General features: G+C 38.7%; 3 pseudogenes; all 3 read right to left on the bottom strand.

The window, feature by feature from the left end:
- Positions 1 to 17,781: 17,781 nt before the first annotated feature.
- LOC149187915 (DEAD-box ATP-dependent RNA helicase 15 pseudogene) lies at positions 17,782 to 18,896 on the bottom strand (annotated as a pseudogene).
- Positions 18,897 to 20,285: 1,389 nt separating this feature from the next.
- Positions 20,286 to 21,936, bottom strand: LOC149187916 (DEAD-box ATP-dependent RNA helicase 15 pseudogene; annotated as a pseudogene).
- A 656-nt stretch (positions 21,937 to 22,592) lies between these two features.
- On the bottom strand, positions 22,593 to 103,944 carry LOC149187917 (DEAD-box ATP-dependent RNA helicase 15 pseudogene; annotated as a pseudogene).
- Between the last annotated feature and the right edge of the window lie 40,235 nt (positions 103,945 to 144,179).

The following is a 144,179-nucleotide window of genomic DNA, read 5'->3' on the forward strand; positions in this document are numbered from 1 at the left end:
CAATGAGCGAGCCCTGGGTGCGTGAACAAAACCACCCATTCTTCTCAGTTCATGAAAGAAATTTGTAAACAATAAAGTGTTTCTTTCCAGACCCATAGGACATGCTTATAGAATTTTTCAGATTCAAATATGACTATTACCTCCATAACTTTGTCATAAATGTGTCTTTGGCAATATATTTTCAAAGATTTTCACCTTAGTAGCTCCCTGCCCGCTCCTCCTAATGTTATTTTCTCGGTCCAATCAACTATAGTAACTCCAACGATTATTTTTGGCATGGGTTGTGAGACACTGTCCTCCATGGCACAACGTCTTGAGTGCAGCTTCAACTGGTGCACCCTCGTTAATATTCACACAGCCTACTTGTTGCCATGTCCTAGTCAAGTAGTGTAGTTTATAGTCCCGCACTCCCTTTCAACTACTTGGAATGCTAAGACTGCTACATTCATATAGTCATTGAAAAAGGGCGAGATCCCCCGTATATAGCTTCATCCAACTCCTATTCACTTTTCCCGAAAAAGGTTCACCATTCAACTTTGCAAGCTGAACTGCACCACCCTTTGTAATTTCCTCAAAAATATATGGTCCTAACCAATGCATTCGGAATTTACTGCAAAATTTGGTGAACTTTCTATCATATAACAACACACGATCATTTACCTTGAAAGTGCAAAGCTTGATATGGAAATCATGCCATGCTTTTTCACGTTCCTTTTGTGCTTGTTGGTGGAATCCTACCATAAATTGGTCCTCCTCTAACTCCATTAGCTGCGCGAGTCATTCCTCCAAGGCCTTGTGATCGACCATATCTGTCAAAGCTAATATGTGCATACTAGGTACAATGTATTCCATAGGCATCACTACTTTGATGCAATAGACCAATCTGAATGGCGTTTTCCCGGTCAGGTTCCTACAAGTTGTTCTATAGGCCCATAGTACTACAGGTATGTTCATATCCTAGTCATTTCACTATGTGTTACATACCTTCGTCAATGCATTCTCCAAATTTTTGTTGAAATATTTGATTGTCACATTTTCCTGCAGGTGATATGGTGTGCTTTTCTGATGGTAGACCTGAAATTAATATGTCATTGAGCTAATTGTTTCATTCAGAAAGTGCATTCCCCTATCACTAATTAATAGTTTCGGGCATCCAAACCATGTTAATACATATTCAAATAAGAACTTTGTTGTAGTAGCCACTATAAAATCCTTCACCGGCTATGCTTCTGCCCATCTGGTTAGATATTGTGTGGCAGTGATAATGTAGTGTGCACCCGTTCTCCTTCCAGGTGGCTGATTTGGCCCAATAAAATAGATCACCCACTTCTCAAATTCCTGCAAAGGTACCTGAGGATGTAGTGGTATTTAGTCCCTCCAAGATGGTCTGCGAGTATTTTGGCATGCATCAAATGCCTTATAGTATGCTTTGGAATCATTATGCAGTGTTGGCCACCATAATCCTACACACAAAATCTTCTGTGCAATTGCTTTTCTTGCATAATGGCCTCCCGCAACTCCCCCATGAGCTTCAGTGAGAATAATATCACGCTCAAATTTTGGCACATATCTCTACAATATTTCATCTGCCCCCATCTTGTACAAATGTCCTGTAATGACCAAAAAATCTGCCGCACGAACTACTAGTTTTCTCTTCTATTGAGTTGTATAGTCTTTAGGTGACATCCTTGTAGTTAAGAATGGAATAATGTTAGAAAAATGGTCATCTGAAACATGTACAGTTACAAGCTATGCATCTGACAACACTTTGTCTAAATTATTGGGTTCTTCACCTTTTTCAATCCTTGACAGTTGGTATGGACTGACGTTCAGCTGATCAGGCTTCACAATGACTCCAAAATCATATTCCTGAAATAATAAAAACCACTAGAAAATATTTCCCCCAACACAGGCTTGTTAACCGGGTACTTTAAGGAAAAATGATCTGTATACATTTTAAAATCTCCCCCCCCCAACAAATAATGCCTAAATTTCTGCAGCGCATAGACCATGGCCAATCCCTCGCACTTCGTCGTTGAGTATTTTTTTCCACCCTTTGGTAACTTCCTAATTGTGAAGGCTATAGGATGGTCCAGTTCACCTTCACCTACCTGTGTTAGTACTGCACCCACTGTAATGAAATAAGAATCCACATGTACATGAAACTCCTTCTTCCAATCACGGAATATGAGGATTGGCGTAGTCACCATATTTTCTTTCAACACATCCAATTTGTGTTGGCATTCCTCATCCCAACAGAATATTGCATCCTTCTTCAGTAGTTTTTCCATATGTGTGGTAATTTGACCATAGGATTTAATTAATTTTCTATAGTATCCTATATGTCCCAGTGAAGTACGCAGGTGCTTGAAGTTCGTAGTGGCCTCCAAGTCCACAATAACAATGAACTTTGTAGTGTCCACCATCAATATTTGATTACACACAACATGACCCAACAAGATACCAAAAGGGACATAGAATATACATTTTTTCAAATTTAGCATAATCTGGTATCTTCAACATGCATCCAACATAAGGCATAGACTTGTTACATGGAATTTTAGCAACCCAAACATAGTCGATTGATTGAAGTATAATTCCAAAAAGCTATGGACGAATTATTAGAATGTCGTTATGAGTATGAGGGAAAATATTGCAGGTGCAATATTTAATCCAAAAGGCATAAAACTGTACTAAAAGAAACCCCACTCTCTCGTGAAGGTGGTTTGGCTTTGATCCTCTAGCGGAATCTTAATTTGGTGATAACTGGAAAACCCAGTTGTAAAGGAATAGTCCTCCTTACCTCCAACATTGTCTAACACTTCATTTATAAACATCATTGGAAATGGATATGAACACGTGCATCATTCAGCTTCCATAGATCTATGAAGATCTATACTTCACCCTTTTGTTTCTTCTCTTGGACTACCATCGGGCTCACCCAATCAGACTATTCCATAGGTTCTATAATTCTAGCATCCATCATTTTATCCATCTATTTGAGAACCTTATCCTTATACTTAGGATTAAGGAGATAAGGCCTCTGTTTGACAGGCTTCACATCCATCTTCAATGTTATCCGCATAACACCCAAACTACCAATTATGCCATTTCAATCAAAAAACGTAGTGGGGAAGAGATCTTGGTACTCGTAAATTAATTCAAGAACTTTATCTACTGTAGCATCATCCCAATAATCTATGATCCACACGAACTTTAGTTCTTCCTCAGTGCTAGTGTTTACCTGTCTTGTTTTCAAAGGTGTGGAGATGTCTGGGTTCTCTACCCATGGTACTTCTATTTTGTGTTGCCCTTGTGTTTCTGGAGTATTGATATTCTTCGTCCCTTCTTCATCCTCTTCAGCGGTCAAATTATAGCATTCCAATGTGTGGCACATCTGGGTGCTCTAATCAGGTTGGGTCCATAGTTTCCTTTGGTATCCTGAAGATAACCACTTTAATCTCTTGAAGTGCTTTGTCGATGCTTGAAAACCCATCGTCGAAGCTAAAAGTCAATAAGAAACTTTCTTTCTCTCAATACATCCAATTCCATAGGGTCGTGGCAGAGCTCTGTCAAGAGATACCAGTTCATGGTGATTGTATCCAAGGTATGACAAAATATATGTACCAATTCTGGCTATAGTTTCGTTCCCCATGCCTTAGTCAAATTTTCTAGGTGATCATGTGGATCATCCTGGCCACTATACTTCTCAGTCATCCTGGTATTAGCATGCCCAAATCGTAACTTCATCATTCACCTGTAATCCCTCCAGCCAACAAAACTCTCCTTATGTGTACCACACCACCTTGCAAGTGTAGCACACAACACCAACTCCAATGCTCGAAAATGGTGGTGTTCAGGGAATTCAAACTCAAATTCATCTAAAAACATATCTATGTCAGTCAGACCATCATAAAAAGGTAGCTTCCTTACCTTCAATGAAGCACAATGCAATGACTTTGTCATCATATTGCATCGCAATGTAGATACTTCGTGTAAGCGGTTTTTCCAATGCTCTAATTCTTCATCTGAGTAAGAAGTGCATGAACTCTCTCCATCCCATGTGATCCATCCATCCTCCATTGGATTGATCCAATCCGGATCTTGCAACATTATCTTGTATATTTGATCGAGATCATTGTCACATTCTACATAGTCGCATACATGTTTAGTATAGCGCACTCCTTTCGCAGGATCCAGTGGCACTACAACCCTAAGTGACTTGTTTTCAAATGTCATTTTCCTCTTCTTCAAATTAATGAACCCATTCATATCAATAGCCCAGTCGATTCCTAGGAGCACAGGGTAGGGATTACTGTCATCGACAATTTCTATAACTTCGAAGTCCGCTAACGCACTCACACATTCAATATCAACCTTCAATTCATACAATTGTCCCATGGGGATGATTTTCTGCTGATTTTCCATTTAAAACTGGATCAGAGACCAATGAAGTGTAGGTCCCCTAATCCTTTCCCATGTCTGTTTCGATAAAACGTTCACATCGGACCCCAGGTCAAAAATTAACTGGTCCATTTTGTAATCGCATGTCTGCACTGTTAGCTGCATCTCGCATCATTTTCACGCATTATGCTTATCAATCTTTCTTACTTTTCACTGCTCCATAGGAGTCTTTTCCTTATTCGCGCACTTGTCTATTAAGTCTTGAAACCCTTGAACAACTCTTTGATCTTGTAGCATCTTCATACAAGTTTTTAGGAAAGTAGCTAGTATAGAATGATTCTCTTCTTGCAACACATTAGTCTCCAACATTTTCTCTTGACTTCCTGAGGTGGAGGCCTCAGCAAACTTCTTCTTTGCTTCCAAGAATGTCTCTTTAGCACGGTTTAGATCAAAATTGACTTATTTCTTAGTAGCCTCTCGTACCCATCCTTCTTCCTCATGTTTCTTACCATTATCTACACCAGTTGTTATACCATTTCTTAACATAATTTTTATGTTCTGATCCTCCTCACGGGGCTCAGCCGTCATTATTTGTAAATTTTACGTAGGATGCTAAGGCTGCATTTTCGTTTCTTGCAGTTTAGCTATTGGCACTGGACATTCTTCTATGGCATGCTCAAATTGTCTACAATATTGACATGAAGAATGTGTAGGATTCAGGCAATCTCACGTGAAGTGCCCCAACTATCTACACTTGTAGTAGATAACCTCACCACGACCTCTACCAGGTCCTCCTCCTCCTCCTCATCCTCCTCGGCCTTGAAAGCCCCCATGCACTCCTCCTACGCCTTCATCTAGGGGTCGATTTTTTGCTTGCATATGATAAGTAGGGGTTCTTTCCATCATTAGATCATAAATTCTACAATGGCACTCATCATGGCCCATAGATTTACAGAAATTACAAAATAACTGATGTGGGGTATGTACAAGCCTCTACAGTAGGTGGCAATTATTTGTAGCATGTTGTCCTGTGACTTGACAAAGAGTGCACCAAAATGCAACTCCTATGCTCGGCCTGGATGGGGCTTCTGGATTCAGCGTCCCCCCTGACATAATATAATTCATGTATATTGGACAATGATCTTTATCGTGCCCATGTCCCTTCCAATTCAAGCACCAAACCTCTATGCACACTTCTTCCTTAGTCTCCTTCTCTTTCTTTAGAATCTATAATTCTAGGTGTAGGTTTTCTAACTGCGAGTGGATATGTTGTACCCCGAGGTTTGTATCCCAAATAGGCGATGCATGTAGCCTCATCATGATCTCCAAGGACTCTGCTTGTGTTTTTATTTTCTGTTGCGATAGAGGAATTCTTAAGTGTGGCAAAAGCAATTCTATAAACTAGTGGTGATGTTGAGTATCTGAGATTTTCATGTTAGCTTTCCTAATATGGCACTTCAAACCTCTAACCAAAGTCCTAAGGTGTCTCATCGACTCTCTTTCGGATCTACTTAAATTCAATTACCATTTGTGCCTTAGATTTAGGCTTACTAAATTCTTTGTTCAAAGTTTTCTAATTCTCTACTAACAATTCCTGAGGATTATCAGCACAATAATTAATGTACCAAGTTAGTGCATGATCCTACAAGGAAGTAAAAAATTGTGCCTTCTTTATATTATCATTGGTGATTTGTTACACCGTTCATACAACGTTCACAACAAATCAGAATTTTTCCATATCTGCACCTCCTATTCCTTTGAAGATCAACATCTTCATTGCATTTTCCATGATGAATGGTGGAGGTGGAGGTGGAGGTATAGGTGAAGGTGTATGCGATGTAGTTGGAGGTAGAGGTGGTGTGGATGGATGAGATATCCTCGGAATACCTTGAGTTATTAACTCAACAACACTTCATGGTGTAGTCAGCATCGCCCCTTCATCATCACTTGAAGGAGGTTCAATCAATGGATTATACTCTAGACCTAATCCGTTACTTCTAAAGAATTTACCACTTCTCATAACTCCAAACATTAACGTAATTTCATTACCCGCTTTTCAAATTATATCATTTTAATAAAAGTATTCAATGACCTCAAGTACTTACCTCGTGGTCCTTTGAATAATCTTCACTATAGCTAACTAAGGTGTCAACTGCAATTTCAGTAACAAATCCTCCAAGAATTCAATCAAGCAAATGATCAATAGCCCGCACTATCTTATTTTCAGAGGCCTCTAATCGTCACATCAATTCTATAGTCCACACTATAGGATGATCAAGCTTACACCTCCTTTAATCACCTACCAATTTTGCTAACCACTCATATAATTTGCATGGAAAAGTGCAAAATAAAATTTCATGTATCTCTGTATACAAATATCTATTCAACTTGTCCTCCTTTGACATGTGTGGATTCCAATTTTCTTCAGCTGAAAAGTCTTGAATCTTCTGATCTAACCACTTTTCAATCTCTTTCTTAGTCAAATTCCAATGATGTAACATAATACATCTCCTAAGAAGATCCTGGTCCTCACAATGGAACCATTAGTTGGGTTAAGAGGTCCTGGCCCAAGTTTGAAGTTAGTTGCGCCAACCAACAAAATCCTACACTGTTGGCCCTTTCGGCAGCAACTTGCGTAGCCCAGGTCACAGTCTCACTCGAAGCAGTTTTAGGGGATGCAAGGACCAAGTTTCTGAATCAAGAGACTAGTGTGATGTCTTTGAATGCCTTAAAGCTTTCAACGCCTTAGACATGCTTCCATGTAGATCCAACCTTCTAATAGAGTTAGGAATGCTAATTCATCCCTAAATACCTTCAATTCTTCGTGGGACCAACCAATGGCATTAATCAAGCCCTAACATGGTATGTATTATAATTTCATGTAACTCAATGAGTCTTCTAGGGTTTCTGAGATCTGTTCTGTCATCGTGTAGACCTATCTTCCTTATCTAAAACTAACCAAACTAGATTTAGATCTTTACAAATATCATTCAAACATTTTTTTGAGAATAAATTTGTTCAATTAACTTGATTCGTGCAAAGAAAACACATTGAATTATAGAAACAACAATGAAAGTGAAATAAACATTAAACATATAGATGCAAGTATTTGCAACCCAAAATCAATCTTTATTAATCAGAATCTTTCCAGTACAGACTTCAACTACCCTATGCACTCACCTACGAGGGTCCACGCACTGAGTTGTGGACTCTTCTAGGCCTCCGCACACTCAGTTGTGAAGCCCTTGCTTTGCTACTAATAGGAACATACCTTCCTATCTATCAACCCCTTACAACATCATTCATTCATTCATATTTCTATTATTATCTATCCAAAGTTATTCTAAGACTTGCTATGAGTTGAGTAAACGACCAAAACAAGGGGCTAAGACCCCTTTGAATCCTATCTATCTGTGTGCTTTGCATCCACATTTCATGGAGACTTTACATTCTTTACCAAAATTATTTACAAAAAATGACTAAATTAATCGAATTCTACCCCTGGGGACCCCATCACAATGCTTCCCACTTTCTCCGAAGCGTTCCCACAAATACTAAGATTTCGAGAAGAATGAGTTCTTCACCAACTAGTTATTCTCCTCACTATTCCCCTTTGTTAAGACTCTAACATCCTCGTTATTAGTAACAAACTCATACCATTTCTTTCTCCATACTGTTGCACAATCCATTCTCCAATTTGGCCACGTTCCTAGAATAAATGTACCACCTTTCCAAGGATCAGAAATATTATTCACATGCATACTACATGATCTAAAAGAGAGAATTTCCATTAAAATTACGTATCTAATCCACCATGATTTAGGAACTAGTACCTCCCTTAATACTCCCATTTACATCTTACACCACTTTGCAAGCATGCATCCATAAATATCGTCACTGTCCCTATGCTTCCACACCTTTCACATTAACAAATTCATATGCTTCATCATAACCAAGGTATTGCTTCTCCCAAATAAGTCCCCTAAAAACTATAGGGGGCATGTTTCCACATCCCCCTATCTAGTGGCTAGGTTGGGTAGTGGTAACCAGCCCCTTTGTCTCTTTGTCTGTCACCCAGATCTAGGGCTAGATTATGTTCGTGGATAATTTTCAAATATGCTTGTTTTATGTGAGTTGTTTGATCACCATCATAGAGCTCTACCAATAGGATTCATCCTTATAAACATCTATAATTTTCTAATATATTTTCCACCTTATTCATTTTACATCTTATGTTGGATGGGATAAGGGAAGATATATTAGCAATTAATTGTTTGACATCTTCTAGCATTAATTCTCATCTTCAACTTTTCAAGATTTTTCATATGTGAAATCATGATTTTATTCTACACACCATATTTATGAGAATCTTATAATATCCCTGATGGGCCGCGAAAATTCCCATGTTTTCATCATGCAATATCACCATTCATACCCTAAAACCCTAGGTCTTTAACACGTTCTATACCCTAATTCCATCAACTTGCCGCCAAATCACATTTTATATCTTGGGGTTGAATATCATTAGTTTTCTTAGATTTTCTATGATTAAATATTATTATTCCATGATTTACTAATGATGGTTTCGCTAAGCTCATCTTTTCACAGGGTTCCATTGCCGAGTTTCTTTACAAGTTGGTAGAGTACGAAAATCACCAATTTGGGGCTTTAACACTTGTGGCATCCTTCCAGAGAAACTAAGAGAGGTTATTATCAAAAATAATGTTGTAATACCTTTCCATAACTTGGATTGCACCCAGGTCACTCATGTGGGTCTCTAGAAGGAAATTCACAAATTTGCCCAAATTTGCAATAAGTTTCAAACTGACAACTTCCGCCTCGAGTTTCATGTAGGTGAAGTCGAATGAAGAAAATATGGCACATGGGTTTTGGTCTGCGTATAGCCAATTTACTAACCATCAAACAGATATCTAAAATTACTTATGGTTTGGAAGATATCTAGAGTTCTCTGAGGCCCATTTATATAAAATATGCATATTTGTACTTAATAGTCAAATTCAGAACTCATTGATTTTATGCCACAGTCACGATTTGATAAGTTATTGTCCTCCATCCTCATTGAACCAAGCCTATTCCAATATTGGGATTAGTTAAAGATTCCTTATGCTAAGTAGAACAGGGTCGTTCCCGTGATTTGATTTGAGAGATTAATTTAGCCAAGTCATTGGAATTGCCATGTATGGTCTATTATTGTTTTAAACTTAAATCGATGCCTACAAAGGCCTAATTGTAATAGCTAGGGATTTAGTTAGCTAAGGAGAATATTGTCATTATATCATCAAAATATTATTTCCAGACATATTGTTTATAAATTGAAGACTATTATTATGGCCATGTGTTAAGCACATATCGATTCACTTGATGGTTTGCTACGAGTTCTTGAATTAAATGTGTTAAGCTCTCTTTTCTTCTGTAAATAGTTAATCCTCCCTAGTTGTGTCCAAGCCCACCATCACCTTGGAATAGATCTCTATTAATTTTTAGGAAGCGTAGTTGTGTATTAATTCATTATAGCTAGTTTTTAATTGCTTCTTATTTATCTGATTAAATTTTTGTACATTGTGTGAAGATTGTTATTGGCTTGGAATGATATCAGTGTGTTAACCTTGTATGTACTTTCAGCCCCTTTGATTCAGAAATCCAAATGCGTAGTTTTTGTGTGAACCACAGAGATTTTCATGCCTACATTTGATACAAAGTCATACTCTGTTTTCCAAAAACAATGATTGGTATTTTGTCTTAACTGAGCTGATTGCAGTCACATGAAACTCATTCAGCTGTGTTAAGAGTTGAATACTTGTAATGAGATGGTCCATTGTTGAAAACGTATAACACATTCTTGGATGTTGAAATCGATGTGATTCTTTGTTGCAACAAGGTTGATATCATGTGGATTTCGTTGTGTAGAATAGGAAGCCTAATTGATAGTGTGCGATTGAGTGAATTTTAGAAATTGTATTGCTCATTTTTCATTATCAAGTCATTTGATTTTCCTTCAGTCATTTTCATGAATGCATGTTACCATAGGAGAATTTCTTTACAAACTATCGATTGAAATAGCTTAAATTATCATAGGATAATTTATTCTTGTTTCTCGTTTGATTGATGAAGGATTGATTCTTATTTTCTTTAATTAAGTTTGCAAATTGATTTCGAATGTTGAATTGAGTGATTTAAGTTGTAGTGTGATACCTTTTACCTCCTCTTATGTTATTGAGTGCAGTCATAGAGTAAGTTTAGATTCTAGCAGTCATCTAGGATTTGATAAAATTAGTTATTTTTGGTTGAGATCTTATTCCTGGAGTGTTAGATTTCTAGTCATTTAAATTACAGTCATGAAGTGTTTTCATTTTAAAGAAGAAGCAATGTGATTGGTGTGAATTTGAAGTAACATGCTAGGATTTGATTTCAGAAGCATAAATTAGTATCTTTACTCTAGTTCATTACATAGGTGTTTGATTTCAAAAGTTTGCATTCTCACTTAAAGTTTTGTAGTTAAGATGAATTCCATTTAAGTTTTTAGTTTCATTTGTCATTTGATTTCAGTCAATTAGAATAAACATAGAAGTGGATTGAGTTAAATAGAATGCCTTCAGTTTTCTTATGAGATGAGTTCTTAAGCAGTCATTCTGTACTTAACGATAAGAAGGAAACTTATATCCTCTGACGATTAATCTGAGCCAAAAATACAGTACAACTCGTTTTCACGAGTCTTGGATTGACATTTAAATATTAGGAGGGTTAATTATCGATTAAAACTCCCAACAATACCTGAATTTAAATACTCGTATATCCTTGTTGCAAGGCATATTTCAACCATGTTTTTAATTCTTCTAATTCTACTACATTATTTGTGTTTGTACATACACTTCTCGAGAAGAGAAATAATGGTTTTCTAGTGTGGTTTTGAAAATACCCCCATATATTGTGGGTCTTGGGTTTTATGTTAATTCTCAATCAAAATTTAATGTTATGTAACCATCTCACAGAAAACATCGATCAATGACTTAAAAATTATTCTCTTCGAGGGGGAAGCCTCCTTTACATTACATAAATGAAAAATTCTTTGATTATTCAAATGACAAACCCTCCTTTCTATATATAGGAGTCTAAGGGGTCACAATAATAACAATATGGGGGCTACATGCGCACAACAATAGCAATAAGGGGGCTACATTAACAATAACAATAAGGGCTACACTATTATAATACCTAACATTCCCCTCTCCTTCAAAAAAGTGTTTTCCTCAATGTTTGTGTAGTTCTGGATGCTTCTATATGAAATTCTCATCCTCCCATGTGGAATATTTAACGGGTAAGTTCTTCCACTTGATGAGATACTTTGAAATTGATCGATTGTGTAGATGTCAATTGCTTGTTTCCATGACTCCTTTAGGTTCCAATATGATTTTTCCTTCCACGGTCAAGTTCTTGAAATATTGTTTGAACTAGGAAAATATTGTTAAATAGGGAATCCATACAGGTGAGGATGGTTTTAGATAGAGGAGGAATAACCTGTTGTAGAGTTTTGTGAACCCAACGTTTCGGACTACCAAGTGAGTCCATCATCACGGGACGCGACAATAGATAATCTTCAATCTTAATGATGTATCCAAGAGCTGGGTTTAGGGTATATATATCTAGGTTATTAAAGAATGATGTGAGAAATTAGGTCGGCCAATGTATTTATTTAATTTTTAATTTATTATTATTATTATTATTATTATTATTATTATTATTATTATTTATTTATTTATTTATTTATTTTTATTTTTTTTTAAATCAAAAATTAATTGCTTTTACTTTATTAATGAGTTTAAATTAATTAATTATTTATTTGTTATATTTAAATTTGTTCATTCTGATTATTAAATTATTATTAATAATTTTTTTTCTTTTAATAATTTCTTTATTCTATTTTAATTTTCTTTAACTTTTAATTTTTAATTTAATTATATATTTAAAATTTTTTAAGAAATATGTATCTATATATGTTGATTGTTATTATATATATATATATATATATATATATATATATATATATATATATATATATTTAATTTAATTAATTAATTAATTAATTATTTATTTGTTGATTAAATAATATAAATGATTATTACGCCGTAAGGCGTTTCCATTTGAAATGGACTCTCCTGTGATCCGCGCTGTCTTGGTTATTCACCATTCGATTTAGTGTTAGACGATTAAAAACTTTACTGCCGTTGATCTCATAACTGACTCTCCACGTGTCAAACTACTCCTGAGAAAGCAACCTCTGGCTTGCGCTGTCATGGTCTCTCCGGCGGCGATTCATTCCTTCGGTGTGTCTCGCCTGATTATACTTTGCCTTCTGCTTATATATACCATTCATCCGTACTGGATCTCTCATGCAATGTTTCAGTTCCCATCTAACTACGTGTTTTGCGGAATATCATCAATTTTCCTTGCAAATCTCGCCTCGATCTGGTGCGGTTGTTATATAATTCCATGATGTCTAACGCCAACAGATTGGCCGTTATCGGTTTGTTTCTTGCATCGCTCCATCTCTTTTGTCTTCAACCTTCCTGCTCTATGCGTACGTTATCTCAACGCCATGCTATGCACGACAGTCGTGGAGAGAAGAATATGAGGGAATTGAATAGCAGATCACCTCGAAAACTGAACGATATAGCGGGCAGAGTTATAGTGGTAGCCAAGGAAAAGGGCAATGGCGATTTTACAACAGTGCAGGACGCCATCAATGCAGTTCCAGCCAACAACACGAACTCGATCTTAATTCTTGTCAAACCCGGCATTTATAAGTAAGTAACTGATGAACCCGCTGAGTTTCTTTGAAAAATATGACTCGAAATGTTATAGATTTACCAGAGAACGGATGCTTGTATGCGGCATACATTTAAGCAGTCATTTGGGTTCCAATTTCTTTTCAGGGCTTCCTAACCATTTAGGCATATTGCTCAGATTAAAGTTTGCCATGCAAAATCCTGTTGTACAGGAGTATAGAATCGTGTTTGGCGACATGCATCATACAATATTGGTAGCTGTGATTTTAAATATAGGCACTGATTTTCAGTGAGCAGGAAATTAATTTTAGGTAAGCATTTCCAATAGGTTCATAAAATTATGTGCCCCCACGGTATTCTGTTGGAAATAGTAGGAAAGCTATGAGATTATGTGGGCCTGTATTATACCAAGGAAACTGGTGAACCCACTGCAAAGTATTGTATCTCAAATAAAGATGAATGTAAAGAAGATTAAAGGAAATTAATAACATCCACTGTCTCAAACCTCTTGTATGTTTTGGAATGCTTGTCTAGCTCTATGTTCTTCAGCAGGGATAATAAAGAGTTATCTACATGTTTCATTTATCCTTAGTGAATCTCGATGCGGATTGGAAGATCTTATGTAGCATCCAAGTTGAATGATTATCCACAATTCCAAGCTGTTTCTATAGCAACTCGAAGATCGGGGTTTAAGGTCTCAGACTCTTTCCCTACTTTCTATCAATTAATGTAGCTGGAAGTGAACTGCTCTGATTGTTTCTGGTTTTAAATAGAAGGATGATACATGTTTGAGTTTATTCCTTTCTTCATGTGGAGTTCTTTGGTATTGACCTTTGTTCAGGAACCTTTATAAATAGCTTTTTTGGTTTTTTGTTTTTATATTTAGCAATAGGACAGAGATATTGCAGGCTTTGATACAAGTGTGCGAAACTTAATGCTTGGAAAAGGCAGATCATCCAGGAGCTGAACTTCTGAGGGATGTTCAAATCCAGAGTCCACAATTGCTCGAAGGAGCTCTGGCTTCAGTAGGAAATCCCACATAACCTTTCTTGGAGGCTTCATCAGTGGCAAAATGTTCCTCCAATGCTTGTGCGTCCAATTCCTCTTCTTCATGGTCCAGGAGCTCTTCATTATAAATCTCTTCCTTCAACTCTTCCACATTGTCTACTCCTTGTTTTGCCATTTTCACTAAAAATATGAAGCACAAGCGCAACTTTATGATGAAATAGCAGAAGAGGTTTTATTGCTGTAAAAGATGAAATAATGATGCAGAAAACCAGCCATGTGTGTCTCAAAGCACTCTCAGAAATTATATAAATTAAGGTTCAACAGACATACCCATCTCATTCAAATTCACTTTTGTTGTTTGCACTTTATACGTCATCCTCTTTGTCCAACCTCTTTCTATAATGTATCTTGTAGGAAGCTTCAAATTATTAAAATTGTTAAAGTGTAATCATTAATGACAATGATTGATGTTAGAAGAGCATCTTGTGGAATTTCTTATTAGACTTTCAATTTTCTATACTTTATATATTATATGTAGTAAGTCATAGATCTAACTGTATGTTATTATTGTTTTGTGCTATGTTTATCTTTGAATTTCAGATTGGGGGTGGATACCTATTTGGGCTGCCAATTGGTTTCATCGCTGATTCCATTGGATCTACAATGGGTTGTACAGCTGCCTTCATCGTTGGAAAAACGGTTGTCTTTAATTTCTAATCTTCATTTTTCTTGGAGATTTTTTTTCATATTTGTATTTTTTCTCTTTTATAACTCATACAAATTGTTACACTGGCTATTTCGCTTTTGTATAGTGATATGCATGATTTTTAATAATGGAAGAAAAGACTAATTGTTGCCACAAAAGAAACACGTAAATGGAGTTGAAATTCTCCTATAATTGTTCTAGTTGGGAAAAAAATACTTTCTGATGTGCCCAATGATGAAGTAGCAATGCACATAGCTACTATATAATTTCAACTTCAGGGCTTCCTAACCATTTAGGCATATTGCTCAGATTAAAGTTTGCCATGCAAAATCCTATTGTACAGGAGTATAGAATCGTGTTTGGCGACATGCATCATACAATATTGGTAGCTGTGACTTTAAATATAGGCACTGATTTTCAGTGAGCAGGAAATTAATTTTAGGTAAGCATTTCCAATAGGTTCATAAAATTATGTGCCCCCACGGTATTCTGTTGGAAATAGTAGGAAAGCTATGAGATTATGTGGGCCTGTATTATACCAAGGAAACTGGTGAACCCCCTGCAAAGTATTGTATCTCAAATAAAGATGAATGTAAAGAAGATTAAAGGAAATTAATAACATCCACTGTCTCAAACCTCTTGTATGTTTTGGAATGCTTGTCTAGCTCTATGTTCTTCAGCAGGGATAACAAAGAGTTATCTACATGTTTCATTTATCCTTAGTGAATCGCGATGCAGATTGGAAGATCTTATGTAGCATCCAAGCTGTTTCTATAGCAACTCGAAGATCGGGGTTTAAGGTCTCAGACTCTTTCCCTGCTTTCTATCAATTAATGTAGCTGGAAGTGAACTGCTCTGATTGTTTCTGGTTTTAAATAGAAGGATGATACATGTTTGAGTTTATTCCTTTCTTCATGTGGAGTTCTTTGGTATTGACCTTTGTTCTGGAACCTTTATAAATAGTTTTTTTGGTTTTTTGTTTTTATATTTAGCAATAGGACAGAGATATTGCAGGCTTTGATACAAGTCTACGAAACTTAATGCTTGGAAAAGGCAGATCATTTCCAGAAAGAACGAAAAAAAAACACACACGAATATAGAAAAACAAGTCTAAAGTGTTTCTTGGCTAAGAATGCAATTAAATTGGAGGCAGAAGGTTACTATAAATTTTTCATCTTTGAAACTGTATGCTAAGTAGTTTGGAAATGTAGGTCCAGGATAGTTTCTGCTTTTCAGTGCTTTGTTCTCTCATTCAAAGCAATTATGCATTACCTTAAGTGAGGTAAATGCAAATGGAAGACATAATGTCTAGTGTAATTCTAGAATGACTTCATTTGATTTAGCTTTTAAGAATACTTTAATTTTCATGAGGTATACTGGTGCTTATTACCAATTGACAAAAAACACTTTCTTGCAACTGATATGAGTTGTAATGATTTCCTTTCCTCACAACTATAAGGGATTATTCATTGAGAACTGGTTTAATAAGGTTCATGCAACATGCCTGAAATGTTGAAACTATCCATGAAAGTGATTATAGACTTAATCATTGTTACATTTATTGTTATCGTCAATTTATCGCTGGGGGTCTGAAATTTAAATTATTAGCAATATTAGGAATTTTGGATTCCCTCAAATCCGAGGGTTTTGTTTTGCCATTCAGTACCTGCAAACAACTTTGCTCTCAGCTGCTCCGCCGAGCCCTTAACGCCAATTCCGTTGTCGAGGCCCAGAGTTTGGTGGATTACGCCAAATGCATTGTAGATTTCAGTTTTCATGCCCTCAGGGAAGCAATGTTCGAATTCGGGTTTGTCAAATCCTCGAATGAGAAGATGCTTTATGTTGTGGAGGAGAAGATTTGCAGCTCCATTTTCGATCAAGATCGTCTTTTAGAGGTATTTAATTTACCTCATTTAAGGTTCAGGATTGAATTTTAAAGTTTAGTAGAGATCGACCAGGTTCGTGATTCATATCTTAGAATTTAAACTGCAACGATAGGTTGGGGTTCATGATTTCGGTTTTAAGGATCCATTAACATCGTGTTTAGAGTATAAATGATGTATTTTAAATTGCATATCTGACTTAGGAGTCTAGGGTTTAGACTTGAGAACGCCAACAGCAAATGGCTCTGTTCTAGAGTGCAGGTTTTAGATTTTATAATTCGAAGGTAGCCGAGTGTTAACGTTTAGGATTTATTATTAAAAATGGGGGTTTAGGGTTTAGCGTTTAACGTTTATGTTCAGAAGTTAATGGTTATTTCATTTTTGGTGATTTTTAGTATGTGCTGGAGAAAGAGGCAAAGGAGGAGGAGGAAGCTTTGATGAAGTCTAGACTAGCAATTTATCTTGGAAATGGATTGCAATCTAAAGATTCAGAGACCAGGTTGTTGGCCCTTAAATTGGCATGCTCCTGCTGCTTCAATTCCAGACTCATTTTTTTCAGGCTTCTACCTATATTTGAGACGGCACTCTATCATGAGGATTGTTCCATGCGTGAATACGTGTTGGCATGTCTGATGGATTTGATCTTTATCCACGATTCAACTATTCGTTTACAAACTGTCTTCCATTTTATTTCCCCCTTCTTGTATGCTCCAACACCTACCCTTCAGCTTGCGGCTGTTATTGGTTGCGGTAAGTTCTGTTCATCTGTGTCTAGAATACATTTGTTTTGATGCCACATTTTTGTGCTTCTTTCTTCTACATACTTATTTTGTTTTTTTGGGTTTGATAGCCTAGGTATAGGATCTGCTTTGGCATCCTACTTGTTTTTATATTGATGTGCTTTTAAAGTCCGATTTACCTGCTTTTATGTTCATTGGTTTCAGATTAATAAACTAGAAGAAAACACACATGGCTCTCATAGAAAAACCAAATATGTCTTAGTCGTGGATAAGACTGAAATTGTGATGGTCTGTCTACAAATGCGTTGATGGCCATTGTTCCTTTCAATTTTATGAATCTGCTGTGTTTTTATGAACAAAAAACAAAACCAGACCATGCCAAAACTGAGATGAATGAGAAGGATAATTATTGCAGACACCAGAGCAGATTTCAATGGCCATGATGGCATGTATGTTGATGCTTCTATATGTGTTGGGAGTGCCTTGATATCAACTGCAAAATGTTCTTGAACCTGCTTCAGCACATCCTCCTCTGATGAAGAAGCAGAAGAAACAAAGGTAATTGCAAGACCTTTGTGCCAAACCGTCCAGCCCTTCCAACCCTGTGCAAATAAGTATCTGCAGACTCAGGCATGTCATAGTTGATAACAATATTAACTCTTTCAATGTCAATTCCCCTGCCTACCAGATCAGTTGCAACCAGAAGCCTCTTATTCCCCTCCTTGAAACTTTTATATCTCATCAGTCTTTCATCCTGCTGCATTCTAGAATGAATGCAAGTACAAGGAAAGCTGCACCCCACCAGCAGCTTAGATAGCTCAGAAGCCCTTTTCACACTCTTCACAAATATAACCACCTGGTTGAAATCTAGGACATCCAGCAAATCAGTCAGCTTCCTGTTCTTTTCTACCTCAGCCAGTTTTATATAGTGCTGAACTAGACCATGAAGTGTGAGCTTGGCCTCATCATCAATATATATCTCCATAGGATCCTGCATGAATTTTTTGCAGACAGGCCTGATTTCCTTGCTTAGTGTGGCTGAAAACATCATGACCTGCTTGTCATGAGGGGTCATCTTGAAAATGGCCTGTACATCTCTCCTCATGTCCAAAGATTCCAGCATTTTGTCACATTCATCCAGAATAAAATGCCTGATATTTCTCAGACTGAGATCTTTGTCTTTTGCCAATGCCAGAATCCTTGCAGGGGTCCCAACAACTATTTGGGGGGATTCATTTTTTAATATTGCCTTGTGAGTTTTGATAGGCAGGCCTCCATAGAATACAACAACCTTCAATTCTTTCAGATGAGTCGTAAACCTCTCAAATTCATGGCATAAGGGATTATTCATTGAGAACTGGTTTAATAAGGTTCATGCAACATGCCTGAAATGTTGAAACTATCCATGAAAGTGATTATAGACTTAATCATTGTTACATTTATTGTTATCGTCAATTTATCGCTGGGGGTCTGAAATTTAAATTACTAGCAATATTAGGAATTTTGGATTCCCTCAAATCTGAGGGTTTTGTTTTGCCATTCATTACCTGCAAACAACTTTGCTCTCAGCTGCTCCACCGAGCCCTTAACGCCAATTCCGTTGTCGAGGCCCAGAGTTTGGTGGATTACGCCAAATGCATTGTAGATTTCAGTTTTCATGCCCTCAGGGAAGCAATGTTCGAATTAGGGTTTGGCAAATCCTCGAATGAGAAGATGCTTTATGTTGTGGAGGAGAAGATTTGCAGCTCTATTTTTGATCAAGATCGTCTTTTAGAGGTATTTAATTTACCTCATTTAAGGTTCAGGATTGAATTTTAAAGTTCAGTAGAGATCAACCAGGTTCGTGATTCATATCTTAGAATTTAAACTGCAACGATAGGTTGGGGTTCATGATTTCGGTTTTAAGGATCCATTAACATCGTGTTTAGAGTATAAATGATGTATTTTAAATTGCATATCTGACTTAGGAGTCTAGGGTTTAGACTTGAGAACGCCAACAACAAACGGCTCTGTTCTAGAGTGCAGGTTTTAGATTTTATAATTCGAAGGTAGCCGAGTGTTAACGTTTAGGATTTATTATTAAAAATGGGGGTTTAGGGTTTAGCGTTTAACGTTTATGTTCAGAAGTTAATGGTTATTTCATTTTTGGTGATTTTTAGTATGTTCTGGAGAAAGAGGCAAAGGAGGAGGAGGAAGCTTTGATGAAGTCTAGACTAGCAATTTATCTTGGAAATGGATTGCAATCTAAATATTCAGAGACCAGGTTGTTGGCACTTAAATTGGCATGCTCCTGCTGCTTCAATTCCAGACTCATTTTTTTCAGGCTTCTACCTATATTTGAGACGGCACTCTATCATGAGGATTGTTCCATGCGTGAATACGTGCTGGCATGTCTGATGGATTTGATCTTTATCCACCATTCAACTATTCGTTTACAAACTGTCTTCCATTTTATTTCCCCCTTCTTGTATGCTCCAACACCTACCCTTCAGCTTGTGGCTGTTATTGGTTGCGGTAAGTTCTGTTCATCTGTGTCTAGAATACATTTGTTTTGATGCCACATTTTTGTGCCTCTTTCTTCTACATACTTATTTTGTTTTTTTGGGTTTGATAGCCTAGGTATAGGATCTGCTTTGGCATCCTACTTGTTTTTATATTGATGTGCTTTTAAAGTCCGATTTACCTGCTTTTATGTTCATTGGTTTCAGATTAATAAAATAGAAGAAAACACGCATGGCTCTCATAGAAAAACCAAATATGTCTTAGTCGTGGATAAGACTGAAATTGTGATGGTCTGTCTACAAATGCATTGATGGCCATTGTTCCTTTCAATTTTATGAATCTGCTGTGTTTTTATGAACAAAAAACAAAACCAGACCATGCCAAAACTGAGATGAATGAGAAGGATAATTATTGCAGACACCAGAGCAGATTTCAATGGCCATGATGGCATGTATGTTGATGCTTCTATATGTGCTGGGAGTGCCTTGATATCAACTGCAAAATGTTCTTGAACCTGCTTCAGCACATCCTCCTCTAATGAAGAAGCAGAAGAAACAAAGGTAATTGCAAGAACTTTGTGCCAAACCGTCCAGCCCTTCCAACCCTGTGCAAATAAGTATCTGCAGACTCAAGCATGTCATAGTTGATAACAATATTAACTCTTTCAATGTCAATTCCCCTGCCTACCAGATTAGTTGCAACCAGAAGCCTCTTATTCCCCTCCTTGAAACTTTTATATCTCATCAGTCTTTCATCCTGCTGCATTCTAGAATGAATGCAAGTACAAGGAAAGCTGCACCCCACCAGCAGCTTAGATAGCTCAGAAGCCCTTTTCACACTCTTCACAAATATAACCACCTGGTTGAAATCCAGGACATCCAACAAATCAGTCAGCTTCCTGTTCTTTTCTACATCAGCCAGTTTTATATAGTGCTGAACTAGACCATGAAGTGTGAGCTTGGCCTCATCATCAATATATATCTCCATAGGATCCTGCATGAATTTTTTACAGACAGGCCTGATTTCCTTGCTTAGTGTGGCTGAAAACATCATGACCTACTTGTCATGAGGGGTCATCTTGAAAATGGCATGTGCATCTCTCCTCATGTCCAAAGATTCCAGCATTTTGTCACATTCATCTAGAATAAAATGCCTGATATTTCTCAGACTGAGATCCTTGTCTTTTGCCAATGCTAGAATCCTTGCAGGGGTCCCAACAACTATTTGGGGAGATTCATTTTTTAATATTGCCTTGTGAGTTTTGATAGGCAGGCCTCCATAGAATACAACAACCTTCAATTCTTTCAGATGAGTCATAAACCTCTCAAATTCATGGCATATCTGGTATGCCAATTCTCTATTATGGCACAAAACTAGGGCAGAGACTTGGCCTTCTGTGGGTTCGATCTGCTGCAGAGTTGAAAGCACGAAAACTGTTGTTTTCCCCCATTCCAGATTTGGCCTGGCAGAGTACATCCATACCCAGAATCGCCTGAGGAATGCACTCGTGCAGAACTTATGAGGGATGTTCAAATCCAGAGTCCGCAATTGCTCGAAGGAGCTCTGGCTTCAGTAGGAAATCCCACATAACCTTTCTTGGAGGCTTCATCAGTGGCAAAATGTTCCTCCAATGCTTATGCGTCCAATTCCTCTTCTTCATGGTCCAGGAGCTCTTCATTATAAATCTCTTCCTTCAACTCTTCCACATTGTCTACTCCTTGTTTTGCCATTTTCACTAAAAATATGAAGCACAAGCGCAGCTTTATGATGAAATAGCAGAAGAGGTTTTATTGCTGTAAAAGATGAAATAATGATGCAGAAAACCAGCCATGTGTGTCTCAAAGCACTCTCAGAAATTATATAAATTAAGGTTCAACAGACATACCCATCTCATTCAAATTGGTGACAACTTCATAGGGTGATATTTAAAGTACATTTGAGAGAACTGCCTTTTCTGGCTATGTTGGTTATGTTTTCCACCAACCCTGCATCAACCACACTAATTAAATGTCATGTAGTCACTATTACATTTCAATTGGTGACAAATTCATAGGGTGATATTTAAAATACATTTGAGAGAACCACCTATAAGTTGTATGAAAGCTGACTTAGCAGTCTTTGGTTCCCTACCAAAGATTGTAACTATTAGTGCCAAGTGCTTTCAACTTTCTCCATGGTAGACGCTTCGAGGGTTGCATTGCACTAATAGATTTCAAAACTTTGTGACGAGGCTTGATTCTAAACTCTAAACTACACAACATGAGATTAGAATGTGTTAAAAGAAACTTTGAACAAAATAGTCCATGATTTTCTGCACTTTACAACCCACAATGCAACAGAAATGGTGGCATTAATTTAAGGACTTTGCCTTTGTAAAGGCCTGAAAATAAGCAGAAATATCCCAAGTAGAAGTAGAAGAGAAAATTGTTAATTGAAGTTAGAGGAGGAAAGGTTCTTCTAAATTTAGAAGTGCAATAAATTTGGTAGAAGAACCGGCATATGAAGGTAAGGCATATGAACAGAAAACAAAACCAGACCATGCCAAAACTGAGATGAATGAGAAGGATAATTATTGCAGACACCAGAGCAGATTTCAATGGCTATGATGGCATGTATGTTGATGCTTCTATATGTGCTGGGAGTGCCTTGATATCAACTGCAAAACGTTCTTGAACCTGCTTCAGCACATCCTCCTCTGATGAAGAAGCAGAAGAAACAAAGGTAATTGCAAGACCCTTTGTGCCAAACCGTCCAGCCCTTCCAACCCTGTGCAAATAAGTATCTGCAGACTCAGGCATGTCATAGTGGATAACAATATTAACTCTTTCAATGTCAAATCCCCTGCCTACCAGATCAGTTGCAACCAGAAGCCTCTTATTCCCCTCCTTGAAACTTTTGTATCTCATCAGTCTTTCATCCTGCTGCATTCCAGAATGAATGCAGGTACAAGGAAAGTTGCACCCCACCAGCAGCTTGGATAGCTCAGAAGCCCTTTTCACACTCTTCACAAATATAACCACCTGGTTGAAATCCAGGACATCAAGGACATCACGGTTTCTTCTCTATGCGATCCGGATTGCGTGATTCACATTTTCTTCAGTGATGGGAAAATTTATTAGAGGCCGAATCGCTCAAAACAGTCAAACTCCAGTAATAATCTGGCTTCAAATCCAGCAGTCAACAAAATGTCCAAAATATTATCAGAGCTGTTGTAGGATGGATCTGTATGAAGTCGGTTTTCTGTCAAATTGTTTATGCATACAAGATTATTGTAAATGCCACCATCTTACATCTTATTTTTGCCCATTCGTTTATGGGAGTCACGATTGTTCTTATGTGTCAGATGCATGACCTCAATTGGTAAAATTTGTGTACCTGATTCTTATTGAAGTTAATGTTAAAATGTCTCAACTTTGAAACTACTTCTACGCTTATCGCCACCTCTCTGAAGTTTGAAAGGCAAAAATAGCGCATGAATAATGTGAATAGATTCACAGAAGATATGTAGACTCTTTCTCGTTGAATATAATATATTCTTTGAGGTATGACTAAAGGGAACAAACATTACATTTAGCTTGTTTGACAGTTAAGACTTCTTTTACACTTGTCATCTCCCTGAAGTTTGAAAACGCAAAAATAGTGCGTGAATAATGGAGACCAAGCCGAACAGAGAATTAACAATATATCATTGTAGCAACTTAAACTGGAAGCCACGAGTGACAAGCGCGCAAATGCATGTCTTTTATGAATATACATTGGATTTTTTCAATTCCTGAGAGGGTTTTTCTCCGGTTAAAAGTCAGTGTGATCTCTGTCTGAATACTTTTCCCCTCCGTCTCCAGTCACACCTCCAGCAAAGTTCGATCACTGTTATGCATGCCCTGTTGGTAGCACTTGCTGTTGTGCCTATGACATCGGTAATTTCTGCCTTTAATGGGGATGATGTTCTTATAAATCAACTACCTAATGCAGAGATAACCGCCACTACTTCCCACGATTTCCCATTCTGTGATTTCAATGTAGGAACTTGTCTTAAGATTAGTCATCCATCATTTCTTTGTGCGCATTTTTCATTTCAAATCACCAATTCCGGCTTATGGAGGTTTAGTGTTTAGAATCAATTTGCAAGTAAAAAGTTGAAATTTTGTTATTTGGAAGCGATTTGCAAATAAAAGGCTGAAATTTTGGTGTTTGGAATAGATTTGCAAGTAAAAGACCCTTGTTATAGTGTGATTGACATGTTAAAGTTCCATTTGTTTTACTTTAATTCTCACAACTCATATTTCAGGTAGCCTTTGAGGGTTTTAAGGTTTGGAGTGTTAATCTGTTGACCTTTGATACTCATCCAAGATTTATTGGTATTTACAGAGCAAGAATGATCCATTTGGAGTTCATATGCCCAAGCTTACTCATGCAAACACACATTTTGCAACTCAAGTTGAAAGACTAGCTGCCAAACAAGATCACGGTTTCTTCTCTATGCGATCCGGATTGTATGATTCACATTTTCTTCAGTGATGGGAGAATTTATTAGAGGCTGAATCGGTCAAAACAGTCAAACTCCAGTAATATTCTGGGTTAAAATCCAGCAGTCAACAAAATGTCCAAAATATTATCAGAGCTGTTGTAGGATGGATCTGTATGAAGCCTGTTTTCTGTCAAATTGTTTATGCATACAAGATTATTGTAAATTCCACCATCTTACATCTTATTTTTGCCCATTCGTTTGAAACACAATGTTAACCACGGATTTACAGTGCACTCATGAAATAAATAAAAAATATGTACTGCAGATCAGAGAGCCAACTTGAAGGTTGAATAAAGGATCCAATGGAAGAGCTTTAGAGACTAAAACCTAAAAGAACATAATCACAATCAGAAGATTTTTTTAAAAATATGAAAAGTGACTTGTGCAACAGTGACTTTCAGGCATAATATCTTACCTCAAGTCAGAAACTAATAATTGAAAGAAGGTAAATCCAGATAGTATGTGTGCAATTTGCTTTGTGATGCCACATACTTCATTACACTACATCAATATATATTGAATAAAGATAGACAACCATTTTTGTTTCACATTTTTTGCTCTGAATACTCAGAAAGATATCATTGCATGTAGTTTGAAGTTATGATACATACTTTCGCTTTCAACAACGTTCATTCACATGTTGATGTTGTTATTCTTCCGCACTTTATGCCTTACGGCGTTTCCTTTGCAACATCTGGTGCAAATGCTAGTTATAATTATTATTTGTTATAATTATTAATTATAATATAATAATTATTTATTTGTTTATGTATATAACATAAATAATATAATAATTAATTATTAACTAAATAATATAATAATTAATTATTTGTTAAATATTTGTAATAGATAATAATTGTTCTGATTATTAGATTATTATTAATTTTTTATTTATTTTAATTTCTTTATTCTATTTGAATTTCTTTTGTTTATTAACTTTAATTTTTTTTTTTAATTTAATTATATATCTTAGTAAAAAAGATTTTATATATATATATATATAATTTAATTAATGATTAATTAATTTATATATATATATATATATCAAACCTTTTTTACTAAGATATATAATTAAATTAAAAAAAATAAAAATTAAAAGTTAATAAAAAAAAAATTAAAATACAATAAAGAAATTAAAATAAATGAAAAATTAATAATAATCTAATAATCAGAACAATTATTATCTATTACAAATATTTAACAAATAAATAATTATTATATTATTTAGTTAATAATTAATTATTATATTATTTATGTTATATACATAAACAAATAAATAATTATTATATTGTCTAGATAATCTTCGGAAGATTATCTAGACAATGTTATGGATCACAGAAGTCTAAATTCTTTAATTATTATATTATTTGATTAATAATTAATTATCATATTATTTATACATAAACAAATAAATACTTATCATATTATAATCAATAATTATTACAAATAATTAACAAATAAATAATTATTTTATTATTTAATTAATAATTAATTATTATAGTATTTATGTTATATATATAAACAAATAAATAATTATTATATTAGAATTAATAATTATAACAAATAATAATTATAATAATCATTTATATTATTTAATCAACAAATTAATAAATGAATAAATAATTAATTAATTAATTAAATTAAATAAAATTATATATATATATATATATATATATATATATATATATATATATATATATATATATATTATTATAATAATAATAATAATAATAATAAACATATATAGATACATATTTCTTAAAAAATTTTAAATATATAATTAAATTAAAAATTAAAAGTTAAAGAAAATTAAAATAGAATAAAAAAATTATTAAAAAATAAAAATAAAAAAATATTTATTAATAATAATTTAATAATCAGAATAAACAAATTTAAATATAACAAATAAATAATTAATTAATTTAAACTCATTAATAAAGTAAAAAAAAATAATTTTTGATTTAAAAAAATAAAAATAAATAAATAAAAAAAAAAAAAAAAAAATTAAAAATTAAATAAATACATTGGCCGACCTAATTTCTCACATCATTCTTTAATAACCTAGATATATATACCCTAAACCCAGCTCTTGGATACATCATTAAGATTGAAGATTATCTATTGTCGCGTCCCCTGATGATGGACTCACTTGGTAATCCGAAACGTTGGGTTCACAAAACTCTACAATAGGAAAATATTACCTATAACCTTCTTTGAACATGAAACATGGAAAATTGGGTGCACTTGAGAAGATGCAGGAAGCTCCAATTTCTATGCCATAGTACCAATATTTTACAACACCTTGTAAGGACCATAGTACTTTGGTGATAATTTATTATCCTTCTTAGCTTTCTTAAGGGTCATTTTTTTGTATGGTTTTAGACATAAAATACCCAGTCGTCTACACCAAAACTTGTTTTGCCACAATGTTGATTTTCCTATTATTTCATTCGATTCTATGCCAAAGTGAGGATATCCTTTAATAGTTGGAGAACTTGTTGTTGATGCTCAATGTGATCTTCCACTTATTGAACCTTAGAATTTTACTTTAAAGATGATGTGATGGATAGCGGATGATATCCATAACATTCTATAAATGGGGTAATTTTTGTTGTAGTATGGAAGGTAGTGTTATACCACCATTTAGCTAGAGGCAACAACTTGACCCATTGTGTTTTCTTATCAGACACAAAGCAATGAATATATATTTCCAAACATTTTTTCACAATCTTAGTTTTCCCATCAGCTTGGGGATGATAATATGAGCTATGAGCTAATTGAGCACCTAGGCAAGAAAATAATCTCGTCCAATTTTTTTTAGTGAAAATGGGATCTCTCTAAGTAACAATAATCTTTGGGCTTCCATGTAGCTTTTGATTGTTTCGATAAATGCATTAGAAACTATACAAGCTTTGAATGGACGAGATAATGCAAAAATTTTGTACACTTGGTAAGTCTATCAACTACGACCATGATTACACTCTTTCCTTTGGAATTAGGTAAGCCTATAATAAAATACATTGAAACCTCCTCCCAACATTGACTTGGAATGGATAAAGGTTGTAACAGACCTGGGTCTTAATTGCATCAACATTATTTTGTTTGAAAACCAAACATTCCACCACAAAATTTTGAATATTAGATTTAAGGCCATCCCAAAAAAATTCCTTCTTAACCCTATGGTAAGTTTTTAAAAATCCCGAGTGCTCTCCTAAGGGAGAGGTGTGCAATTCCAAAACAATATTTTTTTGAGTTGGGAATTCTTACAAACATATAAGTGATATTTGTACCATAATGAGGAATTTTTCTAGTTGAATATATCAGATGTATTGGGATCTTGTTGCAATGTTTAAATGTGTTTCCACAATTATTTATCATTCTTCCATTCATCCCTTGCTTCGGTTATCCAATATGGTTGGATAATAGAAATGGCATAAAACAATGCTTCGAGATCCTCATCGTTTCTTGAGAGTGCATATGCAAAAAAAATTTGCTTCCTTTTTTTATAGATGATTTCAAAGTCATAGCCCAACATTTTTGTGACCCATCTTTGTTTCTTTTCTGAAGATAATCTTTGTTCCAATAATTATATAAGGCTATCATGATTTGTTTTTACCTTTAAGTGTCTTCCCATTAGCAAAGTTCATTATTTCTTTAATGAAACTAATGTGATAAGCAAACAATTCTTCATAGCGAATCTCAAATAAGTGTGAGACCCCTATGCTAAGATCTATTGTTTAAACCCATAGATTACACATTTGTGACATGTTTGACAAAATGCATGTCATGGCTAGTAAAGATCTAGTAAAGTTATTTTTCAAGTGATTACGTATATGTCATCATTCTACTATTATCTTTCAGTTGTGGAAGTTCCATGGAGTTCTGGGTAGTGACCAGAGCCCTGGGTCTGACAAAGTGGCACAGAAATCTGGGTCGTAGGCTCAAAACTACCTGGAATGGTCCCCAGTCACATGGATTCCCATGCTCTAGGAGTGAATAGAGGGTCCCAAACATAATCTTTCCCATATTAAGGGAGAGAATGAAGGATTGATTCACCAAAAGGTTACTTTTCTTTAGGGGCTAGCCACGTGGAAGGTTTGGATGGATCCTAGGTGTCTTGTAGCAGGTGCAGAAGTTTTTTGTATTTCTGTGGTGTCAAATCCACTTCCTTAGGGAGACTTAGGAGATTGAATAATATCATAGTATCCTCCCATCGCATGTTTACCCGAGTGGACTTGGTGTCTTTGGTAAATCTGGGAAGAGGGTGTTACACGAAAAATGGGAGATTCTCGATAGAAGGGAACTTGGAACAATACAGCTATGTTTGGAAGCATTAGTGGCATTCAACATTTCAATGGAATAAACAATAGAGGGTTTCATGATGGCATTGGCCAAACTATATTAAAAACCCTTAGCCTCAAATAAGGTATTTGTTATGAAGCATCTATTTAATATGAATTATAGTAGAAGGTGGATATGTTTCTGATCCTTTAAATGAATTTAATACGGTTACGAGTCAATAAAGTTTTGCAAGGGTAAAGCTTGAAGATGAAATTAGGGCTCTATTATTTTTTTTCTTACTCCTAGAAGTTTGAAATGGTTTAGTTGTGTCCATTACTAACTTTTTCTCTAGATTTATTACTTTAAAGTTTGATGATTTTGTTGGTGTTATCTTTAGCAAGGAAATGCAATGAAAAAAATTCTTGTGAGACATCAGGTAATCATTCAACTGGAGAGACTAGGGGAATAAAAATGAAAAGAGGAAAGAGCCCAGGAAATTTTAGTAAGTCAAAAAAAGGAAGATCCTTGTCTATATTGGGGACAGTGTATTGGAAATGTAGGAAGAAATGACACCTGAAGAAAGACTATAAGTCATGGAAGGGAAAATAAGGAGACACACAACAAGAGAACAATCATGAAGTGAATGTGACAGATCATGTGTTGAAAGATGCTTTCGTTGTTTCATTAGGTAATATTATTGGTTCTTGGGTGGTAGATTCAGGGGCCTCATTCCATGCCACACCTGATAGGAAACATTTTCATGACTATGTTCATGGAGATTTTGGATAGGTTTGTCTGGGTGATGATAAACCATGTAAAATCATTTGAATGGGTAAAGTTTTTATTAAAAAATAGAATGGAAACTAATGGATATTGAAGGAGGTGAGGCATGTCCCATATCTAAAGAAAAATCTAATTTCAACAAGGAAGTTAGGTGGTGAAGGTTGTGTGACTACTTTTATAGATAAAACTTAGAAATTCACTAAAGGAGCCTTGGTAATAGGAAAAGGAGAAAAGGATGGTACATTGCAGTTATGAAATGGTATTTTTAATTTTGTTAATTCTTTAAAATCCACAGGAAAAGTTACAACATTGTGGCATCAGAGGCCTGGGAACATGAGTGAGAAGGGGATGCAGATTCTTCACTCAAGAAATTTGTTACCAGGTTTGAAGCATGTTGATTTGGATTTTTGTGAAAATTTTGTTTATGGAAAACAAAGGAGAGTCAGATTTCTCAGATTTGGGAAGAAAAAGGAGTGAAAAATTAGAGCTTGGGAATACATATGTATGGGGACCTGATTAGGTATCATCTTTTGGTGGTTCACACTATTATGTCACTTTTATTGACGATGCAACTAGAAAAACATAGATTTATTTTATTCAGAATAAATATGATGTATTTAATACTTTCATGAAATGGAAATCTTTAGTTGATAATGAGATGGGAAAGAAGTTGAAGTGTTTCATACCAAACAATGGAGGTGAATACTACAAAAAAAAGTTTGACAAGTATTTTTTAGAGCATGGAATTCATAGAGAGAAGAAAGTTCTATGAACACCATAGGAAAATGGTGTGTCAAAAAGGATGAACATGACAATCATGGAGTGTGTAAGATGCATGAGATTGCATGCAAGATTTCCTTTACAATTTTGGGCAAATGTTTTAGATATTAATATATAAACATACGACATTCAAGTTCCTTGGATGGTGGTATTCCAGAGGAAGAATGGACAGGTAAAAGGGTAAACTACTCATTTTTAAAGCCTTTTGGTTGTGAAGCCTTTGTCCACATCAATAAGGAAAATGGAACAAAGCTTGAGCAAAAATCAAATAAATGTACCTTTATTGGATATGGTGTTAGTGATTATGGTTATCACTTATATGATTATGAAAATCACAAAATCATTAGGAGCAGATATGTCATATTCAATGAAAAGGTCTTGTATAAGGATGAGATGAAAGAAAAGAAACAGGAAAAAGAAAACAAAGAATACGTAGTGCTTGATGAGATCACAGGAAAAGTTAATTCAAAGGTACCCGAAAATCATAATGATCATCAAAACAACAACAACAACAACAAGCACCTCAAACACCTAAAAGTGGTGTTAGAAGATCTACCAGTGAGGTAGACGTCATGAACGATACTCTCCTTCATTATATCATGTATTGTTGAATGATTATGGTGAATCGGAATGTTTTGAAGAAGCAATGTAGGTAGAAACCAAGAAGAAGTGGGAGCTAGCCATGAAAGAAGAGATGGAATCCTTGGTACATAAACAAACTTGGGACCTAGTTAGGTTGCGTACATGTAAAACAATATTGCAAAATAAATGGTTTTACAGGATGAAGGAAGAAGATGGAGGTCGAAAGAGGCACAAGGATATACATTATTTGAAGGGGTTTTCACAAAATAAAGGTATAGACTTTTATCAAATATTTTCTCCTATTGTTAAAATGACTTGAATCAGAACTATTTTAAGTCTAGTTGGAACATAAGATTTGCATCTTGAGTAGCTAGATGTAAAGACAAACTTTATCCATGGGGATTTGGAGGAAGAAATATATATACAATAACCACAAGGGTATGAGGTCAAAGGGAAGTGGAAATTAGTGAGCAAAATGAAGAAGAGCTTGTATGGCTTAAAACAGGCTCCAAGTCTATGATATCTAAAATTTGATAGGTTTATGTATGAACAAGGTTATACTAGATGTCACTCAATCCATTGTATTTGTCTTGAAAATAAAAATGATGGAGGCTATATTATATTGTTATTGTATGTAGATGACATGCTTGTCATGGGCTCTAACATGCATGAAATAATTGTGCTCAAGGTAAAATTGGCAAATTCATTTGCAATGAAGGATTTGGGTGCTACAAAAGAATTCCTTGGTATGAGAATAACTAAAGATAGAAAAGATCACAAATTTTTATTTGAGTGACTACATACAAAAAGTGTTGGAAATATTTATTATGTAGAATGAAAAACTAGTTAGTACACCTTTGGCTAGTCATTTCAAACTAAGGAGATACATCCCAAGACCTAGGAAGAGATGGATTATATGTCTACAGTTCCATATGCATCAATAGTTGGAAGATTAGCGTATGCAATGGTCTTCACAAGGCTTGATATTTCACATGGAGTGGGAGACATAAGTATGTACATGAAAAATACAAGAAAATAACATTAGATGGAAATCAAATGGATTCTCAAGTATTTGAGAGGCACCACAAATAAATCATTATGCTTTGGTGGTTCAAACATTGTTCTACATGGATATGTTGATACAAATATGGCATATGATAGAGGTAACATGAGGAGCACCACAGGATATGTATTTATTGTAGTTGGAACGACTGTGAGTTGGGTTCCAAAAGTAGAAAGTGTTGTTGCACTTTCAACAATGGAAGCAGAGTATGTTGTTGCTACAGAGGCTAGTAAAGAAATGATTTGGTTACAAATATTTATGGATGAATTGGATAAGAAGCATGAGATGGGAAGGATATGCAATGATAGCCAAATTTCCATTCATCTTTCAAATAAATCATAATTTCATTCCAAGACTAAACATATACATCTCAAGTACCATTTCATATGGTAAGTTTTGGAATATGGAAAGTTGAAGCAAGAAAAGATACACACTAGCCATAATCATGTAGATATGTTAACAAAACTTATAACCAAGGAGAAACAGAGGTCCTCCTAAGTTCCAATGGAATTCAAGTATGTTAATTAAGATGAGAAACAACTAGGTCCAAAGTGAAAGTATTTCCAACAAATGAAGAAGTTGTGGAGTTGTTATAATCAGTCTCTAAGTGGGAGAATGTTGGGTGTGGAGTCTGCTTATCTTCTTGACTCAAAGGTTTTTTTTTAGCCATATATGGATCTCAGCTCCTAACATGGTGACAATGTCGCCAATATGATCATCGTTAGGGGGGTCTGGTAGGGGTTCGGGGGTAGCAACCCCGAAGCGAAAAATAGATGAAAACTTTCCTTACAAAATATTGTAATTTGATAGTCAATCTGTGTCATTCATTAAGAAGATGATCTGTCGGTAGAAGTTATGTTAATTTAGGGTTTTTTCCCTAGAAGGAAATCCTAGGTTTATATGAGGGAATTATATTGGGGTTGAGTGTGAGTGTATTCTGAGTGAGAAAGAGAGAGCAACTATGTGATAACGGTGAAGAAATTACAATGGTTTTCATGTGGGATGTATCCCTTCATTTAGCTAGATAATATAAAAGGAAGGACTGGTTACTTCTCCATGAACGTAGCCCAAATTGGGTGAACCACATATATTTGTGTCTCTCTTGTTTTATATGTTTTCGATGTTTGTGTTTCCATAATATTTTATGTGTTCCATTGCTCTGTAATATATATTTTTCTAACATTTTGTGTTAGTTAATGTGTAAAATAATAATGAAGTATTTACTATTAATATTCATTATACTAGCTAATGATTTTTTATGTTGTCGAATGTTAGGTGAAATTTTGTTACCATCGTCAAATATTTTATCTGACACATATTGAGATTTATATGTCATTATGAAAGAAATTGGAATGGAGATAAAGCTATAGATACATGCCATAATTACCATATTATATATTATGGAAAACATTTATCAAAACAAATTTCCCACAATGTCCGACTGGTAGATATCGAAGTGATCAAGTAACAAAAAATGTGCCTGAAAAGGTTCTTCATCATATTCCCATAATTCCACGTTTTCAATGATTTTTATAGTGTGAAATAATAACACAATTTATGCGCTACCATTCACAAAATACAAGTGGATATAGTGTTCTTCGAATGGCTTTAGATGATGCATTTAGGTAAATTGAGGAAAAATGGCCACATTTTAAAGATGAGCCTGTAATGTTATACATTCATTGGAAGTTGATGTTGTTAATCTATTTGGAGAGCTCATGTCTATTTACTTTGTGTGGCCAAATTTTTTAATAAAAATAATCTTGCTTCTTGGATGTCAATAAAGAGGGAGAGCATAATGTTGGTAATGTTTGTTTAATGTATTTTTACATTAAGTTTTCAAATGTAACATTTTCTTTTTTCTTACTTGGTGCATAATATCTTATATTTGTTTATTTACTTAAATATATATGCATATCATGGTAGTAATTATGTGTAATTTCAAACAATTCCTAGGTAAGTACCAAGTTAAATATATGAATATATGTAATGGGCCTCTTATCGATGAGTTAATAAAGTTATGGGTCGACATCACTATGTATAACATCTATAAATCAATAAGGCAGAGGCAATTACAATTCCATGGAATACTTTTATGGGCAATTCATGATGCCCTAGGACTAACACATTTTTGTGGTATATAATGTTCAAATATTTCACTTTAATAGTATATAATTATTTTAATATATCATGCATGTTTTAAAAATAATCCCTTCATATAATTGACATTAATACATCTCTTGCATTCCTTCAAACAAAGGATAAATTTGTATGTCTAGTTTGTGGTCCTAAGATGAAATACCATGATTAAAAATGTTTAGGAAAGGATGTTTTTGATGAATATAATAACTTCACCTCTAAGTACCAAAAATATCGCACAATTGAAAAATATATTTTCAATGGGAAAGAAGAGTCGAGATTCAAACCGCGAGGAATTAAACCTCAACTATAGAAGTTGGAATATAATACAGATTGTCAAGGTATTCAATTTGTTTATGTAACATATATGTAAATTTTTTAGTTTTTCCTTTTATATATTATATTTTGAAATATTTGATAAGTATTGTTGTGATTTCTTTTATGCTTCACGAGAGGGTTGTGAAGGTATTAATAATGTTCTTCCATTAGGAATTCAAAGTTATCCACTCAGTTAATGAGGTTGCCTTACTATTAGGACCTAAGAATAGTTCATTTATTTGATACGATACATATCAATAAGAATGTGACAAAAATTTCATGGTGAATCATAAATGGTAGGGTAGATAAAGAAAGAATCATCAAAATTTGTGGTCAGGTTCAAGAAACGAATCATAGAATGCAAAGTGTGATATGATGAAATAGCCTTGGATACTGAAATATCCTTCCATTATTAATGAGAGAGAATCAAATCAATGATGTAAAAGAGGTCATTTGAAGAATCAAATTTCCCGTAGATTTTTCTTCGAACACAAAAAAATATGTTGACAAAGAAATGTGAATTTGGTGCGATAAAAACACATGATTTGCATACCTTCATTAAGATAAAAAAAATTTATATATATTTCTATATTGGTATACATCTTCATATTTTTTTATTCTTCTTTGGATTAAAGAAATAATAATTTATTTTTATTTCTCTAGTATGTTCTACCTCTATCTCTCCCAAATGAATTCAAAAACAAAATCATACAAATTAATATGACCTTGGGAAATTCATGAGACGATTAATGATTTATATGCAAAAGTTTTGTTTCAATTTGTTCATCAACTTAATAACAAGTGTTTTAATTGTAATTTAATATATTATGTTTTATTGAAATGTTATTTTCCAACATCTTCTGTAGATGATTGCCATTGAAATAAATTTGTAAAGAATATATAAGTATTGTAAGAGATAAATTAATTGGCTAATGTGTGAAATGAAAAAGTATCTACCTCTGTCATTCTTTAATGCACAAAAGCACTACCTCGTAGAATGAGTTAAGTAGATTTAATTGTGTGGACCAGTACACACAAGGCGAAAGTGGATGGTGGAGAAGTAATTGAAATAATTGAAGGCATTGGTTAGACAAAGAGCACATATTAAGGGTTCTATAGTGGAGGGATATATGGTATATCATTCCATCATGTATGTTAGTTAGTATCATTCTAAATTAGTAACAAGTATGCACGTTGATGGCATTTTGGATGTGAACTCCATCAAAACTTTTGAAGGCGTGTACCTATTGGGGAAAGGTAGAATAAGAAAAGTAAAAGGTAATTAAATATTTAATGTGGAGATTATTTATAATACATACAACTTTTGATTTTCATTTATACCATACTTGTTCAGTTTTTATTATTTCACCACTTTTAAATATTGAACGTGGTAATTAATATTTATTTGTGAATTGTTATTTTTTGAAAAAGTTGGTCAAGGGTGCAGTGCACCACTTATGTACATTACAAACAATCTTGATTGGATGAATTTATGCATTGAAAGATGTATCGAACATGACGATAGGTTATCATGGGAATGGGTTTCTACATTGGCTATAGAATCTCTTTGTAAAAGAGATATCAATATTATTTAGAGGGTAATTGATTTAGTAAATAGTTTCAAAAATAAATAGGAAAACATGCATTTTCACAGTACAATATTTTATTAAGTTGTTTTATAAATTATTAACATGAAAGTGGGTATGCTTTTTTTCAAAAATTTTCCAATTTATATAAATATGTTTATTAATTGACAATGCCTTTTGTTATGTTTTTTTCATATTGCATTTGACATTCCACAAGGTTGTGTGGTACAATGGTCATAAATTTTACATCAAAAAGTTGGATGAAAAGAATAAAACTTATGATTGTGGGATAAATGTAGTCTTCTCAGTCACAAATATTTCCTCTATAAGTGACACACATCCATGAGTCTCTAAAAATCTATATGTCACACGGAATAAGTCGATCTTGCGGACAAGATAGACCTTCCTAGAATCTAAAGAAGACCTAATGACAAGCAAACCAACCAGACACTATCTTTCTCTAAATATGCTTTTATAAACAAAGGTAAACAAGTGTTTTTAGGCCTACCTTAGGTCCAACGCAAGTTTGTGGAAGCCTCGCTCTTTCGATCCAAATGAGCTCCTTTGTCACGAATCTGCAAACACAAACAAGGCAAACAAATTAAATAGCACCTGAAAAGCCAATATCATAAAACATATTTAACACAAAAGTCAAGGAATTCATGAAACAAATGACATGAGACAATTTGTTGAGAAAAATGAGTTTGATTGTATTAATTCAAATCAAGAAGAAATTTACAACCTGTGCCTTGACGCTATACAAGCTCCTCCCAAGGTCTAGCAAGAAGTCTCCTCTACTTTGACAAGTTTCACTCTCTTCCCAATGAAGCCAAAAAGGTATGTGATCTCTCGTCTTAAGCTCAACTAGGAAGTCTTAATTTCACCAGAATTTACCCTCAAAAATGTTCAGCTTCTAACCCCCTTAGCAACCAGCCCAATGCCTATATTTATAGTGCAATGGAGGGAAGTTACTAGGTCCTCCTTCAAAGGGATAAAGCCCTCCTTCAAAGGGATAGCTCCTCTCATCAAGGGATTAGTTCCTTCTCTTTTGGGATGCATGAACCACCTAAGAGCGGCCAATCCACGTCAAAATTCCTTCTAGAATCATCTAGAATTAACCCAAAGTGAGTTTTTTTAGAATAAACTTGCGCCTTTTTGACTTTCACAGGGGTCTGCACCTACACCTTTAGGGACAGAGCGGGCAGGTCCGCAGTTTTTGGAAACAGAAGGTGCAGGACCGTAGGAAACAGTGAGAGAAAGTGCGGAACCAGAGTTTCATTGATTTTCAATGTCTTTCTCTTATTTTCAAAGCTTGACTTGAAGAGCTGAGGTCTGAGACTTGCTTAGGAGGATAGTACAAGTGATGATAGACCCATACTGACTGCAAATAATCATGGTGATGATATTTTTGTGTAACAGATTGCCCCCTAAAGTGTGAAGTCTGTAGTAGATGAGGATTTCATTTATCATTTAGGAAGAGTGAAGTACTTTATCATTTCGAGGATCATCTTGTGGAGAGCCCGGTTGGAACATGTAAAAACATTCAATGCAAGATATATATATGAGATCATATCATCGCTGAGGTAGGCATTCCCATACTCAGATCAAAACTGACCTAGAAAAAAACTAACTACTGCTCTGATACAGGAACGATCTTGTAATACATCACAAGTATAGACTCATGTGGACACAGTATGGATGCGGCCATCTGTTTATGAATAGTCCATTATATAATGAATACAAAATTCCTCGCAGCCTGGATTGTGGAAACTAGATCCAGGGTCTTCATTTCTACTTCCCGAAACAGTAGGATTCTATTCATGCGAATGAATGTGTTGATGTCGAACATGGTAGAAACCACTTGATTACCAGTCAATGATGTAAACTGTTAATAAGTGTGAGAGAAACCACCAGTGATGTCAATGGCTCTCAATGTACCTAGTACAATCCGTGAGATGTGAATAAATGTGTTGATGTCGAACATGTCACGGAATCCTTTGATCGAAGGTCAATGATGCAACCTGTCATCAAAGGTGAGAAACCTGCCATCGAGGCATGCAGATCCCAAGGTACTGATGATTTCTAGATCATCTTTCTAGATAATGAGCTGAAATCGATAGAAAGGGATCCATCGCAGGTAAGCCCACAACACGAAATCATAGATCAAGTTGAAGAAATTTAGTTGCAAGGACTGACTCAGGGATGGTCAAGATGGATAACAGATATTTTGCAGATGAATGGTTTATTGGCAGTGACCTCTTTAACACATAACGACACGACAGATAGCTTGGTGACAATTGACCCAAAGTTAATACCCAGAGATCGGCTGAAGATTTTCAATGTGGTTTGATCAACTGTTAGGCAAAGGATTTCCCAACCCAGGTGAATAAAAGTGTCATGTTCAAGAGTGGTTACAAAGTATGACAAATAGGCTCATTTTTCTCTCTTTTCCCCCACCATTTCTGGCAAGTACCTCTTTATTTTTGACAAGCTTGAGGAGGATAACATTTTCTTGATTATAAGCTCATCCTTTGGATGAGTCCAACTTAGTTTAAATTCGAACCATAAGAAGGAGTGGTTCGTTCCTATTTGTAATTGAACAGGTCCTTTACTGTGAAATTTTAACGAGTCTAGTATAAGAGAAACTCAACGTTTTTCAATTTTAGAGAGTCTGAAAAAACTTAAGAAAACTCCAGGGTTGACCTTTTTTGTAAATTTGTGTCTCCAAAGCCCGAAAAAGTATAAAATAATACTTGAGAGAACCGCTTGATCTTTACGACCAAGGAGTACTTTTCGTAAATAGTGTCCCTGATCCGAAAAAGTAAAAAAGCGATCAATGACACATCATTTTATAACCAATATCGAATTTGAAACGACAAAAATCTGGCAATCTTTTCATGTTTTTACGATCAGAAAAGAGTTGTAAGTGGACCGTCTTTTAGTTCCGTTTTAACGAGTTTAAAAGAAAAAATCGGTAATCTTTTCATATTTCAGGAGTCAGAAAAGAGCTTAAAGGTGACTCTAAATGTTTTTTCATCGAAAATGATAGACTTCACCTGAATAATCCGTTATCCTGAACAAAAATGCAAACATTACTCATACCTGTTTGAAATGGATAAAAATGTTGCAAAAATACCTTTCCAAAGTGAAACATAAACAAATTTGCAATTTATTTACTCAAAAAACTTATAAAAAGGGCTTTCGTCAATTTTTTTTTACCATTTGAGTTTTGGGTGAGAAAATAGTGCTTTTGTTTAGAAAACTTCCCGTGAAGATTGTAGAAAATTCAACTGTCGGAATCGAACGCCGTCTTGTCCAGGTAATCCACATCATCCTACTCTTCATTTTTAACAGTTTCATTTCTTGTTTTAGGCTTTCATTTTATTTTTTGGAGGGTTTTTAGGCTTAAAACCCGTGCGCGGGGGCCCGCAGGCGTAACACTGCCGGCCCGCGGACCCCGACTTTTTCTCAATGGGGAAAAAGTCAGGTGTCCACACCCTCCATGTAGGCAAGGTGCGGACCCATGCACTGTGTCTAACCCAGAGGGTGTGTTCTCCGTCGCAAGGGTTTTTAACCCAAAAATTCTCAAAATTGACCCAAACAAATTAATTTCTAGTATTCTAATTTGTCTTTTAACTTGATGCAGAGAGTACATCATGCTAGATTGGCGTGAACGAGAGCATGAGGACGTGGATGCTGCCGCATTGAATCACCAACCTTCAATCGATGCATTGAAGGCCTGCGGCTTGTACAAATTCCGGGCCATTCCTGGCATGAGGGCCCAGGTGGATTTCTTACAGTGGTTGGTTGACAGATGGAGCATACAAGACCAATGCTTCTTCATTGGTGACCACTAGCTCGAAATCGAGCTGGAAGATATATATTTCTTGACTGGTTTGCCTAAGAGAGGTGAAGACTTGACTCTATTCGGGGCTAGGCCAGGTGGCCAGTCTGTCGATAGCCTCTGGTTAGAGTTCTGTAACAACCAGGCTAGAGACGAAGGGATAGACATAAAAACCATATCTCTTCCTGAACTCATGGTGATTGCGTTTACTGTCACCAAACTTTGCGGGAGTGTCGCCTTACATGTTGCCACCGGATCCCAGATGCGTATGGAAGTTGATTACTTTCGAGGCACCATCTTCAACTGGTGCGATGCTGTGTTGGCCAATGTGAAAGGCCAACTGACCAGAGCCAAGAACGGACAACTAAAGACCTTTGGTTATGGGGCTTTGGTTGTGAGCTTTGGTCTAGAGAGGGTTCCCATGCTGATCCCGCAGCATCTTACTATTGGAGCTGGGATTCCACGAGAGCCCAAACTGATGCGATGGGTCGCAATTATGGCCCGTCATCCGGACGAGGGGACTGAGGTTGTTCGATTCAAACTTGAGTATTTCCAATGGTTGGAAAACCAGGTTTTTTCTATTCAGGACTTCCCTTATGCTGGGGTAGATTTTTGTGGTGACCCAGACATTGCTCTTCCACCAGGAGAGCAGTGGGATGACTCAGGTAAAATTATTTTCAACATTTTTCCTATTTTAATTTTTTTTATTATTTTTCCATCGTCTCAAAACTGATAGTAAAAGTTTCAAATGCAGATGTGGGTCCACAGTGACCAGCTGCTCTCTGGCCTTACAAGAGGAAACAACCAGTTGCAGCTGCGCCAGCCCCACAGGATGAATCAGCAGAGGTTTTGGCCGAGTTGGAGGTTCATCTCGAGCGCTTGACAGGAGATATTCTGGAGACCACTATAGATGACATTCCTCGTCGACTTCAGCGCTATGTGATTGGGGGTCCCAGAACCTTTTAGGAGGTTCCTTTGCAAAGTGGCCATGCAGTGGTTTCTTATCGAGATCATCACCAGTGATAGGGATGATCGCCTATTGTGGGCACATATGACATTTTTGTTTTTTGTACTTATCATTTTTGCCGATCATAAGGTGTTTTTCAACCTACGATCGAGGATGATGTATTTTTTGACACACTCCTATATATATATATAATATATATATATATATATATATATATTTATATATATATATATATATATATATATATATATATATATATATATATATATATATATAGATATCACTATTACCGGCTTATCTTGTAAATCATTATGGAATGGTTTTACATTTACATGTATGATTATTGCAAATTTCTACTTAACATTCGAAGAAGCAATTGCATCTGCTAATGTATTTAAAGATCTTGGAATATGTTGATACTCAATATAATCAAATTCACGTTCCAAGAGATGCACTCTCAAAAATAATCTTAATAATACTGATTTCTATGGCATTACTCTATTAATCTGTAATACAACGAGTTCAGAATCTAACCTCACTATCAAACTCTGAATCCCAAATGAAATAGATTCAGATAATAAACTCAATCACTGCACTATACTCGGCAATGTTGTTCGTTGTTTGACCAAGGCTTACCCCATGCATAGATACTAACTCATCAGAGGGCGAATAAATAACCCAAGCTGCAGAAGAAATGTTTCGTGTATTACGATAAGCACCATCAGTGAAACCAATGTATGTTTAGAGAGGCATCGACATCTGCAATATCAAGAGTAAAACCAAGATAAGCGGGAATAATGATGAAAAAGACTCTCTAAGCTAAGCGCACTTTTTAAACTAAAACACACCAGCCAGAAAGAAAAACTATCCTAACTAAAAATCTCCACACCCATTCTTTAAGCATAATACCTCTTCAGGTAAAGACCATTTCTGGGTTTACCCAAAGAGTCCCCGTCAATGTCTACCAATTCATAGGCCCCTTTTGCTAGCTTTCGCTTGACAACATAGGGACCATGCCACATAGGAACAATCAGCAGAGGTTGTTTGATTCAAACTTGAGTATTTCCAATGGTTGGAAAACCAGGTTTTTTCTATTCAGGACTTCCCTTATGCTGGGGTAGATTTTTGTGGTGACCCAGACATTACTCTTCCACCAGAGAGCAGTGTGGGATGACTCAGGTAAAATTATTTTCAACATTTTTCCTATTTTAATTTTTTTTATTATTTTTCCATCGTCTCAAAACTGATAGTAAAAGTTTCAAATGCAGATGTGGGTCCACAGTGACCAGCTGCTCTCTGGCCTTAAAGAGGAAACAACCAGTTGCAGCGCGCCAGCCCCACAGGATGAATCAGCAGAGGTTTGGCCGAGTTGGAGGTTCATCTCGAGCGCTTGACAGGAGATATTCTGGAGACCACTATAGATGACATTCCTCGTCGACTTCAGCGCTATGTGATTGGGGTCCAGAACCTTTTAGGAGGTTCCTTTGCAAAGTGGCCCATGCAGTGGTTTCTTATCGAGATCATCACCAGTGATAGGATGATCGCCTATTGTGGGCACATATGACATTTTTGTTTTTTGTACTTATCATTTTTGCCGATCATAAGGTGTTTTTCAAACTATGATCGAGGATGATGTATTTTTTGACACACTCCTATATATATTTTATATATATATTATATATATATTATATTTATATATATATATAATATATATATATATATATATATATATATATATATCACTATTATCGGCTTATCTTGTAAATCATGTTATGGAATGGTTTTACATTTACATGTATGATTATTGCAAATTTTACTTAACATTCGAGAAGCAATTGCATCTGCTAATGTATTTAAAGATCTTGGAATATGTTGATACTCAATATAATCAAATTCACGTTCCAGGAGATGCACTCTCATAAATAATCTTAATAATACTGGATTTCTAATGGCATATACTCTATTAATCTGTAATACAACGAGTTCAGAATCTAACCTCACTATCAAACTCTGAATCCCAAATGAAATAGATTCAGATAATAACTCAATCACTGCACTATACTCGGCAATGTTGTTCGTTGTTTGACCAAGGCTTACCCCATGCATAGATACTAACTCGTCAGAGGGCAAATAAATAACCCAAGCTGCGGAAGAAATGTTTCGTGTATTACGATAAGCACCATCAGTGAAACCAATGTATGTTTAGAGAGGCATCGACATCTGCAATATCAAGAGTAAAACCAAGATAAGCGGGAATAATGATGAAAAAGACTCTCTAAGCTAAGCACACTTTTTAAACTAAAACACACCAGCTAGAAAGAAAAACTATCCTAACTAAAAATCTCCACACCCATTCTTTAAGCATAATACCTCTTCAGGTAAAGACCATTTCTGGGTTTACCCAAAGAGTCCCCGTCAATGTCTACCAATTCATAGGCCCCTTTTGCTAGCTTTCGCTTGACAACATAGGGACCATGCCACATAGGAAAAAATTTTCCAGCACCTAATTTATCATTAGCTTGATCGTAAACTAGGACTAGATCTCCTTCCGAAAAATTTCGAGGGGTCACATTTCGATCATACTGAGCTTTCATACATTTTGCGCGAGTCTCGATCACCAATGCAGCATCGCATCGATTCTCATCTAATTGAGCCAAGTATAACAAACGCCTTTCCTCTTCGGAACTGGCTGAAAGTAACTCGATGGCCATTTGCAGTGATGGGATTTCACATTAAATGGGTAACACAGCTTCCAGACCATAGACTAGTTGGAAAGGAGTGAACCCTGTTGATGTTTTTACTGAAGTTCGGTACACCCAAAGCGGTTAAAATAGCATGTTATGCCAATTCGACCGATGAATCCCAATGATTCGTCGGATCATGATGACTAAGAATTTGTTGATGGATTCAACCAGACCATTAGCTTGTGGATAATAAGGGGTTGAACTATCGTGACGCAAACCAAGCCGGCCTGTAAGTTCGGTCATCATAACGTTTCGAGAATGATGCCCATGATCAGTGATTATCGCTTGTGGGACACCAAACCTAGCAATTAAATGATTGAACACAAAAATTGCAGCTCTCTTGCCGTCTTCCTCAAATGTAGGCATCACCTCGGCCCACTTGGTAGAATAATCTACCGCAAGAATGATATACGCATGCCCCCCGGCCGAGTGAGGGTTACATGTAATAAAATTGATACCCCATTTGGCAAAAGGACCAACAAAAATTATAGGGTGGAGAGGAGCAGGTGGAGCGCGCATCTTTCGATAAAAAATTTGGCAGTTGTGGCATTTTTGGACCGCAGTAATACAATCTTTAAACAAAGTCGGTCAGAAGTAGCCAGCGCGCAATATCTTTTGGGCTGTGGCATACCCAGACATATGACCGCCACACACTCCAGAGTGACAGTTATTTAGAACCCTTTTAGCTTCCTCGTGAGTTAAGCAATGTCAAAAAATAGAGTCCGCCCCACGGCGATAAAGAGTATCTCAAATAATCCTGAATTGTTGGGACTGGAATCGTATTTTCCGACATTCTGACCTTGAAATTTCTGGCTGAAAGGATTGGGTCTGGAGATAAACGATGATATCCCCATACCACGGATCTAAAGTGCTGATTAGAAACAAGGATTTGTCCGCAATGGGCTCCTCTGCCACAGTTTCCGTGTCAGCACGCGAGAAATCACACATTAACTCCGCAAAAACTAAAGATTTCTTAGACTTAGATTTCTCAAATTCCAAGTCAAACTCCTGCAGGATAACAATCCATTTAGAGTACTTGCCCCCTAGCAATTGCTTGGTCAAAATGTAGATCATAGGGTTGCAATCCGAAATTACTGTAGTTTTACATAGTAAAATGTAGTGACGAAAACGTTGGACAACTTGAACAGCTGCCAATGCCAATTTCTCCACATGTGAGTATTTTAGCTCAGTTGGATTTAAAGTTCGACTAAGGTAATATATCACATGCTCAGTTCTGAATTCATCTTTCTGAACTAAAACCATTCCAATGGTGGAATGAGAGGCGGCAAGATACAAGAAGTAATCCTGGTTGTAGTTGGGAGGATGCAATAACGGTGTATCGGTCAACGCATGTTTGAGTACATCAAAAGATTTTTGAGCTATCTCATACCAATAGAATGGAGTATTTTGTTTCAACAACTGGGTAAAACCCTTTGTAACCTCGACGTAGTTAGGAATGAATCGTCGTAAAAAGTTTGCTTTCCCTTGCAAACTTTGGAGCTGGTGAAGACTCAAAGGAGGAGGCAATTTGACAATAGCTTCGACCTTTGAGAGATCGACGCGAATGTCGGCTTTCGAAACTACAAACCCTAGCAATCGACCCATTTCTATACAGAAGACACATTTGTGTGGGTTCAACCGAATCCGATAATGCCTACACCTCATAAAGATTGCTCGTAAATGGATGAGGTGATCTGCTCGATGTAATGAATGAGCTAGCAAATCATCGAGATAGGGTTGCACAATGTGCTTGATGTCATGAAACGCATAAGACATGGCCCTTTGAAAAGTTGCTCCAGCATTCTTGAGCCCAAAAGGTAACTTGCAATAAGCAAATGTCCCCCATGGACAAATGAAATTCGTTTTTGGCTGATCGGCAGGTAGAATATTGATTTGATTGTATCCGGAAAAACCATCCATGAAGGAGAATATTTCGCTGCCGACACAATCATCAATGATTTGATCGATATAGGGAGTTGGGTAATTGTCCTTTGGACAGGCTCGATTAATGTCCCTATAATCGATGCATATTCTTATTGTTCCTTTATTTTTGTTAACTAGAACAATATTCGATACGCAATCCATTAACAGGATCGGATAAATGAAACCTGCTTTGAGTAATTTTTCAACTTCTTCTTTAATTGTAGCAGCTTTTCTTGGGTGAATCTGACACAAATGTTGCCGGACGGGTTTAGCGTCCGGGTAAGTCTTTATTTCATGAATAACAATCACGGGATCAATTCCTGGCATTTCCTCATAGGACCAGGCAAACACGTCGCATATTCTTGAAATAGGGCCTTATATATTTGAATTTCGTCATCTATACACGAGGCACCTATATGAATGTTTTCAACAATTCCAGGTTTAACCGAAATGTCAATAGGAATAGTTCGACAAATGTTTCCCAAATTTAACTCGGAATCACGATGTTTCATTGGATTCTGAGGTCCCTTGACATATTCAGTCGTAAAAATTGATGAAAAATCATTTTCAAAACGATCATTCTTGGGTAAAAACAAAGATATGTGATGGAGATATTCCCATGGTAAATCATCTACACATTGGATTTCACGAATTTGCTCATCAGAGTGAAAAAGTTCAGAAAATGTGATTAAATCCGACCTTGATGTGAAAAGTGATTCCTCACGGACCACATTCATGAAGTCAATTTCGGTTGAATATGGGTCGGTAAACGATTTCATGGTCTCATACGCAATTTCATATGGACTCAAAGGCATGACATCACCAAATGAGTCTATCTCAGATTCAGAAGGAATGATCCAAGGATCATCATAAACAATGGTGTCTGACGTGATCATATGAATGGTTGCAAATGAAGATGATGCGTTGATCAGAGGAAAAGGAAAAGTTCCCAGTAAACCGACATCTTTAACTAGTCCTACTCCAACATCCTTATACGGGATAGTCATTTTACTGACATGCTGAATACTTTCAGAAGAGGCTGGGTCGGATGAAAAATAAGCTAGCTGCTCTATTGTTACGATCTTTCCATTATGAGGAAACTTAATAACCCGAAAGACCGATGAAACGACCATTCTCATAGCGTAAGACCAACTTCGACCCAAGAGAAGGTTGTAATCTAGAGGGGCATCAACCACCTCCACATCTAGATTAATGGTTTTTCCTTCAACCCCTATAGGCAAATCCTGTAGAATGCCAAAAGGATGAAACCCATGGCCATCAAAGGCCTTTAGAATCATCGGGGATTGATTTAGCGAAGGAGAACCAAGCGATCTCCAACACTGTATCGACATAATACATTTTGAGGCTCCCTCATCAATCACAGTCCAATGAATAGGCCTGTTTTTGACTATCACTGGAATCTAGAAAGCCATTTGATGAGGTAAACGTGGTGTACTATTTTCTAGATCGAAAATTATTAGGTTCGAGTCCTGAACGTCAACAGCTCCTATAGCCGACAACAGTAATTTACGCTGTGCTGGACATGATTGCAGCACTTCCAAAGCTGACATTGCTGAGGGTGAAACAGCTAAATCCTCAACAATGTTATAGTTCTGAGCCGCTCTCACATGTGGATTGAAAGCTGACTTTCGAAGTATACCCTTTGCAGGCGGTTTGATTACCAAGTCTGGATTAGGTTTCTCGATTTGTAGTGGATCAGAACCAGGAGCTGAGGTTGATGGATTATAATGAGAAGATTCTACTTCTTTACCATCAACAGGACTTTTACTACCATAATCATGCGATCGAGTCGCAATCCTAACATGGGACATCATCAGTATGGGTTCTTCATTGGCACTCGAGGAAGAACCTATCATCTTACTGTCTTGAGCTGGAAAAGGATCCTTCAAAATAGCAGGTGTTTGGTAACCTTTGACAATCTTCGCAACCTCTGCATGATGAGGGCAGTCTCTTGTAAAATGTTCATCATCACAAATGAGAGAAGGATAATGAGGTTTGCGTTTTTCATCATTGGATTCTGACTTTTCAGGTTTCTCCTTTGAATTTTTGTCCGTTTTATTCTTCTTCTTCCCTTTCTTCATGCCACTGGATTTTGATTTGGCTGTAGATGACTCTACAATGTGAATATCGGCGGAAATCTCCACAAAAGAATCTCCTGTCGGGCAATCAAGCAAGGTTATGATAGGAGAAGAATTCTTGGAAGAATTATTCTTACTCTTAGTGTTAACCGTACCAATCATACCATCAGCGGCATGAGATCGTGAAGGAGTTGCAGCGATTTGATTTTGCTTGGGAAGATCGGGGATTTTCTCGTGTAACATACCTGACTAAGTATAGACCAAGTCAAGGTACTGTGCTTGAGCAATTACTTGCTCCTCAGTAACAACTCCGGCTTTAGCTACATCTTCAGTGATCTTTGGCAACAAAGATTTTACGAACCATTCAGCCAAGATCTGATCCGGAATAAAAACCTTCACTAAACTTCGTCGACGTCTCCACTCATGAATATGATCTGAAATGTAAGTGGACGTCGATTGCTTTAACGAAGTTAAAAATTCCGTGCCATTGTCATATGATACTGGCAACTGAAAATGAGTTAAAAATGAGGTAGCTATCTGACTAAAATTATAAAAAGTGCCTCGCGGTAACTCAATGTACCACTTGGCCGTGAAACCAATTAGAGTGTGCTGGAAAAGTCTTAGACGGATTGAATCATCTGAAATGGAGTTAGATGCACACCAGAGGTGATAAGTCATCACATGGTTCGATGGGTCCTCTCCTGATTTACCTTCGAACTAAGGAATGTCACTAGGCAACTTATTCGGCATTGGCGGCCAAAACGGAAGATAATTAATGGGATCGTTCGTTAAGCGCAACAAGTCAGGCAAGTCCAAAGTTGCGATAAATGACAACTGACGATTAGGGTCCCTAAAACTATGGGTCATGAGACCAGCCCCAGGAGGAGGATATCCAGGATAACTAGGAATAGGAATTGCATTTGGGATATTGTATCCTCCTGGAAAACCAGGATTAACCGAACCGTACTGGGGTTGTTGAGGTTGTTGATATGTGTACCCAGGGTACGGTTGATACTGATAGACTGGCTGCTACACAGCAGGACCGAATTGGTACTGTCCCTGGTACAGTTGATAAGTAAATTGTGGTTGACTTGTGACAACTGTACTTGAACCAGGTTGTCCTAAACGCATCTGGACTGAAGTTTGAATCGTAGATCCAGACGGTGGTAAAGAGGTCTGAGGAGTAGATACAGGAATAGTAGAAACTGAAGCTGTCAATACTCCGGAAGTAGGTGGGGTAGATTGAACAGATGTTGCGGAAGTTGCAGCAGTCGTTTGAGGCGGAGTATGAGGCGTACTAGGCCCAGGCTGAGAAACTACCGAAGGTACAGAAGTTTGAATATTAGATTGGACTGGTTGCTGGGGTGTACCAAAAACTAGGGGTTGTCCAGTTTGGGATGACAACTGTACATTTGGCTGCTACACCTGTTGAGTTTACGATGGATCCCACACTAAATTCATTCCAGGGTACAGACCCATAACAGGTTGAGAATATTAAGGACCATAACCGGGTTGAGGGTAGGATTGATAATTCAAAGGTACGTTTCCCGTTCCTTGAACATATGATTGACCAGAGGGTGGTTGGAAACCTTGGTTCAAGTACTGACCTTGGGGTTGATACCCTTGAGGCACGTACTAATACTGGGGTTGACCTTAAGGTATAAATTGATACTGGGGTTGACCTTGGGGTACATATTGAGTCTGGGGTTGACCTTGAGGAACGTACTGTCCTGTAGGTATGTACTGTCCTTGAGCTTGCCCCCCAGATGCAAATTGGGTACCTTGAGGTTGCCCCCCAGGCAATAATTGAGGCTGCCCCCCAGGCGGTAACTGGCCACCTTGAGGTTGAGGATTGGGAATAGAACCTGACATCATGAGAATATCTTCTACGCTCAATGGTTTAGTACCATTGCTTCTAGTTAATAACCATGTTTCAATGGGTTGAGGAGATGCTCCCGAAAAAGTACCAGAAAGTGACTGATACCCAGAGGGAACAGAAGGACTTCCGTACAAAAAGGATTCGGGCGATTGAGTAAACATGGATGACTGTCTTGACATATTTAACGGAGGATAATAACCTCTAGGTGTTGGGTGATAAGAAATACGAGGTGGTGAAAAACTTAACCCTGGGTTTTCTAAGAAATTATTCAAAGAAAGATACCAAGCACTGCTCCTAGGTGGACTGTAAAAGATTGATTCACGCTCCCTTAGCTCAATAACAGGTTGATTTTCAGGGATAGGGATGCCTACTTCTTCTTCCGAAGTAGCAAGTTCTTCGATAGCTATGAGTCCAGAAGGAAGATCTTGGGTGATTACTCTTTCTACCCTAGGTGAACCAGGACCACTAGAAGCTAGAGAAGCAAACCCCGATGTTGGAGTAGCTGCAAATTCACTTTCAGGTTCAGATATTTTAGGTTCCTCACCTATATCACTAGTAGATGAAAAGCTACCAGTAACTTCGGAAACAGACACTGATTGCAGATTATAATCTGCTACTAAAGCTTGAAAATCAAGATGTACCACCAAAGAAGACTCTCCTTCTTTAGGTGACCCAACTCTACTGTCTCTAGGAGTTACGAGGACTTTCAAACCTTCAAGTTGGCTCAGTGAAAAATCAGGAGGTTGGCCCCGAAGTCTACGAGACTTCCTTGATAATTCAGCCATGGTTAAAAACTTTTAACTACTTCACACGCAAACAAAGTAAAATCTCAATGAAAACCACCTAAAGCATCTAAAGAACCAAACAAATTTGAATCACACACCTAAAGAATCTAGGAGATCAAACACACACAAATAGTAACTTTCCATACTGAAAACACTAGTTGGTGATGAAATCCAACGTCGCAGAGTTCAATACAGAAATGGCGGTTGGAACAGTTACCCCGGAAACCTGCTTAATGAATATACTGGCACAATTTCCTCCACTTAACCGTCTCGAGTGAAGAGAACCCCCCAGAAAATCCAAGTGAGTCTAGCCGACATCTGCTCCAGGTATAGTGGGATCTTCCCACCACTGTCACCTTAGGAAGAATCCTAAAGAATATGGCCACTAAGGTTACCAACTGAAACAAGTATACCTGGGGGAACAGTCTACGATCCGATACGCACGCAAGGGCAGAGTAGCAAGCTCAATCCCCTTGAAGGCTCCTTGACATAATCCAAGGTTTACCAACAAGTGACCCTAGGCTCCTCGACAATGGTTAATCTGAGGTTTACCGTTTTTAATACGTGAATATCTGGCGTCGTTCCCAATGAGGAAGGATTGATTCCCACACATGTTTGGACATGATCTCGTGCTTCTCCTTTAAGAGGAGCTTTCCCAGAGCATAAATGAAATAATTGGATTTCTTCCCTACCACAAGATACAACTACTTGTTTGTTTTTACTGTCTTGGAGAGTTAATTACTCTCCTACTCCAAGACACTAGCCTAAGCTATGTTGGTGTATCAGAGCCCTAGAAATAAAAATGTTGCTAGATGAATTTAACTTTAAGCGTTATTTTTATTGGTTTTTGTTTTAAGTCAAAAGGTGCGGAGATGAAACTCTTGGTATGAAGACTCGACTCAAAATCACTAAAAATGCACCTAAGATGATTTAAACAATCTTTTCTCTTCGATGAACTTCTAGCTAGGAAAGAGTTTGAGAATGCAAAATATTTTGTAAACACAAATCTTTCTTAACACAAATTAAAAGAAGAGCTTTTGTCCTTTCCAATGCACTCAAAAAGAGACAACTAGTTATTTCACAAAAATTTCCCTTTTCTTTTCAAAGCACTCAACCACTACAAAAAACAAGCTTTTTTCCAAATGAGATTTTTTATTTTTTATAAAACACTCAAAACTATGCAAACAACTAACTTTGAGATCTATAAAATATGAAAACCTAAGTGAAGTAAAAGCCTACAAGATGTCTTTTTAAGGATGTTTTACTTAGCTAGATGTAAGCTAAGGACCAATTTATGCAGAATCACCAATCAATAAAAAACAACGAATTTTGTTTTCTTTTTAAAAATGAAAATCCAAACTTTTAAACACAAGCTTTTCGAAGTTTTGTAAAGAGAAAACACAAAGTGGATTCCTCAACAAGGGTAGGTTTCATAAATGGTCAGACTCATAAGAAGGCTGGTAGACACCAAGGTGATCTGAGGTCCCTACAACTTCTAAGCTCAGAGCTACTACAAGACCAAAATGAAAAACAAACCCAACAAGCAAAACTCTTAGGAATTTCACCTAAAACCCTAACACCAATGAAATCAACCTAAGGAAAGCTTCTGACAGGTTATATGCAGGTCTGGGTAGTAGATAATAACCTCTAAACAAAAACTAAGCTAACTAACAGAGGAAATATTAGGTTTTTCAAAATTTTGACAGAGTCCGCAGGCCCACAGTTAACACAGGTGTGGTACCGCTTTGTGCTAAAAGCAAAGGTGTGGATAAATACGCACTGTGTCAAAAGGCTAGGGTGCGGTCCTCTCCCAAAGCTATGAAAAATGAACAATAACCCTGGATCTACAATCTCTACCCAATTTCACACACAACAATCCAGAAACAGAAACAAAAACACAGTTTCTCAGGTCAAAGTAAAAACAAGGAAAAAATCAAGTCCCCATTATGGTCGCCATTTTGTCACACGGAATAAGTCGATCTTGTGGACAAGATAGACCTTCCTAGAATCTAAAGAAGACCTAATAACAAGAAAACCTATCAAACACTATATTTCTCTAAATATGCTTTTATAAACAAAGGTAAACAAGTGTTTTTAGGCCTACCTTAGGTCCAACGCAAATTTGTGGAAGCCTCGCTCTTTCGATCCAAATGAGCTCCTCTGTCGCGAATCTGCAAACACAAACAAGGCAAATAAATTAAATAGCACCTGAAAAGCCAATATCATAAAACATATTTAGCACGAAAGTCAAGGAATTCATGAAACAAATGACATGAGACAATTTGTTGAGAAAAATGAGTTTGATTGTATTAATTCAAATCAAGAAGAACTTTACAACCCGTGCCTTGACGTTGTACAAGCTCCTCCCAGGGTCCAGCAAGAAGTCTCCTCTACTTTGACAAGTTTCACTCTCTTCCCAATGAAGCCAAAAAGCTATGTGATCTCTCCTCTTAATCTCAACTAGGAAGTCTTAATTTCATCAGCATTTACCCTCAAAAATGTTCAGCTTCTAACCCCCTTAGCAACCAACCCAATGCCTGAATTTATAGTGCAATGGAGGGAAGTTACTAGGTCCTCCTTCAAAGGGATAAAGCCCTCCTTCAAAGGGATAGCTCCTCTCATCAAGGGATTAGTTCCTTCTCTTTTGGGATGCATGAACCACCTAAGAGCGGCCAATCCACATCAAAATTCCTTCTAGAATCATCTAGAATTAACCCAAAGTGAGTTTTTTTAGAATAAACTTGCGCCTTTTTGACTTTCACAGGGGTCCGCACCTACACCTTTAGGGACAGAGTGGGCAGGTCCGTAGCTTTTGTAAGCAGAAGGTGCGGGACCGCAGGTAACAGTGAGAGAAAGTGCAAAACTAGAGTTTCATTGATTTTCAATGTCTTTCTCTTATTTTCAATGCTTGACTTGAAGAGCTGAGGTCTGAGACTTGCTTAGGAGGACAGTACAAGTGATGATAGACCCATACTGACTGCAAATAATCATGGTCACGATATTTTTGTGTAACACTATACTATTTGTATTTGGTTGGCATACTTATGTGTGACTTTAAATCCTTCAAATTGTTTATGTTCAATTTTAAATGGTACATTATATGAATGAATGAATGTGATATTGATTGAAATTTTATTCAACATGATAATGAACTTACCATCATTAATACAAGTTAATTTGACCAAGCATGAGATTGCTATGTTCTTCAAAGCCAATGCGAATAAGTTTTTTTACTCAGATGTTCTAGGTAGAGGAGGTTGGTCATATGTTGCTAGATATGATCCAAGAGAAAGGCTGATAGAGTATGATGTAGCGGAAGAATATGGTATGGAAGAAGAATATTATACATAAGATAATTCACTTCATGTGTTATAAGAATACATGAAATAAGTTCAATAAGATGCTAATCAAGAATATGTTCTTGATGAAGAAGATATCAAAAATGTATTGTCAGATGAAGAAATTGAAGAAGTTGAACTAAATGTAGGAGAAAATATTTGTGATGGCGATAAAAATGATGATATGATTGGAAATAATGACATTGATGAGAATGTTCATATGACCAATCCTTTGATTAGCGTGAATTCTAAATTGGATGATCAAATTTTTACTTGGATGAAGAATAAGATTAAAGATATCAAAATGTTTAAATCTATGAGATATGTGTTTATATGTTTTCAATTGATTTTTCCACTTTAATTTACCTTATTTTTTTTGTTTTCTTAGTTTTTATCTATTCTTGATTCATACTATGTTGCTTTCCAATATTTTATATTAGATAGTTTGGGTGTTGGGGAATTGAGAGTGATCTAAAAAAAGCTGGGCGGGGGGGGGGAACAGGGGCAGGGCAGGTGGACGGGACATATGAGCTTCCACCTTCACACAGTTGGCCTTGTTTAGTAGACAATATGTTATTCTTAAAAAAAATAAGTCACATTGAGGTATGTATCTACTTTCCTTGTTGAGGGTTACGTCAATTGGTTGAGTAGCCATCACCAAATAAGTTTAATTTTTTATTTAGAGTTCGTGGGTTAAATCCTCTTGAAACTCTTTGGGTCAGGCAAATGTTGAATTCACTTAACATTTAGAAATGAATGTAAATTATTCTTTAATTAATTGACCCCACACATAGGGGCCTATGAATGGGGCCAACAATGATTTTTTTCTAGTTTGTGCTCGTATGCACTGAAATTTAACATGGTTGTTATTGATGCGTGCACTGATTGTATGGGAGGGTTCTTATAACATAAAAGTCAAGAAGATGAAATTATTTATTTATTTTTACTATTCTTATCATTATATGTATTTATTATCCAATTTGAGGATTAGCTCCATTAATCGAGTACCCATTATAAAAACACCTTAATTTCATATTGAGAGGTCATGGGTTCAATTCTCTTGACACTCTTAGGGTTAGGTAAATGTTCATTTCAATTAACATTTAGAAATCAATGTAAATTATGCTTTATTTAGTTGACCTTGCAGATAGGGGTTTATGAATGGGCCAACATTGATTTTTTTTCATTTTGATCCACAATATATTAGTGGATCATGAGAAAAACTCATCAATATAATAATTAAAAGTCATAAAAATGTGTTCTTGGACTTTTTGATTGTCTAGGGATTCACATTCTAACATCTATCCAATATTATATATAAGGGCCACAAACCACAATTTCTTTATAAACCTTCCACCCTAACGAACATAAAAACAATTAACCATCTTGGGATTAAGCCTTAAGTGCTTTAGGAGCCAATATTTCTTCCTTATCATGATTAATTAGATATGTTTTCTCTTGTTTCCCTCCTCTCTCTTGGATATAGAGGATGATTATAAATAGAGATAATAATGTGGGTAGAAAGATTTAAGCATAGAAGAAATAATCCTAGAAACTACTAGAAGAAACAACATACGAATCATCATCACATAGTTGCCTCGAATACTTAGTTTTTCCATTCTCATAATCATGAAACACAAACAAAATATTGAAGTGGAATTAATGACTAAGGTCTATGACGAGATTTAACAACACGAATTTTGTCATCCTCTTTATCCTAATCTTTCTTCAAGGAATCCCTCAATTATCAATTGGTTTCCCTTAATAATTCAAATCAAATTAAACACATCACAACCCTATTAAAAAAATTAGCTATCATTTATTAAAATTTAATATGATTTATTAATAAAAAATAATAAGCATATTATGATTAATGCCAAATTTGGAAGTATAGATGACACTTTACAATTGTTTCACATAATGAATGTATGAGATATTATTTCATCGACTACATTAAATCACATGATGTTCCAAAAATGGACATGGTGAAGAGTCATTTGAAAAAATCCTTTTAGATTCAATAAATAAAAAAGAAATAAAACTGATTCATGTTTATATAATTCTCCAAACATGTTATTTGTTTGGAATATTGATCATGCGATATTGGGATAAGCATAAGCATATTATTTCCCATGTGGTTAAAATTGTATTTGGTATTTATTTCTTTAATAGGAAGTTTTCTCATTAACTTGTGGGAACATAGAGTATGTATATATGGAATTTCACAAAATGTTTAGGAAATGTTGACTTACATTTTCACTTGGAAATTTGATTGACTTACATTCTGACTTAGAAATTTGACTAATTTTAATTATCAGGTTTAGTCGACAAAGTTAACAATCCCTTCCAAATAATGTTGATAATATTGAAGGGGAAAATTCCATCATGGTGGTGGTCAATAGACCCAGAAGCTACTGTTATAGACATTTTTGGGCACTTCAACCCCAAGCATGAAATGTCAATAAACCAAGGGCTCCTAAGTCCCTAAAAGTGTTGTTCTAACCCCTAAAGGAACAAGGTCAACTGATTACAGCTTCTCCCAGAAGTTCTCCATGAAAAACTGCTCAGAATTGGTCAAAACAGGATCATTTCAGCTGCTCCACAGGCCAAGTGCGTTGCATCTCACCTAAATACACTGTGTGGGTGCGTTGCATTCCAAAAGTCCCTTCTATGGGGTGTGATGGGCAAGAAATGACAAATGGCAGTGGCATTCCGCGAGGTGGAGAGGCAATGGAAGCTTCCAGAAACTTCTCCTGTGACACTTGCCTCTCTGAATTCGACCAAGGATGAGTAAGAGATCATCAATCTCCAAGTGGAAGCAAGAACTATCAGAGGGAAGACACTAATCAAATCACAAGCTGACTCATCTCCCTTACAGATATCTATATATGGATCCCTCATCCCAGAGATCCAGAGGCTGGAATTTTGCATATTGTAAGGAATTGTTGTTGGTTTCTTGAGATAAACATCATATTGTTGGGTGATCTAAGCTTTGTATGAGGTGAAGAGGGGCTTCCTTGCTGAGAGGTTGATGCTGGGTTAGAACAACTAGTTGTAACTCCTCTTGGCTTTTTCTTGTTTATCAATAAAAGCTATTCAAGTTTTCCTCCATACTCTTGTGTCATTTATGTTTGTTGCATTTGTATGGTCAATTTACATTTGATCCTAGATTGTTTATGATTATAGATCTATGTCTTTGTATAGTGCTATGCTACTGTGATCTTATAGGTACTCTGTGAAGCTGGGCGTGCAAGGGAACAAGTAGCGAAAGACTATCAAGGAAGAGAGGAATCAAACCAGGAGATTAGCACAAGACAGAGGTTGGTCTTCTTTGTTCCTCTCTATCTATACTTTATAAAGGAAAAACGAAAGTAGCTTTATTTTGTTTGTTTCTAAGGTAGCTATCACACCTTAGTGGGATAAGCAGTTTTGAGTAGACACTTTTCCCTGTAACAAAATGGCGACTCCGCTGGGGACGAATTAGTTTTTTTTGTTTATCTTCCTTGTTGTCTATTTCATAAACTTACAGAAGGAGTCTGAAGTCGTGCCAGGTAGCATTTGAACTGCATTTTCCATAGCAAGCGCAAAGTAGATAAATGCCACTTCAGTCCATCTCCAGGATTTGTTTATAATTTAAACAACTGATTCACAAACTCTCTGATTTCCTTTGTGATAGCTCTTAGATCCTCCTTAGATATACCCCTGATTGTTGAATTACTAATTACCTTTTGCTCAGCTAAAACCCATGAACTGAACTGCAAACTGTGACCTGGAACCCAAGCAAAGTCTCGTTTCTAGCCCAGCGCAGGTACTATTCTAAGAATGTGAAATTCAGCGCACTTCCTAAGTGTAGAAGGTGCACTGCATTTCAAATTCCCTGTGTTATAGGTGCGTTGATCAGGCCAGGCTTTGTGCAGTTTTGGTTCCTATGATTCATTCTTTCCAGTTCTATTCATGAATTTTGCTACCTGTGATCAGTATATCTCTGTTTGAAACCCCTTTTCCTTGTTGTTATTCCACCTCCTTTGTACAAAAGAACTCTAAATGTTTTTGTGTGTTTGTTGAGTCATTTTCAGTTCTCCTTTGCAAAAGTAGCATAATCGTACTGTCTTCCTTTGATTTGAAAGTGTCGCAAGTGTCGATTTCAATCATAGGAAAGAGTTTGATTGCTGTTGATAGTCGATTATCCTGTTACTATTGTTTTAGGTCTGAATTTGTGATTTTTCTAGTATCAAAAACAAGTATTCATTTCAAAATCGTAAGGTGTTGTGATCATCTCCATTTTTTATTTCGAAAAGAAACTTGTTGATATTTGTCGCTTGAAAAGAAATTCAGATTTGTGCATCAACTTTCTTCTTGTCATTCATATACTAAGAAATTCGAAAACAAATACATGCATGTGCATTTTCATTTAGACAGTCTGATTGGTTTGATTTAGGAAAGTGCATTTAGAGTGTGCTCTTTGCTCTTTGAGAAAGAATTCTGTCTTTCTTTCCTTAGTAGCTAGGATTTTCATTGCACAAAGAAGATAAAAAGATTGTTTATCATCTTAGATTGCATTTTAGGAATTACATCTACATCTCGCGGTGAACCTGAAAGGCAAACTTCATAAACAAGATCAACTATAAAATAAATTCAATGAATCTAACAACGCTTTGGAACCTAACGCACAACATTTTAGAAGTCTAGGCTGGAGACGTATTCTGACGTCGTAAAGCCTGGTAACTGTTGTTTTCACTGATGGTTGGGTGATTCCTCCACTTTGAGACGATAAGTGCTAGTACAGACTTGTGCTCCCACGTACCGTCGAGTATATTTTGGGAGACCACAATAGGCTTAATACTTTATCCATAGGAAGCTGTGTCTACCGCCCTATCGATCGCAATGCATTGAACACAACATTCGTGAAGATTGACTGCCGTACTGTAAAAAGTATTCTGCAGTTTTGCGATTGGTTTGGTAATCCCTCTACCTAGATTTCCAGAGCAGTCCCTTTCGTTCCTTTTCAGACTCTTTAACAGAAAAGGTCCATCTGAGCACTTGTCACTTCAGGCTCATTAAAAATCGAAGGCGACTAGAGTCATCTTTTGTTTTTTCTCGACTCTTAAAAATTGAAAGAACAAGTTGTGTCAAAGCGTCTAAAATTTATTTTAAACGGAATATTCATTACCCTTTCCTACGTTGATCTTGGGTTGAGAAAATGGAATCCTCCAACCAAGGAATTCCCCTTGGAGGAAATCCTAGTCCCTTCTCCTCTTTGGGAGATGTTGGTGCACCCCATATGGCCACATTGTCGCTTCCAGGACTGACAATCGGCTTGCCTGTATGGCTCTTCTCAACCTCTATCGTTCAAAACACCGCAATTCCTAAACAATCGAGTCAGCAACTAGACGATTCCAGAGTTACCCACCAACCTTCTACTTCCTCCAATTCTTTGTCTCCTCCTTCCTCTTCTCTTGATGGGGCTGGTAAATCCAAAAGTCAAGTACCTAGGAAGAAGAAGGAAAAGAAGAAGAAAGAGAAGAAGAAGAAGGAGCCAAAGGCAAATGGGGGCAAATGAGCATCGTCTAGCGAAAATCCACACACTGCACCGACCAGGCCTAAATCGCCATGTGTCATTTGCAAAGGAGACCACTATCATAGAAATTGTCCTTGCATCCCTTGGATCTTAAGGGACTGGTCTCCTCATTTGCACAACCCGGTGTCATCAACCTCTGATGATCATGTTGAAAACACACCGTCAACTAGTGAAAGTGAAGCCCCAGGACAAAAAGGAAAATATAGATTTCCTTGTAAACTGTGCGAAGGCGATCATGCGATCCACCGTTGTCCCTTCTTAGACGAGGCTAACAGAGTTTTGGATGATCATTTGGTTTCACCATTACGACTTCCTCCTGGATATAAAAAACTCTTGCCGAGTCCGTCACTAGTTGAAAATCCAGCTGGACCGCTCAGGTGGTCGGCTGAAGCATCTATCATTGAAGACAAACCATCTAAACCCATACCAGCGAAAGTCAAAAGGTCGAGGCGGCAGTTGACCTGGTCTTGCCTTCAGTGGTTCCATCTTCAGATGATACAGTCACCGAAGAGAACAAGGATGACACCGTCCAAATTCTTTTCGTAAGCACAGACTCCAATGAACATAGGGGCAATTTACCTGTTCCTTTACTGTAGGAAGGAAGTTTGTCAGATTCATACCCGGCCGTCTATTCGGTCCCACCTCCAAGCAACCTAGTTGTCTCCTTTGATTGGAATCAACTAGGCAGACCCCGTTTACCAGCTAGTGTACCATTCTGAATCATTGTTCAAATATATAGAATGGTTATGGCTGGTACCATCATAGATGAAGGGGCTTCTGTGAGTATCCTTTCCTCGACTTCTTGGAAAGCGCTTGGTTCACCATCGCTTTTGCCTGAGATGAGAAATCTAACAGACTTTGATAAAGGGACCAGTCGACCGTTAGGGATCCTTCCCAATGTACCCATAACATAGAGAGGAAAAACCATTCAAATGAACGTAATGGTAGTTCAAGGACCCCTAGATTATAATCTACTCCTTGGACGAGACTATAATTATTGCATGGGAGCGATTGTCTCCTCACTCTTTAGAGTAATGTGTTTTCTGCACGAAGGAAGAGTGGTCAAGATCGTAGACCAGCTTTCATTTCCCGGATCACACAGAGCAAATAGTCATATACCATCTCTAAATGGTCTTTTCACACAAGAAATGTCTCAATCCCCAGTCCGTCCACCCAATGAGTGCGAGTAATTCGGGGGACATGATTGAAACCCAGGGGACATGCACCCTGGTCTGCTTCGATAGGAAAACTTCAGGTATAGGGTAGGTTTCCGTGAGAGTATATGATCGCCGTACTCCCGTCCGAGAATGGAAGAGGGAGTTGGACTAGAATAATATTCTCTTGTCAAAGTTATGTGGGTTAGCAAGCATCGCCACTCACCTTTGTTTATTTCGATAAACATCGCCGAAGAAGTGTTTTGTTTACGTCGTAAATAGAACAATCTTTGGTAACCTGTAAGAGGTAGACCTCTCCCGGTAAAACAAATGTTTTAACGGAAGGAAGAAGGGGTGACCTTGAAACTCTGTTTTATACTTGGGGGCATGCAAACCTTTTGGCATGAAAGCAAAGAGCGACTATTTATTTTTTAAATTTGTAGGTCCTCTAACCCTTTAAACTCGTAGGATTGGTCGTTTCTTAACTTGCATAAAGAAAGGATGTGGGGAAAAACTCTAAAAGTTTCCATTTTTATATATGAGACATTCTTATCACACGACTGGATTAATCGAGCAGTTTTAGCACGGACTTCATGCTCATTAAAAAATAAACATAAGCAATGAGCACATGTTCCTCCAGAGTTTAAGCTCATTAAAAAATGAACAAATTTATGGTAAATAACCATCGTGAATGTAATACTTCAGCCTTTAAAGCCTTTGTCGTGTTTGCACCGTCACCTCCGCTTTTGCATTGGCCGATCATTCACCTCCATTTGATTGTTTACCCATTTTGAGGAACAGCTGCGAAGAGTGATCATGTTAGCCATCCTTGTAACATTGCCGTGATTGGAAAATTCCAAACCTTACCTGGAATCATTTGCTACCCATTTTATCACTCGTTCCTCAAAAGACGAGTCTCCTTTAAGCTCTTTTCAATTGACTCGTAAAATATGAAAAGATTTCCGAGCCATTGGCCTCTCCAGCTCGTTAAAGGGACCGTAAGTGCTATCCCTCCTCTAAATTTTAATCTCTTTGGACCTGAGGGATTATTACACAAAACGATCGAGCGCTTGTTTTGTTCAGCTCGTTAAAAGTATAGAAAATTCATCCCTTCTGTATTGTTTTATACTTTTTTGGACTTAAGGGATTAGATGAAGAAAAAGGAATTTTGGAGTTTCCTTTACGTTCCTTTTCAAACTCTCTAAAATTGAAAAGGACTGAGTTATCTTTGTCGTTAAACTCGTTAAAATTTTAATAGCGACAAACTTGTCTATAGACGAGAACGAGTTTCACTATCGCTAGGCTCGTTAAAACATAGCGATGGGTTTGCCCGAAGGGAAGATTATAGAACAAGCATATGTTATCCTCCTCAAGCTTGATAAAAATAAAGAGGTACTGGTCAGCAATGACTGGGGAAAAATTGGGAAGAAAACTTGAAGAAACTTTGTTGGTAGCAAGTCGCTCTTGAACATGACACTTTCACTCCACATCCAAGTCGGGTTGGGTTGTTTCATTCACCGATCATATCACCATGGTCCCATCATACCATCCACATTCGGGGTTAATGCTACCAAATCATCAGGTCAGTGTCACAGATATGTTCAAGAGAAGTCATTCAGAAAATTCACCTGTGTCTCACCCACTACAACACATTTATACTCCATTCTTTCATGACCGCCACCCTGAACCTTATATCACTAGATCGTTTTCACCTCCATTAAAATCATTTGCTCCGTTTTGTGTCATTGATGTGGGATTCATTAAGGCCCTCTTGTGACGGATCACTTCTTGTCGACATCAGCTCATTATCCAAGAAGTTGATCTAGGAACACCCCATTCAGTACTTTGAAGCTTGCATGCCTCAATGGCAAGTTTCTCACTTCCGGTGACAGGTTTACATCAATGACCATCGACCGAAAGATTTTGCGTGGTGTTCGACGCCAAGTCCTTTATTCACACCACGTGAATTGTACTGCAGTACCTTGAGGGTCATTATCATTATCAGTGATTCCTCTCGCGCTTGTTAACAGCTTATATCATTGGCTGGTAATCAAGCGATTCCTTTCCATGTTCGACTCCAGAACATCTCTCACATGGATAGACTTGTACTTCGAGTGAAGATCGAACGAGATTGAAGACCCCGGATCTAGTTTCATCCATCCGGGCTGCGATATATATTCAGGGAAATAAAGACATCAAATGTACATCATTGTTGCACAGATAATCATCTAATCAAAGGGATGATGGCTCTATCAGAATCATCAGTCTACACTCAGACGATTGTCTATCCTATGTAAATGAAAATGAATTTATAAAGCTAGGCATGGGAATGCCCGCCTCAGCTAGATCATGAAAATATTATGAATATAATCTATTGTATTGTATCTTATTACAGGTCTCCTCCCAGCTTGAAAGAACTTCGGATCCTCATAATAAAGCATTTCACCCGACATCAAAAGATTAACGACCTCATGCTTTATGGGGCAACTATTATAGACATTTTTGGGAACTGCAACCCCAAGCATGAAATGTCCATAAACTAAGGGCTCCTAAGTCCCTAAAAGTGTTATTCTAACCCCTAAAGGAACAAGGTCAACTGATTACAGCTTCTCCCAGAAGTTCTCCATGAAAAACTGCTCAGAATTGGTCAAAACAGGATCATTTCAGCTGCTCCATAGGCCAAGTGCGTTGCATCTCACCTAAATACACTGTGTGGGTGCGTTGCATTTCAAAAATCCCTTCTATGGGGTGCAATGGGCGAGAAATGACAAATGGCAGTGTCATTCCGCGAGGTGGAGAGGCAATGGAAGCTTCCAGAAACTTCTCCTGTGACACTTGCCTCTCTGAATTCGACCGAGGATGAGTAAGAGATCATCAATCTCCAAGTGGAAGCAAGAACTATCAGAGGGAAGACACTAGTCAAATCACAAGCTGATGTCCCTTACAGATATCTATATATGGATCCCTCATCCTAGAGATCCAGAGGCTGGAATTTTTCATATTGTAAGGAATTGCTGTTGGTTTCTTGAGATAAACATCAGATTGTTGGGTGATCTAAGCTTTGTATGAGGTGAAGAGGGGCTTCCTTGCTGATAGGTTGATGCTGGGTCAGAACTATTGGTTGTAACTCCTCTTGGCTTTTTCTTGTTTATCAATAAAAGCTATTCAAGTTTTCCTCCATACTCTTGTGTCATTTACGTTTGTTGCATTTGTATGGTCAATTTACATCTGATCCTAGATTGTTTATGATTATAGATCTATGTCTTTGTATAGTGCTATGCTACTGTGATCTTACAGGTACTCTGTGAAGCTGGGCATGCAAGGGAACAAGTAGCGAAAGACTATCAAGGAAGAGAGGAATCAAAGTAGGAGATTAGCACAAGACAGAGGTTGGTCTTCTTTGTTCCTCTCTATCTATACTTTATAAATTAAAAACCAAAGTAGCTTTACTTTGTTTGTTTCTAAGGTAGCTATCACACCTTAGTGGGATAAGCGGTTCTGAGTAGACACTTTTCCCTGTAACATCTACATGCATTCATGTGCACTTTATTACCCTTTTAAAGTAAGCATAGTAGACAGAACATTCATAGAAATAATTTATAAGTTATATGGAACCCCAAAGATTATATTAATAGATAAATATGAATTGTTCACCTATACTAGATTGTTCTCTTCTGTGTCTACTCAACTGCCTCACAACTTTATTGGGCATCACCATATGATGGAATCCTTTTAAGACACCCTTGATATGGAAACCTAAAGTTCAAGTAATGATCACATCAAGCACCAAAAGGATGTTATCTAACTATTGAAGAACAAATTAGTTATAACATAAGACATGATGAAAAAAGAACATAGATCAACATCACATTGAAAGAATACACTTTGAATTTTGGGATTGGGTTCTTTTGAGGATGTAACAATTTAAATAAATGTCCCTTAGGAAATAAAAAAAAGAAAATTAATTACGATCCTACTATGGCCTTAATATGTGTTGTAAATAATTGGTGGCATGGCCTAAATATTTGAGTTGCCTCAATGTTCACATGCACATCTAGCCTTTCATGTCTTTTCTCTTAAAGAAGTTCATCTATGACAAAATCCCATTTAAATTTAATTCATTAAAGTCTTACTTAAAAAAACCTAAAATAATCCTTGAAACATGGATTAGAAAACTAAACATCCATGAAATTATTATGTATCTCATCAAATGGAAGAACCTGCCAATATAATATGTCACTTGAGAAGATAAGTGTTTCATATAAAACCATCATAATCTAGTTATTAATTGATAGAAACAGTTATTTGAAGGGGAAATTCATGTTAAATGAATAAATATTATACAATTGAATTATTGTTGTTATATTATTGTTGACATTATGGGTTAAATAGGCTTACTATTTGTAGTTTTATCCTTTATATCCTTGTATATCAAAGAGGTCTATATTTATAAATAAAAGTAAAAAATTGTTTAAAACTATTGTTATCAAATAAAATAAAATAAATAAAATTATTTGAATTATACATACATACATGTGTGTGTGTGTGTGTGTGTGTTTGACATTATTTCTAGCCTAATGAATTCTATCATAAAACCGTAATAAAAATCTATACCACGACCTTATAATGAACCTCGACCTATCCCACTCACTAAGCATTCTTATATTAAACCTCAAACTTTTCCACGCACTCTATATTTCCACCATTGTACCAATTCTACCATTGCTTATTCCCCTTGACCTCTCCCAGTCTATATGTTTCCATTGTTACCAATTCCACCATTTTTGTTTGACTTCATTACCATTGTTACCAATTTTGCCATAAAATATCAATATAGACCAGTAACATTCCTGGTAGAATGCACTACTAAACCTAGACCTATCCAAATCACTCTATGTTGCCATCATAAAACCCTGAAAACCAATATAATTCTTAGTAAAGGAAACTCCAAATTATAAGATTTTGGATGTATATTCCTTGTAGAGGAAAGTACAAATTCTAAGTTGCACAAGTGCACTAGTAAATTGAGGCATTGAATACCTGGAATTTTCCCAAGGGAGCTAGATTTGGAGCACAAGAGTACTGACAAAGTATTATCATAGGACTATTAGATGAGAGATGGTGGTAAGCACTCCTCTATAATTTCTTAGTGCTTCATTATATCCAATGAGTTATATTATGCATTTCACGCTATGTTGAAATTTAGGCTTTTAGATCATATTTGATTATGTTATTTTAATTTTTCCTCCTTATGCCCTGTCACTACATTTAGTGAGTTTTTCACTTGAAATTTTAAATTTGTTGAACAAGATGGAATTTTGAACAAATTCCATCCTAGTTTGATGAATTTCAACTCATAGCTAGACTTGATTAAGAACTTGAACTTAAAGCCAACTAGTTTTTGTAGTAACTAGACAAATTTGTTGAGATTTGACCTTATAAAAGTAAAAAATAATTAAAAAAATAAAAATAAAAAATTAGAAAACCATAGTTGTTGTTGTGTGTAATTTTAAGTTCCCTAAGTTTCAATGATAATTTAAGTTAATTTTCTTACTGGTAGGCATAGACTCCAGAGCATGACATTAGTTTCCTTAATCCAAAGCTTGTCAGGCACCAAATCCAACATGCAATACCTCCCTCGTTTCACAATTCATATTCATATCCTCACATGTATTGAGCGTTAGATCATAATAATTGAAGGATAGGTTTGGTAGATGCCAATTTGCAACAACACTCAAATATTTAATAATTCGATTATTTTACCTCTTTACAGGATTTAATGTGATAGATGAGAATATTAAAGGAAAAGAAAATTAATTGAACCGAAAACATGTTATAAGAGTAGTTGTAAACAATGGTCCACAAATTCCATTGCAAAAAGAATTTGATCCCAAATGATATTATAAAAGGAATTGTAAACAATTGTATGACTGCACAAAGCACAACAAAAATTTTCAAGGACCCTTCTTAAAGGTTTGTGATAATGTACTTTTTTTGTTTATGTAAGACAACTAGATATTGAGCGCCTACATAATCCTTTTGTCTAGAAACTTAGAATTTGGAGTTTTCTCAAATTATCCATATTTGAGCATGATCGAAATATTTAAACCAAGATACAAATCTTGAAGGAGGGAATGTTATTCCAATGTCCCCCGTAGCATCTTATAAAGTAAATTGCTCCAATAATGAGAAAGGTCCATACTTGCCTCAGAGTCAATAGCAAATTCATTCCACATTTGTGTTACCGGGAAAAGTGTCTATTTAGAACTGCTCTATCCCACTAAGGTGTGACAGCTGCCTTAGAAACAAACAGAGAAAAACTACTTTTGTATTTCCTTTATGAACTATAGATAGAGAGGAATAGAAAGAACCAACCTGTGTCTTGCGCTAATCCTTTGATCCAATCCCTCTCTTCTTTGACAACTTCCGGCTACTTGCTCCCTTACTTGCCCAGCTTCACCAAGTACCTGTAAGATCACAGAAGAAGAAAACTATACAAAGACATGGATCTATATTCATAAACAACTTAGGATCAGATTTAAGTTAACCATACAAATGTAACAAGCATCAATGATACAAAAGCATGGAGGAAAAACTCAAATAGTTTTTATTGATAAACAAGAAGATCAAGGAGGAGTTACAACCGATGATTCCTGACCCAGCATCAACCTCCCAGCAAAGAAGCCCCTCTTCACCTCCAACAAAGCATAGATCACCCAATACTCTGATGTTTGTCTCAAAACCAACAACGATTCCTTACAATGTGCAAAATTCCAACCTCTGGATCTATGGGATGAGGGATCCATATATAGATATGTGTAAGGAGGATGAGTCAGCTTGTCATTTGATTAGTGTCTTCTCTCTGTCAATTCTTGCTTCCACTTGGAGACTGAAGGCCTCTTACTCATCCTTGGTCGAACTCAGTGAGGCAAGTGTCACAGGAGAAGATTCTGGAAGATTCCATTGTCTCTCCACCTCGCGGAATGACACTGCCATTTGTCATTTCTCGCCCAACGCACCCTCATAGTGCATTTAGGTGCATTGCAACGCACCTAGCTAGTGTGTTTAGGTGCTATGCAACGCACCTACCCAGTGGAGCAGCTGAAATGATCCTGTTTTGACTTATTCTGAGCAGTTTCTAGTGGAGAACTTCTGGGAGAAGCTGTAATTTGTTGACCTTGTTCCTTTAGGGGTTAGAACAACACTCTTAGGGACTTAGGAGCCCTTGGTTTATGGACATTTCATGCTTGGAGTTGTAAGGCACAAAAATGTCTATAGCAGTTGCCCCCTAAAGTATGAGGCCGTTAACCTTTTGGTGTGGGGTGAAATGCTTTATTATGAGGATCCGAAGTTCTTTCAATGCTGGGAGGAGACTTGTAATAAGATATAATACAATACATTATCTTCATACTGTTTTTCATGATCTAGCTGAGGCGGGCATTCCCATGCTCAGCTTTATAAATTCATTTTCATGTACATAGGACAGACAATCGTCTGATTGTAGACTGATGATTCTGATAGAGCCACCATCCTTTTGGTAGGATGATTATCTATGCTGCAATGCTGTAAATTTAATGTCTTTATTTCCCTGAATATATATCGCAGCCCGGATGGATGAAACTAGATCTGGGGTCTTCAATCTCGTCTGATCTTCACTCGAAGTACAAGTCGATCCATGTGAGAAATGTTTTGAAGTCGAACATGGAAAGACATCGCTTGATTACCAGTCAATGATGTAAACTGTTAACAAGCGAGAGAGGAATCACCGATAATGATAATGACCCTCAAGGTACTACAGTACAATTCACGTGGTGTGAATAAAGGACTTGGCGTTGAACACCATGCAAAATCTTTCGGTCGAAGGCCATTGATGTAAGAATGTCGCTGGAAGTGAGAAACTTGCCATTAAGGCATGCAAGCTTCAAAGTACTGAATGGGGTGTTCCTAGACCAACTTCTTGGATAATGAGCTGATGTCGACAAGAAGTGATCCGTCAAAGGAGGGCCTTAATGAATCCCACATCAATGACACGGAACGGAGCAAATGATTTTGATGGAGGTGAAAACGATCTGATGATATACGGTTCAGTGTGGCGGTCATGAAAGAATGGAGTATAATGTATGGTAGTGGGTGGGATACAGGTGGATTCTCTGGATGACTTCTCTTGAACATGTCGGCGACACTGATGTGATGGATTGGTAGCATTAACCCCAAATGTGGATGTTATGGTGTGACCATGGCGATGTGACCGGTGAATGAAACAACCCAACCCGACTCGGACACGGAGTGGAAGTGTCATGTTCAAGAGCGACTTGCTACCAATAAAGATTCTTTGAGTTTTCTTCCCAATTTTTCCCCAGTCATTGCTGACCAATACCTCTTTATTTTTGTCAAGCTTGAGGAGGATAACATATGCTTGTTCTATAATTTTCCCTTCGGACAAACCCATCGCTATGTTTTAACGAGCCTAGCGATAGTGAAACTCGTTCTCGTCTAAAGACAAGTTTGTCGCTATTAATCTTTTTAACGAGTTTAACGACAAAGATAACTCGGTCCTTTTCATTTTTAGAGAGTCTGAAAAGGTACGTAAAGGTAACTCCAAAATTCCCTTTTTGTCATCTAATCACTTAAGTCCGAAAAAGTATAAAACAATACAGAAGGGATGAATTTTCGATAGTTTTAACGAGCCGAACAAAACAAGCGCTCGATCTTTTTGTGCAATAATCCCTCAGGTCCAAAAAGATTAAAATCTAGAGGAGGGATAGCACTTCCTGTCCCTTTAACGAGCTGGAAGGCCAAGGACTCGACAATCTTTTCATATTTTACGAGTCAGTTGAAAAGAGCTTAAAGAAGACTTGTCTTTTGAGGAACGAGTGATAAAACGGGTAGCAGCTGATTCCAGGTAAGGTTTGGAATTTTCCAATCATAGCAGTGTCACAAGGATGGCTAGTGAAATCACTCTTCGCAGCTGTTCCTCAAAATGGGTAAACAATGAAGTGGAGGTGAATGATCGGCCAATGAAAAAGTGGAGGTGACGGTGCAAACATGACCAAGGCTTTAATGGATGAAGTACTACATTCACGGTGGTTATTTACCGGGGAATAGTTCATTTTTTAACGAGCTTAAATGTGGGTGGAAACATTTGCTCAATGCGGGTTTATTTTTTAACGAGCTTGAACCTTGCGGTAACACTGCTCGATGAGGGTTTATTTTTTAACGAGCTTGAACCTTGCGGTAACACTGCTCGATTAATCCAGTCGTATGATAAGAATGTCTCATATAAAAACGGCAACTTTTAGAGTTTTGCCCCACATCCTTTCTTTATGCAAGTTAGGAAACAAATAATCCAAAAAAAAAGATAAATAGTCACTCTTTGCTTGCACTCCAAAAGGTTTGCATGCCCCCAAGTATAAAACAGAGCTTCAAGGTCACCCTCTATTCGAGCTGACAAAACATTTGTTTTATCAGGAAGGGTATACCTCTTACAGGTTACCCAAAGATTGTTCTATTCACAGCGCAAACAAAACACTTCTTTGGCAATGTCTACCGAAATAAACAAAGGTGAACAGATAGTATAGTGTGACCATCCCTGGCATAACTTTGACAAGAGAATCTTGTTCTAGAATAACCCTCTTTTCCACTCATAGACGGGGTACAGACTAGTCATATTCTCCCGTGGAAACCTACCCTATACCCGAAGTTTTCCTGCCGAAGCAGACCAGGATGCATGCCCCCTGGGTTTCAGTCATATCCCTCCGAATTACTCGCGCTCATCGGGAGGAAGGATTGGAAATTGAGACATTTCTTGCGTGAAAATACCATTCAGGGATGGTATATGACTATTTGCTATGCGTGATCCAGGAAATGAAAGTTGGTCTACGAGCTTGACCACTCTTTCTTCGTGCGGAAAACACATTACTCTAAAGAGTGAGGAGACAATTTCTCCCATGCAATAAATATAGTCTCATCCAAGGAGTAGATTGTAATCCAGGGGTCCTTGAACTACCATTACGTTCATGTGAACTGTTTTCCTTCTCAATGTTATGGGCACATCGGGAAGGATCCCTAAAGGTCGACTGGTTCCTTTATCAAAGCCTGTCAGATTTCTCATCTCAAGAAAAAGCGATGGTGAACCAAGCGCTTTCCAAGCAGTTGAGGAAAGGATACTCACAGAAGCCCCGTCATCTATGATGGTACCAGCCATAACCATTCTATATATTTGAACGATAATTCGGAATGGTACACTAGCTGGTAAACGAGGTCTGCCTAGTTGATTCCAGTCGAGGGAGACAACTAGGTTGCTTGGAGGTGGGACCGAATAGACGGCCGGGTATGGCTCTAACGAACTTCCTTCCTGCGGTAAAGGAACGAGTAAATTGCCCCCTTGTTCGTCGGAGTCTGTGTTTATGAAGAGAATTTGGACGGTGTCATCCTTGTTCTCTTCAGTGACTGTATCATCTGAAGATGAAACCTCTGAAGGCAAGACCGGGTCAACTGCTGCCTCGACCTTTTGAATTTTGTCTTGTATGGATCCAGATGGTTTATCTTCAATGATAGGTGCTTCAGCCGACCACCTGAGCGGGCCAGCCGGATTTTCAACTAGTGATGGACTCGGCAAGAGTTTTTTATATCCAGGAGGAAGTCGTAACGGTGAAATCGGACGATCATCCAAAACTCTTTTAGCTTCGTCTAAGAAGGGACAACGGTGGATGGCATGATCGCCTTCGCACAGTTTACAAGGAAACCTACATTTCCCTTTTTGTCCTGGGGCTTCACTTTCACTAGTTGATGGTGTGCTTTCAACATGATCATCAAAGGTTGGCGACACCGGGTTGTGCAAACGAGGAGACCAGTCCCTTAATATCCGAGGGATGCAAGGACAATCTCTGTGAAAGTGGTCTCCTTTGCAAATGACACGTGGCGATTTAGGCTTGGTCGGTGCAGTGTGTGGATTTTCGTTAGACGACACTCGTTTTCCCCCATTCGCCTTTGGCTCCTTCTTCTTCTTCTCTTTCTTCTTCTTTTCCTTCTTCTCCTTAGGAACTTGACTTTTGGCTTTACCAGCCCCATCAAGCGAAGAGGAAGGAGGAGAGGAAGAATTAGAGGAAGTAGAAGGTTGGTGGGCAACTCTGGACTCGTCTAATTGCTAATTCGATTGTTCAGGAATAGTGGTGTTCTGAACGACAGAGGTTGAGAAGAGCCATACAGGCAAACCAATTGTCAGTCCTGGAAGCGACAATGTGGCCATATGGGGCGCACCAACATCTCCCCAAGAGGAGAAGGGACTAGGATTTCCTCCAAGGGGAATTCCTTGGTTGGTAGACTCCATTTTCTCAACCCAAGATCAACGTAGGAAAGGGTAATGAATATTCCGTTTAAAATGAATTTTTACACGCTTTGACACAACTTGTTTTTTCAGTTTTTAAGAGTCGAGAAAAAACAAAAGATGACTCTAGTATCCTTCGATTTTTAATGAGCCTGAAGTGACAAGTGCTCAGATGGACCTTTTCCGTTAAGGAGTCTGAAAAGGAACGAAAGGGACTGCTCTGGAGATCTAGGTAGAGGGAGTACCAAACCAATCGCAAAACTGCAGAATACTTTTTACGGTATGGTAGTCAATCTTCCCGAATGCTGTGTTCAGTGCATTGCGATTGATAGGGTGGCAGACACGGCTCCCCATGGATAAAAGATTTAAGCCTATAGGGGTCTCCCAAAATATACTCGACGGTACGTGGGAGCACAAGTCCGTACTGGCACTTATCGTCTCAAAGTGGAGGAATCACCCAACCATCAGTGAGGACAATAGTTACCAGGCTTTACGATGCCGGAATACGTCTCTAGCCTAGACCTCTAAATGTTGTGCGTTAAGTTCCAAAGCGTTGTTAGATTCATTGAATTTATTTTAAGTTGATCTTGCTTATGAAGTTTTCCCTTTGGGTTCACCACGAGATGTAGATGTAATTCCTAAAATGCAATCTAAAGATGATAAACAAACTTTTATCTCTTTTGTGCAATGAAAATCCTAGCTACTAGAGGAAAAGAAAGACACAATCGTTTCACAAAGAGCAAAGAGCACACTGTAAATGCACTTTCCTAAATCAAGCCAAACAGACTGTCTATATGCAAATGCACATGCATGTATTTGTTTTCGACTTTCTTAGTATTGATGCTAAAAAGAAAGTTGATGTACAAATCTGAATTTGCTTTCAAGCGACAAACACAAACAAGCTTCTTTTCGAAATCAAAAGATAGAGACGATTACGACACTTTACGATTTTGAAATGAATACTCGTTTTTGACACTAGAAAGTCACAAATTCAGACCAAAGGCAATAGTAAAAGTATAATCGACCATCAACAGCAATCAAACTTTCTCCTATGATCAAAATCGACACTTGCGACAGATCTAAATCAAAGGACGACAGTACGACTATTCTACTTTTGCAATGGAAAACTGTAAACGACTCAACAAACACACAAAAACATCTACAGTTCTTTTGTACAAAGGAGGCAGAATAACAGCAAGGAAAAGGGGTTTTAAACAGACATACACTGATCATAGGCAGCAAAATTTAGAGACAAAACTGGAAAGAATGAAGCACAAGAACCTCAGCTGCATAGGGCTAGTCTGATTAGCGCACCTGTAACACAGAGAAACTGCATCACAACGCAGGTTGCCCTTTCGGGAAGTGCATTGAAATGCAGGATCTCTTAACAGTACCTGCGCTGGGCCAGAAACGAGAATCTGTCAGGGTTCTGGGTCACAGTTTGCAGTTCAGTCTTTGGTTTTTGGCTGAGTAAAAGAAATCAGTAATGAAAAATTAGGGGTAGATCTAAGGAGGGTCTAAGAGCTATCACGAGGGCAATCAAATAGTTTTTGAATCAGCTGTTCAAATCATAAACAGATCTAGTGAATGGATTGAAGCAGCAGATGTCTACTTTGCATTTGTTATGGCAAATGCAGTTCGAATGCTACTTATAAGTTTATGAAACAAACAACAAAGAGATACACAAACAGACTAATTAGACATTCTCCCCAGTGGAGTCGCCATTTTGTTACCGGGAAAAGTGTCTATTTAGAACTGCTCTATCCCACTAAGGTGTGACATCTGCCTTAGAAACAAACAGAGAAAAACTACTTTTGTATTTCCTTTATGAACTATAGATAGAGAGGAATAGAAAGAACCAACCTGTGTCTTGCGCTAATCCTTTGATCCAATCCCTCTCTTCTTTGACAGCTTCCAGCTACTTGCTCCCTTACTTGCCCAGCTTCACCAAGTACCTGTAAGATCACAGAAGAAGAAAACTATACAAAGACATGGATCTATATTCATAAACAACTTAGGATCAAATTTAAGTTAACCATACAAATGTAACAAGCATCAATGATACAAAAGCATGGAGGAAAAACTCAAATAGTTTTTATTGATAAACAAGAAGATCTAGGAGGAGTTACAACCGATGATTCCTGACCCAGCATCAACCTCCCAGCAAAGAAGCCCCTCTTCACCTCCAACAAAGCATAGATCACCCAATACTCTGATGTTTGTCTCAAAACCAACAGCAATTCCTTACAATGTGCAAAATTCCAGCCTCTGGATCTCTGGGATGAGGGATCCATATATAGATATGTGTAAGGAGGATGAGTCAGCTTGTGATTTGATTAGTGTCTTCTCTCTATCAGTTCTTGCTTCCACTTGGAGACTGAAGGCCTCTTACTCATCCTTGGTCGAATTCAGTGAGGCAAGTGTCACAGGAGAAGATTCTGGAAGCTTCCATTGTCTCTCCACCTCGCGGAATGACACTGCCATTTGTCATTTCTGCCCAACGCACACTCATAGTGCATTTAGGTGCATTGCAACGCACCTAGCTAGTGTGTTGAGGTGCTATGCAACACACCTAGCCAGTGGAGCAGCTGAAATGATCCTTTTTTGACTTATTCTGAGCAGTTTCTGGTGGAGAACTTCTGGGAGAAGCTGTAATTTGTTGACCTTGTTCCTTTAGGGGTTAGAACAACACTCTTAGGGACTTAGGAGCCCTTGGTTTATGGACATTTCATGCTTGGAGTTGTAAGGCACAAAAATGTCTATAACAATTTGTTTTTCATGGAGATGATTACTCTTGACCATTTCAAATTAAGTAGCTCTACCTTTTCAAAATAATTTTATAAAGTACAATCTTCAGATATGAAAATGACTCATCCTTAACAAAAGAATTTCAGTCTCCTAAACTAATGAGGAACTTGGCCTTTTCATTAAGAAATGTATAAAGCCAATACTCTAAGCTTCACTGATTTAAATAATGGTAACTATTATTTCAAATTTTTTTCATCATCATGGTCCAAGACTATCAAGAGTTTGAGGCTTCATAGGCCTTTCTAGGTTTGCAACCTATATGCCCAATTGCTTAAGCCTTTCATCCTTGTTTAATCACCCTAAAGCTCACTATGAAGTCGACCCTGTGGCCTATCACCCCACTACAACCAATCATGAGGTAATTTCACATCACTTGACCACCTTCCCAAGCTATTCGACTTTTACACTATCATATTAACACCTTTTATCCTTTTTAAGTTGGGAATTATGCTTATATGAACCTATTTTAGGCCCAAATATTTTCGGTCTTCTACCATGAAATATTTTCTTCTTATTCATAAATTTTCCAGAATATTTAATTTCATTCAATACAAAGATTCTCCATCTGAAGAGCTAGCTACAATATGATTATTGCTAACCAATATATTATAATAATATTACCATCATTTAGAAAGGGAATACGAGAATATTACAAAAGGGCTTTACTAGGAGAGAAATACCATAGCACGTACATTCATATTGGGGGATATATATTCAGGAAAAAATGGCATAATATATTGAGCATATAATAGGACGTAAAGGGTTTTTATATTGGCATGTATAAAAAATGGAGCTCAAAGTTAATGAAAAAATACAATCATAAAAATGTTAATGAAAAGTGGATACCTAGAATATCTAGTGAAAGTAATGTTTTTTTAAATTGGGAAGGTGTATTGGGTTCATATTGCTAGGGGGTTAAATAATGTGATTTTTAGAGGTATTTTCCAGTATGTAGTCAAATAAAGGTATTGCTTATTATGCCATGAACATATGTGATATGTCAAAGGTTCATTGCGTGAAGCCCCCAAGCAAATTTCTTGTTATTGTAGAAAGAATTCTTTTTAGGGATATGGTTAACCCCATAGTGGGATAATAAAGTTAGAGAGAATTAGGTTATTACATGCATTCTTACACATGTGGTTCTCCTTCTCCCCATCTAGTAATGTTGCAAAATGAGAAAAGCTAAAAAAAATTATTTAAAAGCAATTGACACGTGTGTTGGAATAAATATGATTGTCCCCTAGATAGAGTGATTAATTCACTTGTTATACCAATATCTTCTAAAGGTTGTAATCGTTAATGTCCATTCTCTCTAACAAATGAAAAAAAATGCATGGCTCTCTATGAAAGAGGAAAATGCATGAAAGAAGTAGTATAAATTAACTTATTTAGTGCTTATTTATAGCTGTGTGTTTACTATATGAAATAACATATTTTTTTTAACATGGGTCAATCATGATCATTACTAGTGGTATTCTTCTAAATGTTTGTGAAAAACAAAGCATGTCCCTTTGCTAAAATAGGTGAGGATTTTCTTCCATTGTAGTTGGGTTATGACAAAAGTACTGAACACCAACCAAGTAAAAAATTTAATGATGGCCAAGTGATTGCATTATTTTTTTGGTGTTGTTTTCTTATACTAACCTAAACTAATATTCAAATTTTATCATGTTTCTTCTACATTCTGGTTTTAATTCCATTGATATGTTAGTTATGATTCTTGCAAATTATGCCTCTATCTAACTTCCTTTCCTTTGAAATGAAGAACCATGTACATATAGCATCAAGGTTAATGTAATAAATTTGTTTTTTAAATATTATTATTTCATCTCCTCCAAAAAGTTGAATCTAATGATGTAGGAAGAACCAAGGAACAAAATGGGGGAAGATAACTGTTGTTATCATACATACGTATAAATAAGAGATCTCTACAAGTTTTGTGTTGTTTCTTCTTGTTCGATATACATATACAGTGGTGATTCCCAAATGGAATAGCACGGTCTATGTAATGCTTATGATCCTATGTTGTTGGGAAATTTAATTTTTGGCATTTGACAATATTATTTCTTAGTGTTTATCTTTTGACATTGATATAGTAAATATCATATTTGTATCATATATTTGAAGACATTCAATGGAATGGAGGATGGATTTATGTCAAAATATATCAAGAATGTGCTTTAATTTTCTAGATATAAATATCTAATATATTTTAAAACGAAAAGAGTGTTAGAGTGAGTATATAAAGAGTAAAAATCGAAAGGGAAATGTTGAGGAAAGTGAGGAAATGTCAAAAGCAAGGTCATAAAAAAATTAATTAAGATTAAATTAAATAAGAATATTTGTTTAAGTGTAATAAGAATTTTGTATTAATAAAAAATATGTAGCCAAAACTAAGAGTTGGAGTACATCGAAATCAATGCTACAAGGAAAATTACCTCAATGGTTCTAAAAGGAAATTCTCAAAATACCATCCTCCTCTGAATAAAATAATATGGGATGAATATCCAATACTAAATCTTCAACGTACTACATTTTTAGTGTAGTAGGATATTCTTACTAATTGCTAGCAGAAGATTATAGAAAACAAAATAGTTCTAAGATTTGAGAGTGATCAAATACCCACTAGATCCATGAGAGGAAAAAGAGCATTGGGAACCAAATTTTGGGGAATTATTTCTTTGATGTTTTCGAATTCATGTTAAAGGACTGTAGGAACATGAATTGGTTTTAAAAAAATCTAAATAGTAACGAGAAAAGGAGTAAATATTGATCACTTCCTCTTCCACTATTACCACTTCTTCTTCCTTCCTTTCTAAGAAAATGTTTTTTTCATTTTCCCTAGATATAAATTCTTCCTGAATGGTGAATTGATGTTCTATGATTGCACTTGATCTGGATGAGACCTCATAGATAATTGTTTATTTCACTTCCTCCAAGCTTCTTTGAGTGCTTCTTTCCCATCATTATTTTGAGAAGATGGAGCTAGGATAGAGGGAGGTAAAGTTGTTAGAGGATCAAGACAAAATTTCGCAAAGTTCCCATACTCATGGAAATAATTTCATCTAAAAGCAACCTTCTCATAATAAAGGGCCTAAATATGTATTTAACCTTCCAAGTGAAGTTGAAATGCCTTTGGGAGTCCCTTTTCAAAACCTATTTCAACGCAATTTTTTTCATAAGAGAATATATTCTCCTTCGTCTATGAGTAAGTACTACAATGGATGAACTTGTCTCCAATTGATTTAGATATTTCATCACCCCAATAAATAAATATAATATTTTTCAATCTAATCCAAATAGCACAAAATAAATTTCCATGTTTAGATGAAAAACCAGAATCTACCAAGTGAGAAAAATTGCCCCAAAGCACATGAAATAAGGCCTAGATATAAGGATTAGATCCCTATCATATTTCCTTTAGACTTTTCCATAGTAAAAGGTGTATATGGTCTCATGGTATATCCAATTGTTACAGAACCAATCCAAAATACAGTTACGATGGGAACTGATGATTGATGATTGATGCTAATGGTTCCAATGAAATCTCTAGTTAGAGTTAAGAAATCATTCAAATATTTTTCTTTTGTAAATAAGAGATTGGCATACAATTTATGTTGAAGGCATTTAGTGGTGGCATCTAATATTTATCACTATAAAGGAAGTTTTGGAGATTTTAGGGAGGAGGTGAAAAAATAAAATGTCATCCTTATTATCCCTAATTTTAAGAATGAAATCAAATTCATCATATACACTAATACAAATCAAAGTATTTCCATGAGTTCTACAAGAGTATTATGTTCTTGTCTTTATACTTTATAACCCATTTGTAATATTTTTGAATATTACCTTCTAGTTTTGACACAATCCTCCATGCGCTATTCTTGTTGGATCTCTTTTAGTTGTTACTTTGGGAAAAATACCACCTAGTGCAATAAGGTAAATTAGATTTTCATTTATGACTTTAAATTTTCTTTGAGGATTCTATTCTAAAGGATATCTAAGCTACGAAATATATGATGAACCATATTGTGAGCTAATGGGGTTACCTTATATTACTTCCAACTAAATAACCACCTTGAACACTCTTCAAATATCATTGGATGGAAATAGACTACATGTTATAGGCCATCAATTTTATGATTGTTTCTCACATTCAATGGACTATCAGTACAACCAAATAGGTACCTATCAGATAAACCATTTTCAGGAGAAGGAATTTATGTAAAGTGGAGGAAAGTCAGCGATATATTATGTTTAGCAAATAGAGGTCAACAAGAAGTGAGAAGAACAGAAGAAATTTTTGTAGACACATGGAAATTTTTCTTGGTGAAGGGGGATCATTTTCTTATCTTGATAAGAGCTTAGACATAGTCAATGTGCTCATTAGGTACAAACATATAGTGAATCAATGCATACCAAAGAACTTTCCTCAAGAAAACACTAAGTTTTGTCTAAAGTAGAGGATATATCACATCGATCGATCATCATTACATGGCTTCGGGATATTTTCCATGGATGGCATAAATGTTTACCATGTTTGATTAACGAAATTGATTATGTATGTTATACCTTATTATATTTACAAAAATTCGATGTGATTGGTCTATTAGACACGACGTATGTAGAAGTACATATTTGTTACAAATTATATACAGGTAAGAGAGAACGTTAAAAATAAAGGAAAATTTATTTATATTGATAGGAAAGTGAAATTCATATAAGAATATTGAAGGTTTATAAATATTACACAACCCGACACAACAAATAAACAACCCAATTGCATATTTGAGGGACACAAACCAAACTGTGAATTCATATGCATAATAAAATCAATAGTTCTAGGAGAAGAGTTGTTGATCAATTGCAACTTGAAACAAGTAGATACAATCAACATTGTTATTATGGGGGTGCTATGTATCAAAATTTCATGGAAAATGAACATTATATAACTAGCTTATGAAAAAGCTATATATATTGTCATTTTACATCTTTGAGGGGTAAATAAATGAATCTGTGGTTAAATTTTCTATAAGAATGTTTATATATGATACCAAAAACCAGATTCCAAATTTGGTCTTCATTTTATTTATTATGTATTTATTTAGGTAGAAATTATATTATAATGATCCATAAACTATTGCAAATATCCCACTTGAAAGTTTGTCACAACATATTTAATAAATATTTAAAATCTGAAATTGTACATTGTTATAGTTTTATTAGATTTGTGGATTTTTATATTTATTCTTAATAGTGCATGCATGAGAATTTAAAATTATGTAGAAAATAGAGAACGACGAAATAAATCTCTCACACACATATGAAAAAATATATGACGTAGAAAAACCATTTGGGAGAAAAAACCAACTAGAAGGTGAGGTCACTCCACTATTTTTCCCTAAATAGAAATATGGTTGTGAGTACAAAGAAGTACAACATATGGTTTGTGTGCTACTACAATGCACAAATCCTCCTTTTCTTTCTCTATCTCACATCCCCCATGGATACCTTTTCTCAAATATGTAACAATGACACTCAAAAGAATGGAACTGATTTTCTTCCTAGTAGCGTATATATAACACAACTTGATATCCTGCTAGTGCTTAGGTTTGACTACCTCAACCTTAACTAGAGTTATAATACATACTCTTATAGAGTATTCTACATCCTAATTATGTGGCTATCCCCTTTTTCATGAATAATGGGGATTGATGTGGCATGTTCTCAAACTATGGTGGTGAAAATAGGAAGGTGAACTTCCAAGTGGCATAAATTCCACATACAAACTCTTGTGTTCTCGGAAACATCTCTGCATGTACAGTAGGAATTAAAGGTGAAATAGTGAAGAATCAAAATTTTACCCACAAAAAAAAACATTTTTTGATGCCTCAAAATGCTCCCAAAAGGTTTCAGACCCAAATTTGTCAAGGAGGGTCGTGCTAGTAAAAATGGTCGCAAGAGATGATTCATCCACTTCTTCCACTTTGAAAGCATTCAAATGGATAAAAAAGAAATATAATGATCCAATATGGATCAAACCTTCCCATTTTTGGAGGATTTTGGTCCCCAAGAGCTTCTACTAAATGAGGTCAGAAAAGTTTTCTTCCACCTTCTCATTGCTGTACCATTTAGTTTTTCCTGAAGTTATCTCTTAACCCAATATGCCAAAGGTCATGGAGCCCACCCTATCATGTAGTTCTAGACCTCTTTTGAAAAACTCTATCTTTTGTCAACTATGCTTGAGCATATAGTGCCAAATCGTTCACAAAAGATAGGGCATGTTCATGTTCTTGATATAACAAGGAAAGCCCATAGTGTTTCATATTATATACGTTCGCAACTAAGTAAATGTTCACATATTATGGTAAACCTATTCGGGAGGAATTTTCACACACCTTTTCTAGTTTCTCAAAAGGACCATACCTCATATCCTTGATCTTCTTACCAGGCCTCGTAGCCTCTCCTCGTTCAACTATAATCATACTATGACCACTACCTTGAATGATTTATGTGTTCTATGTTAATCATGCCTGGCCTTATATTACTCAGACCAATGGAGGTATATTGTCAGAGAATACTCGGATCCACAAAAGTGATGATCACAAAAGTATAATACTTAAGAAAATCACATGCCACATAGAGAGAAGGTGCCACAGAAGCTCGTATCATTATATAAGTATAGTTCCATAAGAAATTGGCACACCACAAATGTAAAGTCCCATATAGAATAGAAATAACATAGAAGAATAGGTCCATATTGTCTTCCATAGATGATATCCAAATTGGTTTCGAAATATGGAGAATAGATGTTGATATATACTTGTTTGTTCATGTGAAGTGACGCATCCTTTTGGTAGACCGACTTGTGTTTCTAGAGAGTTGAGCTAGAAAATTGGAGGAACAAATGACACTTTTTCAAAAATTCAATTTTTCTTCTTTTACAAGGGTCATGAAGAACATGCCCTTTTACATTATTTTCTTCTTTTATTTTTATATAAAATAGATATTGATATAATGCTAGTTATGAAGACTAAAACTGGTTACAATTCCAATAGTTTATTCTATGAAAATTCAGTTGAAATTATATTCTAGAAAGAAATAAAAATCTATTTCTAAGAAATTAATAAAAATCTATTTCTAAGAAAGGAAATGAAATTATATTTTTGAGAAAGTGAATGAAATTCTATGCTATGCAAAAAAACAAAATGATAGTAAATAAAGGGTTGAACTAGAATTACATCTATCAAGGACAAATTGAGATTACTGATGTGCACATTCAATATTAAAGCCATTCATGTCTGTTTAATATCTATAAATGTGAAACTATTTGAATCAATAAGCAACTAAATAAATATTTTGGTTTTTTTTTTCAGTTTTTTAATTCAAGCGCTTGATCTACAAAAGCAAAAGAAAGAAATGAGCATAGAAATAGTATGAAAAAAGTGTATGAAAGCAAGGAATTTAATTTTGAACCTTCTAAATAAAATAAAGCATGATAAATTGAATGAACTATGAATGAAAATCAAACTAAACTAGCTTATAGTTCTTTAGGGGGCCTCCTAAGATGCAGGAGTAATTGTAAAACTTAGATCATGACTTTAGTCAACCAGGCGTCTTTATAAAATGGTAGTAATAACTAATATTATATTCTTGGAAGTGTTTACACAGTTTTATAAAATAACAATAAATATGGAACTTAACTCGACTACCAAGACTGTTTTTTCACTTCCAAATGAAACAATTTATAAAGTATTCAAAATAACATTTTTGAAAATATATTGTCTAAAAACTAAATATGTAAAATGATGTATCAATATCTTATTCATAATAATTTTTTTCCTTTTAACAATTCACTACTAGAGAAGTGAATCATGAAAGAAACACATCATCAATCTTCATATATATTTCCTACTTCAAATCATAAGGTCTTGCTCGGTTGACAAGAATATTTCTCACTTGATGTTCTACCTTCTAAAGATGCACCAAGTAGTGCTTTGACCAATAGTTTGAATTTAGTGTTGTGGTTGATCCATAGACTTCCATTTTGTTTTGATAGGTGGATTGTGATCTCAACACCAATTGGAAATTTCTTATAAGCTTCAACCAATTTGTACATGATATGCTTCAACCAAAATGTATCTTATGGAATCTTATATAACCTTTGAATTACCTACAAAATGTGAGTGGAGCTGTGGAGTATGAAATATTTGGTAGCTTATGCTTAATCAATTCAATATCATAAACAAAAATCTATACATTTAAGCAACAATGGAATTTTACCTTATTACTTCATTTGTATGGCTTTGGTTGCTTTTAAATAAAAAATCTCGGTATGACAATATGAATATAATTGGTAAACTGATTGAAATATAGGAGATAAACTATCAAAAAGAGGAAATTTTAAAATATCGACATTGCTTCATGCTCAAGGTTTTGCATGTCCTCATGCACTTGCGGGTAACAAAAATTCAAGATTACAGTAATGTTTTTCAAAAAACTACCTTTGAAGCTTGGACCAAGATGTCTAGAGTATTTTGAACTCCTTTGTTTTGCACAGTTTCCAACCATGTTGGTTTTCTCATTTGTAACTTAGGTTTCAACCTTTTGATCTTTTGTTGAAGTATCCTATTGGTTTCCTTGAGTATTTTACTCTTATTGTACCAAAAACACGTGTGAATTTTTTTCATTATGTTCTTTGATAAGTTGATTTTCATCTTTGATATGATCATTCAATAACTCAAGCTTGAATATTTCCTCCTTCAATGTTCTAATAATTTCTTGTTCTATTTGAGGATGAATATTCATGTTTGGTTTAGGCTTATTAAAAATTTCAATATCATCACGTCTTGTTCAAACATATATTTTACCTCTTTTTGATGTGCCTCCTTCTATAATGACTGAAAGTACTCATATTCCTTGTATTGGATAGTGCTCATATTCCTTGTATTAGATAATGTCTATTTTTGGACTCTTTGATGGAGAATGAATTGGTGGCAACTCTATTTCTTCAATATGTATGTTTTCAGGTGAACATGGATTGATTTTCTTTTCCACATTTCTTGTGATTCTTCTATTATTTCTCTTGTACTATTGACGCTCCTCTCTTGTTTTCACATTTTTTCTTTTAACATGCTCTCTTTGATGTTTTCATGAATTACTAATGTTTGTCTTCAACTTCTCTTCTTGTTATTTTGTTTCATTCACTTTCTTTCTTCTAACATCTTCTAGTTCATTTTTATTCTATTGTCAATTTCCTTGTTTCTTTCTTGCTCTTCCTCTTGAGGCATTTTCTTGAGTTTGACCTCTCATGCTCTATGACCATTTTAAGCTAGTATGTCACTCACCTTAGGGTGTTCTTTTAAACTCAACACATAGCCCTAATACACTATCTTCTCAACACTACAATATTGTTGAAGATCCGGCCCAACCATCTTGTGCCATTTTTGCTTTGGAGGTTTTGCAAAGATGCACTATGAAATGAAAATATTTATTGACTACTATTGGAACAGTTGACCCCTCAGAGTCTATTTTGATCACATTTGACATTGATGCCCCTCATTTTAGTCTCTCTCATGAGATTGATTTTGAAATCATAGTGTGCATCTTCAATCAAGATGTACACTACACTCTTTTTGATGAAGGGCCTTCAAATTATATCATGATCATATCATGTTGGAAAGCTGTTGGTTATCCAACACTATTGAAGCCAAGTAATACGATGTAATATTTTGATGGCTATATGTTCATACCTCAGGGTGTTCTTCCTCCATTTTCCATCAAGATAGGGGAAGAAACTATAAGAGTAGATGTTGAAGTTATTGATTCTCCCTTAGATTATAATAATATCCTTGGCCATTGCTAGTTATATCCAATGAAATTTGTCATGTCTTCAGTGCTTTGTGAGATTTTATTTCCTCATGAAGGAAATATCGTCATGATTGATTAATTATATTGTTGTGTAGTATTGACCAAGTATACGAGTATGGAAAATTATATTCCATTCATTGGATATAGTCTTATGGCTTATAAGAGTGTTGGTGTGGAACTATTCAAAATCCCATGACTTGTTGGTGTCTTTTATTTACCCCTGCGTAATTCTCCTTCATATTTGATTTCTCCTATGCAGTTGATCTCTTTCATCATCCATGGACCCCATTGTTCCCCTTACCCTTAGTTGGTTCCTTCTCCCATACAACTATTCTTATATGGTTAGAATATTTCACTGTTAGTGGAACAAATTACCTCTCTGGTGGTCTCATAAGTACCTCCTATCACTGGTTAGAAACATGATCCCAATATAGAATAATATTAGGATACTTTTCCCACATAGGACATAACTCCACCTCTTCCAAGTGAGTCCCTCGACAACAAGTTTCCTTGTTGACAAGTCATCTTGGAGGTCATGGATTCACTCAATAATAATAAGGCACACTAGGGGAGTTTTGAGGTCTAAAATGGACCTCCTAAGGAAATTACAAAAAAATAGTGGAAATAATAAAATAAGATTACATTACATCATCAAATTTTAGAGGGAAAAATGATAAAATGATTTTTTCAACTCATATTTTCAACTTAACTCCCTATGGGTTTACTAATATTTCAAAAGACAACACTCGTTAGAAGAATTTGATTCCTCATCCAAGGAGTACCCATGTTGCATAATTTCGATGGACCCTACTACACAAATGTTGGCTTGATGGGCCCTAACCCAGGTTCATCATTAGTCAGATAAGCCAAGCCCCACACTACTGGCTATTTGGGCATCAATCCGCAGAGTGCGGACTGTTAGTTACCTATACCAATAGGTTTCATTTTTCATGATTGGCATGGGAAGTGCCAATATGATCTACTTTGGTGAGGCAAAGATCTCATATTCTGATGGAAGACACACATTTACATTTGGTTGGTGCTGTCCTACTTCTCAATGGGTGATCCAATAGCCTAAGCTGGGTCATGCCATGTTTCAATTTTTGTGGTAGATTAGAGAAAGAAGTCTGTCCAAACTATTTAATCTTGGTAGACCAATAGCTAGGTAGAGAATTAAGGTTCCCAACTACTTAATCTGGGGCCTTGGAATAAATAAGGGTAGTACTAGATAGACAATCAAAAGAAAAAGCCAATGGAAAAAAAAAGGCACATAAGGGTCTGCAAGTCCAAGTGCACCCTCCAAGAAGAAACAAAAAATGCTAGGCAATTAGATGGGTAGGCAGATGGGGTTGCCGAAATGTCATTCCTTTCAAACTGAATCTTGCTGGTCAAAGATAAGAAAAGCATCAATGGAGCATGTCTAACTTCCTGTTTCCCTTGTTTTACACTCATCACTAACATCCCTACACCAGTTGTGTTTATGAAAGAATTCAAGGTTTTATGCGGGTTCTGGTTTCCTTTAAGAGCCACATTTCTTGTCTAAATTTTTTTTCATTTTGATCTACTCCCTAAGCTAAGTGGTTTTCTAATAAACTTAGTGATATCACTCCTCATTCACCTTTTCCCTCCATATTAACCCCTGACTTCTATTATCTAAATCCCCTATGTCACCCTTTCCCTACTATTATAACACTATGGTGTATAAATCCCAAGCATTGTATAGATATCCTCCCTTTTTAGCACTATAACTAAATAAGTTTGTCTAAAGGGAGACATTAGTCCACCAGGGACTATGGTCAACCCTGTCATGGGATTGCTCTAACCTCTGGTTGGAGTGATAACCTCCCCCTAAGCCCTCACCTCACCTCTGCTCAAGAATTCCACAAAAACCCCTTCCCTCTGCTTAAAACCCACTTTTTAACCCTTCTTCCCCCCTCGAATTAACCCTTGCCCCGAAAAACCCACAAAAAGCCCTTAAACCTAAAGTTCTCCGCCCAAAATATTAATTTGAATATTTTAATATAACGACGGGACCCCCCCAACATGCACGATCCGTCGGGAGGCCTGCTAGCCGTCCATCGTCTGCCACCCCCGATCCAACGGTGGGCGGGTATTTCCAGATTTGGATCTGCCGACCTTTAGCGTCCGGGGAACGGTGGTTTTCCGCCCCATACATGGGACATGTGGCAGGTGGCGGGGTTGTTTGGAGCCCCCCTCCCCGATACCGCCTTTGCCCAAAGGTGGTGCGGGGAAACTGCTTACCACCTTCCCCGTTACCACCTCCCCCTTATGTCATCCATACGTCATCATGACGTAGCACCATCTCCCGGCCCCCGCTCCGCGTGGCCCTCCACGTAGCCCTGCCACCTTATCTGCCCGCCACCGTGTCCGGCCACGCTGGCCTACACCTCAGCAGCCACGTCACCCTCCGTACCCGGGCCCGCCATGACGTCATGCTAACATCATCGGCAAAAAGGCACCAATTACTCATTTTTTCTGAATTCGTCATTAAAAGTCATGGTTTGGGCCGTTTTATGTCATTTTCGAGCGAAGAAGGCATAGCCGTTCACTGCCAAATCGCCTCCGGACCTCCAAATTCAAATTTGCAACCGTGCCAACTCATCAACTCAGCTACATTCAGCCTTCACAGTTCGGCCCACAGGCTTTCTAAGCGATTTTATCCAGGTACCTTTCAAATGGCCTTATTCAGCAGGAGAAGGGACCTCGGCCTCAAGGACTGCACCAGTCGCACAGGCACCTTCCACAGCAGCACCAGCTACAGATAAAGGGAAAGGCATAATGGGTGCTGAGGAAGAAACCATGAAAGAAAAGTCTGCCCCTTCAAGTGAACAACAACAAGAACAGCAACAAGGGCAGCAACAAGAGTAGCCACAAGGGCAGCAACCGGAGCAGCAGCAAGAGCAGACTCCCCCTCCACAAATTGAGGCACCCACAGCTCCAATTTTGCAGACCCCAGCACATGAGGACAGGGGTACGAAGAGATCCAGAGAAGAGTCCACTCCTGCTAGTGGATCCTCCCAGCAACCCCAGACCAAGAGGCCAAGAGCTGATTCCTCGGAGGTAGAAGAAATCACTGAAGAATTCCTTAATAGTTCAAGGAAAAACAGGGAGGGCAGCCAGCACACAGGTACGAGCTCCTTTCAGCAGGAGCAAGGATTACAACTTGGTTTGGAGGTGTCCTCCTCCTCACAGCAGAGCAAGAAGCCCAAAGGCACTAAGGACTTCTTCAAACAAATAAAGGCACAGAATGACCTGCTGAGAGTGGAGGTTTATAAGCAATTTCTCAATGCCACACCAGCCCAAAAGGAAAGGCTAATGTCTATGTATGACATCCAGGAGGAGAAAATGATCCTCAGCCATTTCAAGCCTACAGTGCCCCATCCAAAATCCGCAGCAGATTATGTGAAGACAAGGGTGGAGGTCTTAGCCAAAGACATCCATCCAATGGACCAGATTGAACTCCACAAACAGACTGGAGAAATGGTCTATGCAACCTTGGTAGAGAGGGCAACCTTGGCCCATGAACTAAAAGAGTCACTCAAAAATACCAACACTCAGTTGGATTTTGAGAGAATGTCCTCCCTAGCCAAAGATAACAGAATAAAGTCACTAGAGGACATTATTGTTGACCTAGGGCATGATCCTAAGGATCCAAAGGGTGTAAAGGCCCTTATGAAGAAAAAAGATGATGACCTCAATGCATTGAAGAAGAGGTTAAAGCTGCAGCCCACAGAGCACCCTCAAACAGCTGAGCTACAAAAGGAAAAATAGGCTGATGAGCAACTGGACCTCATAATGCAGCTAAATCAAAAGGTCCTCAATTTGGAGAAGGAGCTTGAAGGAGCATTGCAAGATAAACAGGGAGAATCTACATCCCAAGCTCCTCCAACTACTTCAACCACTGCAACAACTACAGAGGCAGCAGTGGCCCCTACTACAGAAGCAGCAGCAACAGCTCCAAGCTCCAGTGCAAGTGTGGAAGAATTAACCAAGGCCATTAAGGAAATGGAGCTCCAGGCAGATGAAATAAAGAAGGCCAAAGAAAAATTGGCAGAATTGGATGCCAAGTATGACAAATCAAAGATGACAGTGGCAGAACAAGGCAGAGAAATAAAGACCTAAAAGAAAAGATAAAGGCCTTGGAAAAGGAGCTGAATCTGGAAAGTGCCATGGCCGAAATAAGGAGAATTTTGTGGGCCAAAATTGGCCAATCCATCGATAAACAATGGAGATCAATTAAAACCATACATGAGCAGATGGATTTAATTGGCCTAGCACAAACAGAGATTCAGAGGGCCAAGACAACACTGGGAGACAAGCCAGAACAGGCCAACAGAATGATAGATTTTTTGAACAGGCAAGAAAAGGAGGAACTGGCAGCCATGGGCATAGTCAACAGAAAAGAGGCCGTCCTTACAGCCAAGAAAGTACTCACTCTCAGGAATTATGTACAGACACTGGAGAGAAAGTGCTTAAGATACAAGCTGAAGTACATGAGTACCAGCATAAGATGGCAGCACTGCAAGCAAAAGGACTGCCCAGCCTACTAAGCGGTGCAGGAAAGCTGATCTCCCGAGATCAATTTGCTAACAGGATGGCAGCTTATATTGAAAACCAAATCACTGCATCTGCCAGTACCTCTCAGGAAACAGGGCCTCCAACAGGACAGAGCTTATATAATAAACTTGAAGGCCTGTTTTTTATTGAGAGTGAGGTGAAGCACCTTTTTGAAATTCCTCCTAATTTTTACAGGTATACAGAGGCCGATGAAACTTTGATTAAGATTCGAAGACATCAAATGCCTAAGGAGGATTGGTGGCAGGCAATGCTTCAAATTCTGCCACGTTAGCCTCAGTTGCTCGGTCACTGCCATCCCCAGCTCACTAGAAGACAAACAGCAGAAAAACGTTAACATTTAAAGCAGCTGAAAAATGACTCAGCACATGTACAACGACAGCTAGCCCAAAGGATAAGAAAAAACTCATATCTTTGACAGCGTATCCTTAGCCGAATCCAGCAGCCACCAAGTCAACAGTCTCTGACCATTTTGACAGCTAAAGCACTGAAGAGTTATTACAGCATTAACCTTCTCAGCTACAACGCTCCAGGAGTTGGCATAACATCAATGAGCCATTCACTCATTTCCTTGATATTTTTCATGTAAATTTTGTATATATACCCCCCTTAGTAACGCATAAGGGGTTGGTAATTTTTACTCTGAGGAAAATATATTGTACTCTTTCAGAATTATCTAATACAAAGGGCTGGACTAGCTCAGTGATTTCCTGAAGTTTTTGATGTCTTGCTGATGACCTGCGTGCTGTTGTAGAATTCTTGTGCTGTCTGGTGGAATAATAAGTCTTCTTAATCTCTATTTGTCTTCTAATGTTATTGCATACTCATGTTTTCATCAAATCTAGCAATAGAGAAAAGGAATAGTACAGGACATGATTCATAACACTCTGTGCTCAATTTTTTATTGCTGTAAATGTTTTCTTCTGAATTAACCATGGACATGAAATCTTGAGTGCTCATGTTTGCGTTAATTCTATGACTGTGAATGTTTATCTAGAAATTCTTAGTTGCTTCTAAATAATATTCTCACTTCTTCACACATCCTTTTATTGAAAGATTCTTAACTGCCTTTCATAAACTGAATACATCACACTTAATCAAAATTCCAAAGCGTTGTTTCCCAGATAAGTTATCTAGCTCTGCAGCATCACTATCATATCAACACAGCACACCAAACATCTAAAGGACCACTGACTCCATGCCCAATGACCTATAACATTCTAGTGTGAGCACATATATATCTTGACTGAAACATTCTCCAACCAAATACAAAAAACAAATCTTGAAAATCATAACTAGCCTAAAATCCTCACAAAACAGAGATAAATCTTAAAGAGAGAGCCCTCTCTGATTACAGTTTGGCTAGAAACTATAATCCAAAGCTTGGTTAGTGGTTACCCCGGCCGTATTCCCTTGGGAGTCATAGGGAACAACCTGGGTGTTAACATAATTGGCGACTCCACTGGGGACTCCTTAGGATTTTCTAGTTGCTATATATCCCCTAAAGCTGCTTCAGTCAAATCTTCATGATAGCTTTGAGACATATACAGCCATTCCAAAATCTAGTCTAGTCCTTGCAGATATAAAAATTTCCTCAAAATACTCAAAAACAAGTTCAGAATCTGGCTCCCAAGAAGAATCCACGGTACACAAGGTCAAATCCGGACCCTAACCCACCCACTATTTTTGAAAATCCTAACACAATCCCTAAGATTGTTAGGAAGCAGCAAGGGCCAGATAAGCTTGCTGACTTAAGTCTAGAGACAGTTCACCCTAACCCCATTTCCACTCCAATCAAGGTTATTTTTCGGTCTGCCCCCAATTCCCCTAGTTCACCATCCACATCTCAAAGCCCTCCTTTCACACCTTCATCCACTGCACATATCCCCTTGACCAACACTCTAGGTTCTCCTATACCTGTTACCCCTGTGGTACCCATCGTTCCTGTTGTCCCCGTTGCCCTTGTCAATCCTCTAAACCCTGTAAATATGGCTAACAGATATGCACCCTTGCAGTTGCCTGCTAATCCTGCAGCCTTACCTCAGGATTACCAAACCAAAATCTCATATTTTGACTCCACTGGCCCTTTCACAGCTATTCAGCATGCCAAGAAGATGCAGGATCACTTTGAGAACTATGAAATAGATGATGATAGTGTGAGAATGAGAATTTTTTTCCAGAGCCTGACAGGTGATGTCCGAACTTGGTTCAGATCACTTGCTGTAAATACCATCACAACCCCTGATGAGCTTTATCAAGCCTTTACTAACAGATGGGAGAAAAAGAAAGATCCCTTGCACATACTTGGTGAATATGACACAATCAAGAGAGGTCCTCAAGAGACCGTTCTGGAGTATTGTGCCAGATTTAACAATGTATACAACGCAATACCACAAAACTTAAGACCTCCTCCTGATCTAGCCTTGTACAAATTCCCTGATGGATTTGACCCTGACATGGCATATCAGTTAAAGGAAAGAGCACCTGAAACTCTCCAAGATGCCCAAAAGGTAGCTGTCACAGTAGAAGCAAACCTGATTACTAAAAGAAACAGCGCAAGATTAGAAAAGAGAAACATATACAAAGAAGAACCCTCGACCTTTGATCAGAAACTGGATGCAATACTCAATGGCATGAAGAGATTGGGTGATACAGTGGAATCGGTTGAGAGAAAGGCATCATGGGAAGCACCGCAAAACAACTCTATAAGGAATCCCAATTTTAGGAGAAATCAAAACCCAAAAGTTGGCAAGGCCAATTCTGATCCAGAGATAAGACCTCCGTTCCAGGAAAACTATGCTGAAACATCCACTTCAAACGAGCAAGTAGATGACACCCACATCAACCTAATGGGCCTCAATGACGAGCATCAAGTTTTTCTGAGTCAAGAAGATCACAAAGATGATGACATTAAACAATTCCAAACCAAGTCAGGTGAGTCATTTGACTTCAAACAAGGCTATGACACAGTTGTTTATGAAGTTCATAAACAATACAAACTAAGAAGTAGAACTGTAAATATAACACAGCCTGAAAAAACAAAGGACAGGCTGCAGCCTAAAAGAGCCATAGTCACAGAACCAATTAACACAACTGATTCACTTACAAAGGAGGTAACCGTTGAAGAAGTTACTGAACAACTTCCCTCAACACAACAGCCACTGGTTGCATCATCTTTGCAGCCTAATCCAAGTGACCTTCCTCAAAAGATGAATGAAAGGCACAAGCCCCAAGATCAAGACAGGGATCAAGAAGAAAACTTACTAAACAAAGAAAAGGTTGTCACCCACAACACTAAGGTTCAATCTGAAAGACCCTTTGACTTGGAAGCTGAAATTGGCAAACTGAAGGTAGCAATTCCTCTCTCAGAACTAGCCAAGCATGAAATCTACAAACAACAAATCAAGAAGTCCCTCCAACTTACTCGTAATAAAGACAATGTCAATGTGTTGGATGATACCCCAGAATTGTTGTTCGGTCCAGAGGTTGATGGAAAGACAGCAGTCACAGGGATCTTACCTTTTTATGTCAGTTTACATGTTCATGATAAGATACTACACAATGCAATGTTTGATTCAGGTGCCTCTCACAACTTGATGCCCAAATCAGTCATGGAAAGATTGAATCTAGATATTACAAGACCATATAAGGACCTATTCTCATTTGACTCCAGCCAAGTCAAGTGTCTAGGCTTGATAAAAGACTTATGTGTGTCCCTTGTTCAGTACCTAAATAAAAGAATTCTCATGGATGTTGTGGTTGCTGATATCCCACCTAAATATGGGATGCTGTTATCAAGATCATGGGGGGCTAAACTCCAAGGTTCCCTACAACTAGACATGTCATATGCAACCATCTCTGTCTTTGGGCAACCAAAAAGACTATGCAGAGAAACACTTATGAAATATATGGTCAGCAGTGAAGAAAAACCTCAAAATTTTCCCATATATGCTGTTCATTCTGATATAGACTCATATATTCTCTTCAATGACAATACAGGTCTTACAAATAAAGATGTTGAAACCAAAACACTTGAGCAAGACCAGGATATTAATGAACAAGCTGCTGCTCTAGAAATCAAGCTAATTCAAGCAAGTGATCAGACTGTCCTAGAAGACAAACCAGGTGAAAAAACAGAACTTCAACTTATGATCCCAGATCACAGACAAGTTATTAAGTCTCCCCCAGAACAAGAGATCCTATGGTTCCTTGAATTTGATGGGTCAGTCAACAAGTTAGGGGCAGGAGCAGGGGTTTGGATACATAATAAACAAAACAGTCATGCAGAGGGTCGAGCCTATAGGTTAAACTTCAGATGCACCAACAATATGGCAGAATATGAAGCTCTCTTGTTAGGCCTTAAGCTAGTAAAATCCTTACAAGCCATAAAGGTTTCAATTATGGGAGATTCAGACTTGATCATCCAACAAGTAAAGGGAAATTTTGTTACAAATGACAAAAGACTGAGGTCTTATAGGTCTTCTGCTTCTGACCTACTAAATTCCTTCACCGAATTCCAAATCACCAAAATCTCTAGAGACCATAATCTTCATGCTCACAGTTTGGCCACATTTGCAAGTACCTGCAAGCTACCTTTTGAGCCCCACCACTGTTTTTCAGCCGAGATAAAACACAGACCATCTGTCCCAAACAATGTCAAGGATTGGCAAGTGTTTGATGATGATACACAAATAAACAATTTCCTGACTTTACAGCAAGAATTTTCAGGACTAAACATTGACACTAAAAGAGCAAGTCAATCACAAACACCTGAAAGAGAAAGTCAATCACAAATACAGAGTAAACAGAATAACAAAGCAATATCAGCCAAAACAGCTAACCAAATGCTACATCCTACAATTTTCAACAAAGACAACATACAAGAAATCCAACAAATTAGTTGTGAGGAGACAACCGAAGATGAAGCTGAAGTTATACAATTGAAGGACAATTTTCTTCCAACAGGCTTAGCTCCTTTAGAAGACATTTTCGACTCCAATGATGTTCCCAACAAACCAAAAATGCAGCCCCTCAACACTGCCATAGAAGAGTGTAACATTGGGACTGCTGAAAAACCCAAAATAATAAAATTGTCTGCTTCCTTACCTCCTGACCAAAAGCCTAAATACATTGACCTTTTTAAAGAGTTCCAGGATGTCTTTGCATGGAGTTATGAGGATTTAAAATCCTATGACACCTCTGTAATTCAAAACACTATCCCTCTCAAGCCAGATCAAAAACCCTTTAAACAAAAATTGAGGAGAATCAATCCTATGCTTCTCCCAGCAATGGAACAAGAGGTACAAAAAATGTTTAAGGCTGGCATCATAGCACCAATCATATTTTCTTATTGGATTTCAAACTTAGTCCCTACAAGAAAGAAAACTGGTGAAATAAGGCTCTGTGTTGATCTAAGGAACTTAAATCAAGTGTCCTTGAAAGATAACTACCCCTTACCCAAAATGGATCACATCTTGCAGAGAGTAGTGGGGGCCTCAAGAATTTCTCTACTTGATGGATTCTCAGGTTTCAACCAGATCCTAGTTCACCCTGATGATCAGGACAAAACAACATTTACAACCCCTTGGGGAACCTTCAAATATGTGAAAATGCCTTTTGGATTGAAAAATGCAGGGGCTACCTTTCAAAGAGCAATGGATATTGCTTTTGCCAAAGAGATCCATGATTTCCTTGTGGTCTACTTAGATGACCTTACACCATTTTCAAAATCTGACCCTGAACATCTGAAACATCTAAGGCAGATATTCACAACTTGTAGGAAATATGGAATTTCCTTAAATCCCAAGAAATCCCTGTTTGGTTTGGAAGAAGGTAAACTGTTGGGTCACATCATTTCTAAAGATGGCATTAGGATTGATCCAGACAGAATCCAGGCCATCTTACAAATGCCTCATCCAAGAAATGTAAAGGAATTACAAGCCTTTTTGGGTAAAATCAACTTCCTGAGGAGATTTATCCCAAATCTGGCCGAATTGAGCAGGTTACTAAATAACATGTTAAAAAAGGATTCAAAGGTAAAATGGATGGTAGAAGCAAGTCAAGCCTTTGAAGGAATAAAATTGGCCCTCACCCAAACTCCACTTCTAACAAATCCACAATTTGATATGGAATTTATCATATTTTCCTTTGCTTCCCAACACACAATTGCTGCTGTCTTATTACAGAAAGATGACCAAGGAAATGAGAAACCCGTTGCTTTCTTTAGTAAAGCTCTTAGAGATGCACCCCTGAAATACCAGACCATGGAAAAGCAAGCATATGCCTTGGTCAAAGCTATTAAAGACTTTAGGATCTACATCCTATACTCCCATGTTATAGCCTATGTACCAAGCCCAATTGTGAAAGACATGCTTACTCAAGAGAACTTAGAGGGCAGAAGAGGAAAATGGATTGCAAATATTTTAGAATTTGACATTGAAATAAAACCTACAAAACTGATAAAAGGACAAGGTCTGGCTAAATTAATGTCTGAAACAAATTTCCAAGCCTTGGACATCAACCAACTGGACAGTGAACCGGAGCTGGCGACTCCAAAGATCAATGTAGCCTTTGAACAATCCCCCTGGTATTCTGATATCTGTTATGTGTTACAAAACCTGTGTGCTCCACCAGGATTGTCCAGAACTAAGTGTAGGTTCCTAAAAATGAAAGCTTTTAAATTTTGTGTTATAAATGGCAATTTTCTTTGGAAAAACCATGAGGGTATACTGTTAAACTGCTTGATTGAGAATGAGACTAACAATGTCACCAAAGAATTTCATGCAGGTGACTGTGGTGGACACTTGTATTGGAAGTCCACTGTGGATAAGATACTGAGGGCTGGTTACTATTGGCCCACCATTTTCTCTGATGTCAAGAAATTCACCACCTCATGTCATAAATGTCAAGTGTTTGAGGGAAAGAGAAAGTTACTGCCACTCCCTTTGAGGCCTATTGCAACAGAGAGACCTTTTCAACAATGGGGCTTGGATTTCATTGGGGAAATTCATCCTTCATCTTCAGGCCAACATAGATGGATTCTAACAGCTACAGACTACTTTACTAAATGGATTGAAGCTGTTCCATGCAGACAAGCAAATGATTCCACTATCATGCAGTTCCTCGAGACCAATATTCTTGCTAGATTTGGCTGTCCTGATAAAATAATAACAGACAATGCTGCTGCCTTCAGATCAAAGAAGATGGTGAATTTCTGCCACAAATTTCACATTACCTTGGGCCATTCTACTGCATACTATCCTCAAGGAAATGGCCTTGCTGAATCATCAAACAAAAGCCTGGTGAACATCATAAAAAAGATGCTGGAAGAAAATAAAAAGAACTGGCACAAGAAGCTTGTGAATGCCTTATGGGCAGATAGACTAACAACCAAGAGATCAATTGGGGTCAGCCCATATGAGTTAGTCTATGGACTAGAGGCCAAATTCCCTTCATCACTAGGGGTTCCTGTTATGAAACTACTGCAAGAAAGTCAAGCTGAACCAAATGATATACAAAGAAGAATTAATCAAATAATATGTTTGCAGGAAACTAGAGACCAAGTTTATAACAGAGTTCAAGTTTTACAAGAAAAGTTAAAGAAAGCCTTTGACAGAAGGACCAAGGCTGAAGATTTCTTCATTGGGGACAAAGTCCTCAAATGGGATTCAAGAAGAGAAGACAAGGGTAAGCATGGCAAATTTGACTCCCTTTGGAGAGGACCTTTTGTCATTCAAGCATTACAGGGAAATAACACTTATTTTTTGGAAAATTTGGATGGCACTGACTTAGGTGAAGGTCCTGTAAATGGCAGGATGTTGAAGCACTATTTTGATCATTTTCCATCCACATAACAGGGTCTCTCCTTCTGTACATAATCAGCTGTATATATTTTCTTTCAGCATGTAAACAATTCAGTTTGAGAAGCTGCTATAAATAAGCAGAAAAGGGCCTAATAGTCCAGAAATTCCACAGAGGTAAAAGCCTCCAATTTTGAAGTACAAGAAGAGAATTTCCAAGTTTTGGTAAAACAGATCAAGGGCCAAGGCATTCTGACCTGCTGTTCTTGGTCTTTCAAGAAGAAAAACCATCCCCAAGTGGAGCCACTGTTAGTTACCTATATCAATAGGTTTCATTTTTCATGATTGGCATGGGAAGTGCCAATATGATCTACTTTGGTGAGGCAAAGATCTCATATTCTGATGGAAGACACACATTTACATTTGGTTGGTGCTGTCCTACTTCTCAATGGGTGATCCAACAGCCTAAGCTGGGTCATGCCATGTTTCAATTTTTGTGGTAGATTAGAGAAAGAAGTCTGTCCAAACTGTTTAATCTTGGCAGACCAATAGCTAGGTAGAGAATTAAGGTTCCCAACTGCTTAATCTGGGGCCTTGGAAGAAATAAGGGTAGTACTAGATAGACAATCAAAAGAAAAAGCCAATGGAAAAGAAAAGGCACATAAGGGTCTGCAAGTCCAAGTGCACCCTCCAAGAAGAAACAAAAAATGCTAGGCAAGTAGATGGGTAGGCAGATGGGGTTGCTGAAATGTCATTCCTTCCAAACTGAATCTTGCTGGTCAAAGATAAGAAAAGCATCAATGGAGCATGTCTAACTTCCTGTTTCCCTTGTTTTACACTCATCACTAACATCCCTACACCAGTTGTGTTTATGAAAGAATTCAAGGTTTTATGTGGGTTCTGGTTTCCTTTAAGAGCCACATTTCTTGTCTAAAATTCTTTTCATTTTGATCTACTCCCTAAGCTAAGTGGTTTTCTAATAAACTTAGTGATATCACTCCTCATTCACCTTTTCCCTCCATATTAACCCCTAACTTCTATTATCTAAATCCCCTATGTCACCCTTTCCCTACTATTATAACACTATGGTGTATAAATCCCAAGCATTGTATAGATATCCTCCCTTTTTAGCACTATAGCTAAATAAGTTTGTCTAAAGGGAGACATTAGTCCACCAGGGACTATGGTCAACCCTGTCATGGGATTGCTCTAACCTCTGGTTGGAGTGATAACCTCCCCCTAAGCCCTCACCTCACCTCTGCTCAAGAATTCCACAAAAACCCCTTCCCTCTGCTTAAAACCCACTTTTTAACCCTTCTTCCCCCCTCAGATTAACCCTTGCCCCGAAAAACCCACAAAAAGCCCTTAAACCTAAAGTTCTCCGCCCAAAATATTAATTTGAATATTTTAATATGCCGGCGGGACCCCCCCAACATGCACGATCCGTCGAGAGGCCCGCCAGCCATCCATCGTCTCCCACCCCCGATCCAACGGTGGGCGGGTATTTCCAGATTTGGATCTGCCGACCTTTAGCGTCCGGGGAACGGTGGTTTTCCGCCCCATACATGGGACGCGTGGCAGGCGACGGGGTTGTTCGGAGCCCCCCTCCCCGATACCGCCTTTGCCCAAAGGTGGTGCAGGGAAACCGCTTACCACCTTCCCCGTTACCACCTCCCCCTTATGTCATCCATACGTCATCATGACGTAGCACCATCTCCCCCCCCCCCCCCCCCCCGCTCCGCGTGGCCCTCCACGTAGCCCTGCCACCTTATCCGCCCGCCACTGTGTCCGGCCACGCTGGCCTACACCTCAGCAGCCACGTCACCCTCCGTACCCGGGCCCGCCATGACGTCATGCTGACGTCATTGGCGGAAAGGCACCAATTACTCATTTTTTCCGAATTCGTCGTTAAAAGTCACGGTTTGGGCCGTTTTATGTCATTTTCGAGCGAAGAAGGCATAGCCATTGCCGCTGGTTCACTGCCAAATCGCCTACGGACCTCCAAATTCAAATTTGCAACCGTGCCAACTCATCAACTCAGCTACATTCAGCCTTCACAGTTCGGCCCGCAGGCTTTCTAAGCGATTTTATCCAGGTACCTTTCAAACGGCCTTATTCAGCAGGAGAAGGGACCTCGGCCTCAAGGACTGCACCAGTCGCACAGGCACCTTCCACAGCAGCACCAGCTACAGATAAAGGGAAAGGCATAATGGGTGTTGAGGAAGAAACCATGAAAGAAAAGTCTGCCCCTTCAAGTGAATAGCAACAAGAACAGCAACAAGGGCAGCAACAAGAGCAGCCACAAGGGCAGCAACCGAAGCAACAGCAAGAGCAGACTTCCCCTCCACAAACTGAGGCACCCACAGCTCCAATTTTGCAGACCCCAGCACAAGAGGACAGGGCTACGAAGAGAGCCAGAGAAGAGTCCACTCCTGCTAGTGGATCATCCCAGCAACCCCAGACCAAGAGGCCAAGAGGTGATTCCCCGGAGGTAGAAGACATCACTGAACAATTCCTTGACAGTTCAAGGAAAAACAGGGAGGGCAGCTAGCACACAGGTACGAGCTCCTTTCAGCAGGAGCAAGTATTACAACTTGGTTTGGAGGTGTCCTCCTCCTCACAGCAGAGCAAGAAGCCCAAAGGCACTAAGGACTTCTTCAAACAAATAAAGGCACAGAATGACCTACTGAGGGTGGAGGTTTATAAGCAATTTCTCAATGCCACACCAGCCCAAAAGGAAAGGCTAATGTCTGTGTATGACATCCAGGAGGAGAAAATGATCCTCAGCCATTTCAAGCCTACAGTGCCCCATCCAAAATCTGCAGCAGATTATGTGAAGACAAGGGTGGAGGTCTTAGCCAAAGACATCCATCCAATGGACCAGATTGAACTCCACAAACAGACTGGAGAAATGGTCTATGTAACCTTGGTAGAGAGGGCAACCTTGGCCCATGAACTAAAAGAGTCACTCAAAAATACCAACACTCAGTTGGATTTTGAGAGAATGTCCTCCCTAGCCAAAATAGAATAAAGTCACTAGAGGACATTATTGTTGACCTAGGGCATGATCCTAAGGATCCAAAGCGTGTAAAGGCCCTTATGAAGAAAAAATATGATGACCTCAATGCATTGAAGAAGAGGTTAAAGCTGCAGCCCACAGAGCACCCTCAAATAGCTGAGCTACAAAAGGAAAAACAGGCTGATGAGCAACTGGACCTCATAATGCAGCTAAATCAAAAGGTCCTCGATTTGGAGAAGGAGCTTGAAGGAGCATTGCAAGATAAACAGGGAGAATCTACATCCCAAGCTCCTCCAACTACTTCAACCACTGCAACAACTACAGAGGCAGCAGTGGCCCCTACTACAGAAGCAGCAGCAACAGCTCCAAGCTCCAGTGCAAGTGTGGAAGAATTAACCAAGGCAATTAAGGAAATGGAGCTCCAGGCAGATGAAATAAAGAAGGCCAAAGAAAAATTGGCAGAATTGGATGCCAAGTATGACAAATCAAAGATGACAGTGGCAGAACAAGGAAGAGAAATAAAGACCCTAAAAGAAAAGATAAAGGCCTTGGAAAAGGAGCTGAATCTGGAAAGTGCCATGGCCGAAATAAGGAGAATTTTGTGGGCCAAAATTGGCCAATCCATCAATAAACAATGGAGATCAATTAAAACCATACATGAGCAGATGGATTTTATTGGCCTAGCACAAACAGAGATTCAGAAGGCCAAGACAACACTGGGAGACAAGCCAGAACAGGCCAACAGAATGATAGATTTTTTGAACAGGCAAGAAAAGGAGGAACTAGCAGCCATGGGCATAGTCAACAGAACAGAGGCCGTCCTTACAGCCAAGAAAGTACTCACTCTCAGGAATTATGTACAGACACTGGAGAGAAAGTGCTTTGAGATACAAGATGAAGTACATGAGTACCAGCATAAGATGGCAGCACTGCAAGCAAAAGGACTGCCCAGCCTACTAAGCGGTGCAGGAAAGCTGATCTCCCGAGATCAATTTGCTAACAGGATGGCAGCTTATATTGAAAACCAAATCACTGCATCTGCCAGTACCTCTCAGGAAACAGGGCCTCCAACAGGACAGAGCTTATATAATAAACTTGAAGGCCTGTTTTTTATTGAGAGTGAGGTGAAGCACCTTTTTGAAATTCCTCCTAATTTTTACAGGTATACAGAGGCCGATGAAACTTTGATTAAGATTCGAAGACATCAAATGCCTAAGGAGGATTGGTGGCAGGCAATGCTTCAAATTCTGCCACGTTAGCCTCAGTTGCTCGGTCACTGCCATCCCCAGCTCACTAGAAGACAAACAGCAGAAAAAGGTTAGCATTTAAAGCAGCTGAAAAATGACTCAGCACATGTACAACGACAGCTAGCCCAAAGGATAAGAAAAAACACATATCTTTGACAGCGTATCCTCAGCCGACTCCAGCAGCCACCAAGTCAACAGTCTCTGACCATTTTGACAGCTAAAGCACTGAAGAGTTATTACAGCATTAACCTTCTCAGCTACAATGCTCCAGGAGTTGGCATAACATCAATGAGCCATTAACTCATTTCCTTGATATTTTTCATGTAAATTTTGTATATATACCCCCCTTAGTAATGCATAAGGGGTTGGTAATTTTTACTCTGAGGAAAATATATTGTACTCTTTTAGAATTATCTAATACAAAGGACTGGACTAGCTCAGTGATTTCCTGAAGTTTTTGATGTCTTGCTGATGACCTGCGTGCTGTTGCAGAATTCTTGTGCTGTCTGGTGGAATAATAAGTCTTCTTAATCTCTGTTTGTCTTCTAATGTTATTGCATACTCATGTTTTCATCAAATCTAGCAATAGAGAAAAGGAATGGTATAGGACATGATTCATAACACTCTGTGCTCAATCTTTTATTGCTGTAAATGTTTTCTTCTGAATTAACCATGGACATGAAATCTTGAGTGCTCATGTTTGCGTTAATTCTATGACTGTGAATGTTTATCTAGAAATTCTTAGTTGCTTCTAAATAATATTCTCACTTCTTCACACATCCTTTTATTGAAAGATTCTTAACTGCCTTTCATAAACTGAATACATCACACTTAATCAAAATTCCAAAGCGTTGTTTCCCAGATAAGTTATCCAGCTCTGCAGCATCACTATCATATCAACACAGCACACCAAACATCTAAAGGACCACTAACTCCATGCCCAATGACCTATAACATTCTAGTGTGAGCACATATATATCTTGACTGAAACATTCTCCAACCAAATACAAAAAACAAATCTTGAAAATCATAACTAGCCTAAAATCCTCACAAAACAGAGATAAATCTTAAAGAGAGAGCCCTCTCTGATTACAGTTTGGCTAGAAACTGTAATCCAAAGCTTGGTTAGTGGTTACCCAGGCCGTATTCCCTTGGGAGTCATAGGGAACAACCTGGGTGTTAACACGGACTAAAGTCTCACCCGAAGCAGTATGGGGGATACAGGAACCAAGTTTTCACACCATGAGATTGTAGCGATGTCGCTTTTAGACCTTCACTCTACCTTCACGTAGATCGATAAGCCCTTTAGGGCTTATCGATACACCTTTCTTAATCGTCCTGGAGTCCTCCGCGAAGGTCTACAATTATCCTTCGCGTACCCTAAATAGATAGATTAGGCACTTACACACCTTTGTAATTACTCTTACTTTTGTATTTACTCAAATTATCTTAGTTTCATACAGTCTTAACATGTAATTATGATTATCTTCACGTAAACATATATCTTTGCTTGCGTTCATATAACAAAGAGAAACATATAGATTCGCACATCAGAATAACATTAAAACATAAACCCAGTGTTCAATGTAACATAATCACATGCAATTAAAAAAAGTAAAATACACAGGTAATTCCAGAATACTTCTCTTTATTGATAATCTAGATTTCCAGTATAGACTTTGACGACCCTGCGCACACAGCTGCAGGGGTCCATGCACTTAGCTGTAGACTTCTACCCTAGGCCTTTGTGCACTCAGCTGCAAAGACTCTTCCTATGCTAAGAATATTCACTCTTAACTCTCAGAGACCCAAAAACTTACTTAGAACTCTCCCAAGAACTACCATAGACTATTTTAAGACTCCCTTTTCATACCTTCCCATGGCCCACGGACCAAGGGAGAATTTCATCAATCCACCAGAACTATCTAAACTAAGGGTGGAAACCATTTTTTACTGTTTATGTCATTGTTCTCCGCGACCACAAAATGTAGAGACTTTACACTCTTTATACAAAAGTCGGGCTTTTTGCCCCAAAACATGGGATTTTGACCCCAAAATTGACTCTAGGGGAAACCGTTCCCAATAGGCCCCCAACACAAACAAGGTGACGCACCCTCAAGTCACTATAGTGGTATGAAGATCTCGTCATGAAGACCTCCTAGCTCCACCTATACTATTGTTGCTTTGGCAGTGCATTGTGTTGCTGCTTGTTTCACCTTCTCGACCAACTGCTCTGTCACTAGCCCCACACTATGTGCATGCATTTTCTACTATGTTTCCTATAGACTAGCCAGTTTTCCTTCAATGGTAGCCATGAGCACATACGCTTCATCTAGCCAAGGCTTTAATCAAGCTTGCAGTAATGCCTCCTTGTGTTCTGTTGCGTCCACCTATTCTTTAATTTCCTTTGCCTCCTACCACTTTGCTAACCTTTGTGTAATGGTGACGATGCACATCGTCGCTTTAAACTCATCATATCTTTGTTGTAGCTCCCATGCCTTTGCTTATAACCTCTGCACATTAGGATCCTCTTGTAGGCTGGTGAATACTTTGAGTGACTACTCAAAGAGCGGAGTGCAATCCTTCAGTGCGACATCTACAGCTGCTACTGCATCTTTGAAAGTGGTCACACAATGATCTTTAAAATCTGGTGGAGTCAAAGGCAGGTCCCTCAACTCAAGCTCTGTAATTTTAAGGTTTAGTTCAAACTGAACCTTAGCCAGCTCTATTCTCACTTTGTGCACTCTTGAAGCAAGCTTCTGAATTATCACATCCACTGGTGCATCTTCAGGAATATCCAATTCTGGAAAATTCCTGCATGCCTCAGTGACCACCTTGGTCATGTGCTCATTCTTTTCCATGATTTCCTTAAGAATATCAATGGTTGAATTATTTTGTATAGCTATCTGAGCATTGTTCACCTTTTGCTCACTGATAACATTCAGGGCGCGTTGTTCCTAAGCCTAAACTTTTGTGATCACACCATCTTGCAAAGTGTGAAGGGTTTCACTTGGAAGCACAATCAAATTTAGCCCAACCCTCTTGAGGGTGTTGAGATTAGCCTATCAGCATCTGCTCCTATAGTTAGCACTCCATCCGGCAGCGCTATGGCATGGGGATCCAACATGTGCACCGTTTCTGTTGCCTTTAAAGTTCTAGGCACCAAACTAGTTGACGTTGTGTTACTTTGCCCCACACTAGTTTGTATTTGTGATGCCTTGATATGAAGCTCACGCAGACCCTTTGAATGGAACCCAATGCCTATTTCTGCTACTACTCAAACTATTGTAGTAGTTCCACAATCGCATCCCTCACTGTATTGCCAATATTATTGAAATCACCTTCTCTCAAGATGATTGGGACGAGGGACATTTTCCTGGCCTTCGACTTCTTTCACAGCCCTACCTTCTCCAATTCATTGTTTCACTTAACCAAAATGGAGTAGTCTCTAGGTCTCCTCCTCCCTGTTCGGATTGTTCCTCTTCCTCTTCTGTCTCCGATGAAGGAGATTTATAACTCCTGTTAGAGTTGCACTACTCTTCTTCTTCATGTTGTTCTATCTTCTTTTTGGTAGTGCGCTCTGCTTTGGCTTTGTCCTTGGCCTCTTTCTTCCTCTATTCACCCAATTGTTCCATCTTTAGTTTGGCCTCTTCCTTCTTACGATTCATTGCAGACTTGCTAGACCCACCTCTCAAGTCTGAGGCCATGCGTCACTCCTAGCCAGTAGTCGAGCACTACCGCGATTGCATCATCTGTGGCCAGGTCTGGAAGGTACCAATTTTGATCAAGGTCCTTCCACACTCACATGGAGACATAGTGGAAATCTACCTTGAACTACATATACCTGAACAATAGTTCGAAGGCAGTCCGTGATAACAACAGTTTGAGGTTGATGGCCATGTTGATACTCATCTCCATCAAGATCCAAAATATCATGCTCTCATTAACCCTTTAGGGTGTTAGCTACCTATACCAATAGGTTTCATATTTCATGATTGGCTATGAAAAGGCCCAAATATGCTCTGCTTCGATGATTCAAAGATCACATATTTCCAAGAGAATCCAATCTGTGCTTATAGCTTGGTATGGACTCAAATTTTGATGGATGGTCCAACAGTCTAATCTGGATCATGTCATGTTTTAAATTTTCAGTTGTAGAATAGAGAAAGGAGTCTGCCCAAACTGTTTAATCTTGGCAGACAAGTAGTTTAGGTAGAGAAAAAAGGCTCCCAACAGCTTAATCTGGGACCTTGGAAGAAATAAGGGTAGAAGTAGATAGAAAAACAAAAGAAAAAGCCAAAAGAAAAGAAAAGGCAAGTAAGGGTCTGCAAGTCCAAGTGCACCCTCCAAGAAGAAATAAAAAATGCTAGGCAAATAGATGGGTAGGCATTTGGGGTTGCAGAAAGGTCATTTCTTATAAGTTGCATGTGTGCTAACTTTGTTTACCATAGCAAAATCAATGAATTGAGAAGGTGTCATTCTTCATCAAGTTACAGCAAGCAAGAAGCATGTCTAACCTTCATTCTTCCCCTTTCCATTTTCATTACTAACACTCCCTCATCAGCTGAGATTCATGGAAGAGATTATGGTTTCATGGTGGTTTTTAAACTTTTTAGAAGCCACATTTCTTGTCTAAAAATTCTTTTCATTTTGATCTACTCCCTAAACTAAGTAAGTTTCAAATAAACTTAGTGATTTCCCTCTCATTCACCTTCCCCCCATATTAACTCTAACTCTACTATGTAAATCCCCTATATTACCTTTCCCCTAATATTATAAACACCATGGTGTATAAACCCCAAATTTTGTATAAATATCCCTCCCCTTGGCATTATAGCCAATAAATCCTCTGTCAGGGATCAAATTGGCATCTGGTCACTTTGATGAACCTAAACCTACCCCTCTCCCTTCTTTGAAGTCATTCCGCTCATTAAACCTTCATTTGCAAAGAAAAACCCTATAAAAACCCCTTCCTACCCATAACCCCTTTCAAATTATGAAAAAACCCAAAAAACCCACTTTTTGCCGCTCAACCAAAGTTGGCGCATATATTTGATTTTTCGAAATATATTGAAAAATACCATATCTGAATCTTTCCCGCTGAGCACGTGTCCCAAAAGAAATATTTGTTTATTCCTCCGCCTGCTTCCGTATCCACCGATCACATCGCCCTCCCGTCCACCGTCGGATCGGACCCATGTGATCCGACGGCCCTCATTGATATCGGAGCGGCCCCCACGCCCGACAATTAGCGCCCGAGAAAATGACGAAGGGTTACGTCAGTCCTCGGCCACGCGTCACCCTCTCAAGGCTCTCGGAGCGGCCTCTGACAAAACCAGGGCCGTATCGTAAGCGCTCCGAGAAAACCGTAACCGCTATGGCACTTACCGCCCGGTTTGCTGGTCCCACGTCATGCCCACGTCAGAACCACGCCGCCATCGCATCAGTACTTTTGTCCGCCTCTGTGCCAACGTGTCTGCCACCGCATCATCCCCGTGGACCAATAGCAGCTCGCCACCTCACCCGATGACGTCATGCTGACGTCATCCGAGCTTGACCCCACCCTATGACGTCATGCTGACGTCATCCGAGAAAAGGCGCCAAATTGCCAAAAGGTCCATATTTTGGCAAAAAATCACATTTTGCATACTTTTTCGCTCATTCGTTATTGTTTCCGCTGCATGGTCTTTTACGTCCAAAACTGCGCCACCCCGCTGGAATTGACCTGGAGACCTCTAGAGCACCAATTCTGCCCACATTTACGACCACTGCTCGCTGTTTGCCAGGTATTTCTCATCATTTATCCTCCATACGCCTAAATTGTCTGTAAATTACTCAGAAGGCTCAAAGGACACTAAAACTCATCATTTTACCGGCAAATTCCCTCTGCAAAGCCTCTATTTCCAACTGCAAGCTCGAAAACCACCAGCTGAGCCTTGATTTCCCGAGTTCTTATCAAAAACTGTAAACTGCTCGCGCAATCGTGAGACAGTTGGTCAATCCATTAAAAACCTGCCACAAAAGACAGAGTGAGACCAGACATTGGTCTTATTCGTAATTCAAACAGTATTTCAATTACTATATGCTCATTTCACCCTCTGGTCCCTAAAAATTCACACTTTCATTGTAAGGAATCACCTCTGTGTCGTTCTGCTTACTTCAACCAGTTCCCCTGCAAGTCAGAAGCTTAATAGACCATGGAAACTCCAATTGCACTGAACATCAAGCCTCTCAATACCCCTCATAGGGAGTTAGAATGGAAAGCTCTGGGAGATATGGATTATCAAATGTTAGACTATTTTCCATTAGGCTCCAAATATAATATTCAGATGCTAAATGAGTTGAAAGCCCAGCACCTTAGTGGAGCTTATATCCTAGGCATTTGGGACTCAAACTTGCCCATCTACAACCTCCCCCAGGTAAATCCTATGCCAGAATTGATCCACAGATGCCAGGAGTGCTATGATCCATGCCAAAGAGCTGTTCTCAGCCCCACAGGCTCAATTCTGTTCCATATCACCCCAGAGAGCATAAATGAGATGCTGCATTTCCACACTGCAAAACCATTGACCCCCCTCTACATGTAGAACTTGATAAAGAAGGGAACTAAGTTGTCAAATGACCAGATCATCAAAATCAATCAGCTGTTCATACAACCAGGCTCTGAAGCCATCAGAACTCCTCCTATTGGATATGCATACTTAAATGAATTGGGCAGAATGCTAGTGGATTTGATCAGCTATGTCCTAGGGTTCAGGGGAGTGGAGGATGTGGATGATATTATAATGGCAATGCTGTCTATATTCTCTCCTGGAAAGCCTCCAGCTGTACATTATGACTATGCCACATATATTGCAGATAAGATCCATGACCAGCTAATGAATCTGCAAAGGGAAAGACTGTTCAGATACACTTCATACATTTACCATCTATTCTTGTTTTATCAACCAGGCAGCTTCCTCATTCCCCTGAAACAAGTTAATGCCCAGGGGAATCCAAGGTCAGTTGTGTTTTGGACCTCTGTTTTTCATTGCACCTCTGTATCCCCATACACATACTGTGAGTTCATAGACTTGTTCATTCATCCAGCTATGACATTATTGTATGGTGTTTCTCCTCCAAGGCTAACTGATGACATGAGGAGAATTCTCCATCTAAACAAAACCTACAGCATTGGTAATTGGTACTTTTACCAAGACCACACAGTCATCAGAGTATATGGCTGTGAGTTGAAGCCTTATAGGCTGCCAAGGTATGTCCCTATGAGACTTTTTGCCCTAGAATACTTCAGGCAATTTGGGAATGCTGACTACCTCCACTTCCAAAGTAAGAACAAGAAGGCACAGTTGAAGGTAAGGAGCCAGCTGGGCCCTTTCGTATATAACAAAAAAGAAGAGGGATGGAAAGAGGCAAATAGTATCCTAGAGGCTCTCAAACTGCAAACTAGTTTTGAGTGGATACCCTATGACCCCAATCATTTTGTTTCCCTTAGGAGGTTAAGATACAAATTGGGTACCTATTCACATGTGAGGCAGCCTGAGATTGAGCAGTATGCCAATGCATTGAGCTAGGAAGAGGGCACCCTAGAAGAGGAAATCACTAGTGAAGAGCTGCTAGAAAGAGAGGCTAGAAATATTCAAAAAGAAGTTGACTTAGAAACTTGTGGACAAGTACCCCTCTCTCTCTTATCAAAGACAACCTGGAGCAGCTGCCTCATCCTCAACAACACATCAGCGAGCTGCCATGAATACTCCACAGACAGCCAACAAAAGCAAAGAAAAGCAGGTGGAACAACCACCTCCTATGACAGAAGAGCAAATGGAAACCCTAGTGCAGCAACAAGAAGAGATGGAGCAGCAGGGAGAAGTGCAGCAGCAAGAAGAACAGCAACAACAGGAAGAACAAAGGCAGGAACAGCCTGTCCAGCAAGAGCAAACAGTGGAAGCCCCTAAATCCACTGAACAAACTGTGCCTCCAAGGCAAGAAACTTCAGCTGAGGCATCAATCCTCCAAACTCCACAAAAGGAGGATACAAGCAGGAAAAGGGACAGAGAGACTCCCCTTACAACATCAGCAACTCATGGGGAGAAAAGACAGAGAATTAATCCCTTCTCAGAGGAAGAAATGCCAATAGGACAGTCTTTTGGTATGGTCCCACCCAGCAGGGAAGCATAAGCAAGTTCCTTTCAACAGGAACAGGATAGAGCAATGGGAGGAGAAGTGAGTTCCTCAAATCAGCAAAGAGAAGGTGGACCCAGCATCAAACAGTAGTTCATCGACATTAAGAGGAGAAATGAGCCCATCAAGATACAACTATATAACCATCTGTTAAACATGGCTCCCACCAATCAACAAAGACTCATGTCTGCATATGATGTGCAGGAAGGCAAAATGATCATGAGTCATTTTATGCCAACAGCAGTGCAGCCCCAATCTGCCTCTGACTACTTGAGGACTAACCTGGAAGTCCTTGCCAAGGATATCCACCCAATGGACAAGATAGAACTGCATAAGCAAACGGGTGAGATGGTCTATGCTTCCTTGGCAGACCAAACATTGGATAACTACAGGCTACAAAATAGCCTTAACAATACAGCCTCTCAGCTAGAGTTGGAGAGAGCATCATCCCAGGGAAAGGACAACAGAATAAGGTCCTTAGAGGACATCATCATAGAGATTGGGCATGATCCCAAAGACATCAAGGGCATACAAGAGATATTAAAATTGAGGGATGCAGACATGGCAGCTTTGAGGAGAAAGATCAAACTCCCAGCCTCAATTCACCCTTAAACAGATGATGTTGCCCAGCAAAGACATGATCAAGAGGCCACAACCTTGTTGATATCTCTGTACAAGCAGCTAATCCAAACTCAGGAAAAGCTAGGAGAATCGGAGGCTGCAAAAGCAGCACTACAGGCAGCCTTGAAACAAAGAGAAGAAGGGCAAACCTCCAAGCCTCCTCCTGAAGTAATCAACCTTGAGGAAACTGCTCCAACTACTGCTCCTCCTCCTCAGTAAACAGAACCTACAGCACCAACTACATCGACAGCTGCACCAACAACAGAGCAGACTCATAGTCTGGATATGCAGAAGCTTCAAAATGAAATTCAAGTCCTGGAAGCTCAAATGTTAGAGCTTAATCAAGCCAAAGAATCTTTGGCTAAAGTAAATGAAAGATATGACAAGAGCAAACAGAATGTGGCTGAGAAAGAAAGAGAGATAAAAGCTCTCAAAAAGAGAATAACTGAGCTTGAGAAAGAGCTCACACTAGATAAGGTGACAGCAGAGCTCAAAACAGTCCTGTGGGCCAATATTGGCCAGTCAATTACTAATCAGTGGCAATTCATTAAGACCATAGATGAGCAGTCAGTGCTCATTACAAAGGCAAATAGGGAAATACACAGAGCAAGAGCAAGCCTTGGCAACATGCCTGATGCTGCCAATAGAATGATCAACATATTGAATAACAGGACAAGCTCTCAACTGGCCACCATGGGAATTGCTCACAGGACTGAGACAATCTCAATGGTTAAAAGGGTCCTGACATTAAGAAACCTGGTTGGAACATTAGAAAGGAGAACTCAAGATATGCAGACCGAAATCAACAAGTTCATGGACACGTTTCATGGACAGGTTTCAGGTATTGCAAAACAGAGGCCTCCCCAGCCTACTAAGCAGTGTGGGAAGACTGCTTACCCATGAAAACTATGCTAAAAGGGTCAATGCCTTTGCTGCAAGTCAAATTGCAGGACAGCCCAGCACTTCAGCAGAATCAGGGCCAGCATCAGGGCAGACTCTATATAATAGGGTGGAAAACCTGTTTTTTATCATGAACGAGATCAATCATCTGTTCGATGTGCCTCCAAATTTCTATAAATATACAGAAGCAGATGAAACCATAGAGGCAATTGTCAAGCACCAATTGCCCACACAGGAAGTCTGGAATAAATTGACACAGATAATATTATCAAGCCAGAACCTGTAATGTTATGTTTTGTCCAATTTATAAGTGATCATACACAGGGAAAATTTTGGTAGATAAGCATACAGAGGAAAGATGAAAGGCTGAGCCAACTCAGCAGGGCTATTCGGTCACCACAGCAGCAAGCACAGTCACAGGTGGCAGGGCCGAGAAAATACAGCGCAGCAAACGTAAAGGCACATTTTCCAGCATTAAAGCAAAGCGTTCCAACCGACTCAGTGACCTCCAAAGGTCAAAATATCCTCTGACAGACTTAAAGAGCAGTTATACTGCATTCAAAGCTGTAATAACTTCTTTTCTACTTTTCTGTACGAAGTAATGAAGATATTTCTCTCTCAGATGACTCAATGCCTGAGATATTTTGTATAAACATTTCTATAAAGTCCCCTTCGCATGAGTTTGCAAGGGTTGTTGTTGATTTCATTTCTATACTTCTGTTGCTGTATAACTCTCAGAGAAATAATACAAAAGGTGGATGGAATTTCCAAAGCTCTTTGTTCCTTGATGCACTGTGGTGGCTGGCTGAATGTTACAGGATTCCTGCGTATTTCATAGCACAATAAGTCTTCTTTTAACCTCTGTGTTATATGTTTTCTAGTCTTTCATGTTCTTTCATGTTTTTGTGTTTTACACTTAATGGCAAAGTAAAAGAATAGTTCCAGGATTTAATCGCAGATTACCTTGGACTCAATCTAAGCTGTTATAAATGTTTTCTTCCAGATAGAGTAAATAAGGTGTAATTCTTAATTGCTACACTTTCAAGCTATATCTCTCACTGTGATAAATATTTTCAGGAATTCAAGTTTGCTCCTGAGGCATCTATCTTTTCCCCACACCCCAGCTTTAGTGGAAAATTCTTAAATGCTTTTCACTGGTTGTTTACATGTCACCATCATAATCTAACTTTGTTATATGAAATATTTAATTGGCCCTGTAATCTCAGTAAATCACCTCAAGGTTTCTAAACACTTATAGCCACAGACTCCATTGCCCAATGAAATAAAATCATCTGCAGATTGCACACTTCAGGTACAGAAAGATATCCCTCAACCAAAGCATAAAACTAAACACCCTCATTTCATAGCTAGCCTAAAATCATTCCAAAACAGAGACAAATTATAAAGAGAGAGCCCTCTCTGATTACAGTGTGGCTAGGCACTGTAATCCAAAGATTGGTTAGTGGTTACCCCGGCCGTATTCCCTTGGGAGTCATAGGGAACAACCTGGGTGTTAACATAATTGGCGACTCCGCTGGGGACTTCTTAGGATTTTCCAATCTTTATACATCTCTCAAAGCTGTAAATCAAGCCTGAAATCAAGTCAGGAGGCCTTCAAAACTGTTTCTGTGTCACATTGACAGTTTTAGGGAAGAGCTCTTTCAGTGAATCTTCATCTCAGCTTTGAAATATATATAGCCATTCCAAAATCTTTATCCAGTCCTTATAGATATAAAAACTTCCTATAAAATCCTAAAAACAGTTAGAAGCTGGCTCCCAAGAAAAATCCACGGCACACTAGGGCAAATCCTGACCCTAATCCACCCATCATTGTTGATAATCCAAATACCATCCCTAGAAACATTAGGAGGCAGCAAAGGCAGGAGCAGCCTGCTGATCTAACTTCAGATTCAGATCATCCCAGCCTTATCTCTACCCCATGCAAGGTCCTCTTCCGGTCTACCCCTAGTTCCCCTAGTTCACCATCCACATCTCAAAGTCCTCCTCTCACATCTTCATCCACTGCACATATCCCCTTGACCAACACTCTAGGTTCACCCCTACTTTTCACCCCTGTGATACCCACTGTTCCTATTATCCCAGCTGCCCCTGTTAATCCTCTAAATCCTGTAAATATGGCTAACAGATATGCACCTTTGCAGATACCAGCTAATGCTGCAGCTCTACCCCAAGATTACCAAACCAAAATCTCATATTTTGACTCCAATGGTCCTCTGACAGCTGTCCAGCATGCTAAGAGGATGCAAGACCATTTTGAGACCTATGAAATAGATGATGACAGTGTCAGAATGAGGATGTTTGTTCAAAGCCTAACTGGGGATGTAAGAACTTGGTTTAGATCCCTGAATGCAAATTCCATTACAACTCCTGATGAACTGTATCAAGCCTTTACTAGTAGATGGGAGAAGAAGAAAGATCCTCTGCACATACTTGGGGAATATGACACTATCAAAAGAGGTCCCCAAGAGACTGTTTTGGAGTATTGTGCAAGATTCAACAATGTATATAACGCGATTCCACAAAATTTAAGACCTCCTCCTGATTTAGCCTTGTACAAATTCCCTGATGGTTTTGACCCTGACATGGCCTATCAATTGAAGGAAAGAGATCCTCAATCCCTTGCAGAGGCCCAAAGGGTTGCTGTCACAGTGGAAGCCAACCTAATTGCCAAAAGAAACAGGGCAAGGTTGGAAAAGAGGACTGCTTTCAAAGAGGAACCCTCTGCCTTTGATCAAAAGCTAGATGCAATTCTCACTGGAATGAAAAGATTGGGTGATAGAGTGGAATCGGTTGAAAGAAAATCATCATGGGAAGCACCACAAAACAACCCTCCTAGGAATCCAAATTTTAGGAGAACTCAAAACCCAAATGTTGGCAAGGCCAGTGCTGACCAAGACATAAGACCCCCTTTCCAAGAAAATTATGCAGAAACTTCCACATCAATAGAGCCCAATGAAGATCCTGAGATTAATTTAATGGGTCTAGATGGTGAAAGTCAAGTTTTCTTAACACAAGAAGATCATGAGGATGATGAAATCAAACTGTTCCAAACTAAATCAGGTGAATCCTTTGACTTTAAACAAGGCTATGACACTGCTGTTTATGAAGTCCATAAACAATACAAGCTGAGGAGCAGAACTGTGAATGTAAACCAGCCTGAAAAGATAAAGGATAATCAGCAGCCTGAAAGAGTCATAGTCACAGAGCCTAATGACAAAACAAATTCACCTGCAGAAGAAGTGATTATTGTAGAGATCACTGAACCACTGTCCTTAAAACAGCAGCCTGTGGCCACTTCACCCTCTCAACCTAATTTAAAGGTTACTCCCCAAGAGATGAGTAAAAGAGGCAAGTCCCAAAGTCAAGATAAAAATCAAGAAGAAGATTTAATGAACAAGGAAAGGACTGTCACCTATAACCCCAAGACCCAATCTGAAAAACCTTTTGACCTAGAAACTGAAATTGGCAAACTAAAAGTAGCAATCCCACTTTCAGAACTAGCCAAGCATGACATCTATAAACTACAGATCAAGAAGTCCCTTCAACTCACTAGCAACAAAGATGATGTCAATGTGCTGGATGACACCCCAGAATTACTGTTCGGCCCAGAAGTGGATGGAAAAACAATAGTCACAGGGGTATTACCTTTCTATGTCAGCTTACATATTCATGATAAAATATTACATAATGCAATGTTTGACTCAGGTGCCTCTCACAATCTCATGCCAAAAGCAGTCATGGAGAGATTGAATCTAGACATAACAAGACCATACAAGGACCTGTTTTCCTTTGACTCCAGCCAAGTCAAGTGTCTAGGTCTCATAAAAGATTTATGTGTGTCTCTGGTTCAATACCCAAACAAGACAATCCTAATGGATGTGGTAGTTGCTGATATTCCACCTAAGTATGGGATGCTGTTATCAAGATCTTGGGGAGCTAAACTCCAAGGTTCCCTGCAATTAGACATGTCATATGCCACCATCTCTGTTTTTGGGCAACCAAAAAGACTGTACAGAGAAACACTCATGAAATACATGGTCAGCAGTGAAGAAAAGCCTCAAAACTTTCCCATATATGCTGTCCATTCAGACATAGACTCATACATTCTCTTCAATGACAGCACAACTCCCTCAAAAGGTGAGGTTGAAACCAAGATACTCATACAGGAGAAAGACTCCAATGAAACAACAGTCAATCAAACACTAGATACTGCTGCTGTTCTAAATATCAAGCATACCCAATCAAATGATGAAACTGTCCTAGAAGACAAGCTAGATGAAAAACCACAACTTCTACTCACATTGCCAGCCCATGAACAGATCATTAAATCTCCTTCCCAACAGGATATTCTATGGTTCCTTGAATTTGATGGCTCAGTCAACAAGTTAGGGGCAGGAGCTGGAGTTTGGGTACACAATAAAGAAAATAGTCATGCAGAAGGCAGAGCCTATAGATTAAACTTCAGATGTACTAATAACATGGCAGAATATGAAGCTCTTTTACTAGGCCTCAAGTTAGTAAAGTTCTTACAAGCTGCCAGGGTTTCAATCATGGGTGATTCAGATTTAGTTATTCAACAAGTGAAGGGAAACTTTGTCACCAATGACAAAAGACTAAGGACTTATAGGTCTGCTGTTGCTGAGGTACTAAACTCTTTCTCTGAATTCCAAATCACTAAAATTCCTAGAACCCACAATCTGCATGCTCATAGTTTAGCCACCTTTGCAAGTACCTGCAAGCTGCCTTTTGAGCCTCATCATTGTTTTACAGCTGAGGTAAAACACAGACCCTCCATTCCAAACAATGTTAATGATTGGCAAGTATTTGAGGATGACAAGCAAATAAACCATTTTTTAACCCTACAGCAAGAATTTGCAGGATTAAATATTGACACTGATACAGCAAGTCAATCACAAATACTTGATACAGCAAGTCAATCACAAATACTTGATACAGCAAGTCAATCACAAATACTTGATACAGCAAGTCAATCGAAAGAGCAAGTCCATCACAAATACAGTTTCAACAGATTACTCACCCAATATCACCTAGAACAGCAAAACAAATGCTAAATCCAACTATTTTCAACGAAGACAACATTCAGCAAATTCAATCAATCAATGGTGAGGAAGTGGCCAATGCTGAAACTGAAATCATAGAGCTGAAAGACAATTTTCTACCAACAGGCCTAACCCCACTAGAGGACATCTTTGATTCAAATGATATCCCCAGAAAACCAAAAATGCAGCCCTTAAATGCAGCCATTGAAGAATGCAACATAGGTACAATTGACAAACCCAAAATAATTAAATTGTCTGCTTCTTTACCTCCTGACCAAAAGCCTAAATACATTGACCTCTTTAAAGAGTTCCAGGATGTCTTTGCATGGAGTTATGAGGACCTAAAGTCCTATGACACCTCTGTTATCCAGCATACAATCCCTCTCAAACCTGATCAAAAGCCCTTTAAACAAAAATTGAGGAGAATCAATCCTATGCTTCTCCCAGCAATGGAACAAGAGGTACAGAAAATGTTCAAGGCTGGCATCATAGCACCAATCAGATTCTCTGAATGGATCTCCAACTTAGTCCCTACAAGAAAGAAGACTGGTGAAATTAGGCTGTGTGTGGACTTAAGGAATCTGAACCAAGTATCCCTCAAAGACAACTATCCCTTACCCAAGATGGATCACATTCTCCAAAGGGTGGTAGGGGCCTCAAGGATCTCATTACTGGATGGATTTTCAGGCTTCAATCAAATCCTGGTGCACCCTGATGATCAAGATAAAACAGCATTCACTACCCCATGGGGAACTTTCAAATATGTAAAGATGCCTTTTGGATTGAAAAATGCAGGGGCAACTTTTCAAAGAGCAATGGATATTGCTTTTTCCAAAGAGATTCATGACTTTTTAGTCATTTACCTAGATGACCTTACACCTTTCTCAAAATCAGACCAAGAACATATAAAACATTTGAGACAGATCTTCCTAAAATGCAGAAAATATGGAATTTCCTTGAATCCCAAGAAATCCCTGTTTGGTTTAGAGGAAGGTAAGCTGTTGGGCCACATCATTTCTAAAGATGGCATTAGAATTGACCCAGATAGGATACAGGCTATCCTACAAATGCCCCACCCAAGAAATGTCAAAGAGTTGCAAGGATTCTTGGGAAAAATCAATTTCTTAAGAAGGTTTATCCCAAACTTAGCAGAACTAATCAGATTATTAAATAACATGCTAAAAAAGGATTCAAAAGTCAAGTGGACTGTTGAAGCCAATCAAGCCTTTGAAAGTATAAAACTGGCCCTTACCCAAACCCCAGTGTTGACCAATCCTCAGTTTGACAGAGAATTTATCATTTTCTCTTTTGCCTCCCAGCATACTATTGCTGTTGTTTTATTGCAAAAAGATGACCAAGGAAATGAGAAGCCAATTGCTTTCTTTAGCAAAGCTCTTAGAGATGCACCTTTAAAGTATCAAATCATGGAAAAGCAAGCTTATGCTTTGGTCAAAGCCATTAAAGACTTTAGGATTTATATCCTTTATTCCCATGTTATAGCTTATGTACCAAGTCCTATTGTCAAAGACATTCTCACCCAAGAAAATTTAGAGGGCAGAAGAGGAAAGTGGATTGCCAACATCTTGGAATTTGACATTGAGATAAAACCTACAAAACTAATAAAAGGGCAAGGCTTGGCCAAATTAATGACAGAAGCAAATTTCCAAGCCTTAGACATTAACCAGCTGGACAGTGAACCGGAGCTGGCGACTCCAAAGATCAATGTAGCCTTTGAACAATCCCCTTGGTACTCTGATATATGTTATGTATTGCAAAACCTGTGTGCTCCCCCAGGATTGTCCAGAACTAAATGTAGGTTTTTAAAAATGAAAGCTTCTAAATTTTGTGTTATGGATGGAAATTTATTGTGGAAAAACCATGAAGGAATATTGCTAAACTGCCTAATTGAGAATGAAACTGACAATATCATAAAGGAATTTCATGCAGGTGACTGTGGTGGACACTTGTACTGGAAGTCCACTGTGGATAAAATACTAAGGGCTGGGTACTACTGGCCCACCATGTTCTCTGATGTCAAGAAATTCACCACCTCATGTCATAAATGTCAAGTGTTTGAGGGAAAGAGACAGTTGCTGCCACTTCCCTTGAGGCCTATTGCAACAGAAAGACCTTTTCAACAATGGGGCTTGGATTTCATTGGGGAAATTCACCCCTCATCCTCAGGCCAACATAGATGGATCTTGACAGCCACAGACTACTTCACCAAGTGGATTGAAGCTGTTCCATGCAGACAAGCAAATGATTCCACTATCATTCAGTTCTTGGAGAACAACATATTGGCTAGATTTGGCTGTCCTGACAAAATAATAACAGACAATGCTGCTGCTTTCAGATCCAAGAAAATGGTGAACTTCTGCCATAAATTTCACATCACCTTGGGCCATTCTACTGCATACTATCCCCAAGGTAATGGCCTTGCTGAGTCATCAAATAAAAGTCTGGTAAACATCATAAAGAAAGTGCTAGAAGAGAACAAAAAGAATTGGCATAAGAAGCTTGTGAATGCCCTATGGGCAGATAGACTAACAACCAAAAGATCAATTGGGACCAGCCCATATGAGTTGGTTTATGGATTAGAGGCCAAATTTCCTTCATCACTAGGAGTGCCTGTTATGAAACTTCTTCAAGAAAGCCAAGCTGAACCAAATGATATGCAAAGAAGAATCAATCAAATCATATGTTTACAGCAAACTAGAGACCAAGTTTTCAGCAGAGTTCAAGTTCTACAAGAAAAATTAAAGAAGGCCTTTGATAGAAGAACTAAGGCAGAAGATTTCAACATTGGTGACAAAGTCCTCAAGTGGGATTCAAGAAGAGAGGATAAGGGAAAACATGGAAAATTTGATTCCCTTTGGAGAGGACCATTTGCTGTCCAAGCAGTACAAGGAAACAACACTTATTTCCTTAAGAGTCTCAATGAAACTGATTTGGATGAAGGTCCTGTGAATGGCAGGATGCTGAAGCACTATTTTGAATATCACCCATAAGTGCAGCCTGAGTTTTCCCTTGTACATATCCAGATGTATATATTATTTTCTGTCAACATGTAAATATGAAATTTCTCAAAGTTTTCTTAAAACTGCCAGCAAAAGGTAAATAGAATCAGAGGTCTACCAAGAAGAGAAGCACACAATTTTGGCATTTCAAAGCAGCAAACTTCAAGATTGGCAAGAGCAGTCAAGGAGCAAGGCAATCTGACCTGCTGTTCTTGGTCTTTCAAATGAAACACCATCCCCATGTGGAGCCACTGTTAGCTACCTATACCAATAGGTTTCATATTTCATGATTGGCTATGAAAAGGTCCAAATATGCTCTGCTTTGATGATTCAAAGATCACATATTTCCAAGAGAATCCAATCTGTGCTTATAGCTTGGTATGGACTCAAATTTTGATGGATGGTCCAACAGTCTAATCTGGATCATGTCATGTTTTAAATTTTCAGTTGTAGAATAGAGAAAGGAGTCTGTCCAAACTGTTTAATCTTGGCAGACAAGTAGTTTAGGTAGAGAAAAAAGGCTCCCAACAGCTTAATCTGGGACCTTGGAAGAAATAAGGGTAGAAGTAGATAGAAAAACAAAAGAAAAAGCCAAAGAAAAGAAAAGGCAAGTAAGGGTCTGCAAGTCCAAGTGCACCCTCCAAGAAGAAATAAAAAATGCTAGGCAAATAGATGGGTAGGCAGTTGGGGTTGCAGAAAGGTCATTTCTTATAAGTTGCATGTGTGCTAACTTTGTTTACCAAAGCAAAATCAATGAATTGAGAAGGTGTCATTCTTCATCAAGTTACAGCAAGCAAGAAGCATGTCTAACCTCCCTTCTTCCCCTTTCCATTTCATTACTAACACTCCCTCATCAGCTGAGATTCATGGAAGAGATTATGGTTTCATGGTGGTTCTTAATCTTTTAGAAGCCACATTTCTTGTCTAAAAATTCTTTTCATTTTGATCTACTCCCTAAACTAAGTAAGTTTCAAATAAACTTAGTGATTTCCCCCTCATTCACCTTCCCCCCATATTAACTCTAACTCTACTATGTAAATCCCCTATATTACCTTTCCCCTAATATTATAAACACCATGGTGTATAAACCCCAAATTTTGTATAAATATCCCTCCCCTTGGCATTATAGCCAATAAATCCTCTGTCAGGGATCAAATTGGCATCTGGTCACTTTGATGAACCTAAACCTACCCCTCTCCCTTCTTTGAAGTCATTCCACTCATTAAACCTTCATTTGCAAAGAAAAACCCTATAAAAACCCCTTCCTACCCATAACCCCTTTGAAATTATGAAAAAACCCAAAAAACCCACTTTTTGCCGCTTAACCAAAGTTGGCGCATATATTTGATTTTTCGAAATATATTGAAAAATACCATATCTAAATCTTTCCCGCTGAGCACGTGTCCCAAAAGAAATATTTGTTTATTCCTCCGCCCGCTTCCGTATCCACCGATCACATCGCCCTCCCGTCCACCGTCGGATCGGACCCATGTGATCCGACGACCCTCATTGATATCGGAGCGGCCCCCACGCCCGACAATTAGCGCCCGAGAAAATGACGAAGGGTTACGTCAGTCCTCGGCCACGCGTCACCCTCTCAAGGCTCTCGGAGCGGCCTCTGACAAAACCAGGGCCGTATCGTAAGTGCTCCGAGAAAACCGTAACCGCTATGGCACTTACCGCCCGGTTTGCTGGTCCCACGTCATGCCCACGTCAGAACCACGCCGCCATCGCATCAGTACTTTTGTCCGCCTCTGTGCCAACATGTCTGCCACCGCATCATCCTCGTGGACCAATAGCAGCTCGCCACCTCACCCGATGACGTCATGCTGACGTCATCCGAGCTTGACCCCACCCTATGACGTCATGCTGACGTCATCCGAGAAAAGGTGCCAAATTGCCAAAAGGTCCATATTTTGGCCAAAAATCACGTTTTGCATACTTTTTCGCTCATTCGCTATTGTTTTCGCTGCATGGTCTTTTACGTCCAAAACTGCGCCACCCCGCTGGAATCGACCTGGAGACCTCCAGAGCACCAATTCTGCCCACATTTACGACCACTGCTCGCTGTTTGCCAGGTATTTCTCATCATTTATCCTCCATACGCCTAAATTGTCTGTAAATTACTCAGAAGGCTCAAAGGACACTAAAACTCATCATTTTACCGGCAAATTCCCTCTGCAAAGCCTCTATTTCCAACTGCAAGCTCGAAAACCACCAGCTGAGCCTTGATTTCCCGAGTTCTTATCAAAAACTGTAAACTGCTCGCGCAATCGTGAGACAGTTGGTCAATCCATTAAAAACCTGCCACAAAAGACAGCGTGAGACCAGACATTGGTCTTATTCGTAATTCAAATAGTATTTCAATTACTGTATGCTCATTTCACCCTCTGGTCCCTAAAATTCACACTTTCATTGTAAGGAATCACCTCTGTGTTGTTCTGCTTACTTCAACCAGTTCACCTGCAAGTCAGAAGCTTAATAGACCATGGAAACTCCAATTGCACTGAACATCAAGCCTCTCAATACCCCTCATAGGGAGTTAGAATGGAAAGCTCTGGGAGATATGGATTATCAAATGTTAGACTATTTTCCATTAGGCTCCAAATATAATATTCAGATTCTAAATGAGTTGAAAGCCCAGCACCTTAGTGGAGCTGATATCCTAGGCATTTGGGACTCAAACTTGCCCATCTACAACCTCCCCCAGGTAAATCCTATGCCAGAATTGATCCACAGATGCCAGGAGTGCTATGATCCATGCCAAAGAGCTGTTCTCAGCCCCACAGGCTCAATTCTGTTCCATATCACCCCAGAGAGCATAAATGAGATGCTGCATTTCCACACTGCAAAACCATTGACCCCCCTCTACATGCAGAACTTGATAAAGAAGGGAACTAAGTTGTCAAATGACCAGATCATCAAAATCAATCAGCTATTCATACAACTAGGCTCTGAAGCCATCAGAACTCCTCCTATTGGATATGCATACTTAAATGAATTGGGCAGAATGCTAGTGGATTTGATCAGCTATGTCCTAGGGTTCAGGGGAGTGGAGGATGTGGATGATATTATAATGGCAATGCTGTCTATATTCTCTCCTGGAAAGCCTCCAGTTGTACATTATGACTATGCCACATATATTGCAGATAAGATCCATGACCAGCTAATGAATCTGCAAAGGGAAAGACTGTTCAGATACACTTCATACATTTACCATCTATTCTTGTTTTATCAACCAGGCAGCTTCCTCATTCCCCTGAAACAAGTTAATGCCCAGGGGAATCCAAGGTCAGTTGTGTTTTGGACCTCTGTTTTTCATTGCACCTCTGTATCACCATACACATACTGTGAGTTCATAGACTTGTTCATTCATCCAGCTATGACATTATTGTATGGTGTTTCTCCTCCAAGGCTAACTGATGACATGAGGAGAATTCTCCATCTAAACAAAACCTACAGCATTGGTAATTGGTACTTTTACCAAGACCACACAGTCATCAGAGTATATTGCTGTGAGTTGAAGCCTTATAGGCTGCCAAGGTATGTCCCTATGAGACTTTTTGCCCTAGAATACTTCAAGCAATTTGGGAATGCTGACTACCTCCACTTCCAAAGTAAGAACAAGAAGGCACAGTTGAAGGTAAGGAGCCAGCTGGGCCCTTTCCTATATAACAAAAAAGAAGAGGGATGGAAAGAGGCAAATAGTATCCTAGAGGCTCTCAAACTGCAAACTAGTTTTGAGTGGATACCCTATGACCCCAATAATTTTGTTTCCCTCAGGAGGATAAGATACAAATTGGGTACCTATTCACATGTGAGGCAGCCTGAGATTGAGCAGTATGCCAATGCATTGAGCTGGGAAGAGGGCACCCTAGAAGAGGAAATCACTAGTGAAGAGCTGCTAGAAAGAGAGGCTAGAAATATTCAAAAAGAAGCTGACTTAGAAACTTGTGGACAGGTCCCCCTCTCTTATCAAAGACAACTTGGAGTAGCTGCCTCATCCTCAACAACACATCAGCGAGCTGCCATGAATACTCCACAGACAGCCAACAAAAGCAAAGAAAAGCAGGTGGAACAGCCACCTCCTATGACAGAAGAGCAAATGGAAACCCTAGTGCAGCAACAAGAAGAGATGGAGCAGCAGGGAGAAGTGCAGCAGCAAGAAGAACAGCAACAACAGGAAGAACAAAGGCAGGAACAGCATGTCCAGCAAGAGCAAACAGTGGGAGCCCCTAAATCCACTGAACAAATTGTGCCTCCAAGGCAAGAAAATTCAGCTGAGGCATCAATCCTCCAAACTCCACAAAAGGAGGATACAAGCAGGAAAAGGGACAGAGAGACTCCCCTTACAACATCAGCAACTCATGGGGAGAAAAGACAGAGAATTAATCCCTTCTCAGAGGAAGAAATGCCAATAGGACAATCTTTTGGTATGGTCCCACCCAGCAGGGAAGCATCAGCAAGTTCCTTTCAACAGGAACAAGATAGAGCAATGGGAGGAGAAGTGAGTTCCTCAAATCAGCAAAGAGAAGGTGGACCCAGCATCAAACAGCAGTTCATCGACATTAAGAGGAGAAATGAGCCCATCAAGATACAGCTATATAACCATCTGTTAAACATGGCTCCCACCAATCAACAAAGACTCATGTCTGCATATGATGTGCAGGAAGGTAAAATGATCATGAGTCATTTTATGCCAACAGCAGTGCAGCCCCAATCTGCCTCTGACTACTTGAGGACTAACCTGGAAGTCCTTGCCAAGGATATCCACCCAATGGACAAGATAGAACTGCATAAGCAAACGGGTGAGATGGTCTATGCTTCCTTGGCAGACCAAACATTGGATAACTACAGGCTACAAAATAGCCTTAACAATACAGCCTCTCAGCTAGAGTTGGAGAGAGCATCATCCCAGGCAAAGGACAACAGAATAAGGTCCTTAGAGGACATCATCATAGAGATTAGGCATGATCCCAAAGACATCAAGGGCATACAAGAGATATTAAAATTGAGGGATGCAGACATGGCAGCTTTAAGGAGAAAGATCAAACTCCCAGCCTCAATTCACCCTCAAACAGATGATGTTGCCCAGCAAAGACATGATCAAGAGGCCACAACCTTGTTGATATCTCTGTACAAGCAGCTAATCCAAACTCAGGAAAAGCTAGGAGAATCGGAGGCTGCAAAAGCAACACTACAGGCAGCCTTGAAACAAAGAGAAGAAGGGCAAACCTCCAAGCCTCCTCCTGAAGTAATCAACCTTGAGGAAACTACTCCAACTACTGCTCCTCCTCCTCAGCAAACAGAACCTACAGCACCAACTACATCGACAGCTGCACCAACAACAGAGCAGACTCATAGTCTGGATATGCAGAAGCTTCAAAATGAAATTCAAGTCCTGGAAGCTCAAATGTTAGAGCTTATCAAGCCAAAGAATCTTTGGCTAAAGTAAATGAAAGATATGACAAAAGCAAACAGAATGTGGCTGAGAAAGAAAGAGAGATAAAAGCTCTCAAAAAGAGAATAACTGAGCTTGAGAAAGAGCTCACACTAGATAAGGTGACAACAGAGCTCAAAACATTCCTGTGGGCCAATATTGGCCAGTTAATTACTAATCAGTGTCAATTCATTGAGACCATAGATGAGCAGTCAGTGCTCATTACAAAGGCAAATAGGGAAATACACAGAGCAAGAGCAAGCCTTGGCAACATGCCTGATGCTGCCAATATAATGATTAACATATTGAATAACAGGACAAGCTCTCAACTGACCACAATGGGAATTGCTCACAGGACTGAGACAATCTCAATGGTTAAAAGGGTCCTGACATTAAGAAACCTGGTTGGAACGTTAGAAAGGAGAACTCAAGATATGCAGACCGAAATCAACAAGTTCATGGACACGTTTCAGGTATTGCAAAACAGAGGCCTCCCCAGCCTACTAAGCAGTGTGGGAAGACTGCTTATCCATGAAAACTACGCTAAAAGGGTCAATGCCTTTGCTACAAGTCAAATTGCAGGACAACCCAACACTTCAGCAGAATCAGGGCCAGCATCAGGGCAGACTCTATATAATAGGGTGGAAAACCTGTTTTTTATCATGAACGAGATCAATCATCTGTTCGATGTGCCTCCAAATTTCTATAAATATACAGAAGCAGATGAAACCATAGAGGCAATTGTCAAGCACCAATTGCCCACACAGGAAGTCTGGAATAAATTGACACAGATAATATTATCAAGCCAGAACCTGTAATGTTATATTTTGTCCAATTTATAAGTGATCATACACCGGGAAAATTTTGGTAGATAAGCATAAAGAGGAAAGATGAAAGGCTAAGCCAACTCAGCAGGGCTATTCGGTCACCACAGCAGCAAGCATAGTCACAGGTGGCAGGGCCGAGAAAATACAGCGCAGCAAATGTAAAGGCACATTTTCCAGCATTAAAGCCAAGCGTTCCAACCGACTCAGTGACCTCCAAAGGTCAAAATATCCTCTGACAGACTTAAAGAGCAGTTATACTGCATTCAAAGCTCTAATAACTTCTTTTCTACTTTTTTGTACGAAGTAATGAAGATATTTCTCTCTCAGATGACTCAATGCCTGAGATATTTTGTATAAACATTTCTATAAAGTCCCCTTCGCATGAGTTTGCAAGGGTTGTTGTTGATTTCATTTCTATACTTCTGTTGCTGTATAACTCTCAGAGAAATAATACAAAAGGTGGATGGAATTTCCAAAGCTCTTTGTTCCTTGATGCACTGTGGTGGCTGGCTGAATGTTACAGGATTCCTGCGTATTTCATAGCACAATAAGTCTTCTTTTAACCTCTGTCTTATATGTTTTCTAGTCTTTCATGTTCTTCCATGTTTCTGTGTTTTACACTTAATGGCAAAGTAAAAGAATAGTTCCAGGATTTAATCGCAGATTACCCTGGACTCAATCTAAGCTGTTATAAATGTTTTCTTCCAGATAGAGTAAATAAGGTGTAATTCTTAATTGCTACACTTTCAAGCTATATCTCTCACTGTGATAAATATTTTCAGGAATTCAAGTTTGCTCCTGAGGCATCTATCTTTTCCCCACACTTCAGCTTTAGTGGAAAATTCTTAAATGCTTTTCACTGGTTGTTTACATGTCACCATCATAATCTAACTTTGTTATATGAAATATTTAATTGGCCCTGTAATCTCAGCAAATCACCTCAAGGTTTCTAAACACTTATAGCCACAAACTCCATGGCCCAATGAAATAAAATCATCTGCAGATTGCACACTTCAGGTACAGAAAGATATCCCTCAACCAAAGCATAAAACTAAACACCCTCATTTCATAGCTAGCCTAAAATCATTCCAAAACAGAGACAAATTATAAAGAGAGAGCCCTCTCTGATTACAGTGTGGCTAGGCACTGTAATCCAAAGATTGGTTAGTGGTTACCCCGGCCGTATTCCCTTGGGAGTCATAGGGAACAACCTGGGTGATAACATAGGGGTCCTTGGTGGCCCAGAGCGAACTGAACTTCGCTGCTTCGGTAAATCCTACGCGACCAGAGGAAAGTGACTATCATACGGTAACTCCCATGCAACCGGTACTATGGATAGCAGCAACCATGCATAGTGAAAATTTTTGCTCTGATCTTATGCCTCTTTGCAATTCGCAAGGAACTTGCTACAGAGGTACCATGCCTAATTGAATTGTATGTCCTCTGCACATTGGGCCGCTAATGATACGACCAGTGCCAACACTTCATCTGCGCAACACTTCCTCATAATTTTCCCAGTCAGGATCTGGGTGGCTACCTTGACTGTGGGGTCAGTTATACTAGAAATGGAGTAGCCACGCAACTTCTTGGCAAGCTTAAATTTGTCTTTCATTTGCTCAGCGAGGTCACGCTCACCATATTTTTGCCAAATCCCATCGCCATATTTAATCCTGAATGCGGTAGCCAAGTGATCGTATGGATTAGCATGTTAGTTATCAGTATTGGTTCTTCTAACCACAGGCACCCATCCTGCACCAATGTCTGATCACTATCATGGTTATGGGTGTGCGGTTTTAATGTAGAATCCATAGCATGTTTAGCAGTCCTACAATTTCCAACCCTTTTATCCACTTCCTTTGCTCCAACACGTTCATACCAGAGTCCTTATAGAAGACACATTACATGAATTGATCGAAAAGCACTCTGTATCGGCCAAATCCCAATCCTCCAGCTTTAAATGGGGGATGCACGCCAAGCGCGGTCTTTCAAGTCCCATCTTGTCTGAAAACAATGGTGTATACAGTGTGATTTTGCTTTCATCAATGTCCTTTGGGACCTTTTCTTTGCCTCGGTGCAAAGGAATGTATTCGGGGAGTTTAGATATAGGGTCAGACCCGTAAACGTCCTCTGCCCCCATGTCAATGTGTTCCCCACCCATATTGTTATCTTCAATGTATTCTTTAGGTTCCAGGTCAACTACCTTTCCCTTCTCCTACGTGGTGGGATTTTCCTTCTGCAGGTGTTTTCTCAATGATGTGCGCACCAACAGTGTCACCTTCTACTTATCTTTCTTCATTTTCGTACTTTCTTTGGTCAGCATAGGCCTTGGCCTGGGTGACCTCGGAGATTTTGGTACCTCAGCAGGTACTTCGACACTTGTTATCTCCGGGGAAACTTCCTCAGCTGCCATTGCTACCTTCGGGCAAACTCCCTCAGCTGCCATTGCTACCTCCATGCAAACTCCCTCAGCTGCCATTGCTTATCCAACACTCACGGTTTCTGCAAGCGCTGACATGATGCTAGTTAAAATCTCATGTATTTCCTTCAGAAACCTCTCAAATGCTGAACTCTCTATCGAATATTCAAAATTTCCACGGTTCATACATGCCTCAGAGCTCAACACCTCAATTCTCAAAACGCCAAGTGTTTTTTGTTGGGAAACCATCTGTAAATTAATAAGCATTTTCGAATTGAAATCCAACCATTGCCCCCAAAATTCATTCATAAATTCTATATTGGTGACAAATTTTCAAAGAGATTACCTTAAATTCTGGCTTAAATGCACCCCCTCCCCACTCGATTTGGTGGTTTTTTCATCATCAAATCATGAACAGTGACCATAACAGTCACTTTCCAGCTACCCTACATGGTCCCTTCTTCAATAGCACAGCTCCCCGCCTTTCTTCTGACACTGTGACATTCCTTTGTTCTATGTAGTTGCCCAATCATGCAGCTCCACAACCTACGTAGTGTATTTTATAGTCCCTCACCTCCTTTCAGCTACCTGAAGCACTAAGACTATGATTCCACCATGTAGTCATCTGGTCAGATCCCTGGTGTATGGCTTCAATTGGATACCATTCACTCTCCTTGGGAATAGTTGTCCATTCAACTTTACCAACTGAACTGCTCCACCATTGGTAATCTCCTTGATGACATAGGGCCGCAGCCAATGCATCCTAAATTTTCCTGGAAATTTATCAAACTTGCTGTCATATAATAACACTAAATCATTTCTTGAAGGTGCACAGTTTGATTTGTTGATCGTGCCATGCCTTTTCGTGTTCCTTTTGAACTTGTTGATGGAATCTAGCCATAATCCTATCTTCTTCCAATTCTTCCAGTTGCGCAAGCCTTTCTTCCATGGCCCTGTGATCTGCCATTCCTGTGAACGTCACAATGAGAAAACTAGGTACAATGTTTTCCATCGGAATCACAACTTCAATGCCATAAACCAACCCAAAATGTGTTTCTCTAGTCAGCTTCTTACAAGTTGTTATGTAAGTCCATAGCACTGTGGGTACATGCACATCCCAGTCATTTCTTTGCATATTGCAAACCTTCATCAGTGCATTTTTCAGTATCTTATTAAATGCTTCTATCGTTCCGTTAGCCTATAGGTGATATGGCATGCTCTTCTGACAGTAAACTTGAAATTCCTCTGTCATCGTGTTGATCATCTCATTAAGAAAATGCATACCATGATGGCTCATTAAATTTTTTGGACAACCAAACCTTGTTAGCACATACTCAAAGATGAATTTTTCTACTATTGTGCTTCTATAGTCCTTCACAGGCTGTGCCACTGCCCACCTGCTTAAGAACTCAGTTTCGGTGATGATGTAATGAAAACCCATCTTCTTTCTTGGAGGTTGAATTGGTCCCACAGAGTCAATCGCCCATTTCTCAAAGGGCTGTAATGATATCTATGGATTTAGCAGTAGCTCATCCCTCCGTGAGGGTCTACCAGTCCTTTGGCATTCATCTCATTCCCTTAACACACCTTTGAATCTTTATGTAGTGTCGGCCACAGAAACCCAACACGTAGAATCTTCTGCACTGTTGCCTTTCTTGTATAATGTCCTCTCGCAACTCCTCCATGAGCCTCAGCAACGATGTTGTTTCATTCAAATTCTGGCACATAATGTTGTAGTATTTCATCTGATCCCATTCTGTACAAGTCTCCTACAATGACATAGATGTCTGTCCCACGCACTACTAATTCCTTTTTTTGTTTGTTAGTATATCCCTCTGGAGCATTCCTGTCATCAGGAAATGTATAATATCTTCAAAGTGGTTGTCCATGACTTGCACCCCAAAGAGTTGCATGTTAGGTAGTCCTTCCTCGAAATTAGTAGGCACTTCTCCTTTTTCGATGCGCGACAGATGATCTAGTCCAACATTCAAACATCCTAGTTTCACAATAACTTCAAAATCATATTCTTCAAACAAAAACAACCATCTTCATATTCTCCCCGCCCCCCACAACATAGGCTTCTTCACGAAGTATTTCAATGCAGAAGGGTCTGTATACATCTTAAATTGCCCGCCTAGTAGGTAGTGCCTAAAATTTTGGACCGCATATACCATATCCAGACCTTTGCACTCTGTCATTGAATAATTCTTCTCAGCTTTAGATATCTTCCTACTTGCGAACACTATGGGTTGATCCAATTCTTCCTCACCAACCTGTGTTAGTGCTACTCCCAGCGCAATACACGATGTGTCCACAGGCACATGAAATTCCTTATTCCAATTTGGGAAGACTAGGATCAGCGCAGTGACCATCTTCTCTTTGAGCACATCCAAGCTCTTTTGACATTCCTCATTCTAACAAAATGTAGCATCCCTTTTTAATAGTCTCTACATCAGTGCGGTGATCTCGGCATAGCTTTTGATGAACTTTCTATAGTACCCAGTGTGCCCCAATGTTGCGCATAGTTGTTTCACATTTCTTGGTGCCTCCCAATTGATTATAACTATGGTCTTCATAGGGTCTACCATCAAGCCTGGTTTTCATACCACGTGACCCAGCAAAATCCAAAAAGGGATGTAGAACACACATTTCTTTAGATTGAATGTGATTTGGTACCTCCGGCATGGATCTTACATCAAGCACAGACTTGCTACGTGGCGCTTTACAAATCCAATCATTGTCCAAACGTCAAAGTATACCTCCACAAATTTGTAAATGAAATCCTTCAAAGTTGCGATGACTACATGTGAGAAGATCGTTGGCATGTTCTTCAACCCAAATGGCATCACGTATACTGTAAGCATCCCATTCAATTGCAAAGGTCATCTTTCTTCTACCCTCCAGTGCAATCTTGATTTAACGGTACATAGAGAACCCGTCATTAAACAAATATGATTCTTGGCCACCAACATTATCGATCACCTTATCGGTGAACAAAGTTGGGAAGGGATCATGCACATAGGCATCATTCAACTTCCTGAGATCTACACACATTCTTATCTCATCCCTTTGTTTCTTGTCCTGAACTACCATTGCGCTTACCCAATCAGACTCCTCGATTGCTTCAATGATACCTGCTGCAAGCATTTTATCCAACTCCAAATAGACCCTTTATTTATACTTTGGATTGAGGTAGTAAGGTCTTTGTTTAACTCGTTTCACGTCTAGTTTTAGAGTATTCTTCATGACACCCAAGTCCCCTATTATCCATTTCAAATCTAAAAACTTCATGGGGAACAAATATTAATATTCACAAAGTATTTTGGTGACCTTATCTATAGTCGCGTCATACCAGTAGTCCCCAATCTTGCAAACTTCAGCTCTGCCTTCGTGCCAATGTTCACATGTCTAGTTTTGAGTGGCTTGGTTATGTCTGGGTTCTCTATTTGTGGTCCTTCAACTTCAAGGTGACCTTCAGTCTCTGGGATATTAATCTTCCTCAAGTCTTCATCTTTTTCTTCCATTGTTACATTGTAGCACTCCAGCATGTGGCTCATCTGGGTAGTCCAATCAAGTTGAATCAAATCTAGAGGATCCTGTGGTATCCTGAAGATTTCTTCCTTAACCTCCTGCAATGCTTCATCGATACATTCAGACCTATCATCAAAGTTGAATGTTCTAAGAAATCCTTGGTGCAAAACATCTCATTCTTCAGTGCCATGGTGGAGTTCTATCTCCAGGTACCAATTCATCAGTATAACATCCAAGGTATGACAAAACATATGGACCCACTCTAGCTGAGGCTTCACTCCATACAATTCAGTCCATTTGGCCAAATGGTCGCGCGGATCATTTCCCCATCATACTTTTCAGTTAGCCGCAATTGTGGGTGACCAAACCGCACTCTCATCATTTTTCTGTATATGTGCCAATCATCAAAATTATCCTTGTGTGTGCCCCACCATCTCATGGGTGTCGTGCATTGTTGGCTTGTTGGGGCTTGACCTAGGTTCAAAAGTTATTTAGCCAAACAAATCCCGTAACTACCGGCCCTTTTGCCAACAGTCCGCAGTGCACGGACTGAGGTCTCACCTGAGGTAGTATGGGAGGGTGCTGGAACCAGGTTTCTACACCCTAGGGATGTCTTGATGAAGTCTAGGAAGTTTGCAAACCAAACCCACGTGCTTGCACTGCTCTGCACAGCTATCTGTCCTTCACAACTTGTGTAGCTGCTTCCGCATAGCTCTGTAAAGTGCGTGAAGAGGTGTTGTCTAGATCCTTATTCCTTACTGTGCTATTATTATAGATCTTAACTTAATTTATGTGGCCCAATATTCTCATTAATCGTTCAACATTCATAATAAAAGTGCATAATCATAAAACTATAAAGAGATGCATACATATAACCGAAGCATAGACATAGAATCAAATTGTCTTTTATTAATTCTCTGTCCAAGTACTATCCCAACTCCGCCCTATGCACTCAGCTGCAGAGGTCTGCGCACATAGCTATCGACTTTACCAGGCCTCTACACACTCAGTTGCAGAGCCTCTACCTACTAGTACAACCCAATACACTTCAGATTTACTTTTGCGTTCTAACCATTCCTTCGCATATATCTGTTACTTATCAAAACTAAGAGTGATTTTACCCTTAGAGCCTCGCTTTATTTATACAATCCCATGGTCCGTAGAACATGGGTAGTCCGACACACTTTACATTAAATTACATTATCTTTGGGTAGACAACCCTAGATCCTCCCGCTCCATGCCTACATTTCGCAGGTTCTTTACATTACGCTTTTACCAAAATATGAGCTTCAAGCGTCAAAAACATGTTGTGTGGGGATCCGCTGCCCAACAGGCCCCCAACGCAATCATCGTGACTCGTCCTGAGTCACTCTACTAGTGCGGAAATCTTTGCGCGAAGACCATCCCACTATTCCCGTGCTACATGAATATCTGTAGTGCACTACGCTACCATCTGCTAGATCCATTCTGCTCGTTTAGCCGAATGCTCATTATCAGGGTCAAATCCCTATCTCAAGTCATGCATCACTTTCATTTGCATGATTTTTCCTTTGATATCAGCCGTGATGAAGAAGGCCTCATCAATCCAAGGCTAGATGCGTGATTCAAGTAGTACCTCTTTTCAACGCGCTGTGTCCACTTGCTCCTTTAATTCCTTTGCCTATTGTAGCCTTGCGAGGCGTTGAGTTAGGACCACTATCTGTGTCATCCCATGCACACTGTCATAATGCATTTAAAGCTCCCATGCCTCTGTTTCCAATCGCTATATGGTTGGATCCTCCTGTAAGGTTGTGAGAACCCCGAAGGATTCTTCCAACAACGTGGTGCAGCTCTACACTTTCTGTTCAGTTTCTTCCAACCCTTTTTCGATATCACCGATGCACTGATCTCAAACTTCTGGGTGCATGAAGGGATGCACCTTTAACCGTAGCTCAGTAATTTGTAGGTTGATTTCCAGCTGGATCCTCATATCTTCCTCCTTTGCTTCACGGAATCCATTGGCCAATTTGTGGATCCACATTCCTACTAGCAGATCTGTTACAATTTCCAATTCTAGTACGTGGCGACATGCTTCCTCTATGATTTTCTCCAACTGCTAGTTCTGAGCCACCACTTCATCACGTTGTAGGCTAAGCTGCTCAATGTTGATTCACTGTTCACTTAGCATTTTCACTGCGCATCCCTCCCTAGCATGAAGCTTTGCCATCACTTTGTCCTATAGCTGATATAAAATATCTCGCAGTAAGGCAACCAAGTTTAAGCTGAATCACTTGATCCATCCTACCATTACTATATCCTCCATGCTATCCACTGTCAGTGCTCCTTCCAACAGTGTGATGGTGTTGGAAATTTTGGCCCGTAACAACTGCACAGTTGTTGATGCTCCTATGGCACCATAGATGGCTACCATTCCTTCTTGTGGGACTTGCACATGAAGTCCCTGCAGTTGTGCCCTGAGTGCCCCCAACACATTCTACTGCTCTGTCATTGCTTCTTAGAGCGCCTCCCTAGTGACATCATGAACTATGTTTCCGATATCATATAGATCCCCCTCTGTCAGTGTAATAGGCTTCCCATCCAACTTGGAAGCCTTGGTCTTCCTCCGGGGCCCTGTTCGTTCCATACCATGTGACCATTTCAATTGTGTAGAGGTGGTTCTTAGGTCCATGCCTTGCATTGTATCTTCTATCCATGTCTTATGGTCAGGTCCGGGCCTCATTCCTCTTATGTCATGGTGGCCCCTGCTGCTACTGTTTTCTCGATGACCTTGGTCTGCTCTGTGGTGGCCTTTGCTACCTCGCGGGAAGCCCTTACCTCCTCACTGAGCTACTCATTCCACTTTTTTTGTGTCAGCAACTTGGCGACATCCTTCTGTATTTGTATCGCTGCCTCATCATGCTCTACTAGATCCTGGGCATGCCATTCGGGTGGCCATGAGTCGAGAACCGCAAAAACAGTGTCATCAACTGCAATGAATGGGAGTTTGGTCCAGTTCTACTCCGGAACCTTCCGAGCGTTGATATACACATTGCTCATATCCGCCTTAAAGTCTACAAATATCCATATACTATCATGTACCTTGGCTGATAGGTGTCACCGTTTGTGGATCCAAATCCATACACTCGCCTCCATGAGTATCCAAAATATCTTGATCTCGCGGATGCGTGTGGTGTGCCTTGTCGCCCAGAGCGACATGTATTTCGCTGCCTCTAGCAAGTCCTAGTCCAGGGGAGGAAGTTGACTATCCTTCAGAAATTCCCCTGCAATCAACAAGATGGATAAGAGCAACCACGTGTAATGGAAGGTATTACCTTGCTCATGAGCCTCCTTACAGTTCATGAGGAACTCCTCACAAAGGAACTATGCCTAGTTGAACTGTACCCCCTCGGCACATTGTTCGACCAACATGATGATTGTTGTTGGTACCTCGTTGTTGCGACATTTTCTCATCACTTTTCTTGCCAGCAACTGAGTGGCTACGCGCACCCCTTTGTCTTTAATGCTAGTAATCACATAGCTCGTCTGCTTCTTCTCTAACTTGTATTTCTTCTTCATGGCTTCTGTGAGTGCCAAGTCTCTGCTTTGGCCAGCTATTTCCATGGGGTCCCATCCCATATAGGGAAGGTTTGAAATCCTATGAATCAGCTCCGTTGTAATGGGAATCAACTCCTCCAGCCACAAGTACCCCTCATGATGATGAATATTGTGATTGGTTCCCAGTCAAAGTGCGGAATCCATAGTAGGTAGAGTAGCCCGGCCTCCTCCACCCTACACAGCCATTTCCATGGCTGCAGTGCTGCAACTACCCCCTCCTTGCTTTGTTTCATAAGTTGGCTAGTCTCCAGATGTGGGAACTTTTCCATGTCCATGAGGTCCCATTCTTCAAATCTCATCATGGGTACACGGCCCAGGACTGAACCCTGAAATAGAATTCCTTTTGGGAGGAGTGGGGTTTCGAGTGCCCTCTTAATGGGATCCATGTCCTAGGTTACTTTTACCTTCCCTTTCCATGGTGGGACATATTTGGGCAGTTTTGATATAGTGCACATTGTCTGAATGTCTTCCTCCATTTCTTCATTTGGTTCAATCTCTTCTACAAAGGCCTGAAGATCCTCCTCCTCATCATCTGTCTCAATATTAACGATCTTTCCCTTATCTTCCATAGACAATTTACTGAACTGCACATTTTTTGGAGACATACAGATCGGTCCTACTGCTTGTGGATCCTTTTGGGCCTCGGTTTCCGTGGCGATTTATGGATTTCCAATGCATCCCCTACCCGCAGCATAGACCTCTCTGCGGCTCCCTTGGTTTTTGACAACATTCGAATCAAGAAATCCTGTGTCTCCTTCAACAATGTTTCAAACCACAGACTTGCTCTCATTTTCCTCCAAATTCATCAAGTTCATACCCAATTGATAATGCAACAACTGAATTCTCAAAATGCCAAGGGTTGTTCAGTCGAGAGCCACCTGTGATTTAAAGGCCCTTTTGAATTCAAATTCAACTTTTCCACACATATTTGGCTCATTAATGTGAGAATGGCGGAAAATAGTCCCAAATCTAGTTCTAACATTATGTCTTAATTTCCCATCGTCCGCAACTTGTTGCCTTAAATTTGACATCTTGTCATGAACAATGACATCAACGATCATTTTCCAACCTAATTGCAAAGCAGCACAGCCCCTTATGCACAACTCGTGTGTCATACTGACCCTGCGCGCAGCTTCCGTGTCATGCAGCTCCCATATAGACTCTTTTATAGTCCCGCGCTCTCTTTCAATTGCTTGGAGCACTAAGATTATGCTTCCTATGGATAGCCAGGTGGTCTCACCACCAATGCGAGGCTTCAAGTCACCTTCCAACCCAGTCTGTGGGTCTTCCTTCATTATGCTTATGCCAGTCAGCGCCTCACATTCTTCCTTATGTGGTGCACTTTCCTGGTTACTTTTTCTGATAAGGTGCAGTCGTAGCCATGGTACCAAAGCTAGAAATTCTCGATGACATTATTCCAGTGCAGTGTTATGGCTGCCCATATGTTTTCCTATCCTTCGGTTTCTAGTTTTCTGATTTCCACGTCCATTAACATGCTTCTCTACTTTAGTTGTATCCGATCTATTTCAAGTTCGTGAAGCACAAGGTTCCCTCACTGCATGGCTTCTTGAATCTTCATATCATCATCCTCGCATAGCTGCTTAATCTCTTTTCTTTAGTCTACGCATGTTGTCCCAATTATGGGAGTTATTACGTGAGGATTCTTTTCTAAAGATATTCTGCTCGCTGTCTTCAGAATCGTTCCCACGCTTAGGTTCTTGTGCATGGCCCTATAGGCCCATCGGACCGCTGGCATGTGCAGGTGCCAATCAGTTCGTTCTGCTTGGTAAACTCTATTCATGATTCTGCATATCTTTATGGATGCTCCAACATGGAATATTTGTGGTGTGTGTTGCTTTTCCTGCTGCCGCATCTGGTTCTAATTTTCGATCCTTAGTCTAGGAGGTGCTTACACAACACACGTCTGCACCCATAGACACAAGTGGGCATGCAAGGTTCTTCATCATGGTTGCCTGGCTCTTGTTCAGCACTGGGACTTCCAAACTGTAAATGCATCCATCTTCTACACTTGCACCAATTTCCAATGGTCTTCTCATGTGTACTCCATTATCGTGCAGGTGTTGCGAGCAACACCCATTCCAGCGCATTGTACCATTGCTGTTCTAGTACTACACTTTCAAATTTGTCGAGGAATTCATCCACAACTATTACTCCATCATATGTTGGTAGTTCCCTTACCTCTGTCGTCATGCAATGCAGTGATCTAATCATCATGTTGCAATTTAGCGTTTTCACTTCGTGCAACCGGTTCTGCCAGCATTCTACTTCTTCGTCTGAGTTTGAAGTACCGGAACTGTCTCTCTCCAATGATATTCTCCCATATGCAGTTGGGTTCACCTAATCCTAGTCTCGCGTTGTTATCTGGTAAACACAATCTAGCTCATCGTCACTTTCATCTTCGCACACTGGTTTGGTGTAGCGCGCTCCTTCGGCTAGATCTAGCAGAACTACTACGCAAAGGGACTTTTTCTTGAATATCATCTTTTGCCTCTTCAGATTAATGACTCCATTCATATCAATGGCCTAGTCTATTCCTAGCAATGTGGGATAGGGGTTGCTGTCATTGACAATCTCTATTACTTCAAAGTTCGTCTGTGTGCTAGTGCCTTCGATATCAACTGTTACCCCTTGCAACCTCCCCATAGGAAAAATATTCTATTGGTTCACCATTCGTAATTGAATATGGGACCACTATAACACGGGCCTGCCCATGTGTTCCATGCCTGCTTTGGTAACACATTCACGTCCAAACCCGGGTCTAAGATTCCCTGATCCATTTCATACTCGCCAATCTGCGTCGTCAATCTCATTTCCCTCCTGGTGTGCAATGCATGCTTTCCCAGTTTCTAGACTACGCGTAGTTCTCCTACCCTTGTGCACCCGGTGATCAACTCCTGTAGTCCCCTCACTGCCTTATTGTCGTGCAACAGTTTCATACATGTCTCCAAAAAGGTTGTAAGCATAGAAGGATCTATCCCTGGCTCTAGTTAATCCTTACTACCTGAAGTGGAGGCCTCCGCGAAGCTCTTCTTAGCTTCCATGAACATCTCCTTTGTGCGTTCTAAGTCAAACTCAAGTTCCTTTGTAGGAGCCTTACAAACCCATGTATCTTCCATGGGCTGCTTCACCTTATCTACCCTTGTAGTCGCATTGCTTCTGAGCACTATGTTCACATTTGGGTCCTCTTCACGTGTTTCAGACCTCATCATTTGAATATTTTGAGTCAAAGTAAGCTAGAGTACCCCTTTCTCGCTCATTTGCACAATCAACGTAGGACAATCTATTGCTTCATGATCAAACTGAGCATAGTAAGAATAGGATATTCTCACTGGGTTGGTATAGTCAAGGGTGTAGTGCCCTGGTCCTCCGCAATTGTAACAAATTAACAGTCCATAGCGCCTTCCTAGTCCCATTCTTGCTTGTCCTCGACCTCGACCTTGAAAACCACCATGCGCCATTCCTGCCACTGGGTCGAGGGCTCACGTTTCTATCTGCATTTGATATGCTGGGGTCCGATCCATCATTAACTCGTAGCTATGACAAGTACACTCGTCATGGCCCACTGACCTACATAAATTACAAAATAGTTACTGGGGTGCCGTTGTATACTTCTGCAACAAATGACAATTATCCGTCGTGTGCTTTCCTCCTATCTGATAGATCGCACACCATAATGCGAGTGTCACACTTGGCCTTGCTTGTGCCTCTACTCTCAATGGCATTAGCCCCCCTCCTGCCAAGTAGTTCGCGAATATTAGATAGTGATCCTTGTCATGGCCCTGGTCCTTGCATTTTATGCACCGTACTTCCTCGCATGCCTCTAGCTACGGTGCCCTATCCTCCTTCAGGCTCTACATTTTCAGGCAGAGATTTTGTAATTGCGCATGGATTTGTTGAACTCCCAACCTCAAATCTTGTATTCATGTCTCATGCAACTTCGTCACCATTTCCAATGCTTCGGCCTAGGTAGAAAGTTTCTGTTGTGACAGCGCCATCCTCAGGTGCGGTGTTAGACATGCCACAAACTATGTGTGATCCTATACATCCGTGAGCATCATATTAGCCTTGCAGATCATACTCTTCAGCCATTGATCTAGATCACAGGGGGTCTCGACTAGAAGGAGTGTGATCTCTTTAAACTCGATGATTGACTGTGTCTTTGATTTCGGTCGGCTAAATTATTTGTTTAGCACATTCTGGATCTCTGATATTCCTACATTTGGGTGATCATCAGAGTGCTTTATATACCATGTCAATGCACAATCCTGCAATGCGTTCACAAATGTAGCCTTCTTAATGTTGTTGTCCGTGACCCCTTGTTCTTCCCACACTACTCTTACCATGAACCAGAATTGGTCCAGATCATCATTCCCAACTCCTCTAAATACGGGTAGCTTGATCACGCTCGCCATGCTGAACTGCAAGTTTGGTGGAGGTGGAGTGCGTGGAGATGAAGGTGAAGGAGGTGAAGCGGGTGATGGCATAAGTGGAGGTGGTAACTGCAGAATGCATTTCCTTATCAAACTGACCGCACTTCTCGGAGAGACCCAAGCGAGCTCTTCCTCACTCTCTTGCGAAGGTGAAATTAAGGGACTATTTCCTAATCTCTTGCTACCCTTGTAGATTTTTCTGATCCACGTCGTTCCAAACATTAATGTATTCGCATAACCCGGTTTTCACATAACACCATCTTAATCTAGGTTTTCAAAGATTTAATGTACTTACCTCATGGTCCCTTGAGAAAATTTCATTTTGCTTCACTGTAGCTCACAATTGTGTCTACGGAAAACTCAGTGATAAATCCCCCAATTATCCAGTTCTTCCAATGGTCCCAACTCACGCAATCTTATCTTCTAATGCTTCTAGTCTACGCACTAATTCCGGAGTCCACACTATTGGTTGGTTGAGCTTACACCTTACCTAGTTGTTGGCTAACCTCATGATCCACTCGTACAGTTTAGAAGGAAATTATGCGAAGAAGGTCTCATGGATTTCTGTATACACATAGCGATCTAGCCAGGTCTTTTCTCGGATACGTGCGAAGTTCTGTTTTCCTGTGTCACAAACTCATGAAGTTTCTTGTCCAACCACTCTTCAATTTATTCTTTGTTGGGTTCCAGTGGCATGACAACAAACATCCCTTAGGTAGATCACAGTCTTGTCAATGGAACCATTTGTTGGCTTGTTGGGGCCTGACTCAGGTTCAGAAGTGATTTAGCCAAACAAATCCTGAAACTATCAGCCCTTTCAGCAATATTCCATGATGCGCGGACTGAGGTCTCACCCGAGGTAGTATGGAAGGGTGATATAACCAGTTTTCTACACCCTATGGATGTCTTAATGAAGTCTAGTAAGTTCACAAACCGAACCCACGCACTTGCGCATCTTTGCACAGCTGTCTGTCCTTCACAACTTGTGCAACTGCTTCTGTGTAGCTCTGTAAAGCGCATGAAGATGTGTTGTCTAGATACTTATTCCTTACTATGTTATTATTATATATCTTAAATTAATTATGTGGGCCCAATATTCTCATTAATCATTCAACATTCATAACAAGTGCGCACAATCATAAAACTGTAAAGGGATGCATACATATAATAGAAGTTGTTATCTCAAAATCAAGCCCTGGAAGGCTGCAGACCAGGAAGACTTCAAGTAACTGTTTCAGACCAATCTTTTAGCTAAGGCTTAGCCTCCTTAGCCTGAGAGGGCTCTCTCAAAGGGTTTAAGATTTGTGATTGTGATTGAGATGGCTAACTCTTTTATGTAACAAATAGGAATGAGGCTGGTAAGATCTAAATTAACAAGCATCCATTGGGCTCATGGAGTCATATATCATTTAGCATCAACAGTGAATTGGTTTTGCAATGAAATCAAGGCATTCAGACTTCAATATATATAAGGTACAGTAGACACAACAAGGACAGCATATGAGTACATGAAAGAAGTTAGAACACAGCATGTGATTTCCAAGTAATCAAGTACTCATCAAACTGTAAATAACATAAAAGACAACAAGAGGAATGCATATACTGAAGTCACTATGATTCTTGAGCAGCAAAAAACCATCACTGTATTACTAAAGGAACAGAGTTTTTACATAAGCTTCACAACAGGCTTTTTACATAAACTTCCAACCTTTATTACATTTCACATCCTTCTATATATAGAGTTCTTCCTTCTACATTAAAGGAACTCGAGAACTACTTCTAATGACACCTATTTAGCTTTTAACTGCCTATTAAATATAACAAACTTCCACTAGACCTTCTAGACATCTAAATCAAATAGGACTCTAATTCCATAACAACCTTGGTCTACAATCATCCTCGTTCTCTAACATCTGGTTCCCTTCTGGTGGTGGTTGTGATGGACCTTCAATGCTTCATGTTGCTCTTCAATATCACATGTTTTCCAATGCCCTGAAACATAGGAAACTACCCCTTGTGTACCGGTCTTTAGTTTGCCTCAAGCTGTTCGGATCCAACGAAGTTCATCCTTTATCCTTTAATTACCCAAAATGGAGCTGACTGCCATATCCTTCATGTGTTGTCCACCGTTTTCATGCGTGGAAGCCAAAATTCTTGTAAACTGTTCCAGATATATTGAAGTGTGATAAATATGCTTACTTTATGATAAAAATCTAAAGTAATATTCATATGCATATGATCTCCACCTGTCTTGACCTGGTTGAATCTTAATAGCTTCAGCTGATATCTCGCATACCTTACAGATATTCACCTTTCAAAATTCCTGCTCATATTCAAAACTGGTTAATTGAAATTGGGTTGTTTAGCTTCAGCAGTTTCGTAGTGCACTACAAAACTGCTGAGCTTTAATCATCACCTTCAGCGGTTTCGTAGCGCACTACAAAACTGCTGAGTTGCTTCAAAAATCACAGTTTTAACCCAAAACTTTACTTATTTGAGCACTTTGTTGTTAAAATCTTCCTTAAACTGTTTCAAGTTTTTTCAAAACTGACATGGATGTTTGGTTCTTCAAAAAGGATTATACCAAGCGAAATCATCAAAACTTTGGGATATAGCCTTACTTGTGATGAGACTTCTTCATGGAGATTCTTGTAGCTGGCTCAACTGTATCTTTAAGTCTTCAACTTGTTTCTTCATGACTTTGATCCCAGACCTGAGGTTTGTATTGACTTTTCTAATGAACTGAGCTTCCTTTATTGCAGGAGTAGTCCAGCTATGAAACTGAACACTAAAATCCACCACTTCAGGAATTTGAAAATTTTGATCCTCCCACCGAGCTTGCATCTGATTAAAATAGGCTTCTTTAAGTGCAAATTTTCTAGCAGCCTTCTTTAATCTAGCGATTTCAAGGTTGGCCAATCTCAATTTCTTTTTCAAGTCTTCTATATTGTCTTCTTCTTGGGTGACAACTGCTTTGTCTTTATCCTTTCTTTCACGAGGTTGAGTCTCCTCCCCTTCTTTCTCTGCCCTTGGCGGTACCTCCTGTACTTGCTTGAACTTCCTAGTTATGGGTCTCCTGGGATTGAACACAAATTGTTAAACTTGCTCATCAAACTTGAGTCTCTTTGAGGCTTTAACTTTCTTTGTCTTCTCTTTTCCTGACTGCATCAAATCAGCTTGAACTAGTGGAGACTCTTCAATGTCAATTGCCTGCAATAAATCATTTAAATCTCCCTTCAAAACAGGACTTTCTTCAATAGCTACTGAATTACCCTTTTCTTTAGCCACCTGGCTCCTCATTATTCTTTTTTGAACTCCTCCACCAGTGCTTGATTCATGTGTAGTCTCTTTGCCCTGAGCTTTTTCTTTAATTGACTGCTGAGGTGTATCTTGAATAGTTAGTGGCTTTGCAGATTCTCCAACTTGTTTCCTTGCTTTTAACTTTGAAACCCCTTTGGCTCTTGTTTCTGCTTGAGGACTGGTTGTTATTGAAGGTTCTTTTGCCACTAGAGGGCTGAGACTGGTCTTACTCTTGAAACCAGACATGAATATGAATGTGTCCCAGTCTCTGCCTACCCTCTAGAGCTCGTGCAAAACCATTAACTTAACCAAGCCATGATGGAAAAGTGAAGTCTCACAAGCTTCTTTTCTCAGTTGTACCTTATCACACATTTTACTTAAACTGCGGAACAAGTACAAAGGTAGATCAATAGATGTTTTCCCTATGAAATGCAGTAGCAGTTTAAAACAGTATGAGTACACTTTGTTATATCTCCCTTCACAGGTCAGATACTTCTGTATACAGGTGAGTAAATGGGCATAAGATTCTTTGACATAACTTCTAGGAATGGATTTACTTAGATCTGAATCGACGAATTCCTGCTTTAGAAACTCCTTGCATGGGTTCATGTCAAACTTGAAATTTTTGAACCAATTTTCTTTCCCTCTTGGAATTTCTATCACTGTGGATATTATGTCTGGTGAGACTTGTAATTCCAGCATGCCAACCTTTGAATTTAACCCTGTGAAATTCAGTGCAAATTCTTTTGTCACCTGTGCATGACCTCCCTGGAGCTTCTTGCAAAAATTCCAACATCCAGCTTGTTTGAATGCCTGTTCGACCTCTTTATTCTTCAAGGTTATATCCAAGCCTACAGGCTCGTTTCTGAGACATTTACCTGATCGGTGGTCTTTCCTTTCCACTGATTCCTTCATGGAGATTCAGTGATCTGTGAACTAGAAATTCTAGCATTTCTCAAACTCGAAACTCTGCCTCACTTGAATGGATAGCTCGCTTGAATGGATACCTCACTTGAATGGTGATGTTTTCAAATTGAAATCTAGTAGATTTATTTCACATGCAAGGCCTACAAACATCATTAAAACCGAGCATACTTGGCCTTTCTTGGAACTTGGATTTCGTGTGTATCAATGCCCCTAGTGATTGCAATGATGGAGATAAGCGGTTGGAGATGAGGTATGGAGTACATAAACTGAAAATGAGTGACGTAGCCATAGGTTAATTTGATAGTTGAGGAAAGATTCGCTGCGGAATGCACGAATCTCCGATTTCGCAGCACGCTCAGTGTAAATTTTGAATAATGTGCTGCGAAATCACCTAAAACCCATCGCGCTACACAATCACCTAAAGGACCTTTGCGCTGCGAAAACACTTAAAAGGCTTTTGCGTTGTGAAACTGTTAAAAGGATTAATGCGCTGCGCAAATGCTTCAGAGTGGTTACATGCGCTACGCAATCACCTAAAAAGGCTGTTTGGTACATAATGATTTTGAAATCAAACTGACACATGGCTATGAGATGGATGATGAATGAGGGTGACCAATGATAGATAAGAATGCATGTTTGACTCAAGACCTTCTAAACTGAGACTCTAAGGAAAAACAAGTTTAGACTAACACTAACCTTTATCATCAATATGATAGAGAAATTTTTTTGGCATTAGAATTCTTAAGTGATAACAGAAGCATAGACACATAATATTCCAGAATCAACTTATCTTTTATTAATTCTCTGTCCAAG

The sequence above is a fragment of the Pinus tabuliformis genome, chromosome 3_1, assembly GCF_031772625.1.
Source record: "Pinus tabuliformis cultivar Carrire ecotype Pingquan chromosome 3_1, CPIR1, whole genome shotgun sequence".
In the NCBI taxonomy this organism is placed as follows: domain Eukaryota; kingdom Viridiplantae; phylum Streptophyta; class Pinopsida; order Pinales; family Pinaceae; genus Pinus; species Pinus tabuliformis.